Raw genomic sequence first — 139,866 nt, forward strand, 5'->3', positions numbered from 1 at the left:
CCAACGATGGATGGAGCCCACCCCCAAATCTGGGCATCAATTACGGAAGGAGATTCAGGCTCCTAGGAGATGGGACGAAAACCGGCAGCCTGTATATGAGGAGTCCAATGACTCTGCTGGAAACAAAGTATGGAGCTTTTTGAAACGGAATGTAGAGACAGATCCCCCTTAAGAAGTCGAAGGTGGTCATCTCCTTTTCATGTAGAAGACTGTGAAGACCAAACGGATGCTAGACCCTCTGTGGAGGAGAAAATCATTGTTTTCTCTTGCTGTGAGACAGTTAAATTTTCCTTGTAAAGTGTGCTGTCAAGTCGATTTCGACTCCTGGCACTCACAGAGCCCTGTTGTTTTCTTTGGTAGAATACAGGAGAGTTGACCATTGCCTCCTCCCGCCCAGTATGAGATGATACCTTTCAGCATCTTCCTATATCGCTGCTGCCTGATATAGTACCAGCGGGAACCGGGAACCTTCTGCTTGTTAGTCAAGCATTTCCCGCTACACCACTTAAGGCGGTCTTCAGGAAATTTAGGGCCAACTAAAGGAAGTACTTCTAGGGATGTGCACAGAACCGGTTCGGAGGCCCTTTAGGGAGTGCCCACGCTCCGTTTTTAGAAAGTCCATTTAGAAAGCCCCACCCAAGATCAGCTAGCTGGCTAGATAGATTCGGGGGGGCCCTCCCCCAGCTTTTGATATCTACAGATGCAAACTACTACTTATATTATTATTATTATTATTTTACATTTTATATCCCACTCTTCCTCCAAGGAGCCCAGAGAGCACTCTGGGCTCCTTGGAGGAAGAGTGGGATATAAAATGTAAAATAATTACATTTTGTATTAATTACATTTTGTAGTAAAATGTAAAATAATTACTACATACTTGAATTTCTCCTCACAAAAACCCTGTGAAGTAGGTTAGGCTGACAGAGAAGTGACTGGCTCAGAGTCAGCCAGCAAGTCTCATAGCTGAATGGGGATTTGAACTCAGGTCTCCCGTCTAGTCCAGCACTCTAACCACTACACAACCCTGGCTCTCTCACTTACCCCATGGCCATTGCAATCTGTCTGAGATAATCGCAAGTGGTAAACCCTTGGGGTGATTATACCCTAAGGCCCAAAGTGACAAGCCCCTTAAAAATGCTGTACTGTCAGAACTGAAACGACAGATCCCTAAACCATCAGATGCAGAGGAAGATCTGTTAGGGGCCTGGGAGGCACTTAAAAAGAGGGTAGGCCACTGGGTCAAGGCAGTTGCCAGTCAGACAAATAAGAAAGGGGTCCAAAACTATCAGAAAGCAACCATCCACCTCCTGAGGGTTGTTGATAAGATGAACAGAGGAAAACCCTTCAATACGGAGGCTGTTTAACAAAACAATCTGGCTGAATGTTTTTGATAGGATAAGGAGGGCAGGATCCAGCAAGGCAGATTGAATTCCAAGTGCCCATCGGCCCATGCTTTTTAACAGCCCCCAACTCCTAGGAGCAGCTTTTCTACAGGCCCACGAGTCAGCAGAAGAAAGTGGCAAGTTTCAGTCCAACCTAGAATTGTGGATTTTGGATCCCACTCGTTTTTCTCAGCTAGCTTCTGGTCCTTGTTTGTGAAAGCTTGTTTTGTAGATGCTTACTACAGGTGGTTCAGCATGTCCTCCCTCTCCAGCACAAGTAGGGCAAGCTTGCCTCCCTCTCATTGCTCATGCTCAACGAGGGAGGATTCTTGACCACTACTATTACCCTCCTTCCCAAGAACTGGGAAAAGAAAGAGGACAACAGGTGTCAGTGATTTTCATCTGTATTTGTCAGACAGTTATCTGGAAACAAAGGCTGTTACAATGAGCAAGCAAAAGTAGAAACAGCTCCACTCTGGAAGGGGTTTTCCTTTTCCCCTTCCCACTTTAAACTACACACAGTGGTTAATCTATAGGAGGACATATAGCTTCTAACAGAAAAATTCTCTACACATTTACTGCAGGTGCATCATCTGCAGTGCCTTGCTAAAGAGTTGTGATCTGGGAGCCTGTACCTGCATCGAGAAAGACTGCTGTTGCTGCTGCACAGGGGTCCCTCTCCTTGGGATAAGGCTTCTTATTCAGTCTAGCCAATGTCAAGCCATGGCCAACACAAAGACAACAGGCATTGCACAGCTCAAAGCATGCCTCAGGGTCTCATACTCAACTGGTGAGGGGTTTGTTATAGCAGCCACATGTAGGAAACTTGGTTCTCCAATAATTATCTACTGAATATCCTGGTGTGGCACAACCAACCATAATGACACTTTGCTTGGTTTGAAACCTGCAGGCATAAAGGCAGGTAGAGATTGGAAAATAAATCCTCCCTGATTAGTCAAGAGGTAACTCACCCACAAACCGTCACTTCCTCTCACCAATCACTGTATGGCTATAAGCTGGAACCAAGGGAGAGCCTTAAAGAAAAACTATTTCTGAGTTCTGCCAGGATTCACATGGCCCTTCAGAACAAAACAAAAAGAAGTGCCAAACTGGAAGCAGATGCTGAAAAGGAAATCCATACTTACCTGGAATTGCATTTCTGCTGAAGTGAACAGAAGAGCTGCATTTTTAAAAGAAAGCCTAGAAAGGCAGCCCAGCATTCAACTGTTTTGACAAAGAGGGACGGTGAAACACGTGTCCAATCGGCCAACCTGGACAAATCAAAGCTTTATTTTTTAAGAAGTCTTTGCTACAGTGGCTAGGCCTGCACCTCTGTACATCATTAACACCATTCCTGAAGGATATGCATTTGGCACCAGGCTGCGTCTTCTCCATGTTCTTTGAGAAGGGGTGGGGACACTAAATTTCAAGCTGAATTTATTTTTTTCGGCAGAGAAGAGATGCCATCTTGAATTTATAGATGAAGCTTTAAAAATCCTCATCTAAGCCAATACCGCACAGAAAGGCGCCCCCCACAACAGAAGTCAAGTGGTAGCGAGGCTGGTGTAGGCTTAAAGTGGTTTATAAAACCTATAAAAACAGCTTCACCAGCAGCAGAGATGAGCTTGCATTCTGCAGAGCTCAGAATAAACAACTCAGGGTATAGCAACACACAGTAGCTGAAAATCTTGTCAGAAGAGACCCACATATGTACCAACAGGAATACCTGAAACCAAATATTAAAAAAGCTCCAATTCAAAATCCATGTAGGAAGAGAAAAGAATCTAATTCACAGGAAAACAATCAATCCATGAAATCACAATTGCCTGGGTATTTCACACCTTCCCCCTCTAAAGCAGGTCCTGCAGACACACAGCAGGGTCACACAGCTCAACTGCAAATTCTTCCTGGGATACAGAGTTCCTCATCTCCCCCGCCTATCATGCAGGAGACGAGTCCAGCTGTGCTCTTCAATTACTATCAGAGATTAGATCTGCTATAGAGTACCAGGCCGATGAAGCAGAGATGGAGTCCTTGGCTCTGCTCAAGGCCATCTCATTGCCTCTGCTTAGGAATCGGAGGCCTTTCCTGTAGGATTCTTTCATGGTTTCAGTTCTTTAAGCAGATTCACCACTTTCTATGGCTTTAATGATGTGGTCTGGTTTGTTGCCGGCTGCACAGTGATCCCACATCTGAAGATAAAGCCGCTCCAATTCCATCGTGTACTGCTTCGTGTTGAACAGGGGACTGGATATTCTCTGCTTCCACACCTTGCCACGTATTTTCTTCAAGCTACAGGGAAATAAGAGTTGAACCATCCCTGAATTCACCAACCCATCTCCTGCTGCGGTACATCTAATACTTTCCTCCTCCACTTAGATCAGTTTAAACCACCCGAAACATCACAGAGGTGAAGACCTCTGGACCACATTGTCTGGCAGGTGATATGCACACTGTTCTTCCCTGATGTTTTCTGTGCTTGTGAACACCCGTTTACATTTCAGAGTGCCCGTCAACCCTCCAAGAGGGCTTGTGGTGCTCTGAGGTAAGGTTACTTACTATTCTAGATCAGTTCCCAGTTTCACAGCAACGTCTTCGTATTCTTGTCTACTCTTTGCAATGAGCTCAGGACAGCCAAGGCAAGTAAGCTGGGAGGCAGCCACACGTGAAGCAAGAGTTTCTCCTAGAAGCAGAGGAAGTCAGTGTACACAAAGCTCAACTCTCTCAAGTATATGAAGAAAGTTTGATATTAAGATCATCGGAGCAGGTCTGATTATGGTTGCCACCAGCTCACTTGGTGGCGACCCAAAACCAGGCCTTCTCTAGGGTTGCCCTGAAGCTCTGGAACACACTCCCACCAAATGAAGTCAGAATCTCCCCATCTCTGGCTGTTTTTAAATGATTTTTGAAATCACACTTTTATCAGGCTTTTTAATTTTATGATATAAATTTTTATTTGTGGTAATCTTAATGTTTATATGATCTTTAGGTTTTGTTTGATTGGATTGTAAACCACTCTGGTATTTTATATAAGGCAGTATATACATGCAACCAACCAACCAACCAATCAATCTCCTTTGCTCATTTCTCTAAGAGGGGGCCACTGGATGGAAAAGTCCAGAATAGCCAGGTCCACCACGCACCAAACTTTGAAGCAATGAATGTTTCCTTCCCCAGGATATATTACCAAATTCACAGCTCATCCCTTCAGAAATGTAGCTCAGTAGCAGCAGCAGCAGCTTAGTCTCACACAGTGCCCCTACTTGGGAATTACTGCCCAGACCAGCCCATGTAGCAGCACCATGGCTACGTAGTGTAGCAGAATCCTATAAAGCCACCCCTTACCTGGCATAGTAACCATGGGAGTCCCAGCCCAGAGGACATCCATTCCTGTGGTGTGGCCATTACAAAGGGGGGTGTCTAGACAGACATCAGCCAGCTGGCCCCTCCTCACATGTTCTTCTTTGGGAGCAACTGGAGAGAAGATGATGCGGTTCTGGGGGAGGCCCATGTTCTGTGCATACTGTTGAATATTTGGTTCTCCCACAGCTGGGAAACGCAGCAGCCACAAGACACTGTTTGGGACACGTTTCAAGATCTACAAGCCAGAAGGACAAAGCCAGATTCCTATCAAAACTGGGACACCACTGCATCTTCAGAGCCACACTTTACAAAGCAGATTAGTTAAAAATAAAAATAAAAATCAGCATTTTACCATATAGAGAAATAGCTACTCACATTGGCCCACATCTGTAAAGTGGCAGGGTCAATCTTATAAAGCTGATTGAAGTTACAGTACACCACAGAATCTTCTGGCAATCCATACTGAGAGCGGGTGGTGACAATGATGGTGCGCGGAACCTCCTCCCCAGTTGCTGCTTTGTTGTTGATCTGAAGAAAACGGAGCTCAAGATGTAAGCCTCATCAAAACCAACACAGAAAGTGTGGCATCATATCACCAAGTCTGCTTAAATTACTTCCAGGTTTCAGAGCCTTTCTGATCACACTGCAACTTTTACACTCTATCCATAAGCACTTTAACACAGAGACACACAAGTGAAGCTCCAAACCCCCAGAACTGGCTGGGAGAAACTGCTTCCTCCCAGAGCCCAACTCCCTTTCATGCACTGACCCTCAAAGACACAGGCTCATGGCTAGATGAGCTCCAGCCAAGGCACTGGCTTTTGGACAAGTTTCAGTTGATTGGGATGCCTCAGCAGATGTGCTTCTTCCTCTCACCTGGGTAGTTGCGAGCCCATTGCTGATATTGAATCCATTGATTGTTATCTGAATTTGTCCACGATTTATCATGTCAATCACAGCCTCTGCGATTGTATTCATAGGAATGACAGGCATGCTGAGGCCGGCACTGATGTCGGCATTGTCCCCATCAGGACATTTCATCTGAAAACCATACAAGATGTATTAATGGCAGTCTTCCCAACAGCATGGAGGCGCTTACAAGTAAGAAAGCACAAAAGGTCTCACTACCACTCAAGCATGAGGGGCACAAGGGAAACTTGGGAGATCTTGGCTGCAAGGCTCACACTCTTCATTCAGCCACCCAGGATTCCCAGGCTTTCCACTGACCCACCCCAGCAGCTTCTGCAGGGGCTATTCCTCCTCTGCCTGCAAGCCTCCTAGAGCAAAAAGACAACTGCATGTTTCAGTACTTGTACTACACTCTACCTGCTCTGCACCTTCCTCCTGAAATGTTCTCACCTTAACTATTTTCACATCAGGCAGGCTGTCAAGAAATGCCTTCAAATCAATGCCGTTTAACACAATTCTGTTGTCATAAATATGCCCATTGGATTTGAAATCAATGACTGCTTTTTTCTGAAAGAGGGAGGAGGAAAATAAGTTTGAGAATACTAGAACTTTCCTCTAAAGTACAAAATGCAATGACAGAAAGCAGGTGACAGTTGCCTGCTGTCTTATCTCAGTCCACCAAGTACCTTCAGGTGTGGGAACATGTTGGCATGATCTCCAATGAAAAATGTATTTGGCATATAAGCCAGTTTTTCTGAATACTGTTCAGCCACTTCAACAGGGGACGTTTCTTTGTCTGTGATTATATAATCCATGAATAAAGCCCCACTGGTGCCAGGGTAGCCCAGCCACATAGCCTGGAAGTCAAACAAAGAAACAAGCAAGAATGCTTTTGAATAGCAACACACTCTTACAGCCACAATAAATCAATAAAAATGGCTAAATAGAAGACCTATGGGCTTTTCTCATGATTCTAATTAGGGTAGGAGATGTGTCCTACCCAAGTTTGGGAGCTGTGCACACTCCTGTTTTCCAATCACCTGTGAGTAAAAAGCAAGGTAGGAAATGATATGTCTGCTAAGCAGCAGTGGAGTCGAAGGGCTTTTCCTCCTACCTTGTTAAAGAGCTGGATACAGTTGCTGAGTAGAGTAGGACAGAGCCCTCCAACCCCGCTGCTGATCAGCAGACAGTCACTTCCTACCTCGCTTTTTACTCACAGACTATCAGAAAACGGGAGCATGCACAATCCTGGAATTAAAATCATGTGAACTAGCCTCTTATATTCATGCATGCACACTCACAATGGTGACACCCTGCAGAATGCCTTCATAGTCAGCCAAAAACCTAACAAGTACTCCAGAGATGTAAGAGAAGAAGCACACTATTCTCCCCCCCCCCCCGCCCCACCAATATTTGGCTAGGTACCTATGAGGACTGTTCTTTAATTCTCCGAGGAGCTGGTATTAATATTAATATTCAATATGCATCACACTGGTAATTCTTACAATATTCCTCTAAAGTAGGTCAGCCTTATCTCCATGCTACAGGGATGAGTATTAGTCAATTCATAACAAAGACAAGATTTTTTGGCTCTGATAGGCGAGCTAGTCTCAAAGTGGCACAGATAACAACACACCAGAAGCTTCTTATTCTTCAGTTAACGCCATGGGCAAAGCATTCCCATACATTAGCTTTCCACATGTAGAGGGATGTTGATATGGGAAGTGCTTTCAAAGAAGCAATCCCCTCTATCTAGCATCCTAAGGTGTACATCCTTTCAGGGCTTCTTCCTCACCTGTATTGGGGCTGGTCTGAGGGCAAACAGCTCATTGCGGGCTCCTTTGGTGTAGCCGTTCATGTTGATGAGGATGTGTATGCCATCCTGGTGGATGCGGTCAGCTGCTTTTCCATTGCATGGGACCTGTGGCAGAAGAATTGGAAGCACCACATAGCAGATTCAGGTTACAACAATGCTCTTCCTGTGAGATGCATCATGCACCTAGTTTGGATTGAGGAATATTTTTCCAAGACACTGCCCGATTCAAGGAACTCCCTAAGCCCCTCTCAATAAAGCATGTTTTGAGAACACAAGCTTCCTTACCTGAGATAAATCAATGAAGTGATTTGCTTCAGCCATCACTTTTACCCGGAAGTTTGTACCATCATCGGGGCTGAGAGCGTAACAAAACACCTAGGGAAGGAAAAGCAGGACACAAGGGCTTGAGAGCAGGCTGAGCACAGTCATTTGGGGGCGGGGGTTAGCTAGGCACTACAGATACCTTAATGGGGGAGCAGGGGACCTGAAACAGAATTGGTCTTTCACTGTGCATATGGGAAAGGGCCAGTATTCATGATGCACCTGGACTACTATAGCGTTTTGTAAACCACACCCTTCTGGCTAGATTAAGCAGTATCATGTTCAACATTCTGCTGTCTCTCACCTCAAATTTGTCAGAGTTGTGCATGCCTGGAATAGACTGCATGAGATGGGAGGTGGGATGGTTCCCGAAATCAGAGCTCACATAGCCCACACGAAGCCGACCTTCACTGGCCTTCAAGTCCTTGGGATGCTCGTATGGCGGCTTATGAAGAACATTGATCTGGCGACACAGTTCAATAAGCAGTCACAAATCAAGATCAGGCTCTCCCCCAGAACACCACAAACCAGCGTGTAAGATTTTTTTAGACAACCTCTCACTGCATTTTAATGGTGTGAAATTTCTTTGCAGAGGACCTACCTTGTCCAAGCACAGGTTTCCATGTCTCTCTGCAATAGCTTTCCGGAAACCATGAGACAGTGGATACAGCATGCTGTGGTGAGGGTGGACAGAAGGAAGCCTGTTCTTCTCCAACTGGTCGGCAACTATGCTGACCAGCTTCTTCATTCTTTCATCATAATCAGTCCAGTCACAGACAATCTGAAACAGAGGGGAATATTGAATAAGCACTGACATAGGAGACAGACTTAAAGAATTTTAACGTGCAACTTCTCCCAGAAGTGCTGTCTTTTCCTTGCTCAGATGCCAATGGTCAAAATTTGGAAGGTTTTGATTTTTTATAAAGCATGTTTAAATAATGTTTGCCCCTAGGGCATGGCAACAGCTCCTCTTCTCACCTGCAAGCAGTGTGCCAAGTTGCAATAGGCATCAGGAAAGTCAGGTTTCAGTTTCAGGGCAGTGCGATATGAAGCAATTGCCTCTGGTATATTTCCTGAATCCTAGAAAAGGAGGAATAATTAGCCTACTTGCTCTTTGAACTGCAACACCAAATTTGAACCACAGACACAAACATACTTTATGGATGGAAGCCAGATTACTGTGGGCATCAGCAAAGGCAGGATTTATTTGGATAGCCCGGGTGTAACACTGTAAAGCTCCCTGAACATCCTGCATCTCCTTTAATGTGTTCCCCATGTTGGAATAGGCATCTGCAAATGTAGGACTGATTCTGAAACAAGAATGGGGGGGAGGAGGAGATGATGATGATGATAAGGTCGGTCTCTCTCACTCACTCACATTATCCACCACAGAAGAATCTTCCCAGTCTTTAACAGACTAGGACACCCAAGCAGCACATGAATCATGACAACACATACGTACACACGTACACTCTCTCTCTCTCTCTCTCTCTCTCTCTCTCTCTCTCTCTCACTTTCTGTCCATTTTCCTAATTCACTCAACAGCATATTATGGAATAAGCCATTTTAAATATTTACCTAAATTTTACCTATTTCAAATATTTACCTATTAATCTATTTCAAATGCTTACCTAATAGCCTCCTTGTAATGCATGAGTGCCTCCTGCAGCTTCCCTTGCTGTTGCAGAACACTTGCTAAATTAGAATGGGCAGCTGCAAACTCAGGGAAAACCTGCAAGAAACAAGTTGGTCTTAGCACTCTCAGGCACCAACAATGTCCTCTGAAATATAACAGTAGGTAAATTGCCACTTGCTATGCACAGAACCACCCACCATTCCCACCGACAAGAATTCACAAGCATACCTCAAGAGCTTTACGGTACAGGCGAACAGCTTCTTCAATGTTTCCTTGCTCCCGCTTAATGTTTGCCAGATTATTGAGAGAATCCGCGTGAGTGGGACACAGACGAAGAGCCGTGTTGTAACATTCCTCTGCTTCAGCAACCTTTTAAACCCACAAAGCACAGTTTTAAGCCAATATTACTAAGAACAGCCCCCCCCCCATATGCTATATTGTGACAGCACCCATTAGAGTAGCAGCCTTTGCCAGAGGATTTATTTATTTAGGGAAACTATGCCCAACTTTCCCCTTAAAATAGCACCAAAGGCAGCTTACAAAAATTGAAGTCAGCAAATTAAAAAAAATAAAATCCATCAGCACACATTAAATAGACTTGCTGCTGGCAAATTCTTTCCAAGAAACAAGAAAATGAAGCCATTTTCTACTGAGTTGGTCCCTTCCCTTGACTCCCCTCCAAAGCCTCTCCCCAACAACCCACACATTGAAGGCACACAGAAAGTAGGAAGTTCCTTACACTGCCTTTCTCTTTCAGCGCATTGGCCAGGTTGCAATAAGCATCAGGGAAGTGTGGCTGCAGTTCAATGGCACGCTTGTAGGTATCGATTGCCAAGTCAATCAGCCCCTGTTCGTAGTACACACAGGCCAGGTTGCCATGAACAACCGCGTGGTTTGGACTCAAACTCAGGGCCCGGAGATAGGCTGCTACAGCTCTGAAACAAGATGGGTTACCAGTCAGGATCACCTACACTTGGGCCAATGCAACACAGAACTGTACTGAATTGTTGGAAAGAAAAGTCGAATGCCTTAATGATAAAAAGCAATGATTGAGGGCTTTGTTCTTTTTCAAAGGTTTCCAAATAAATACAACTGGCACACAAAGATATACAGGACATATACATTATACACAGACTGGTGAGGAAGTGGCACACTGTCAGTGGAAAGGCTCCTTTGTCAAGAGTCTGAATGTCTTCCATTACATCCATGCCTAACAAGAAAGCCAGGGGAAAGTAACTAGGCTCCTCACATTTCAGAAAGCTTTCTGTGCAGTCCAAAATTTCTTCTAAAAACTCAAAGTCATTTAAAAAGAAACAAGTTACCCTAAAAACATTTTCCCATCAGCAAACCTGTGCGTAAAAATAAGGAGCAGAGTACTGGACTGAGAGAAGAAGCCATTTTATTTGCTTACCTGTCAAATATACGTGCTTCCTTCAAGACATTTCCCAGGTTGATATAAGCATCCAGGAAATTTGGGTCAAGAGTCACTGCCTTAGAAACATTGAAGACACCACTTTCATTATTTTGAATACACTGCACACAAGCGTACCTTAGATTTAACAAAGGTCTAGTATACAAATGCAGTGAATTGAAGTAGTAGAATGGATTGTTTGGTGGATACAAATTCTGAATATTTGACAAAATAAATTATTCAAGAAACTACCACAATAGGGAAAAAAGGTTTAGCACAAACCTCCCTCCTGTTTTTTAATTTTCTACATGGAAAAAGCAGAAGTGCTTCGGGAGCAGAGATAGGGTCTTCTCTGTGGTGGCACCCAACAGAGGGTAGGAGGAGCAATAGTTAAATTCTTTGGAATCCTCCAAGTCCGTTTGCCTGCCACTGTGTTGGGTTATCTTTTTGGCATCAGGCAGCCAACGTTTTATTCTTCAAAGCTATTTAGAGTGATCTTCATTGGTTTTATCATATTATTCATTCATGTATTACTCATTCGTATTATTCATTCATTCATATCATAATATTCATTCTGTTGCAGGAAAGTAACAGCAGGAGAGAGGGCATGCCCTCAATTCCTGCTGTAGGCTTCCAGTGGCATCTGGTGGGCCACTGTGTAAAACAGGATGCTGGACTAGATGGGCCTTGGGCCCGATCCAGCAGGGCTGTTCTTATGTTCTTATGGGTTGCTGCTGGTGTGTTTTAGTAATTTTGTTGTTTAGTTTATCAGTTTTATTGTGCAATTTTAAATTATGTTGCAAGCTACTCTGGGAATCCTAAAACTAAAGAGCAGGGTATCAAAGGTTTAACCCAAACCTAGGGTATGCCACAGCACGCTTCCATTGTTGCTATGACCTGACAAGTGCAACTTAAGTCACAGTTTCAGACTTGGGAGCATTTTTAGTAGAGATGTGCAAATTGATTCGGGTACAAATCGATTTGTACCTGAATCTAGCTGATTCAGAGACAAAACAGATCACCCCTGTGGTCCATTGGCTAGATTCGGGTACAAATCGAATTGATTCAAGTTTTGCATACCTCCTGTTAATTCCCCCAGATTCCCAGCTTTCATTAAACAACAACAACAACAAAAAAGCTAAGCTCTAGCCCTTATAGAAGTGGAGTTATGGAGCAAAATGTGTGGTCACTATTTTTCAAGTGTTTGGATTCTTTGGTGTATAATAACTTTCACTCAATGAATCCTTATGAGGATTCATTACACACCATCATTTCTTCTATTCATTTTGACTGTCTTTTCGACAGCGCCAGCTGTCAACTGCCATGTGCCAACTACACCCCACTCCCACCCGCAAGGCTGTGGGGTACTACTCAGTTTAAGTTAGGTGCCTAATGGGTAGAGGCTACTACCCAAATTGCAGCTTCCTTGCCCCACTTGGGCACTACCACCAACCCTACACCGCTCTAGGCCACCCCTTCCCCCTCGACATGAAGCGATACACCTCCATTATACCTTATGGGGGAAAACCTTAAAGACGCGTAAACTTCAACAATTCACCAAAATCAGCCCTTTGCCCAATTCCTCTGCAATTTAGGTGGTAGCCTCCACTCATCAGGCACTACCACCCCACTCTTTTGGCCCTGGGACCCCTTTTTTTGATCCAAGTCAATTCGGATTAATTCGGATCCAAATAGAATCTGGGGTGATTCGAATGGGTCAGATTCGGACCCAAAAACAAATCAGGGGTGTTTTGATTCGGATCCAAATCAGAACACCCAAAATGCGAATTGCACACCCCTAAATTTTAGCACATAACACCATAGATAAACCCCCATTAATGGTTACCTTTTCAAAGTGATGAATGGCAAGCCATATTTCCCCTTGAGCATTGAACACGCAGCCCAGATTACTCCATGCTACTGCAAAATTTGGTTGAGTCTCAATTGCCTTCAAATAACAGGCCTTGGAAGGGTTAAAGATAGGTAGATACAAGGGAAGGGAATATTTGCACAAAAGAAAAGCAAGAAAAAAACAAGAGTTAGTATTCCTCCTCAAACCAGCCAAAAGTGATCCTGCAGTATAGGCTAGCGTGCGCCAAAACTAAAGTGCTGTAAACAGCTGGCTGATCCTGCGCCAGCGCAAACCAAAACCCCAGTGCAAATCCACCACTGTCAGTTCTGCTGGTCTATGCATAACACGCACTTCCATCCTTCCCAAGCTATTTATTCCACTTGCATCAGAAAGGAGTCCAGGGCAACTGCTGTTCTGTTGAATTTACATACTATCTGAGAGACATAAAGGGCTACGATCCAAGGCTTTTAAGCAGTAGTTTAGACAGCAAGCTGGTAAGCACCGAGTAAGATGGCCTTGGGCTCATATTGTACAGGAAATTGAAATTATGCACAAACTGCACATTTAAGAAGACTACCTAACATAATGCTAATCCTACTGTGAATTCCCTTCCCAGAGCCCTACCTCACATCTTAACATCCTCCAAAACCTCAAATGACAGATTTGCACAAAGGTTCAGGTCCCTGTAATGCAAGCGCAAGAAGTCGCTAGCGCACCCTAACAGCACGCCGCCACGCTCTCGCTGCAAACTGCTGCGCTTTGTTGTATGCCCCTGGAGACCGTGAACGGCCAACCAGATGGATTAATCTACCAGACAAGCCCACGTGGAAACTTGAGTGTTTTAATTTTTTTTGTCCAAAATGTAGATGCATTGCAGCCCAATTATGTCCAAAAGCCTACAGCGTGGAGCTCAGGGAGCCACCCAGTTAGAGATGAATCATCTAGTCAACCATTCACAAGGGCTCAATCGCACGCAATGCGCATTTCCGCTGCGCAGCCTTTGCGCTACTGCAGGATCACAGCGCATCATCAGAAGAGCAGAACGCTGCAATCCAAACAAAGAAGAAAAAGGAAAAAAATGAACAACCAGGAAGAGTTAGAAGCTTTAACTATAAAGTATCTCCAATTATGTCTTTTACATCTTAATTTACTTTTACTTTATTTTCTTTGAAAGAATTGTGGCTAGAACTATAAAATATTCTCTAACATTACTTGCTTGTACATAAAATACTTAAGCTGTTTCTGTAGCCACAAGACAGAAGATTCAGGCATGGAGGCAAATGGTTTTGCTGTGGCAGTTACAAACCCGTTACCATATTTCTCATGTGACTTTTCGGTGCGTTCCTTGCTGGAAGAGGAGGAGGAGGAGTGTGTCTGCCCTAGATCCAGGCCTCGAGCTCCCTTCAGCGAGGCACCTTACGCATGGAATAGGAGGTTTCACCCACCTGAAACCTTCTAAATACAATATCAATGGTGAAAAACCAAAAACAAGAGAGAAAATAAAACAAGATCATTAGTAAAAAGTTCAACAAAGCAATTGAAAATCTTTGGATATGTCTAACACATTGGGTTGAGGGCAGTTTTGTCTGTAACATGGGAGACATGCAGAAGGGAAAGGGTTAATCAGGGCAACTGCAAACAGCAGGACGTTGGAAGAAAGGCTCTGAAACTTGCACAAACACTAAATTTCACTTCAAGCTGCAAATATGTTGCTGGTTTGGTCTTGCAAATGCACTGATAGTCAAAGAAATACATTGCAACTGACTCAAGGTATATTTTTCCTCTTTGTTTAGTGGAGTTCTCACAAAAACGGAATAACACTTTCAAACTAGGTGTCTCCAGAGCTCTGAAATAAAGAAGTCAGCAACCTAAGGCAGGCGCAGTGTCTTGGCCTATACCAGTCACACTAAAGCTGCAGTGAAGTGCAATTCATGTTAGCTGTCCACCTGGTAGGCTGGGGATTGAGCGTCTTTTGAAAAAGACAATTTCTATGCCAACCAACTTGGATTAAAGCATTTAGGATCTTGCCAATCAATAATATGGCTGCCCAGGGCAGTTTCCTAAAAGATTTGTGCCTTTCATGTCCATTCCCAGTACCCTGCAACAGATTCGCCTGATACACAGACTCCCTCCCCCCCACCACTGGAACAGCAACCAGCCAGACAGCTACCCTGTTCATACACTCCACTTGGTAGCATGCGCGTGGGGTTTGAAGTGAAGGACTCGGAGGTCCTTCTAGTTCCTCCACACTCCTCGCCCCTGCTGCGCGGATGCGTAAGGTGGCTTGTAACAAGACAATTCCAGGGGTTTTTTTGCAATCCAAGTTTTCAGTATGCCAAGTTTTAAAACCCATCCTGGTGCTCAAATCCTTGGTTGGAAACCAGACTGCTAGAAGCCACCTTTCCACTTACTGAAGCAAGTTTTTCTTTGATCAGTTCATTTTCCAAACAAACCAGCCATCTCATGTGAACATTTGGAAAAAAACACAGGAGCAAATCGTTTAAGGAACGCTGCAGTCAACTATGACCATTTACTAGCCTTTCTTCCACTGTAAAGGTATGGGGGGAAAGGTTAAAGAATAAATAAGCGCTTTTTAAATGCCATAATTCACAAGGTAACATTCGATAAGGTTCTTCTCCACTTACAAGCCACAAAGGACTTTAGAAGAGCACCTGCTTCTCACAGGAATCGCCAACTAAGTCACAGGCTTGGCATCAGCCGGCAAGCCTCAGTTTGGAAGGAATCTGATTTCCAGATCAGAGAATGGTGCAGCCCCTGCCAGTCACTTCACAATATTGGGCAGTCTAGTTCTGCAGCAAGACTCAGTGTTCAATTTCGTGTTTTACACCAAGGGTTAATATGGGCATGCCACATCTTGCCCTGCAACTACTCTGGGGCAATTCGGGGCCTTCAGCTTTCAGACGTTTCTTGGGGCTCTTGCAGGTCAACGGAGAATTGAAGCCTTGGTGCAAGCGTTCACAGTTTCAACAGACTGATGTTTATAATTCATTCTACAGAACACCTACCTTGGCTTCTTCCAAGCGACCCAGGGCTTTGAGCAGGTTCCCCAGGTCACTACGAACACAGTACAAGTCCTGAAAATCAAATGCATGGTGTCATTCTCAAGATAGCCCAGGGAGCCTTCAAAGACACAAAAGCCACTGATCTAAAGTTCTATCTGCTTTTCTCTACTTTTAAGTAACAGAACTTTCTATAAAATGACAATACTTGAGAAACCACTGAGAATGAGCAATCATGCTTGACATAGTATCTACACAAACAGTGGAAGCAAAGGGAAGAAATTACATGGACAGACAAAACCAGAGTGGGTAACCATCCCCTGTGCACTTATTTAAAATGCCCTTTTAATGGTCAGTACAATAGTGATCCAATACATGTATGCATAATCAAACCCAGCTCCATGAATACTAGCATGCATGCAGGAATATAGCCCAAGCCTTTAGATGTGTGTTTTGCAAACACAAAAAGCTACTTATAAGTGCAGTACAGCTGGCAACCTGCAGAGCAATAAATACATTTTTACAAGTAATTTTAGAATGGCCAGTTACAAAGTCATTGAATCTTAATGTGGTTTCTAAAACAATCCACAAGTTCAAATATACTATTTACATTGCCAAAAAAACTGTATTTCAAGGCGAAGTTCAACTTACAGGATTGTACTGCAGGGCAGATACATATGCCTGCACTGCCCCTTCCATGTCACCTGCAGCTACTAAAGCAGCTGCCAGATTAATATATCCATCAATAAAGTCTGGCTTGAGGCGCAGGGCATGCCGGTAGTGCTCAATTGCCTCCTGCAGTTGCCCGCGTTCCTTGTACACATTCCCCAGATTAGAGTAGGCTTCTGCCAGCAGTGGATTCTGCTTGATTGCCAAAGTGCTGAAGTGAGCAGACCTAAAGAAGAGTAAGATCATTGGAAGTTTAATCTGCTAGAGTGTTCTCACACAGCACTTTATGAGAATTTTAGCAAGCCTATAAACAAGCAAAGCGTATGGAAATACAGAGTTCAAAGTACACTCCTAGCAGAAGATAACCAGTTCAAATGTGCTATCTGCAAGTAGACAATGCACCTGCAAATCATTAAGAACATTTTGCTTGTAGCAAGACTGTGATAGAACAAGGTATGAGGAAAACTGGAGCTCTTCCAAGGCCCTGTGCACAGGAGCAAGATAGGACCAGAACTAAGAGGTACTTGCCCCCGGGGCACCATGAGACTGCTCTTAATTTGTATCTGGTTCTGTCTGTTGGGAGCAAGTGGGTGGCACAACTCATCTCAAAGGATACCCTCCTACACTGGGGGAGAAATATACAGCTTCTACAACACAACCTATTATTCGTAGCTTGATACAAGCTGATTCCATTTAGGCAGAGAAGCACAGGCTTAATTTTTCTGCAACCTAAACCAGACTTAAGATGCCTTCAATTTTCACTGGGGAATTTAAAAAACAACAACACACACACACCCCCATAAACACTTACATTTCCAGTTTAGAAAGATTATCCATTAAGCTTAAAATTAACATTTCTCTGACCTCCCATCTAAAAACTTCAAAAGCCAATTGCATTTTGCAATGTTACTGTACAAACCCTGCAATCCCCAAATACTGGAAATATTAAACACAAGCCAAACTCACAACTACTTCTATGCCTAAAGGCAGAAACTAGGGAGCAAAAATAAGTGTTAAGATTGCTTGCTGCACAAACCATTTAAAATAAGCTGTGTCACAGGGTAACTATTAATATGATAACATTGTAACAAATGACTTTCCAGCTATTTCCATGTATCCGTTTTGATGTTAAAAAACATTAACTCATATTGTAAAGTTTAAAAGGTTTGATCCAACTGTACTTAAAAAGACAGACCCTTTCTGAAAGCACAGAGTTGTTAAAAGCATTTCATGATATCTGCACATTTTACCTATACAGCCAAGTTCCTTAGCCTGCAAACAATATGCTAGAACTGTGCACCAAGGGAAAAGAAAGCTGACATTAGATTTTATTCCACTGTAACATTCAACCAAATTCTAAAGAGTAAAAAACCTCCACTATGTATGACCGGATGTGTGTCAGTCAAGAATCAGCCTCAGTCAAACTGCAATGCTGCTCACATCCAAAACATTTCCCCATCATTTTTCCTAGACCCCTCTGCAAAGAGCAAGACGACCCTAGCTCCCTACCTGTCCAGCCTGCGACACTGGAAGTGAATGGATGAGAGCAACAACAGAACACCAGTGTTGTCAGGCTCTTGTCGCCAAAGCTGCATGCAGTGTCTCTCAGCTGCTTCGAAGTCTCCTGCTTGATACTCCCGGTGAGCCAACTCCGCTAGCCCTTGGAAGGAAAGCATACGTTTCGTTGGTTCTGAAGAATCACCAAAACATTTAGGGGGAAAAACAAAAAGTTAGAAAATGCGGGGGGAAACTGACAAACTTATGGTGTACAAATTAAAAGATGAAATGCATGACGCAATGAAAAACCTTAGGAAGTGTGGGGTGATTAAACAATGAATACTATTTTTAAAAATCAACTATCTAGCAGATCCATGCTAGCTTACTGATAAACTATAATAACCTTTTGTCAGGCTTCAGAACATTACTAACATACTCCCTCAGAGAAACACTGCTCCCTGTTCCCTCTTCTAAGTATACACTACACTCAAATTCAGCAGTTCAATCTCTACATCTGAAAAACATTCTGGTGAATTTCCACAACCACCACCACGTTAACTATGCCTGCTATTTACCAAAGGCCTTGACACAATATAAGGCTTGGTCTATTGTAACATCTACAAATAAACACTGCAAAGTGTTCAATGTTCCAGAAACTTGGTGAAGTAGTGCAAAGAAACTAAAAATAGGTTTCCATGAAATGAAATGTAGGGAAAAATTACCAGCTATATAAGCTGAACTTCTCCTACAAAACCTTCTGCAAACTTTTCAGAGAAAGTGCTAAGTCATGCTCCTGCATATTCACCACAGGCTTCTCAACTATGCAGCAATATTAATCAAAACTCTCCATAGAAAAGCTGATTTTGATAAGCTCCTGAAAAAAGGCTATTCCTAGCAACATAAAGCCTATTATGACTACAAATATTTATATACCACTTTTCAAAAGTTGATTGATTGATTGATTGAACAAAAGTTCTCAAAGTTTATATTAGAGAAACAGAAACAAGCAAGATGTCTTCTGGTCCCCAAAGGGCACACAGTCTAAAAGAAATATAAGATAAACACAGCACCACTGATGCTGTGCTGAGATTGAATGGGGTCAGTAGCTCTCTCCCTGCTCAACAGAAGAGAATAACTACTTTGAAAAGTGTCTCTACTCAGTTAGCAGGGGTTCCCAGCTTACTGAGCTAAGAACCAGGACTTTATAAAGTATATAAAAGCAATTATTAAATTAATCTTCACACATTCACTGGCTTAGATGCACTGGTAGAGTGATTAGGAGCAACAATAAAAACAGCTCTCTATTTGGGCCCAATAAGTACATTGATCCAGTTCTATAATGTCCTTTTTGAGATACAGTGGCCAGAACTGTACACAGTACTCCAAATGTGGCCACACCATAGATTTGTAGAAGGGCATTATGATATTAGCAGTTTTATTTTCAATCCCTTTCCTAATGATTCTAAGCATCAGCAAATATGTGAAGCTAGGTTTTATTTTAAGCTACTTCAAACAAAATGGAGGCAGTTCCCTCCCTCCTGCATTATCAGCTAGTCATTGAATTCAAGGGATAGGTGTTTGCCATTAATGAAGAAATGTGTGGAGTCCTGACCCTAAAAATCCAATCTAAGTCAGCCTTTAAATGGTAATACATTTAAAAAATGTAAACTTCATAAGTTTTTACAAAGGAACCAGGTTGGTAATTGGCAGGAGCTAGAGTTCCATGGGAAATTGCAAACCACAGTTTCCTAAGAGGGAGGAGGAAAAGGTTTGTCTTGACTAGGGCCTCTCTTTGTCTGGGTATGATGCAAAAGCTTGCACAACAGTTACTTCTCTGGAATTTTCCTTTCAAACCTGACAATATAGAATAATGTTAGCTACAATGAATTAGGTTGATGCCTTAAGCTTTTGAACAAGATTTTTAAGTAACTTGATTTCAATTACATAGTACCTTTTCAAAAAATACGAATACTTGTGACCAGTGTTCCCTCTAAGGCATGCTCACTCACACTCGCAAGTTTTTTTAATATCCGCTCAGTTAATTTTAGATCCCACTCAGGTTGAATCAGCAAGGCCCTCCTCTGAATGCATGTGTGCACACACTGCCTTGATACTGCCAGCCAGAACAAAACTCATTCCACACAGAGTTAGAAAAAAATTTAGAGGGCTCACAGCTTGTGACCAATTATAGCAACAAGGGGCTTAAGGCTGCTTCCCACCTCCACTCTTAGGAACTGCATGACTGAACATTTAGCAGCAGCATCCCGTTCACTGACTACCTACTTTGACTATTTCAGTTTAACATTTTATTGCCTCCTCGGGGCCTTTAGGGAAAGTCATTACTACTAGTACTGTAGTACTAAATTGCTCCAATTTTACAAATGAGGAAATGGGATTGAGAGTCACATGCCCAAGACAACACAGTAAATCCACAACAACAGTGTGGATTTTCCAGCAAAATTTGAGTTGGAAAGTTTTCCAACTTCCCAAATCAACCAGGGCTCCAATTTAGCATATTTGGACTATGTATACTTTTGGTTTTTGTTTACCCCTTGCTTACAAACAGAGAGAGAAAGTGTACACACACAAGATACACTTACTACCGCATTACTTTGAAATGGCCCAGTTTGACTAGAAGTCTACTCATTCATTACTGATTAGTTTTTGGAACCATTTTAGAAAGGAGAAAATTCCATGAAAAATACAGCAGTGGAAAATTTCACTCACGTTTGCATAACTAGGATCTGAACCCCAAAGTGTTCCAGTTCTAAGTTCAAAGGCAGACAAGCAAGGCAGCCGCCTAGGGCACAGCTTGCATAGGAGTGCAACAAGTGGTTTTTTTTAAAAAAAATCTTAAAACATACCTTTTTAAGGAAGCTTTTTAATGCTCCACATTTATTATTAGAAATTGTTTTTGTTGCGCAAGACTGATATTAAAGCAGCGGATCTATGATATGGAAATACAGACTGATCAATCATTAATCTCTAAAGAAGTTTTCCTAGGTCTACAAATGTATAACACTAAACCTGTGAATTACCTGGGTAAGATTACCATTACTAAGTATCGCAGGATGTTTACACTGGCCAGATTTAATGTGCTACCTTCAGCTGAACTAGAAGGTAAATTTAGAGGGATCCCAAAAGAACAGAGACTATGCCCTTGTGGCTCTGGAGAACAGGAGTCTATCTTTCACATTTTACTCCGCTGTCTCTTCTATAGGGACTTACGAACTTGTTATATTTCCTCATTACTGACTGATTTCCCAGTTCATACAGATGCATTTTACGTCAACTATCTGCTCTCAGATCAGAAGGAGGAAGTAACATTTAAAGTTGCTAAGTTCTGTAAGGCAGCTAAGAAGGCTAGATAACAGATGGTAAACCAGATTATGCAAACGGGAAACTGCTGATTAGGATGAGTCCATGTCCCTGATTACATTATGTATATATTAATACTATATTATGTGTATTATGTATGTAAATTTTGGTCTATGACCGTAAATAAACATGATTGATTGATATTTATTATTATTATTATTATTATTAACACAGTCAGACAGGTGTTATTGACTGGTTTGTTTTATTCAGATATCGAGTCCTTCACAAGGACCTGGGATGGCTGAATTTTATTATCAATGTTGTTGCTGTTGTTATAGATATCGTCGCAGAATATAGGCTCTTCCCAGTAAAGTTGCTTTTTGTAATTGGCTGATGGTGATTTCTGTGGCCCCTATGGTGTTGAGGTGCTCTTCAAGTTGCTTTGGAATTGCACCTAGGGCGCCAATTACCACTGGGATTATTTTGGTCTTTTTCTGCCACAGCCTTTCCATTTCAATTTGTAGATCTTTGTATTTGGTGATTTTTTTCTATTTCTTTTTCTTCTATTCTGCTATCCCCTGGTACTGCTATGTCGATTATTTTAACTTGTTTTTCTTTCTTCTCGACTACAGTTATATCTGATGTATTGTGTGGCAGATGTATGTCTGTTTGTAGTCGGAAGTCCCATAATATTTTTGCATCTTTGTTTTCTACAACTTTTTCAATGTTATGGTCCCACCAATCTTTGGCTACAGGTAGCTTGTATTTTTTGCAGATGTTCCAGTGTATCATCCCTGCTACCTTGTCATGTTCCAATGCTCCATATTTTTTATTTATCATCATCATCATCGGTTATATCTGGTAGGTTCTTTAGCTTTTTATAGTTTTCAGTTTTAATTTGAACCTAATAATGATTGTGGTTTTTAATCGGACAACTTTTTTGTTTGTTTAATTTAGTTAAATTTTATTACTTTTATTGTATCTTGTGTCTGTCTTATTGTTGTGAGCCGCCCCGAGCAGTAGTGCACTGGACGGGCGGGTATAAATATTTTAAACAAACGACAATTAAATGTTACAAGACAATTAAGTGTTACAAGCCTGGAGCTGCTCCATCCATAAGAGTTCCAAATTTCAGCACTTTCAGAAATAGTATGTCGATAACTTATAAAAGTATTTTTAATATTAGAACATTCCTCCCTGTAAATGTATTTTGTGGTGCACTAAACTTCAGGTATTAAAATGAAGACCCAAAGCCTTTTAGTGGACAGTACTGCAGAGATATTTAGCAATTGGCTGTGTGGGGGAGGAGGGTTACCCCAAACCATTACAAAAGACAAAAGTTACTACTGTGCAAAACAAGAATCCCACCATCCCCTAAACAGTAATTCACCAATTCTGCAGCCTGAAATCTACACACAATCCACTGCCTCCTCTCCCTCCAGTCCCAGTTCATGATAGCTCCCTAACAGTGGGTACAAATCTCACAGATACCCGAGATCCCATCTCACAAGCTCTAGTGAGCCTTCTCTGTCTTCTCCCTCCCAGCTCCACTCCTGGCAAACCTGCAAAGCTGAAGCCCCATGACCGCCCCCACATCGCTTCCTTCAGCTTCACCTCCATCGTTTTCTTCTCTCAGGGTGCGCAGGTGCTACAGGGCACAACAGCCCCTCAGCTGGCACTCCGCAAGCACGCTACAGCTATAAATATGTTTATTGCAGGAAAGGATGGCAGGACTCTGTTGTGTATGCCCTCAAATTTGCCACTTGTTCCAACCCTGGCATGAAACACATTGCTATCTGGCACACAACAAACATTCAGATGATGAAAAAAAAAATCCTATGGCATATTCTTTTCAGTCCACCAGATACAACTGTCAGAGACAAAGCAAATGTTTCTATAATATAGTTGATTGTGATGTACTGTGTGCACATTTTAAGCCAAAAGGGAAAAAATGGTAAAATTGTATACTTAATACTTTCATTGATAAAAAAGGAAATTCTGGTATAATTTTCAGACTTTGCCTAGGGCACACAAATGTCTTGTCCCAGTTCTGCACACACCTATTGTCAGAAAAAGCAGTCAAAGGAAAATCCTTCCAGTATGTTTTTGTGCACTTTACAAGTGCAATTCCTCTCCTTCTCCCAAACACCGTAAACAATCTTACAAAACTGGAATACGAAGGAGCTCTTCATTGGAACTGAACTGAACTGAAACTATTTCCCTACTCAGAGTTAATTTGTTTTATAAGAATAGCTATCTGCAGCAGTTGCTTTTGCAATTTAATATTTATTTTTTAATCATATTTATATACTGCCTAAAAAAATTGCTTCATGTAAATCTTAATTGCTCATAATCTGCTTAACATTTAAGGCTACCCTCAAGTGTGTTTTTACAACATATTTTTGCTCATTTGGTTTCATATAAGAACACCTGCTAAGATTATATGAGGGATATACAGCAGCCCTGGGCACAGCTTTGGACTCAGAAAAGCTAGCCTTAAAAAATGCTATATGAATGCTATACTGTGAAAATACAAAATAACTTCTGTTTCAATAAGCCAATAATCCTCAGCCGAGGGCACACACACCTTTGATTCAGCACACAAGGAAACTCTGAATCTGTTGAACTGATGTTAGTAAAATAGCAAGCAATCAAGAAATACAGGTTTAAAGGGGGGGGGGGGGGACTCCATGCCCAGATATCAGGAGATGCTGGCTGGACTGAGAGCTTTTCTACCAGCTTATCTCTTGGCCACGCATCATCTTGTCAGCAGGCCTGTGCCTCAGCAGTGCCAGACCCCGCCTCTCCTTCTGGGCCTAGAAAACAGCTGCTGTTCTCTGTGGAGGCAGGTGAGAGGCTAATCCTTTGCATTACAAAACCTTACCAAATTTTATGAATCTAGACCAAAAATGTAAGAGCCACACAATGGACACTTGACAAAATTATCAGACTTGGTGATTGACATTGTGTGAGAGAGGTGGGAGAAGCGGAGATAAAGCGGCTTCTCTTTATCCTCTTTACAAACAACATACTTAGAACATGAACAAGGCTGCCTGGGACAAATAAAGCTTTCATTAAATAACACTACCTCTGAATATCCTAGGCGCCATGGTTCCCCAACACCTGAGATGGGATTTGTCAAGCTCTGCCTTAACATGTTCTTACCAATTTTGTGCAAAGAGGGGATGCAAAGTGAAGAGAAAATATGAGTCTTTAAAGAGATGTCCATTTCAAACTACTGAACTGTCCACCTGAAGTGTTACAAGATTAGGTCCCTCTCTACCCCAAAGAAACTACACCCTCTCAAGAAAGTAACACTATGGGAATGCCTTCCATCAGTGACAGCCTGCACTTAGGAAAAACAAGTGTCCAAGGGAATTGTGGTCTATCTCCTCTCTACTTCCCCATGACAACTTCACTGAACTTGCCCCTCTTGAAGGGAACATTAGAAAACTGCCCAAGAAATGAGTTAAACAGCGAAAAAACCCTTGCCTCCAAATGAATGGTCTTTTTGAAATCCAGCCACCCACATTATTAGATCCTGCACATGAACACACCCAGTTAGTATACCCATTAAGCTCTAATGCCACCAGGCCACTTTACCCCCTAGGCTTCCACACAACCCATTTCATCTCCTCTTCCCATTTAATCTGCTCTAGTCTGAGGTAGTCCAACCTCAGAGTAGTCAAGAACTGGCAATCTTATCCTGCCTTTCCAGCAATTAATTTGCTCAGCTCACACTTTGGGAAACTCTAAATCTCGACTCTATAAGCCCATTAATCAAAGCAAAGCAAATCATATTACTCCCCACTTTCAGCCATGATAAAAATTTATGATTTTAAAAAAAATAAAAAATAGGATGTTTTAAATTTAAATAGGATTCTTTTTATTTAAATCCATTTTTAATTTAATTTGATTTTAATTTGATTTATTTATTATTATTTATTATTAAAACTTTTATACCGCCCTTCCAAAAGGCTCAGGGCGGTTTACTGTTTTAAATTCTGTTTTAAAACAGAATTCATTAAAAAATAACTTAGATCAAAGATTTCATGAATATTAATGATAACTTTGAATTATATTCTATGAACATGTTGGGAAGTATATGGAGGAAGAGAGAGAACAAGCTGGATCAATCCTATCCTGTACATGCAGCGTACACACACACACACTCAAGCCTTTGCACCCTTCCCCCCACCCCAAAAGTGCAAAGACAAAGGTGGTAAATAAATGAATAAAGGACTTGGGGGGATGGAGTAGACCTGAGTGAGAAGTCTGGATATAAACGCAAGGGATAGGGGAGGGGAATAGTAAATGAAAACAAACGTGAACAAAACCTATTCATGCAATCCTGATGAAACTTTTTTGGAGTGTATCCTCCCTTGTAGCCACCTAATGGCACAGTGAGGAAGTAACGCCTAGGGAGCAAGAGGTTGCAGGTTTGATTCCCTGCTGGTATGTTTCCCAAATAATGGGAAACACCTATATCGGGCAGCAGCGATATAGGAACATGCTGGAAGGCATCATCTCATAATGCGCAGGAGATGGCAATGTTAAACCCCTCCTGAGGGTTAAACCCCTCCAAAGAAAACCACAGGGCTCTGTGGTCACCAAGAGCCCACACCGACTCAACGGTACAACTTTACCTTTATCCTCCCTTGCAGAAGGGAAACATCTATCATGGCAGCAGGCTGTAAAAAGACCCCATTAGGGAATATTTTAATGAAGTTCCTGTATCTTGGGTAAGACAGGCATGTGTGCAAAATGTAAACAGCACAACAAAGAAATGCAAGGCCTGGTTGCCTGAATGAAGAAGCATTTTGAGACGTGTGCACCTATTACAATGTACAGAGGTAAAGTGTGCCATGGAGTCGCTGTAGACTCCTGGCGACCACAGAACCCTGTGACCTTCTAAAAATGAAACCTATGTATTAGAGAACAAGAATGTACTTTTACTAGAATATGATGATTAAGTAGAATTTTCCTGACTAGTGATTTAAATAATTAATAATATCTAGTCCTCCTATGAAGCAATTTAAATCAATTTGATTTAAACGAAAAAGCCTATGTTTTAAGTCCTCAATGTTGTACCACTGTAAAACATTGTATGATGTATTGTGTACAATGTGAATCACTGATTCAAATAAAGTTTCCCACCAAGACCTCTGCACATATTTCTTAAACAATGGTGCATATGTGAACACTAAAACATGCTCAACTCTAGAGGATTTACAACACAGAGGACAATATTAAGTTTCAGATAACTTGACTTTTACTAATTCAGGATTTACTAATTAACGTAATGCATATCTTTACTCACTACCTCTGCCAAGCTATTCTGCATCACCTTGTTGCACAACTTACATTTGACATGTTCTCCTTTATGATCCAGGGAAGGCATTTCTTCAAAATATTCCCAGATAGGGTATCACTAATGCCCAGAAGCTATGATAGTTTTTCTATGACAAAGTGTGCGGTGATGGAAGAAGCTGTACACTGAATTCCCTTTTTCTTTCCAGTGTTTTTCTATTCCACCTCCTTTCTTGTATTGCGTTTCTGCCTTTGCTCCTCTGCCTTGGCCCAGTATCACCTCAAGCCGATTGCCCTATTTCCCAACCTGTGTCTTTATACATGTGACTAGTCTGCTTACAAACAATCCCCAGAAGTGTCTTAAAAAAAAAAAAAAAATGACAGTTGCTGGCACTGCTGAACAGACTAGAGTCATTTTCATGGGATGAAACAGAGATTTATTTATTTTTCAAACTTGTAGAACACTGCAAACTTCCATCATTCCATCCAAACTTGGATGAAAGTCCATGTTTGTTTGATTGGTAGGTAACTCAATGTGTGTGAGAATCATTGATTCATTTTTAGAGATATGTTTGCAATAAGAGTTAAATTTAACTATATCATTTTTACATGAGAATTTGAAACTTAGTATTTATTTCCATTTTTTTAAAAGCCTGACTTAAAAAAAATCAGACTTTTAAAACATCATTTTTTTCTACCCTGAAACCACTCCGAACCTTTTGGGAAAGCATATAATTATTTTGATAAAGAAAAAGGTCAGACATCTCCACTACCCAAGCCTCCCTTATTAAGGCTGGAGCCTTTAGCATACAAAGCATGTGCTCCACTGAACCATGATCTTTCCTCTGTAGAGTTCAACACATGGATACACAAAACTGCTTTGGCAGTTAGCTCTTGGTCCATCTCAGCTAGCAGTCTCCACTCCACTATTCTTCAAAGTATTTCTCAGAATTTCAAGCAGAGTGGCAGAGTTCCCCCCTCCTCCGCCACAACCCTTTTGTTATCTCTAGTTGCCAAGGATTCAATCTGGGACCTTCCCCCTATAAAGCAGGTATTCTACATTGAGCTATGGTTCTTCCACTGTAATGATGGCTGAAGCCAGCTTCTACTGAGTCAGACCATTGGTGCATCTAACTCCATATTTTCTACTCCAAGGCTTCAGAAAGAGAAGCGTCTTTCCCAACCCTACCTGAAGATCCTGGGGAGTGATTCTTGGTCTTTCTGCATGGAACGGAGATGCTCTACACCAAGATGCAGGTGCTCCTGGTGAAGATGCCTTCTACCGAACCAGAACAATGAGCCCATCTAGGTCAGTCTTAGCAACACTGAGGGGCTGGCAGCAACTCCCCAAACAAAAGGAGGCCGTTGATGAATGCAAGAAGCTGCCTTCTACTGAGCCAGATGCTTGATCCTTCTAACCTAGCAGAAGGCAGCTTCACATGTTAGGAACATAGGGAGCTGCCATATACTAAATCAGATCCTTGGCCACAGAGCTCAGCATTGTCTTCACAGACTGGCAGCGGCTTCTCCAAAGTTGCAGGCAGGAGTCTCTCCCTGCCCTATCTTGGAGATGCTGCCAGGGAGGGAATCTGGGTCCTTCTGCATGCAAGCAGGAAGATGATCTTCCAAGAGCAGGAAGAGGTGATGTAGGAATATTGGCACAGCTTGACTGCCTGAATAAAGCCTCAGTTCTTGCTTAGAAGCTGCTGAACTAACAACTCTGAGAGCCAGCATGGTGTAGTGGTTAGAGTGCTGGACTAGGACTGGCAAGACCCGAGTTCAAATCCCCATTCAGCCATGAGACTAGCTGGGTGACTCTGGGCCAGTCACTTCTCTCTCAGCCTAACTTACTTCACAGGGTTGTTGTGAGAAGAAGCTCATGCATGTAGTACACCGCTCTGGGCTCCTTGGGGGAAGAGTGGGATATAAATGTAATAAATCATAGTTCCTAGCTGCAGTTGCCTCCTGGACTGTAGGAAGTGGCTTTATACGGAGTCAGGCTATTGGTCCCTCTAGCTCAGTATTGTTTACCCTGACTGGCAGGAGCTTCCCCAAGGTTGCAGGCAGGAGTCTCTCCTGGCCCTTTCTTGGAGATGCTACCAGGGAGGGAACTGGGAACCTTCTGCATGCAGATGCTCTTCCCAGAACTCAGTGGTGGAGCACTAGCTGGCAGCAGCTCTGCGGAGTCTCAGGCACGGGGTCTTGCCCAGCCCTACTGGGAGATGCTACCAAGGACTGAACCCGGGGCCCTCAGCATGCAGAGCACCGAGGCTGCGACCGAGCTCCTGCAGCGCGCCAGAAGCCTGGGACGCAGAAGGCTGCCTAAGCCAGACCCGGCTCGGGGAGAAGCTCCACTCCGCGGCCGAGGGGGGGGGGGGGGGGGCTGCACGCCAGGCAGCTGCTCTGCTCCTCCTCCGCACAAAGCCGTGGGGAGCCAGGATGGGCCCCAGGCGGCCGCGACTAATCCGAGCAGACCAGGCCGCAGCTGAGCCCGCGGCTCTCCTGGGCCCAGGCGGAGCTCCTTCCCAGGATCACCTCCTGCCTCCTCTTCGGGCGCGGGCGGCGGAGGCAGGGGGGTCCGGCGCGCGTCCCTGCGTCCTGTTACCTGTGCTGTCGGCTACGTTCCCCACAGAGGCCGCCATGGCTCGGGTGAGACTAACACGGACCGCCCCGCTTCCTCGCTCGCAGGCTCGCGTCAGGCGGCGACTCCCGAAATGGCGGCGGCGGAGGCAGAGCGGAGGTTGGGCGGGGTGCCGCCGGATCTTCTTTTCCTCCCCTTCGCAAAGTAGTCCCTCGCCTCAAATGGGACGACCTCCCCTTTCTTTTCTTTTTTTCCCGAAGGGAGACCTAGTCAGGAGCGGCCCAACCACAGCCTGTTTCGCGTTTTGCTGTTTTTTTCCTCCACACCGCGGGCTCAGAGCCGGCACGGCGGCGGGCGAGGAAGGGAGAGAGGATGGCCGCTCATCAGAGGCCCGCCGTGTTCGTCCGCCAACGTGGCCGGCCGCCACTGCGACATATTAGCGCAGCAGCACGCGTGCGCTCTGGAGCGCTCGGTTCGCGCGCCCCCCTCCCCGCGCTCGCGTCACAGCTATGTCTTGCGCACGAGAGGCGATGGGAAGGGAAAGGGCGGGAAAGGAGTAGCCGGGGGCAGGGCGGAAGGAAGCCTGGCCCCTCCGCAGAGAGCGATGACGACATCTCACGTGCTTCCCCCCTCGAGCCCCCCCGCAGATGGCTAGCTCCAAGATGGCGGATGGAAAAAAACACACACACACACGTGCAGGGTTCGAAACACAGCTCTGCTCTCTTCAGGGGTGTCGGCCTTCAGAAACAAAAAATATTCGGAGATTATAAGAGCCGCCCCTCAAGCCCTAGGGGATGGGACTGCTCTGGGAAGAGAGCCTGCACGTTTGCATGCAGAAGGTTAAGAACATAAGAACAGCCCTGCTGGATCAGGCCCCAAGGGGCTCATCCACTCCAGCATGCTGTTTCACACAGTGGCCCACCAGATGCCTCTGGGAAGCCCACAGGCAAGAGGCGAGGGCATGCCACCTCTCCTGCTGTTGCTCCCCTGCAACTGGTATCAAGAGGCATCATGCCTGTGAGTCAAGAGGTAGCCGACAGCCACCAAATTGGTAGCCATTGATAGACCTATCCTCCATGAAGGTTCCAAGTTCCCTCCTGGCATCTCCAGATAGGGCTGAGAGAGACTCCTGCCTGCATCCTTGGAGAAGCCGCTGCCAATCTGGTTGGACGATACTGAGCTAGATAGACCAAGGAAGGGTCTGACTTGGTAGAAGGTGGCTTCCTAAGTTCCTAAGCTGCTTTGTAAATAAACCCACTAACCAGGCTAGTCCTCAAGAATTAATACCAAGAAATGGGCCTGTACACCCGCACCCCAAACTACCTGTGCTAGTGGGGTATCCCCTTTTAAGGCTGCAGTCCTTTGTGACTTAACTGAATCCCCACTGGACTCTAAATGTTCGCTTCTGAGTAAACTTGCACAGGTTTGTGATACCAGATCTTGACTTCAAGACACAAGACATCAAACCAGCCCATGCATCTGACAAAGCATATCAGGGTGAAAGTTAGAGTTGCCAATGTTTCATTGCCAGAATGAGGGACATAAGTTTGTGGGGAATGGCTGCAGGGGCAGGGAGGTGTATGCAGTGGTAATCAAGAGCCCAAGTATCACTGACGTATATGTAATTGAATTATATGCTATTGAAGAAATGAGCGACATCCTATGTAATGAGGGACATTTGGCAACCCTAAGCCCAGACTACTAGCTCAATTGTTTTTCCTGGAAAGTTGCATGCAGGAAAGAGGTGGGTGGGGTGTAGCTTCACCTGGCCCTCCTAAAACCAACTGCCTAGTCTCCCATCTAGACCAAATTTTCAGGCCATGTTAAGCAATAATCACTTTGGTTGTGGACCCTGCAGTTTCTGACTTAGGAACATAGGAAACTGCCATATACTGAGTCAGACCCTTGGTCTATCTAGCTCAGTATTGTCTTCACAGACTGGCAGTGGCTTCTCCAAGGTTGCAGGCAGGAATCTCTCTCAGCCCTATCTTGGAGATGCTGCCAGGGAGGGAACTTGAAACCTTCTGCTCTTCCCAGAGCGGCTTCATCTCCTGAGTGGAACATCTTGCAGTGCTCACACATCAAGTCTCCCATTCAAATGCAAACCAGGGCAGACCCTGCTTAGCTATGGAGACAAGTCGTGCTTGCTACCACAAGACCAGCTCTCCTCCCTAAGACTTCTGGTCTCTGTTCAAGCAAACACATCACCCTAGGCTCTATTAGAAACAGGTTTATTCAGTGTCTGGTCAAGCATTTCAACATACCAGCTGCAAAGTTGTAAGTCAAACCTATGAGCTGAAGCATGTTCTCCTGGAAACAAAAGATGTTTAAGTTCACTTTGAAATGCAAATCAACTTTTTAAACCCATGAAGTCTGCAATGTTTTCAGCAATACCAGAGACAAATTAACATTCCTTATATAGCAAATATACAGCATTCCCTATATTGCAAATATACAGCAAATATACAATTCACTGGAGAAACTGGGTCTAAAGCAGGTTCTTTGTATGTAAAAAAATCAAATACAGTTAAGAATTACTTTATATATATTTACATACACACACACACACACACAGAGCCACTGAGGTTTTTGTTTTAAAATGAAGCAAGAATACTTCTCTTTTTTAAGATTAGCAGCATACTCTATCCTGTTCCACATGTCAGTGGGTTGGCAAAGGCAAATCTGTACATTAAGTCCAAAGTGCAGATAAGCATTTCCCCAGAAGAGGAGCTTATTAATCTGAATCCAGATCACTGTCTCCTGCAATAGAATGGAAGTCCTCACTGTCTTCCTCGTCCTCAGACAGATGGACTTGACTTAATACACTTGGACCACAGCGTTGTTCTTCCTCCTCCTCCTCCTCCTCCTCTTCTTCCTCCTCCTCTTCAGAGAGCTCATAACCTCCAATGCTGCTGAAACTAGTATCTCGAGTATTGGACTTTGGATCCGGTTCCTCATAGCTGCCATAACTGGAAGAAAGAAAAACTTCATGAAGATGTCATAATTTATAGCTCTGCCTGGCACTTTATAGAAGAGAAACTCAGTGATCAACAAGAAAGGACAAAAAGTGTGACATCACAAATGGTTTCACCAAGTTAAGGCCTACGTAATTTAGGGCTTTTCTGCACAGTTTTCAGCAGAAAAGAAGCATCTGTTGCCAAGTTGTGCATACTCCACTCACCTCTCCATGGGGTGCACTTCTGTTGCAACAAGGACCCCAGTGCTCAAATCGTGACAATTTGTATTCTTCCCCCAGAGAGCACATCCATTTCTACCTCAATGGCTGCATGGAATGTGGTTAGCCAAGGGTCACAGCCAGTACAGGCTCATTCTTACAAGCCAGGATGGATACCAAAGGAGATGCAGCTGCTTCTGCCTCCCAGCAGCTTGGGTTGCTCCTCTCTCTCCTGTGCTGCCTGCGGGCTGGCCATTTATCAGGTAGAGCTGCATCATTAACAGCTCTACCTGATGAATGCCCAACCTGCAGGCAGCGCGACTCGGGCAGGTGGAAGAGAGAGAGAGGAGCAATCTGTACTGTTGGGATGCAGAGGCAGCTGTGCCTCCTTTGGCACACCCCTGGCTCACCAGGATGAGCCACTACTAGCCACAGCAGAACCAGATATTCTGTGAGCTAAAATAGGACAGGAGAAAGAACACCCCTGCACTGTTTTCTTTTTTCTTATTTTTAAAGTCTTTAAATCCAGAATGCATTTTTCCTCCATGGGCAATGCGCACATGCAGTCTGAATAGCAAAGCACAGGTTTAATCCTTTGTTGCAACACCAATACTCACAACTGACATTGACTGATAGCTAGAGCTATAAATCATCTGTGCAAAGAAACCAGGGCTTGGCTCCTGGGAATTACCTACTAAGGGAATGTTCCCATTTTTAAAGTTTCAGTGTGATGATGCAGGCAACTCATAGCAATTGATCGAAGAGCCACATAAGATTAGGGATGTTGCCCAGAACTGCTCCTCCGCATTTCAGAGGCAGCAGGGGTGCTCCCTTAAGGTCACGGTGGGGGCAGGTGCACATCCCTCCCACTGCATTTCCCCCACCTGTGCTCCATTGTATCAAAGCCCCTCGGGGCGGCAGCGTACCTTCCTGCCGCCCCGTTGCCATCCTCGGCCAGAAGTGGCTGGAAGTACCAGGCGTGCATGCACGCACGCCCCATACTTCTGGCCACTTCCGGCTGAGGACGGCAATGGGGCAGCAGGGAGGTACGCTGCCGCCCTGAGGGGCTTTGATACAATGGAGTGCCAGCAGGGTAAATGAGGCGGGAAGAGTAAGTGCACCCTCCCCTGCCCTTAAGGGAGCATCCCCGCCGCCTCCAAAATCCGAAACAGCCCTGGTGGCCAAAATGTTTCAGAGGCTTCTATAATGGCCTCCAAAACGTTTCTGGCACATCCTTACTTAAGATGCAGGCACCATCAAGCACTTACATGAGTGAGCAAAAGGAGGTGCCGCTTAAAAGCCCATCATCATGTGCCTTTGAATAGGCCACTGCCACTCCAATTTCTTGAGATAACCAAGCTGCGGCTCCAGCAAGACATGACAATGGTTACCTGGCATTGCTGTCCTCCATCGCATGTGATGTCTCCCCTCCAGCGCCCTCGTAGGACATCATGCTCTCTTCGTTTTCCATACCCATCCGTGTATTCTCTTGAAGGACATGAGGCTGCTTGGGTCTCATTGCACTAGACTCCACGTCTGAATCACTTCCACTTTCACTTAGCTGAATAGCTGAGCAATGTGACAGAAGTGGGAGGGTTAGCCATGACACTGTTACTGTCCACCTGGCATCGGCTTCCTCCTGCCTTTCCTCCAAGGAGCTCAGGGCAATGTACAAGATTCTCTCCTCCCCCACCCCATATTTTATTCATTCATTAATTCATTCAATTTCTATACCACCCTTCCAAAAATGGCTTGGGGTGGTTTACACAGAGAAATAATAAATAAGATGGATCCTTGTCCCCAAAGGGCTCACAATCTGAAAAGAAACATATGACAGACACCAGCAACAGTTACTGGAGGTACCATGCTGGGGGTGGAGGGGGCCAGTTACTCTCCCCCTACTAAATAAAGAGAATCACCACGTTAAAAGGTGCCTCTTTGCCAAGTTAGCAGGGGTTACACAACAACCTTGTCAGGTTAGGCTGAGAGATAATGACGGGTCCAATATGACCCGGTGAACTCGGGGGCTAAGTGGGATTTGCACCAGTTCTCTCCAGTCCTGGTCTAACCACCTGGCTCTCAACACGCACAGCTTTTCCTCTTGCTGCAGCTTGGCCTCAATTCTAGCTTCCCCTACTTAGTTCAGGGGCACCCCTGAGTTACCTGCCCATCTTCTGCACCACAACTCTCATAGCACCACTCATCACTAGCTTTACTTGTTTTGCAAGCGAGGGGAAAGGCTGCCTTTATCACCACCAACCTGGTGAAAGAGACTCTCACTCTCTACGCTCCACCACTGGGACACTGGAAAAGCCGGAAGTTTATCTGGACCCATGAGCATTTGTTCCTTGCTCCCTCCCAGAAATCAAAGCGCAACAACGTACACGAGAAAGGGTTGTCGCCTTCCTCATCGCTGCCGTCGTCATCCTCTCCATCCGACATGAGCAGGTCTTCATAAAGCACACTGGCCTGGGGTTGCTGTGCTGACCCTTCTTCCTCATCAGCCAGGTCTCCATCTCCATCCTCCACTTCCTGTCATAGTAAAATGACAGGTGGTGAAAGGACGCAGGAAGCTCTTGGCACATGCAGAACATGATTCTCTGTCACGAACATCATTCACCAGCAGCACCATCTCCGTCTAAAAACTGATGGGTTTTGGTTTGCATTCCATCCCCTGCTGCCAACATCTCTCAGGAGTGCCCTGAACTGACACAGCTTCTACTGTGAGAGCAGAAGTCAACCAATGAACTACAGATGGGATCAAAGATACTCACTGGGGCTGGAGTCTTAGGTTTCCCATCCTCATCCTCATCAAACCCTTCAATATCTACGTCAGAGTCTTCCTCGCCCAGCCTACCTCGGCCCTGCCGCATCTGAGTGAGGAACACAGAGACAACATCATAGAGGAAGGTACAAGCACTTACGAGGCAAAGGCTCTCTAGGCAGGCAGGCCAGCGGGCCAGCCACAATGGAGGAAATGCACAGCGGATCTGTGGCACTTCCTACACATTCCTAGACTGTACCACACATGGTCTTCCTCTGCCACTCAAATGCCTTTCTATGCACCTCCAGGGTTTTATGCCTTCAGGACTAGGCCCAAGAGCAAGTCACAAGGCCCCAAACCCCAAGTCTCCTATGATATTCTAAACAAGGTTCCTTTCCTCCAGCTTCACTGGCATCTCTCTAGGGACACAGTTGGCTCTCTGGAATGGCAGAAAGCAGCCTTTCAGGGCAATGAGGCTTCCGAAACCACCGACAAAAGCCAACAGCCCAGCTAATTCCCCAAAAGAAACACTGGCGGTAACTCAGGGGCTCTCAAATTTGGGTCCCCAGATATTCTTGGACTTCAGCTCCCATCATCCCCAGCCACAGTTACCTTTTGGAGTTGAAGTCCAAATTTGAGAGCCCCTGCAGTAACTAATGAAGGCAGACATTCACAGCCCTGTACTCTTTTCCAGAACGGATGTAGCCTCTTCTTCTCCTGCTCCACATCATGCCGTGTTTAATCCCAACAAGTTTTATATAAAATATAATTCATCCAAACTTATGCAGGGCATGTTTGCATGCTTGTCGCACTTGCTCTCCAAGAAATGTCTCCCCCCATTTGTCTATAGTGCAGGCATCACAAGATGGGTACTGTCATCATACAAATCATCCTCCACATTGGTGGCGTGCAGATTTTCATGCTCCTCAGGAAACCAGAGAGGGACTGAGGATCTGGTATCACTGGGGTTTGCTGACCGCTCAGCAAATTCCCAGGAAGGGCCTTTGGCTCTTCAGTTTCCTTCAAAAGGTCACCCAAATGTGACTGGCTCTGAGCTTGTGGAATCTCCTACACATTCCCCGCCCCCCACCCCAGAAACCCAAAGCCCATTATTGGGAGCCAGGTACAAAATAGTGGCTGCAAGGGGAGGAGGACACTGAACAAAGGAAGAGGGTGCCTCTGCCTTCCTGACTCAGCCTAGGAATTTGCTTTCAGTCCCAGACCCAATCCACAGTCCCTTCACATAAAAATCAACTCCCGTCCCCCACCCCACATTCTTTGTTTCAGCAGCCTAATTTATGCCGGGGGGGGGGGCTTTTTCTTATAGGAACTGGCCAGAACCCTTGCCAATCTGCAAGGAACCCAAAGATCTACCAGAAGAAACTGCCATACTTTTTGCCTACCCCTGAACTCAGGGTCCTCTCACTTAATGGAGGTTTTTACTGGGGTTGGTTTTTTTTAAGGTCATTTTATTTTCATGGCTATTCATAAGAAAAGCACACCCCTTTCCTAAGGCCTCTTATAGCAAAATAATTGCTACTTGGCTTCCACAGACACCATTTTATCCAGCAGTTTTACAAAATGGCCTTTTAACACGAGAGGTATTCTCATACAGAGCTTTCTTTCTTTCACCATCCCCTTGGTGAAAGGGGATACCAAAAAGTCAGTCTTATTGCTGCTTTCCATGTTTTAAAATTTCCATATAAGCTCTACCACTGACGAGGGAGACTAGACCTCATAAGAACAGCCCTGCTGGATCAGGCCAAAGGCCCATCTAGTCCAGTATCCTGGTTCACACAGTGGCCCACCAGATGCCTCTGAGAAGCCCACAGGCAGGGGGTGAGGGCATGCCCTCTCTCCTGCTGTTGCTCCCCTGCAACTGGTACTCCTGCCTACAAACATCCTACCTCCCTACATACATACCCTTACACCTTTTCCAACTGTTTTTGTTTGTTGCCAGATCTCCTTATTTTACCACATTCTGACCTGTGTTCCACGCTTCTCTGGGGTGGTTGTGGGAGTGTCCAGAGCAGACAGATTGCTCTCATCCTGATAGACGGAGGCATCACGGGACATGCTGAGAGAGGTGTTGGTATCATACAGATCTGGTGGCTAAATTACATGTTAAAAAGAGAGAGAGAATATCACCATTTTTTAGGAACATAGGGATCTGTTTTATACAAAAGTCAGACCCTTGGTCCATCTAGCTCAGTATTGTCTACACAGACTGGCAGCAGCTTCTCCAAGGTTGCAGGCAGGAGTCTCTCTCAGCCCTATCTTGGAGATGCTGCCAGGGAGGGAACCTGGAACCTAAATGCTCTTCCCAGAGCGACTCCATTCCCTGAGGGGAATATCTGTAAGTCCTCACACTTCTAGTCTCCCATTCATATGCAACCAGGGTGGACCCTGCTTAGCTAAGGGGACAAGTCATGCTTGCTACCACAAGACCATCTCTCCTAGGAGCTGGTGATGGGATGTAAAGCTGGGACTTAAAAGAGCTGGCCGATAGTTACAGGCATAGTGTTTTCAGAAATAAACCCCTTGCTTGCAGGAGGGAGGCAGAAAGCAGATCATATTCACAGCTTGCACGAGAAAAGTGATCTGTAAAAGGAAGAGATGACCACTCCTATGCAGATGCATGTAGCTGCTTCCAGACACAAAACGCTTATTGGGACTGCAATACAAGGGAATATATAGCAGAAGCTCTTGACAGGAGAAGGAGGACATGGAGAGTAAGAGAAGGAGAGGGCAGTGAGTTGTTCTGCAATGCAGCATCTGCTGGGCAAGCAAACACGAAACTCAACTTCTTGTAAAGATTGCTAGGCAACTGCAAATCAGAGTGTGCCTCTGTTGAGCTTGGCCAAGAAGCAGAAATGATCTAGTAAACAGGTTTGGAAGTCAAAAAACACAAAGATCAGCCAGCTTCAGACACAGGCCTCAATTCAGTAGGAAACAGCAGATTTCAATTCCAGTAGCTTTGGAGGAGTCAGCAAAGTGAACAAGCTGGGCCTGTCCACATGGAAGAAGTCCATACACTTCAGAGAGAAGAAGACACTTCAGAGACACTGCAGAGCTGTCATCCAGGATCAAAATGCCCAGAAAAGACGCCCAAATTTTAATTGTTTATGCATTCATTCAATTTCTATATTGCCCTTCCAAAAATGGCTCAGGGCGGTTTACACAGAGAAATAATAAATAAATAAGATGGAACAAAGAGAAAGCAAGCAAGGTTCTTCCCGTTCTGCATTTGGGACAGACACACTGCAGAATCCTGGGAATGTTCAAAGAAACTAGGAGTGGCAGGGAGGAAGGGATGAGATCTAATTTTACCAAAAACTCAATTTAGGAGAGGGGAGATTATAAAAGGGGCTCAAAAGTTGTTTTCTTTGGGGGGGGGGTGGAATTAATTAACAGAGACCAGATGGGGATGGGTTACTGTGGCTTAGCAAAATAGTTGAGGGAGGGAAACTGTTTACATCAGGTCTGCCATGGGCCTGAGGACTAGCAGCAGTTGCTGGAACATCGGGGCTGGGATGAAAACTGTTGCCATCTAGGCTGTGGAATGCACTCCCAGTGGGAACAAGGTCTATCATCTCTGAAGGCTTTCAAGAGAGCTCAGAAGACCTACTTTTCCAGCTTGGCTTTTAGTAATATTTAAGTGGTGGATAGGCAGTATATAAATGAAATAGAATGAATTTTAAAAATCTTGTCCACTCACTCCTCCTGCTGCTTGAGCTTCTGCAGAGGAAGAGAAGGCAGTCGGAGCCTGCAGTCTGGCACCCCACCCATGACTGACAAATGGTCTTGGCAACTGCTTCCCAGAAGGAGGGGTATTTATACTGAGCCCACCTTGGGCAACAGGTCACTTTCCAAAGGGATAACACCAAATGGTTTTAGATGGCTACATGGGGCAACCTGGCTTCCAGTGAGAAAAGCAAAGGAGACGACGCTCCTAGGAGTCTCTGCAATAGGGAGGACCAGAGAACTGCTTTTAATGGTGGACTGCACCGTGCTCTACAGGAAGGAGATAAAAGACAGAAGAAAGGGATTGTGGTGTTTTTTTAAACAGACTCCCTTGCCACCCTGACTCCTTTCCCACTCAAGGGTGAGAGGGGTGAAAGGGAAACAAAAAGGATAGGACAAGACCGATGTTAAAGGAGTTAGGGATCAGAAATGAGAAAAACCGTATTCTGTGGAACAAGACAGGATTGGAAATGGGAGTGGCCTAACCCCAGGGTTCATGGGAAGACTTCTAATTTACATAGGCCTGTCTGACTGGAGCAAGTGGCAAGCACAGCCTGAATAACGGGTGTCCTCCTACACTGTGGGAGAAATGCTTTGAAGGGCAAGCCTTCACAGGAGTTGAGGGCAATGGGTCAATTCCCTTTGAGCAATAGGTCAACTGCACTGAGTCTCATTTGGAGTGCCTTTGGAAGCCACGCTTGGCCGAAAAGCAGGGCTTAAATACATAAATTAAACAAAACTAGCTGACCGGGCACAGAGCATCTGCACCCCAGTTATCCACCACCTCGTCCTGCCGGCCGCCGCCTCAGGCTGGTGTCGCTTCACCTGCCCACTCACTGCCTCCTCACACCCATGGGACTTCGCCAGCCTGCTGGCCACGTCCTCAGGCCAACTGGGGTTCACCTGGCCACCGGCCACCTCCTCACGCCGGCGGGCTTCGCCTGCCTGCCGGCCGACTCCTCAAACCAGCAGAGCTTCATCCACCGGCTGGTCGCCTCCTCACGCCTCCTCTGCCCACCCAAAGCCTGGAGCTGTCGTGAGTGGTGCCGCCACTCTCGCAATAGTTCCGCGACACATCCCCAGACATCCCCAGCGGCATGTCTTGGAGAATTAATTATATAGATACAATAGAACTAGTTGGGCTGGGCACAGAGCATCTGTGCCTCTAGTCCTCCCTCATTCTTGGCCCCACTCCCTCTTTCTTTCCCACTGGCCTGGCCACCACTTTCTTTCCCGGCTGGCCAACTGGCTTTCTCTCTTTTCTTATCTTCTCCACAGTCGCTCTTCTCTCCCCCTCCCCTCGCTCATGAACTCTCGCGAGAGCTGCCACACATGGGATTAGTGACGGGTAGGTCTAAGAGAATTCTATAGATAGAGAGAGGAGAGACATACACCGCAGCATCTCCAGGGGACTTTTTCCCAACCAAATGTCCCCCAGTGCTACTAGGCCCAATGCAGAGCTGAGGCCAAGTCCCTCTGAAATCTTAGAAACTGGATGTACTAAGACAGGAGAAACCATTTCAGTGAATGAAGAGATTTTTCCACCCTCCAAAAGCACTTGCGCTATTCCTAGGGGCTCCCCACTTCAGGTCACAGCACTGGACAGTTTGGAAGAGGCTCACCTGAGGCGTGTAGGGTCCAGGAGTCATTGGGTCAAGGCTGTCTAGATCTGCTTCCTCCAGGGCTGCTTCCTTGGCAGTTGATATATCTCTCTCTAGCTGGGTCAGGTGCTCGTCATACTAAGGGGCGGGGGGAGAAAAGCATTTGCTTGGGGGTTCTGAAAATTTAAAGGGAGCTCCTGGCAGATTTAGTGTGTGGGCTGCTTACCTCTGCTAACGTCTGGTAACAGATGTTCACTATTTCTTGAGCGGTTTTTGTGTACTGGCTGTCGGGCCCTGGAACGAAAAGCACTCCTCCTCAGCACCTCTTGTTGATGCCTCAACACGCAACAAGGCCCCAGAGACAACCCTCCACCCCCCATTTCAATGCCAGAGATCCAGATATGTATCTGCACATGGGATGCACCACTCTGCCAAGACAGTTCTTTCCAGAACTTTGCCTAGGTGAGCTTATGATGGTGGTATACCTGTGGTGGTATCTCTCCAGCACTCTCTTTCCTGGGAAGCTACTTCAGCCAGACAAAATATGCTAGCAAGATCTCCTCTTTAAACTCTAAGCAACTATGACTCCAAACTGACAATCATGATCGATCCTCTGTTCAAGCCAACCCAGAGAGCATGACTGGGCCCAGCAAGCTAAAAGAGCAAAGTTCCAGAAAGCGACATGGGAATTTCCATCAGAGGAGCTGGCCAAATTTTTGAAGAAGAGGAGATTCCTTTATATTCTGGCCACAGCATGGGATGTGATTAGCCAGCTGAAGCCAGACACAGACCCTGCCCTGATATTTCTATGTTAATGCAAGTCCAAACACCGCATGAAGCTGACAGGATCTTTTACCATTATATTTGATGCTGTTGGCAAGGATCAGATTCACATCATCTAGAAAGACTTCTCGATTCTGATACTTGTGTTTGGAGATATTCTGGAATGAACAAATAGGAGAAAAGGTGAGAGTGTGGAAGCCTGGAAGGGACAATCTGAAGCACCTGAGTTGGCTTACAAAAAGCCTTCCGTACACAAGAACTTGCCATCTAGGATCCACTCTTTTCTTACGCCCCAAAGTAATATTCTAAAGCAGGGGTTCTCAAACTTGAGTCCCCAGATGCTGCTGGACTACAACACCCATCATTCCCAGCTACAATGGCTAAAGTCCATTGTGGCTGGGGATGATGGGAGTTGTAGTATGACATCACCTGGGAACCCAAGATTGGGAACCGCTGTCCAAAAGTGTCCTCATGGCCTCGCCATATATGGCCTCTGCCTCCACCCTGCGGCAAACATCACACCACCACCCTGAATGTTCATACAGGACTGTCAAATACAGGACATGCTTTTGGGTAGCCATGTCTTCATTTTCCTTAGTCTCCCCCCACCCCACCCCCACTGTAACTTTCGGCCCAAAAGGCAGCATTAAGGGGCCGGGATTAGGGAAGGGAAATTATTTCCGCTTACCATACATTTTATACTGCACTTCTACTCTTGGGACCTTATCTGTTTTTGTAAATCACTGCCATCTACCCTGAACCTTTTAATTCAATGCACTCACATGGTTTTGGGTTTTAGCCATCCGGTGCTTTGAGATCCACATAAAGCAAACATCCACACCCTCCAGATTACTCACCTTGCGGATTGACTCCAGGTCCATCGGGCTGACAATGACTTTGTAATAATCTGGCACAAATTTTTTATTGACAGGATGATGAAAGGGCCAAGACTGAAAATAATAAGAGCACAAAAAAGAACTCATATGCTGGATTGTATTAAGCTGCCTTATACCAGATCGAACCATCATTCCAACTGGCACAGTATTGTCTACACCAGGAGTTGCCAACCTTGAAGCCCCAGATGTTGTTGGACTACAACTCCCATCATCTCCAGCCACAATAGCATCTGGTCATTGTGGCTAGGGAAGATGGGAGTTGTAGTCCAACAACAAGTACGAGGACCCAAGCTGGGGAACCCCTGGTGTACACTAATTCTCCAGGGTCTCAGGGATAGGAACATAGGAAGCTGCCATATATTGAGTGAGACCACTGGTCTATCTAGTTCAGTATTGTCTTCACAGACTGACAGCGGCTTCTCCAAGGTTGCAGGCAGGAATCTCACTCAGTCCTATGCTGGAGAAGTCAGGGGAAAGGAACTTGAAACCTTCTGCTCTTCCCAAAGAGGCTCCATCTCCTAAGGGGAATATCTTACAGTGCTCACACTACAAGTCTCCCATTCATATGTAACCAGGGTAGACCCTGCTTAGCTAAGGGGAACAAGTCATGCTTACGACCACAAGACCAGCTCTCCTCTTTCCTATCCCTACCTGGAAATGCTGCTGGGGACTGAACCTGTGATCCTCTGCATGCAAGGTACTACTACTACAAATATTTACATAATGCTTTGAATGCAAAGCAGGTCCTCTGCTACTCAGCTCACATCTCCAAGGGAACCCGGAAAGCTTTGAATAAAATCTAGCTGAAAGAAGAACCCTCATGCCATTTCCCTTGACAAGAAGTCCTGACTGCAGCGATGCCTGCAACCCACTACACTGGCCAGGTTCAACACAGCATGGTTTGAAATGGCCAGTCTTGGGCTCACAGGTCCCCCCTTTAACACGGAAGGTGAGAAGACTGGAAGTTTCCATTTGCAGTTTGTAACCAAGCACAGTTTCGTCGTTGCGTTCAAAGACAGGAAACTGTGGTTTGTACAAACCACCGGTAGTTAATAAACCAAGCTCGGATCCTGGGTAGATATCTTGGGCTTGTTAACCAGCTGCAGTTCACATATTTGGATGCAGCAGAAGAACAAGCCCTCTGGGGAAAGGCTAAAGGAACTAGATTGCATAGCCTGGAGAGGCAAGACTGGGGGGGGGGGGTGACAGGGTTTGAGGGTGGGTGTGCGCATGAGAGCACTCTTCAAACCCCTAAAGGGCTGTCTCGCAGAAGAGGGCAAATAGTTGGTCTCTAGGAGGCATAAGTTACAGCAGGGTGATTTTCAGCTGAGCATTACGGACAAACCTGTTAACAATAAGAGCAACTTGATAAAGGAACCAAGGGGTTGGGGTGGTGGGGGCTCTCCCGCACTGGTGGTCTCCAAGCAGTGGCTGGATTGCAATCTGTCAGAGATGCTCTAGCTCTGGATTTCCTGCAGCAAGCAGGGGGCTGGACTAGATGGCCTCCAAGCCTCCCTCCAACTCTAGGGTTCTATCTCCAAATCAAATCAGTGAAAGGGGAACAGCAAAAGACTTAATGCTAACCTGAACTTAAAGCTTCCTTGCTAAACTGGGCAAAGAGGCACCCTTTTAACATGGTGATTCTCCTTATTTAGCAGGGGGAGAGTAACTGGCCCTATCCACCCCCAGCACAGTACTTCCAGGTAGGGATGTGCAGGAAAATCTTCGGCGCCGGCAGGGGTAGCACTTTAAGGGCAGGGGAGGATGTACTCACCCCTCCCACCACATTTCCCCTGCCGGCGCACTGTTGTTTTTAAGCCCCTTGGGGCGGCAGCGTTCCTCCCTGCCACCCCGTTTCCCCCGTCGGCCAGAAGTGGCCAGAAGTCGCGAGCGCCGGCAGACGGGGGAAACGGGGCAGCAGGGAGGAACGCTGCCGCCCCGAGGGGCTTAAAAACAACAGCGCGCCGGCAGGGGAAATGAGGCGGGAGGGGTGAGTAGTAAGTGCTACCCCCGCTGGCACCGAAACAGCCCCCAGCACCGAAACGTTTCGGAGGCCTCCATAATGGCCTCCGAAACGTTTCGGGCACAAGCCTACTTCCAGGGACTGTTGCTGGTGTCTGTCTTATGCTTCTTTTTAAGATTGTGAGCCCTTTGGGGACAGGGAGCGATCTTATTTATTATTTATCTATGTAAACCGCTTAGGAAACTTTTGTTGAAAAGCAGTATATAAATATTTGTTGTTGTTGTTGTTAATGGGTCCAAAGAGCACGGAGAGAGCCGGACTCTCAGCAAGTAGCTATTCATGTCTTGACCATGTGACTGAGAGCTTCAAAAGTAAGGCTGAAGCATTACCCCCCTTTCCCAGGTCTTCCTGCACCCCAAGTAAAGTCCCATAGGCTACATCTACCATAATGGCATACATACATCAGGAACAGCCATCATCTTCTGGGTGACAATATTGTCCAGAATAAAAGAGAAGGCCACTTGGTCATCATCATCCAAAAGGGGGTTAATGGCTTTCTCCAAACGAGCCAGTTTGTCTTCCTTCTGAAAGGTAACCGGGGGTGGGGGGGAACAACGCCAATTTAGAGTAGCTCTTGAAAGTCTCCTGCCTGGCTGCAAGCTGCAGTCGCACTGTTTTTACTGCTCCACTAAGCAGACTATATTTAACATCTTTGGTTCTCACCCAATTTTTCTGTCTGTGGGTATTCAACACACACCAAATACATGTGGACAAAATTTCCAGCTATTTTGGATGATTTTCTATGAGCCTAGCACAGCTCATAGTAGCAGCTTATTTTTCATGCTCCTTCAGTAACACAAAACACTCTTTCATGTATTAGGTTATTCGTTTTAGAGTGGGTCATATTGCGTTATTGGTATAGAAGTTTGTTTTATTGTGTATCAATTTCACTTTTAAATTGAATGCTGGCCGAAATAAAGAACTACTACTACTACTACTACTACTACTACTAACTACTGCTGCTACTTTCTTAATTTAAAACAGCTGTCATTTCGGGGAGAAACTATATACCAGGGTCTTTTTAAAGACAATTGAATAATCTGTAATTAATCAAGATAACATCTGATAATTTAACTAAATAGACTTTCATCTTTTTTCCTGCAAAAATAGTTAAATATCAAAAATTGGTTCTGTAACTGATGGCCACATTTTGCAGGCAAGTAATATGTAGTCAGTTCTGCTCCTCTTCTCCTCTTCCTCTCATCCTTCAGGAGGCAGGATGCTCCTCATTGCTCCTCAAACAATTAGGTGATGTCTCAGAAGACAATATCCTTTCTACACACAACTGCCAAGGGCCCAAACTAATACAAGATTCATGATCTGGAAATCCATGGAGGAAGATTCCTCTGGCAAACACTCTAATTCAGTGAGCTGAAGTCCAAATCTGCTCACCAGAATCACTATTGGATGGTAACGCTGTCACTAAAATGATCTGTCAAACAGCAGGCATCGTTTGCACATCATCTGTTCAGTTGCTAATCACTTCATGATGACAGCTGTGACACTCTCTCAGGCAGGCACTCAACAGATCACCCTGGTTGACGCCAACAGAGACACCCTCCCACCCCCCAGTCCAGAGGGAGTCAAGAACAATCTAACTGCAAATGCAAACAGAATCGGAGCTCAGCCCTGAAAATAGCCTCAAGCAAACACTTCAGGCCACAAACTCCTCATTTCTCTCTGGCACAAGACTCACCTCTTTTAGCTTCTGGTCACAGAGATCCAGCATCGACTGTGAGATCTGCGTCAGGGAGTGCTTCGGCCCTGAAAACACACAGCATATGGGCATTCATTGTGGAAAGAATACATATTATTTTTAACACAGCAGTTTCAGGAGCACTGCTGATGGATGCAACTGTTTCATTTTGGGCTTCTGCTGCCAAATGCATTTTCATTGCTGGCTTTTATGACAAAAGGAACACCCTTGGTGTCCAGGTACCAGAACGACCATCTGCTCCCACCTGAAGCTGCCCACATCCTAAAGTTGCCTTTGGAAGCCCAGGTCCCTGCAGAAACCAGGCATGTCATGAATGGGGAAAGGGCTTTTCAGTTGTGGTCCTCACTTGTGGAACATGATCTCCCCAGGGAGACTTATCTGGCACCAATTCTCAGGGATGTGAACGAACCTGTTCGGAGGCCCTTTTACGGGCCTCCTGAACAGATTCGAACACTGCGGGGTTTGAAGTCCCAAGGCAATGAGCGGGGGGGGGGTGTCTCACTTTAAGGGCAGAGGAGGGTGTACTTACCCCTCCCTCCACATTTCCCCCGTCAGCGCTCGATATTTTTAACGTCCTACAGGGTGGCAGTGTGCTTCCCTGCCACCCCGTTTGTTCCATGGCCGAAAGTGGCCAGAAGTAGCTGGTGTGAGCCCACCCAACATGAGCGAGTGTGAGCATGATGGGTGCATGTGTGCCAGCTACTTCCGGCCAAGGAACAAACCGGGTGGCAGGGAAGTATGCTGCAGCCCCGTAGGACATTAAAAATACCGAGCGCTGGCAGAGCAAAAGCAGAGGGAGGGATAAGTACACCCTCCCCTGCCCTTAAAGTGAGACCCCACCCCACCCCGCCACCAAGACACCCCCACCTGGTTCCATGCACATGCCTACCAATTCTTACATCCTTTCAGTGCCTAACAAAGGTTGCATTTCCCCAGGTCTTTTTCAATTTCTGGCTGACCATTATTTTATTCGGCTAGTTCTTTTAAATATCGGCTGCACTCCTTTTTATTGCACTGATTAGACATTATAGTTTGGGCTTGCACTGTAGTGAAGGGTAACAACTAAATGAATAAAGGAAAACTCTTAAAAGGCATCAGTTGTCTGCCCCAGGGCTGCACAAATTCAACCCTCCAGCTGTTGTACTACAACTCCCATTGTCCCTGGCCACAATGGCCAATAGTCTGGGGTGACTACAATGGCCATTAACCCCAGCACCAATGGCCCATAGTCAGGAGTGATGGGATTTGTAGTCCAACATCTGCAAGAGGGTGAAGTTGTGCAGCCCTATTCCACCCCATTCTTCTTTCTCAAAGCTCCCAAAAAGAGCCCAGGCTGGTCTCCCACCTGCCACTTCTGGCTCTTAAAGGCTGGGATACCTTCCTGTTGGCAGTATAAGGGACATGGGGGAGATTTTTGTTTTGTTTTGTCTGCCAACTGATGGTTTGACAATCATGGAATTTGTATTTTAAAATGTGCTCAAACATTATTTATTTATTCATTCATTCATTCATTCATTCATTCTCACACACACCCTCCACCCTCCTATGCTCCTAGCAGGAAGTATGGGGGTCTCAGCCTTCCTAGGTCTCCTACCTAAGAGGTCCCCCCAGCCTTCCAAGGCCAGGAATTTACTAAATGTTAAAATCCCAAAACACAGTTTGAAAGTCAAAGCTACTGACTGGCGAACATTCAGAGGGAATATGTCTATGTTTGCATGAAATATGCGTTTAGGATATTGAAGATTTCCAGAATCATAAATAAATAAAACCATAACGCCATAAAGCCTTTTCTTAAGTTCAGATTTCTCTTTTCAACCCACTGCTATTTAAGAGGATTGTTTAGTGGATCTGCATTACAGACTTGGCTGCTGTAAATAACTGTTCTCAAAGGCCCTTTTCGACTTAAGGTATCAAGATCATTTGGTTCAAAATGCTGGAGATGCAGACGTCTGGACAGAAATATGTTCATACGCAATATAAATGCAGAACACACCATTGTACGTGGCGCTGTTCTTCACAATCAGCTCTAAGTGCTCACGGAACTCCTCCCGAGATGGATAAAGGCGCTTCCGGACATTTTCCCGCAAGGTCTGCAAGTCCATTGGTTTTGTGATGATCTTGTAATAATCTCTGACCACCTTCCCATTAACAGGCTGATGGAAGGGATACGTCTGGGGGAAATGGGAAGAAAGGGCGAGGTTCGATTCACCTGGTACTCAAAGAGGACAGCCAACATCTCTGTTCCAGAATCAGCCACCTTCAGTCCAGAGATCAAAGCTACCACATAGAAGCCACGGCAAGCAAGCCATCTCTTTGAAAGCAGCGTGGTGTGTTAGACACCACTCCCACTTTTCATCGTTCATCTTCTTAGGGTTTTAGTTTGCAGAGGTTTGTTAGACAGCAGGCTATTTGAGGACAGCAAGTCCTCTGCCATCTTGCTTCTGACAACAACACATAGTGACCATAAAGAATAGGGTGGGATATACTGGTGTGGTTCTGTAAATATGGAGCACCTAGCCCCTGGGAAAAGTGTTCCCTGTAACAGGGATTCCTGTTGTGTAACGAACAACAGGGACTGATGTTGTTGACTACAACTCCCATAACCCCCAGCCAAAGGACACTGCAGCTGGGGATGCTGGAAGTTGTAGTCAGTGACATCTGGGAATCCTTGTTACAGGGAACACTGCCTGGGTGACTCATATCCCAGGCCAGCCATGGACAACGCAAAGGCTCTTGGTCCCATCCTAAGGAGAACATTGCAGAGCTGTGGCCCTAATGTTGTTAAGTAATGTGAGGAAGAGGCTATGAGGTAAGCCTTTGGCCACAGCATGAGGAAAGAGACCTGTTCCCACTCTGGGCCTTCTCCAGCCAGACTCCGGGCATGTGCTCTCTGACCAGAAAGAACCGCAGAGTTCCTCATCCTTCCCTTTTACATGTGGTTCTCCAACCATGCCCATTTCCTGCTTTCCCCCGCTTACTTATGAATACACCCTCACTCATCAGCAGGCTATTGCTCTTGAGGAGGCCTTGCTCAGGGCAACAGGAGTCAGCTGCCCAGCATTGCCACAGCAGGGCTGATACTTCCCCTGCAGCACCACTCAGCCCTCAGATTCTCTGATCCTCCCTGCATCACCCATGGACCCCTAGCTCCTACATCCCGGGGCTTTTTTGGCCAAGTAAGACTGCCCCATTGATCTAAGTGAATCAATTCATGAAGGGTCAAGCAAGGGGCTGGGAGGCAACAATCTTCTGCTTCTAGGAATTGTGACAGAAAGCTCATCCTCAAACTCCAGCCATCAAGAAGAGTCAAGGATGCCTCAACAACAGGATTCCTCAAACACAGAGGCCTCCAGAAACTAGGTCAGCATACAACCTCCCTGTCCCTACACATAACACAGGACCACAATGCAGCACCAAAATGGGCACAAGCCCTTACATGGGGGAGATCTCGCATTTCATTGATGATGCCTTCCAAGACAGAGGACAGCGTCACCATGGGGTCCGTGCGGCGCCGGTGGATGGATTTGTGAGGCCGCTGAAAGAGACAGCAGGATACTGAGATGCTTCAAAGATCCACACATTACAGACTGGCGGGAGACTCCGGACAGAACAGAGAAGTCCTCCTTCACGCAGGACTTCTGCGTGCACATAACTAAATGCACAACTAACTCATGGACCACATTGCCAGAAGATGTGGTGATAACCACTAGGTCAGATGGCTTTCAAAGGAGACCAGACAAATTCATGGGAGGTCTATGACAAGCTATTAGTCACAACAGCTGGAAGGAACCCCCCACAGTATATCTATGAATTCAAAGGCAGTATATATCTATGAATACTAGCTGCTCAGGAGGATCAGCAGGAGAGGCCTCTTGCCTTCCTACTGGGGCACCTGGCTGGCCACTGTGGGAGGCAGGATCTTGGCTCAGATGGACTCGCTTTGGTCCGACCTAATAGGGCTCTTCTTGCATTTTCGACACTCTCCAGATCTTGCAAAGAAGAACCTCCCGGCTGCCCATCTGCTTTTGCAGCACTTGCTCTTTAGGGGAGGGTCTGCCTTTTGCATGCTGCTTCTGCCAGTGTGCCCACAGTAGGCCCCTGATTCTGCCTAAGGCTTAAAAGGATGCAGTCCCCACAAACAACTGTCTCCAAGGTGGGGAGGACTAGAATGACTCAAGAGCTTACGTTCAAGTAGTCACAATGAACGGTGGTTCCAACTCGCCGTTTCTTCTTGGGTGGGAGCTGCTGTTTGGGGAACTTCAGGACCAAGGACTTCCTGCGCACCTCATCTGCGCTGCAAGGACAGAGAAAGACACCAACACTGCAGTTTCCACTATCTCCCCCCGCCCCTAGCACAAGGTCCACAGTCAGCCAGTTCTTTATTGCAGTCTATGATGACCAGCAACAAAAACAAACAAGTTGTTCTAGTAAGCAGTAATCTGCCTACTGCCTAGAGGAGAGCTGGTCTTGTGGTAGCAAGCATGACTTGTCCCCTTAGCTAAGCAGGGTCTGCCCTGGTTGCATATGAATGGGAGACTAGAAGTGTGAGCACTGCGAGATATTCCCCTCAGGGGATGGAGCTGCTCTGGGAAGAGCATCTAGGTTCCAAGTTCCCTCCCTGGCCTCTCCAAGATAGGGCTGAGAGAGATTCCTGGCTACAACCTTGGAGAAGCCGCTGCCAGTCTGTGAAGATAATACTGAGCTAGATAGACCAATGGTCTGACTCGGTATATGGCAGCTTCCTATGTTCCTACTTTCCTTTCACGATCCCTACAACCGGACTAAATTTGTTTCAAATCGAGGTCCACAAGTTAGACCTCTTGTACCTCAAATCTTCATACGTCCGCCATCTTGAATCAGGGTGGATTACATCATCACAACCACGGAAGGTTGGAGACAGGCCTATAGTTGCTTAACTCTGAGAGATCCAATGCAGGCTTCTTCAGAAGAGATCTAATGATTGCCTCCTTAAGGCAAGGAGTCATCCTGCCCTCCCTCAGAGAAGCATTTATATCATCTACCAAGCCTTCTACAACAACCCCCTGCTAGATAGTATAAGCCATGTTGGACAAGGGTCAAGAAAACAGGTGGTAGGCTGCATGGTTCCAAGCAGCTCGTCCACATCCTCGGGAGTCACAAACTGAAACTGATTCAGCCTAACCACATAAGAGGAGTTGCTGGACACCTCCGCATCAGACTCTGCAATAATTGTGGGGTCTGAATCTAAATTGGCCCAAATACGAGATATTTTATCCACAGAGCATTAGGGGTATGCATGGCACCAGCTGGTCCGGTTCAGTTTGAGTCCGAACCAGACCCAGACTGGGCCAAATTCAGTCCAGCACCCCCTTGAACCACCACCGCCCCCGCCCCAGTTCAGTTCAGTTTGGGGGGGGAGGGTTCGTAAACCTTTTGCGGGGGTGGGTTTCCTTGAGATAACCTCAGAACAGTGGTGCATCTGCTGGTAACCTCCAGACTTGACCACTGCAATGCGCTCTATGTGGGGCTGCCTTTGTACGGAGTCCGGAAACTGCAGTTGGTACAGAACGCGGCAGCCAGGTTGGTCTCTGGGTCATCTTGGAGAGACCATATTACTCTTGTATTGAAAGAGCTACACTGGCTGCCGATAAGTTTCTAGGCAAAATATAAAGGTGCTTGTTATAACCTATAAAACCCTAAAGAGCTTAGGCTGTGGGTATTTACAAGAATGTCTTCTTCGCCATGAGCCCCACTGCCCACTGAGATTATCTGGAGAGGTTCGTCTGCAGTTGCCACTATCTCGTCTGGTGGCTACTCAGAGATGGGTCTTCTCTGTTACCACCCTGAGACACTGCAATGTGCTCCCTGCTGAAATAAGAGCCTCCCCTTCTCTGACAATGTTTCAAAAGTCTCTAAAGCCTTATTTTTTCACCCAAGTTTTTTTAACTGGACTGTGGATTTAAACTAAGTTTTCATTTTTAATCTGATTTATGTTGTTCTAAACCACCCAGAGACAGAAGTGTGGGGGAATCTACAAATTAGATAGGTAGGTAGGTAAATAGGTAGATGGACCGACAGACAGACTCTCCATTTCATAGTCAAGATCCTTTGGCTGCTGAATCCTTACAATTCAACAATGTTGCCAATCTTCCTTACCGCATTAACCACGGCAGCAACTCTGTGAGAGAAGTCACTCCTGTTCCCACTTCATAAGTGGAGCACTGAGGCTGAAAGACTGTGCAGAGGACCCGGCACCTCTAACTTATGAGAAGGCCCCGGCCTGCCACTCCTCACCTCTCAATGAGCTGCTTCCCCAGGACAATCTTGGTCCCCTCCACTTTGATCAGCTCCTCGTTATCATTGGGAATGACCGTCTTCTCCAGCTCCTCCTCCTGCTCCTCCGTCATGGCCACGGGGTTGGACGGGGGAGCATTGGTTTGGTAGTAGAGGGGGCAGAACTTGTTGGTCCTCATGTGCCCGATGGCCCCGCAGGCACCACACTTGAGCTGTCGCAAGAGCCAAAACGGGAAGAGTCACAGACTGCTCCAGAAGTCTGGGCAACACACAACTCCCAAGTGGCCAGGCTTCCAGGAACTGCAGTGCCAGCGCTAGGAGGCAGCAGCTGCAAAACCAGAAGCCAGGGGGATGGGCTCAGGGCAAAGCAAAGCACCAGCCTTAGTCACAAGCCTTCAACTTCCCAGGCTACACTTTAAGCAGACAAGGCAAGGCATATGTTTAGAAAATAAACACACGAGTTGTGTCTATCCTAGCAAAAACTGGCGTGCAAGGGATACTTCTTGGAGGTGTGGATGTGACCGAACAGACAGGGCTGAAGAATATGGCCTGCATATAAACCAGAGATGAGACTTGTGCCTCATGCAAGAACCTTCCGCATGAAATCTGAAGAGCAAGGATTTCATCCAGTGTTCCCTCTAACAGGGTGTAGAGGAACGAGGCCTAGACCTCTTGGGTTTCTGTAAATAAGCCCCTGTATTGTATAGTGTATTAACAGTCCCAAACCTCTTCTTGTAAATAAGCCCTGATAAATGAAATGTGTTATATTATTGTAGTGATCAGCCACACCTCCCCTAAAGAGTTAACCAGAAGTGAACCCCTGTATTGACTGACAGGCTGGTGAACTCGAGAGCTCAGCTAATCAGCACACCAGATGGGTGGGACCTAGAGAGCCTATGGGAGGAAGAGAAGAGTTCTTTGTTAGAAGAAGCAGGCTGAGGGAGAGAGGAGGACATGTGACCATGAGAAATGGCTGCAGGAGAAGGCCCCTTCTGCAGGTTCTGGGAAGCCAGGAGGGCAGGCAGCTTGAATTCTCATCCAGGATTTGGTGAGTTCAAGACAAAGGAAGTCAGGATTTTGGCTTCAGGAAGTTTAGTCTAGGGAAAGTTAGTTTAGTCAGATTTTGCATCAGACTTTGTTTCTTTTGTGTGCGCTTTATATATCCCCAAAACTGGTTTATTATTGTTTACCTGTAACGTAACTAAACTAAGAAACAATAGCCTTCGCCCATCCAGCCAGGGCATTGCAAAAAAACTCTGTAAGCTTTTAAAGGTGCTTTTGTATTTTCCTGCATACCTGTTCCTTGCAACTGGGTAACCACGATTTTTAAAGCATGCCGCCCCAGCATCATTCGGGGTGCTTTTTGAAGTATTCTTGTAACCTACTGAGTATTTTTACCTGTAACTAAAAGGTGAGAGAGCCTCAGATGGAAGCAGTCTGTAGCATTTGAATAAAACTGTTTTTCTTTTTGTTCTTTTCTTTTACAAGCCTCTCTGAGTGGGGTTTTTAACTCGGGAGAAGGAGGGGCTGGAAAGGGATCTTACACTGGTGCAATCACGTCCTCAGACATTCAACAACTACTTCTCATTACGTGTAGGCTTGCACATGGAAGGTTTTTGCACTTTTCCAATAGCAAAATAAAGAGAGTTTCCCCTGGGAATTCCACCCCAAGCCCAGGGAGGTTCAAGCTCTGTAATGGGGGGGAGGGGGTGGCAGCCATTTTTGAACCTACAAGAAATACAGGAAAGTTTTAGGAATAGCCTTTGCCAGAAAGCTCAGCAGGCATGATTCAGCATTTCTTTCCCTCATGTGAGCTTGCTCTGAGACAAAGGCTATAATCCACTACCATTATATTCCTAAAAACCTCTGCATTGTTGTAAACAGGATTTCTGTGCTTGCGAATCCCTATGCATGAAGAAGGTGCAGGGTCAAAAGTTCATTCTTGTTTCACTTTTGGTTTAGTATTCTGACAGTTGATTTTTGGAGGAAAACAGATTTCAAGAAATGGAGGGAATTTTTTTCTAATGGGATGGCTTAAAAAACTGTTAGGTGGGAGAAACTGTATATATTAAGAGAGTTTTAAGAGGGCAGAAAGTCTGTTGGACAGAGTCCTGGAGAGTGAAGTCAAAAGAGTCCTGAGAAAGAGTCTTGGAAGCCAGAGAAGTAAAGTCTGCTGGAGAGAGTCAGAGCTGAAGGTTGAAGAAGACAGAGAGTCCTGGAAGTAAATCTGCTGGAGGGAAAAACCCAACTGAAATCACTAAGAAGAGAAGAGAAGAGCTAGGCTGGATTGAACCCAGACCTGTGTTGTAATCAGAAGCACCCAGCAAGCCAGAAGCTGACAAGAGAGCACAGAGGACTCTGAGTAGGGACCAGTATAGAGTCAGGTAGTAGATGCGTTTTTCCAGTTTTTATTCTCCCTGACTGTTTTGATTTTCAATAACTGTTTTGAATTTGTACTTTTTTTTTTTTTTGGCTGCAAAAGCAATGTTTTAATTGAACCAATTTGTCTAAAAGTAAATGTTGTTTTTTAAAAAATAGAAGCTTGTTAATTGCTTCCATCTCATGCCTATAAGCCTTTACACAATACTGAGCATTTGTTGTTGTTTTGTTCTTGAAGGGTGTTGTGGTGGACCCAGCCACACCAAAAGTCCACTTGGTGGCAGCGATAAAAAGGTTAGGAGGAATAGAGGGCTGTTCCTCCACATGTGGTGGTGGGAGTGGGATAGCTGTTCCTCCACACAGGATCCCCAGACATTGTTCAATACAACTCCCAGCATTCCCAGCTGCAGTGGCCTTTGGCTGGGGATTATGGGAGATGTAGTCAATAACATCTGGGAATCCCTGTTAGAGGGAACACTGATTTCATCTTGGTTCATTACTACCTCCTGTTTTCACTGTGGCTGCTTTTTGCTTTTACCCAGAAGCCCACTATTATGCTACACGTAGCACTATGGAGAAGGGACTTCTGAGTGAAAGAGTGAATGAGTTGCCAGCAGGAGGGCCACAGCCACCGGCTTTAACTTCCCTCCTCCTGAAACTCCCAATGCACCTGCAACTGGGGTGGGGTAAGGGGAAGAGATGCTAATTAAGCAGGACTGCACGTGTGCTGCCTTACGTAATATATATATATTTCTGAGAGCAATGGGAGGTAAGGGAGAGGAATGCTGTAACACACCAATGTTCTGCCTACCAGAAACTCTGCTCAGTCCCCTCTAGTTTCTAAGATCTCACAAGATACAACTGAATACAAATTCATCTCCCCCACAGGAACTAGAAATTTCTATTTTTAAAAAAATGCTGAAGAGGTCAAGATGCTGAGAGCATTCAGAGCTACCTTCAGGTCTGGCCGCTCCTTCATCTTCTTGGGCTTCTTCTCAGGAGGACCTTTCAGTTTCTCCTTCTCTTGGTTTCTCTTGAGCCGTCTCAGCTGCTCCTGGATCCGGCGCCTCTCCTTCCGCATCTCTTCTCGATGCTGCTCATCAAAGAGGGCAAACTTCCGGCTGCAACAGAAGCCCGGACATTCAGCTTGGCCAGACGCCCTGCTCCACGGGGTCTCCCATGCTCAAGCCCAGAACCGAAAGCATACTTCATAGCTAGCTCTGGCTCCCACCCCCAGCTGTTTTTGGACAACTACACCCATACTCCCCAGCCACTGGCCAATAACCAGGGATTATGGGAGTGGCTGGGGAGTATGGGCCAACATCTGCATGAGCCGAAGTTGAAGAGCCCTGCCCGAAGGAGTGAGACCCAGCAGGGATGTGCCACCTCCTCTGGCAATCTCATCCATGTTTGGAGCAGCAAGGGCCCACTGGCCCTGCATGCCTGTGTTGAACATATGAATATAAGGAGGCTGGCTTATCCTGAGTCAGACCCTTGAGTCCGTCTGGCTCAGTACTGCCTACTCTGACCGGCAACAGCTGTCCTGGGATCTTTCCCAGCCCTACCTAGAGATGGAGCCAGGGATTAAACCTGGGACCGTCTGAAAACAAAGCAGGGGCTCTACCACTGAGGTATAGCCCTTTCCCCACAATTCACTAAGGTTAGGCAGCAACCCTGGCAACCAGGGAGAAGCCACAAATCAGAATAAACCCTTAGATCAAGGGTTCTCATTTGCCCATTGTGGCTGGGGATTATGGGAGTTGAAGTCCAACAAATCTGGGGAGGGTGGACCCCAGTCGGAGAACTCCTGCCTTAGATCTAATTCAGACACTACATTACAAACTCCACAGCGAATAGCATGGGGAGGGGGAGCCAAGGCCCCTCACACTTTGGCCATGCATTTGCCCCCAAAGCCCCCCAATATGGCCAGAAACAGGGACACAAGCCTAAGTATGCCGGTGCATTATCTTTGTGCAGTTTCCCGCCCTTCAACACGTCACTCCCAGCGGTCAAAGGAAGCCAGAGAACAGCCCTTACATGTACTCTTCATCCTTGGTGGTCCGTATCCTGCTGTAGGCGTCTATGACTGAGGGCTTGCGGACTGTCTCACACCTCACATACTCCTTCCCGTCCTCGTCACAGAAGGTGCGGTAGATTTTTAGGCGGCGGCCGGTGGCAGAGGAATTGAGGCTGGTCACTGAGGCGGTGTCGTCATCTTTGTGGGAGCCTCCCAGGTTGCCAGGGGTGGAGGCTGAAAGAAAAGCCATGGCGGTGTTGCTGACAAAACAGGCCCAGTGCTCTGGACTAGGGAGAGTGAGCTCTGGGCAGCAAACTGGAGGTGCCAGGTTTCCCCAGTCCTATGCAAGAACACTACTACAACGAATATTTATACACCACTTTTCCAAAAAGTCCCCAAAGCAGTTTACACAGAGAAATAAGAATAAATAAATGGCTCCCTGTCCCCAAAGGGCTGAAATCTAAAAAGAAACGAAAGATGGACACCAGCAACAGCCACTGGAGGGATGCTGTGCTGGGGCTGGATAGGGCCAGTTGCTCTCCCCCCGAACACACACACACAATAAAGAGAATCACCACTTTGAAAAGGTGCCTCTTTGCTCAGTTAGCAGGGGACCCAGTTAGCGCCAATTTCAGAAGACTCCAGCAGGAGAGCAAAGGAACGGCCGCCCCACTCCGTGCAGCCTTGTGGACAACGGCTCCATCCCAGGGCAGCTCCTTGAGCTTCCTCAGCCCTGGGTGGGGATGTGCATGGAACTGTTTGGCACTCCATTCTAGGAACACCAAACCAGTTCCGTGCACAAGCATTTGAGCCAATTCAGAGGGTGGGAGGTGGGTTCTTTAAGAGGCAGGGGAGGCACTGCCTCCCTGCCCCAACACTCCCCCCCCCCCCCGCCAGCGCTTTTGTAAAAAGGTGGCATGTGGGACTGCAGCATCCCTCCCCGCAGGGTGCATGTGCACCGTCCACTTCCGTGGCGATGGTGACTGGAGCACAGGGAGGGACGCCGCAGGCCCACTTTTCACGAAAGTGGCGGGGTGGGAGCTGGCAGGTAGGCAGCACCTCCCCTGCTCCTTAAAGAACCTCCCCCCCACACACACACACAGACACCCCTTCCACACAGAACCGGTTCCGTAGACATCCCTAGACCTGGGCCCTTTCTGCCTCTTATGGCCCACACTCCATGTTCCTTTCCTTGCAACCCCTTTTATGGAAATCCTCCTCCTCTTCCTCAGCTGATCCTCTAAACAGTTTGCTAGTTATGGTGCTTCCATTATTGTTAACCAAATGCCTGTGTTAACCAGAATGGCCATTCTAGAGAAAGGGTGCCACTGGATCCTGGGGGCTAAGAAAGGCTATACGCTTCCTGGGAACATATGGTTAGCCCAGGGTTTCTCAACGTGTGGGTCCCCAGATGTTATTGGACTTCAGCTCCCATAATCCCCAGCCCCAGTGGCCTTTGGTTGGGAATTATGGGAGTTGAAGTTCAATTACATCTGGGGACCCACACGTTGAGAATCCCTGGGTTAGCCTCTATTGGGCAAAAGACACTGGACTAAAAGGACCCACTTTGGCCTGAGCCAGCTGGCTGGACTTCTTATGGTGGTAAGCCGGAAGAACAGGCTGCTGGAGTTGCCCATGCGCTCCCCACCACCAGTTGGAAGCCTCTCCCTCTCCCACCTCGGCTGCCAAATACGACAACGGATATATATATACCACTCAATTGAAGTTCTCAAAGCAGTTTACATAGGGAAATAAATATTACATAGTTAATTAGGATGGTCCCCTTTCCCCAAAGGGCTCACAATCTAAAAAGAAACACAAGGCAAAGACCAGCAACAGCCACTGAAGGGGTGCGGTGCTGGGGTTGGGTAGGGCCAATTGCTCTCCCCCCGCTAAATTTAAGAGAATCGCCCCGTTAAAAGGTGTCTCTTTGCTCAGTGACAGCAATACTCACACAAGCCCTTCTTGTCTCGCCTCTTGCTCCTCTCCTTGTCATTACCACCGTCTTCCCCCAAGAGCATCCTCTGCAGCTCCTTCCGCTCCTGCTCCTCCCTCTCCCGGGACAGCTGGGAGCTGGTCTTCTTGTTCTGCAGCATGTTTTCAATGTTCTTCCCCATCTCCTCAAAGTCGCTGTCCTCGGCAGAGCTGCTGTCTGTGTCTGTCGATAAGATCTCCGTGGATTCCAGAACTCTGGAATGAGAATCGCCGCCAGAGTCAGTTTGACATTCGTGTCACCCAGCGCTCTGGTGACATCTTCCACAGGAAGATGAAAGGACAAAAATCCAGCACCCGACAAGCTGTTAAGACAAGAGCCTGTTGACTCCCCTACATTCAGCTATTACAAACACCTTCATGTCTCTCTTGCTGGCCACACATCCCTCCTGCCTTTGGACTAGGTAGCTTCTGGGAAAGTCCACCCCAATGGCTTTGGTTTTGCAAAATGAAAGGAGGATATAAACTGCAGAGCTTTGCTAACAAGACCCTTCTGAATGGAAACATAGGAAGCTGCCTTACACCAAGTCAGACCACTGGCCCATCTAGCTCGGTATTTGTCTGCACTGACTGGCAGCGGCTTCTCCGAGGCTTCAGGCAGGAGTCTCTCCCAATCCTACCTGGAGATGCTGCCAGGGACTAAACCAAGGATCTTCTGCAGGCAAGGCAAATGCTCCACCACTGGGCTATGGCCCCATCTCCTCAGGGGAATATCTTACAGCAGACAGCACTTGCATAGAGTCGCCCATCCAAATGCAAACCAAGACAAACCCTGCTTAGCAATGGGGTCAATGTATGCTTGCTAATACAAGACCAGCTCCCCTTTCTCTGGAGCTAGATTCTCACCTACTTACACTCCCTTCTCTTTGTCTCTCTTGATAGGCAATTCTTTTAAATCTCATACTAAGGACAGACGCCATACACACAACAGACAAAGACAGATGGCTGGGCAGTTGCAGTCCCTCCCACCCAGGAAGTAGTTTATGGCAAGGGTAAGCTCAGCCTGGCTCCAGCCGGCATCCAGAGGAGAGCAGTCCAAGATGATCTAAAAGAGCAAAAGGGGGCACCAAAGAGGATGTCAGCATTCAGAGCTGTTCACAGGTCAAAAGCCAGAATGCCCCAAGGGGTACCCAGAAGGATCCTGGGGCATAAGGGGCCAGCAGAAGGTCCCAGGAGCCAGGTAACAGGGGAGAACTCACTTGTTCTGCAAGTCAAAGATGCGCTGGCACTCCTCCTTGTATCTCTCCTGGTGCTCGGCCACAGAGAAGCGAGAGCCGCGGGCAAACTTGCTCATCGGCCCCTCCCCTGAGCGCGCCTGCTCCGTGGACATGGTCCGCACAACATCAATCACTTCCCAGCGGGAGAGCTTCTTGATCTGGAGGGCGGAGAGATGGGCTCATGGCAACGGCTTGCTGCCGCCGCCACCACCACTGGGGCTCGGGGGCTGAGAGGGGGCACTCACCTCCTCTTCCGGAACTCCAAACTTGCGCAGGAGCTGCTTGGCGTTCTTGAGAGACAGGCGGCGGAGGTCGGCGTCTGTCCCCGTCACCGTCTTCTTCACTGGCTGCGGCTCCTTGTCATCCTGCTTGAAGAAGAACCTCTTTTTCCCCTCAGTGTCCAGCCAAATCCTCCCACTCCCGGGCCCAGGAAAAGGCCCCAAAGAGACACACCAAAAGCCCCTCCAACATGGCCAGTGCCCCACAGAGGCATTCACAGGGTCTAGAGGGGGGCTGCACTTCTTGGACAGGAGCAGCCGCCAGCCCACACACCCACACCCACCCCCGGTGGCTGCCCAGCATGAATTGCTGGCCTGGCTCTCTTCCTCACATTCCTGACCTGGCCCCTTCGCTTACCTTCTGCTGAGTTGGCTTGTTTGGGATCTTGACATAGGAGAATCCTTCTCCACACCCTGTGGGGTCTGCCACGCCAGTCACTTCCAAGAGGCATTTCCCCTTCATGGCCGCAATAAAGGCCCGTGTGGTGTTCCAGGGGGCAGTGCGTACCTGCGAGGAGCGGGAGAGAAAGCCAGCATGCCTTCAGCAGGAGGCCCCCGCCCCCCACCTCAGGTTCAGGCCTCACTCATGCAGTGCCATCTGGCCAACCGCCAACCCCTGCCATGCACTCCCCTCAGTTCTACCTCATCATCTATCTTCATCTGGAAATCCTCCTCATTTTCCTCTTCGGGGGCAAAGAAGGATTTCTCCCCATAGCCTGCATCCTAAGGAGAAAAGAAAGAGGGAAGGAGTCACTTCCTAGGTCGCTTGGGCATGCCCATGCACCAGCTGAGGGAGCACAAGAGGGGCCTATGGCAGTTTTGCACACACAGGGAGGGGCTCCACAATCAGGAAATGCCTCCCCAGCTTGGTTCTCAGGAAGTCCCACCCCTAAGAGACCTCTTCCCATCTCCAACATCATTTGCCCAGCCCCAACCATGCCCTTCTTAAAAACAAAAAACAAAACAAAACCATGCCTCCTAGTGGGTGGAGAGGAGGAGCACCCAGGATCTGGACTACCGGATAGCAACAAGGGGGGAGAAGATCAGGTGATGCAGAATCTCTTTGTGTTCTCCCCAAATTCTCCCTGGTGGGATCTGCAGGACTGGTTGGCCTCTTAGTTCCAAAGCACCATGTGCAGCAACCAGCAGGAATCAGGAGAGATACAGGCTCACCTTCAAGCGCTGCTCAGCAGAGATCATGCTGTAATAGGCACAGCACTGCTCTGGTGACACCATGGCTCGAATCTCCTCTTCAGTCGGCAGCCGGAAGTCGGGCTTCAGGACCCACCAGTTGGAATCCATCCCTGAAACAAGCAGAGGCCCCCAGTGAGCCTCCAATGAAACATTCCCTCCCTCCCTATCCCAGCAGGAACAAGTGATGGCTGAAGTAGACAACTAAACACATGGGGACTCATAACAGATCTCTTAATGCAGATTGGGGGGGCGGGGGCGGTGGCAGGAGGGAATCTTGAGATTTCAGGACAAAGCCGTTTCTTAGAGGCAATAGTAGCGCCAGCCACCTGAGTTTTGCTGGGGCATGCCAGAAAGGCTTACCACACAAAATGTTCACCTACCTGTGCGCTTAAAGTCTGCACAGAGTTTAAGCCGCTTCCGGATGCTGCTCTCTGAGTGAGAGGGAAATGCTTTCTTGATATCCTCCATCCGAATTCTCCGGGGACGGTCTCTGCTCTTCCAGAATAGGCGATATATAAAGACCTGGCAAGAAAATCAAAAGGAACAGCTGACACATTAGCATGTCACAAACATGTGGCTTTGAAGGATCTGTGGAGGACCAAGTCCAGCACTAATGCAGGATTCCATCTACCCTCCATGCATTAATCTACACCCACCCTGCAAGTTAATCCACATTATGAGCTTTGTGCCTACATAAAATAAAGGGATAGTTCAGCACAGATCAATTCTGGAACAGTGTTCCCTCTAAGGCATGCGCATGCTCACACATTTTTTGATGTCCGCTCAATTAATTTTAGATCCTGCTCAGGCTGAATCAGGAAGGCCACACCCTGAATGCATGTGCGCACACACTGCCTTGATACTGCCAGCCAGAACAAATCTAATTCCGCACATACATGAAAAAAATTAAAGAGAACACTGTTCTGGAGTGTCACGGAAGGTGGCCAAACTTGATAGGAGAGGAAAAGTACTTGCCTTTCTGACCTCAAATACAGCACACAAGCTAGCCCTATAAACACGTCATTTCTACCAGCCTTGCACATGAGCCACAGAAAAGCACCACCCGTGAATCTGCAGCAAGCTCTGCCAAAAGGAATGGTACTTCCTTAATCCACACCCCCAGCTTGCTGCAGAGATCACAGCTTGTGAGGTCTCCCCAAAACCAAACCAAACCTGCAGGAAGTCCCGGATGTGAGTGTTGGCCCGTTTGGAGTTGGGACCAGGAACTTCAAAGAGAGGACACTCCTGCCCCACGACAAAGATATCCACCAGCTCCCGGATGTAGTAACCTTGCCGTGTCCGAATAACGAGGAAATCCGTTTCAGGCATTTTGTGAAGGTAGATTGGAGCCCGGAAAAGATTGTTTTCAAATGCCTGACAAAAGAAAAGGGGCCACGTTAGCCAGCTGCAACAGGAAGACAGAGAATCCTACAGGACACAACAGACTATTGTTTCTTTGTGGTGCCTCATGATTCTCTGATTTTAAAAAACAGAATATCAGACCCAAGAGCCTATTAATACAAGGCAGGCTTCAAGAAGAGCAAGCAGGCACCCTCTGAACGTTTATACACCAGAGTCACCTGTTGCACACAGAGAAATTCACCTTCCATCCTCCAAAGATGACAACTAGTAGGCAAGAAGCCAAAGAAAATGGTTTCCAAAACATACAGCAATATCTCGTGTTCTCTTTGCCTGTAGCCATCAATTCCTGTAGCCTGCAGACTTGGTAATGATCAGAGTGCTGATCCAACTTCATCTTCCCGTACTAGAGGTTCTTGCAAGTAGGGAATATCTTCTAGGGGATCTTGGATGTTGACATCTCTGTTGTACAGATTTTTAGTATACTCCTTCCATCTCTGATTTTTTCAGAATCAGTTACTATCTGTCCTTTGGCATCCCTTAACATAACAATTCGAGGTTGGAACCTCCCTCTGAGTTCAAAGATCTTTGGGAAAACTTCCCTTGTTTTTCCATGTCTATTTCCATCCTCAAGGTCTTTACAGATGTCACTGTACTACTGCTCCATGTCTCTTCTAACAGCTTTCTGAAATTCCCTATTAAGTTCCTTCCTGAGGTCCTTATCTTTCTTGACTTTGGCTTCTCTCCTCTTCTTGGCAATTTCCACCATCTGTTCGGACATCCATTTTGCTTTCTTCTGTTTCTTGGTCTTTGGCAGTGTCTTTTCACATTTGTCCTTAACAACTTCTTTGATTTCATTCCACAGTTGCTCTGGTTCCCTATCAATGAGGTTCAGAACTTCAAAGCGGTTCCTGATGTTCTCCTTGAAAATGATGGGTACATTCTCAAGACCATATTGTGGAAACTGGATAGCTTTGTTTTTCCGCTTTAGCTTCACTTGGAACTTGCACATGAGCAGTTCATGATCTGTTCCACAACTGGCCCCCGGCCATGTCTTTGCTGTTATAACTGAGCTCTTCCAATTCCTTGCACCAATAATGTAATCAATTTGGTTCCTATGTACTCCAACTGGTGATGTCCATGTGTATAGGCTTTGGTTGTTTGAAGAATGTGTTAGCAATGAAGAGATCACTGGCTTGGCAGAAACTAGTAAGCCGTTCTCCTGCTTCATTTCTGTTTCCTAGGCCATATAGGCCGACTGTTTTCCTCCTTACCTTCCAACTTTGGCATTCCAGTCTCCAACCAACAATATCATATCTTGCTTGCATGTTCTGTCAATTTCAGATTGAACTTGAGCATAAAACTCATCAACTTCCTCTTCTTCTGTATCAGTCGTTGGGGCATAGACTTGAAGAACTGTCATGTTAAAGGGTTGTCCATGAAATCTAATTGATATTAGTCGGTCACTGACCACATTGTACCCAAGTACTGTCATTGCTATATCCTTCTTGATGATGAAAGCAACACCATTCCTTCTTTGGTTTTCGTGTCCTGAGTAGTAAACAGTATGATTTTCTGACTGAAAGTGTCCCATTCCAGTCCATTTTAATTCAGTGATGCTCAAGATGTCAGTCTGTAGTCGATTTATTTCATCTTTCACTGTGTCGAGCAATCTCTCTACTGAGTGTATATCACAGGAAAGCATAGAATAACCCCCAGTCCACTCACCAACCCATGTACCTGCTCATACATACCATCCCCAGTCTCCTGCTAACACAGTAATCACAGGTCAATCAGAATCTGACACAAGAAAGGTGGCATTCAGAAACCAAAGAGTGAACATTACACTCCCCCAGGACACTCCGCTGTTGACCTGACAGTCACCCTCAAGGTGACTGTCACAAGACTTTTGGTGGTTTTCACACAACAGAATTCCTGTTTGGGAGGAGAGCTGGTCTTGCAAGCATGAATTATTCCCTTTGCAAAGCAGGGTCCATCTCAGTTTGCATTTGGATGGGTGACTCCATGTGAGTGCCGTTTGCTGTAGGATATTCCTTTTAGGGGATGGGGCCATAGCCCAGTGGTAGAACCTCTGATTGCATACAGATGGTCCCAGGTTCAGTCCCTGACAGCATCTGCATCTAGGTCTGGGAGAAATTCCTGCCTGCAACCTCGGAGAGCTGCTGCCAGTCAGTGTAGACAATAGTGAGCTAGATGGACCAAAGGTGTAGACAATAGTGAGCTAGATGGACCAAAGGTCTGACTCAGTAGAAGGCAGCTTCCCAATCAAAAGATGCACCTGCAGTGATACTGCATGAAGTACCCCTGGGGAAGCTAGTAGGAATTAGAAGGTAAATGCAAAAACCTCTTGACCGTTGCTGCCACATGCAACCACAGGCCCCCTCAAACGTCTGACTCTTCCCCCTCAGCCCACTCCTTGCTCTCTGCAAACAGCCAGAGGCTTCTCCTGGCCCCGTTCCAAAAGCAGAACCAATCTCAACCTCAATTCCCAGAAGAGAAAGGCAGGGGTCTCACCTGGAGCAGCTGGCCTGGGTGGAGAGAGCCCAGGAAGGGAGAGGTGTGGCAGTAGACGGTCTCTCCGTATTTGCAGTCAGGGGCACCAGGATCCTTGCCCGGTTTCTGCCAGAAGAAAGAGGACGTCAGCTAGAAGGCAGCCTTGGGCTGCAAGCAACTCAACCCCAGAGGCCAAACAAGAGCACTCACCCGCTTGTAGTAGTTCTTGATCTTGGAAGCCATCCCAACCTGCATCATTAAAGGGGCGTTCTCCTCACTGTACTCTGCCAGGATGAGATCGCCGTCCTTGCCGGTCAGGTCTTGGGAAGTGCGCATGAAGAACATTTCCCCGCCACCGGAGGCCTGCCGCTCCTGCTCTCTCATCTGGGCACAGGGCAGGAAGAAAGGGTCAGAGGACCAAAAAGAGGCAGGCAGAAAGAGAGAAACCACAGCAGCAGCAGCAGGGATCTCTCGCCACCCCCGGAAGCCGGCCGCTTTGGCTTTACCTTGGCTTTCTTCTTGATGTGCTTCAGCAGCGGCTGCACTGAGTGAGGGCCGGGTTGGGACAAGGCCCCAAAGGCATACTTCTTCAAGGAAGGCCGGTGAAACTGGCGCAGCTTCATGAGGCCCATGTGGGTGGGGAAGAAGGGCTGCCGAAGCTCCACTGCAGGGATCGAGTGCTGCACCGGGCAAAATGCACACACGTTCTCACTTAGCATGGGCAAGAGCCCAGCACTAGCCCACCACCACCAGCAGCCACCAGGAGGCCACGCTCTCCCAGAACAGCATTTTCCAGTGTCACTAATGAGCAGCAAAGACAGCCAGAGAAAAGGGGCTGACCCACCCAAAGCACCTGCCGGCTCTGCAGCAGGCAAGGCCACCTCTGAAGTCCTGAGAAAAGAGTCTGCATATGGAAAACTGGTTCACCAGCAATGTTGCCTGAAACAGTGAGTCTTGGATGCTGTTGACTACAACTCCCACAATCCCCAGCTGCAATGGCCAGTGTTCCCTGAAATAGGGAGTCCCCTATGTAGCTGACTACAACTCCCATGATCTCCAGCTTCAATGCCCTTTGGCCATTACAGTTGGGGGTTATGGAAGTTGTGGTCAACAACATAGGAGACTCTCTGTAACAGGGAACACTGTTCACCAGTACTTGCCCACAGAAACTTGGCCCATCCTAGAGACAGAGGACAGGTGCCTCTTCCATCAACACCCTGCTCTCAAGAAGCTGAACTTCGACACCAGAGTGCACGCCCACCAGAAGAGTCCACACTTGTCCCAGCTGGCCCTCACCTGGATAATGTTGCCTCCAAAGGTTCCTCGGAGCCCTTGCTGCTTGGGATAGTAGAACTCATCATTGGAGAGATTCCAGGGGTCCTTCACCTCTGGCTGAGACATATTCTATATTCACAGGACAAAGAAGGGAGGGTGAGAGGCATACTTCCCGCTCACCTGCATCTCTTGCCAGCAGAAAATTGAACCGCCCTGACAGACCTGCTGAGGTTCCTCCTTAATGACACCCGTCTTGCCCAAAAGGATCCGGCTCTTTTTGAGAGAAGATTCTTTCTTGTTCTCCTTGGAAGGAGAGTTTGAGGTCATCTCTTCTTTCTCATCAGGAATTTCTAAGAAGGAGCACATGAGTAGTAAAAGGTACTTTGAAGGCTGCCCCTGGAGAGCCCCACCTCCACAGCAACCACACAGAGGAAGCCTGCACAATGGGCTAGCTCTTTTTTTAAAAAAAAAATCCATCTCAACTGACCAAGGTGAGAGACTGAAGGAACCTTCAAGCCTGCGGCAGCTATGACCCTCTCCCACTCAACAGCCTCATTCACATGACAGGAGCTTCTGCAGTTCTGCTCTTGGGCCACACATTTAAGCAGAATCAAACACCAGCCTAACTGACTTGGCTCCCTCAAAGGAACTCTGGAAATGGTAGGGTGCTGAGAATTCTGTTAGGGATCTTCAGCCTCCTCACACAACTACAACTCCCAGAATTCCTGGGGAGGAACTATGACAGTTAAAGGTCATTTTCCAAGAAGCAAAAAGCAAGCTCTTCAACAGAGTCCTGGACAGGAGGTCACTTAGGAGAACACATGCCATTTCATTGGCTTCATTACTTTTTTTGTTGAACAAACTGTTTAGGAAACGAAAAATGGAAGATGACTGATGGATAGGTCTAGCTGGTTTGTTCCCTGGAGGTCCCTTCCTGCACCACAAGTTTCCCATTTCCCCCCACTCTGAGGAAAACACCTCTCCTGACACTTTAGTAGGCATCCCAACCCATCACACCAGCATGCCAAAGTGAAGCACACCGGTGCTGCAGACATACCCAGGATGATATTTTCATCATTTGGGTCAAGAGTCAGGACAGGTGGTGCCAAGACAGTCTCCATCGCCTCATCATCCCAGATGATGTTGTCCTCCCAGCGGCCGTAGACCAGCTCTTCGTTGTCAATGGGGAAAATGGAGAACCATGGCTTGTCTTCATCCAGAGCTCCTTCAATGACAAAACAGCACCACTTTGACTTTGTCCCGAAATTCAAGCAGCCTTGCCAGAATCCTTGCACCACCACCCCACCTCCCCAGACAGGGCCTCATGCCCTCTCCAACAGACCGACCAACCCAGGAACCCTCTAAAAGCAACAATCTCTAGGCTCAGCACAAGGCTGTTTGTCATCATGAGAAGAATGGATTGGCAAGATCTGGCCTATTCTGTCTACATATTTGAAAATGATAGGAAAAGATGAAGGCACAGGAGGCTCAGATAAATCCCTCTGAGGAAGTTAAAAAAAACTGCTGGTTGGGATCTTGAGAGAAGTTTTGACATTGTATATCCTGGTGCTTATGCCTGTCCAGAGACTCGCTCTATAAGATGATGCCCTGGCTCTCCAGATGATGTTGAACTACAACTCCCATCATCCCCAGCCACAAACTGAGGCTGGGGATGATGCAAGTGGTGGTTCATCATCATCTGGAGAACCAAGGTAGCCTACCCCTGCTCTAAAGCATCTAAATACAAGACATCACAGCAGTTAAGAGAAAAATGGCTATTTAATATGAACAGGGAGAGACAGGACGATGCACTACAGAGAGAGAGAGAGAGAGAAATCCCCTAACTCAGATCCTTGTAGCACACAGGTTCCCTTCCACTGATTCATACAGAACATCCCCCCCACCCCCTTGGTGCAATGTAAGGGGCTTCTCCTCCTCACCTTGCTGTTCGGGAAGCTGCTTCTCTTTGCCCTTGGCAATGCTCAAGACTCCGGCTACACTGGGCTTTTGCACCAGAGGAACGGGCAGATTCAGAAGAGAACCACTGCGGTTCAGCCCTGACAACAGAAGCAAAACCGTTGCTTTATTACTACTACTCACATTCCTCCAAGGAGCTCAGGACAGGCGACATGGTCTCTCACTGTGAGGTAAGCTAAACGGAGAAATGGTGACGGGTCCAAGATCACCAGTGAGCTCCATGACTCAGTGAGGATTCAAACCCAGGTTTCCCCAGTCTGATTCCAAGATGCTAACTGCTCCATCACACATCCTGCTCGGCTCGTCAGGCATAGTAGGGGTTCGCTCTTGGCAAACTGCCGGCAATGCCTGCAGACATTGCAGCCAGGAAAAGGGGCCGGGATACCTTGTTGGGCATTGTAGGCAGTGGCATTCCTGGTCATACTCGAGGGCAGCCACCCGGCCAGACTTGCTCTCTGCGTTTTCGTCCCCTTGTGCTTAATGTCCTCTCCATTCCAGATCACGTCGTCTTCCCACTGCAGCTGGGTCACCATCAGGAAATGCTCATCTGCCAGCAGATCATCCTTCTCAGATTCAGGGGCCTGCAAAGAAGAGACGTCAAGACACCAGCTGAGGCAAATCCTCCTGCCTGAGGGACAGGCAGCTCTCCCTTTGGGTTCCTGCTCCCAGCTTACCAGCTCCTCTTGGGGATCCTTGAGCTTGAAGCCGTAGTCAAAGCCGCTGCCATCCTCAGGGATGCCCAACATGTCGTACCAGAGCTGGGCAGGCCCATAGCGCCATTCAGCCACCCTGGGCTTGGTGTCTGCCACTCTGTCTGCATCTCCAGTGGACTGGGAGAACTTGGACTCCACAGGTGCCATCATGGTGATCTGGAGGACGGGAAGGAGCCAGAGGATCAGGAGGCGGCATCAGGAGGAACCAGGAGCATTCTCAGAGGACACCAGCCACACCCATTTACACACAGCACCTGCTTTGAAGGAGGCTCCTTCACATGATGATAAATAGGGTAGGAGAAGCATCCTACCCAAGTTCAGGTGCACAATCACATTTTCTGCTCATATGCAAGTGAAAAACAAGGCAGGATACACGGGCAGTGAGGGTCTGCTAAGCGGCCGCTGGGTAGAAGGGGTTATTTTCTTACCTCATTCAGCAGCTGGGTACAGCTCCTGGGTAAAACGGAGCCCTCCTACCCAGCTGCCTGCACCATGAGACTCCTACCTCATTTTTCACTTTCACATGAGCAGAAAATGGGAGCACACACAGCTCCTGAACTTGGGTAGGACTTCTCCTACTCTGTTCATCATTGTGTGAAGGAGTCTAGTGTCCGACACTCCACAGTCTGCCCAAAACTGGGAGTTTTTGCTAGGAAAAGACCTCACTAGAACATAAGAACAGCCCTGCTGGATCAAGCCCAAGGCCTATATAGTCCAGCATCCTCTTTCTCACAGTGGCCCACCAGATGCCTCTGGGAAGCCCACAGGCAAGAGATGAGAGGGCACGCCCTCTCTCCTACTGTTGCTCCCCTGCAACTGGTATTTAGAGGCATCTTGCCTCTTAGGCTGGAGGTGGCCTGTAGCCACCAGACTATAGTAGTCATCGACAGACCTGTCCTCCATGAATTTGTCTAAGCCCTTTTTAAAGTCATCCAAGCCAGTGGCCATCACCACATCCCACAGCAGAGAATTCCAAAGATTAATTGAATTTTCTGTGTGGAAAAATTACTTCCTTTTGTTGATCCTACATTTCCCGACCTTCGATTTCATGGAATGACCCCTGGTTCTAGTGTTGTGAGAGAGGGAGAAAAATCTATCTGTGCATTCTCTCTACTCCATGCATAGTTTTATACACCTCTATAATGTATCTCCATAGTCACCTCTTTTCCAGACTAAAAAGCCCTAGATGCTATAGCTTTGCCTCATAAGGAAGGTGCTCCAGGCCCCCAGTCATCTTGGTTGCCTTCTTCTGCATCTTTTCCAGTTCTACCATGTTCTTCTTAAGATACAGTGACCAGAACTGTACTCCAAATGCAGTACTCCAAATGTGGCCGCACCATTGATTTGTATAAAGGCATTATAATATTAGCATTTTTATTTTCAGTCTCCTTCCCAATGATCCCTAGCATGGAATTGGCCTCTTTTTCACAGCAACCACGCACTGAGTCAACACTTTCAATGAGCTGTCCACCATGATCCCAAAACCTCTCTCCTGGTCAGTCATCAACAGCTCAGATCTCATCAGTATATATGAAGGTTGGGGGTTTTTGCCCCAATATGCATCCCTTTACACTTGCTTACACTGAACTGCCTTTGCCATTTTGTTGCCCACTCACCCACAGATGTCTGCAGAGGCGCTTCCACCCTCCTGCAAGGCAGGCAGAATGCCCCGCCCTCCCCACTTCTCTCTTGGGGTGGCAAAAAATCCTACAGCACAAGACCTGCCCCACCCGCCTTGTAGGAAGGACCTTCTCCATTCCCACAGACCCACCTCGTCATCAGACAGGCACTGCTCTGGAGGTGGCGGCGGTGCAAATTCGTACTCCCAGGGAGATTTGCCTTCCACGCCTGCCTCAGTCATGGTTTCGCCCTCCTGGATTTGTACTTCTGGAGTCGATTCCCGGTGCTTTTTCTTGCGTTTCCTGCGGGCACTGCGCCAGACAGAGGGGATGTTCTTCCCGGGACCAAAGAGACGCAGAAAGCGGAGCACCTGAGAGGAGAAGGAAGATTGGATGCCCAAGTGAAAGGCCTGCAGGCACCCAGGTACCTTGGTGAAGAGGGAAGTTTGGCATGGGGCCACAGCTTCCTCCCACCCTGGCTCCCCAGAAGAGATTGGTTGGAGAGGCAGTCCTTTCTTTGTGGGCTCACAAGGCTTAAAAAAGCACCCTGGCGGGGAGTGGAAGACGCAGGAGGAACACATCAGCCACCGCAAGCCCTGACCCACTGTTGCGACAGAGCAGGCTATTTGAAGGGTCATCCCTTTGTTACCCCTGGAACTTAAGGATCTATCCATACCCTAGCAGAGAAGCCCATCAGCATGGAAAGGCCCGTCTCCTTGGCCCAGGGTCCCACAGAGACTAACCTCCTCTGGCTGTGTTCCCCACAGTCATTACAGTGGCTTGGAGGACTCAAACCCATGGCTAGGGGAGCTGTCCTACTCTTTGGGGCCCACAGGGGTACCCACACCTGGGGCAAAGAGGGAAATCCTGCTTTCCACACCACTAGGAGGACTGATTGGGCAGCTAGAGTCTAAGGACAGAATGGCTAGAGCAAATCCCAGGAACAGGCTCAGTTCACAAGGACTGAAAGAGGAGGAGATGCCCCCGACAGAGCTGTCCCCACAAAACAGGCGGAAGCTTTCTCCTTCCAGCACAATCCATTCATTCCATTTCGGCCTCCAGCCCTACCCTGCCAGGCCGGAACTCTGGGAAGAGCGCTGTCACGCTGGGCAGCTGCTTGGTGGCATCGCGCTGCATGATCCCTGCAAGCGGCAGTGTGAGCTTGCCTTCCTTGGACTCTGCCTGCCTCGCTTCCTGGGGCCCCATCTCGGACTCTGAATCAGAAGAGCTGCTGAAATCCATCTTATCTGAGGCAGCAGACGAAGGAGCAATGATGGAGGGAAGGATGATACCATCGCCATCTTCAGATCCTGGAAGAGAGCAAGTCTCTCAGCAAGGAGGAAGTCCCTCCTCTTCAACTTCCCGAGGGCAGATCCCTAAACAAAATCTGATACTTCTTTTTTTCTTTTAAAAGCTCTGTTAGGTTTAAATCACAGAGCCTATCACAGCTACTCAAGAAGCTCCGAAGTGCAGAAAGCTATCTGCTGGCACTCCAATCCTAGCAAGCCCTTCTCAGGGGGACATACACACCAGAGGCAGCGGCATCCTTTTCATCTTCTTTTTTCACAGGCACTGGGGGAGGCGGGGGAGGCGGCATCAGCTTGGAATCGATATCCTCAGAGTCAGCATCATAATCATCATCGTCATCTGAAGGGGAAGAAAGAGGAATTCACTGGGCAGCCTTTCCCACAACTTCAGCCAACTAGCCTTGTCAGAAGCCACCAGCATGAACACTTCAGGAAGACCGGAGTACCCTCCGTCATCCACAGCAGCACGCCGTACTTCTAGGTCCCCTTATGCTCAACTATTTGAAAAAGCAAGGATTGAAATAAGATGACACAGAAGAAATAGGCATTTGCTGTTTTTGAAACCTTTCCCCCACCCCCATCTTCCAGGGCCGCATCAAAATTGTTGAGACATCGGCCATAAGAACGGGAAGATTTCAGGCTAGAATCCCAAATTAATTAACACAATCTCCCATGCCATCAGCACCTGAATGGGGGGTGGGGGAATGTGCAGCCACAGCAGCAACGATGTTGATAGACTGTGCAAGCCTGACTCCTGATGTTTCTCAGAGGTGAAATATACAAAGATGAATACAGAAAAAGAATCGGTCACCATTACCTGCCCTTTGGACTGGCTGGAGGCTGCCCATTGCCTGCCTAAATCGGCGGCTCTCATCTTCAGCCACCTCGTTAATATCAGAATAATCAACAGCATCCTCGGTACTCTTAACCCAGCCTGAAGGAAAAGAGGAGAAAAAACAGTCACACAAATGGTTGCAGACCCAAGAGGTAGCTCCACCTTTCTGCTCCCTTCCCGGTGCACATGTTTGTTCTGCCCCAAAGAGCACTTGACTTTATCCACTGCAGCAACTGGAGGTGCGTGCGGGAGAGAGCAAGGCCAGAAACTGGAAAAAGGAAAGAAGAATGAAATGAGCTGTTTTTTGCTAAGACACCCAAACCAGGCTTTTGCACATTGAAGTCTCAGCTAAAAGTTTCTCTTTTTAATAAACAATCTGACTGAAAATGAAATCTGAACTTAATGCAAACGTTCCATCTCTTAACACTGAACTAATGAGCATTAAATTTATGAAAGGCTGCTTTTTTTCATGTAGAACAGGGCTGCTCAACTTCGGCCCTCCCGCAGATGTTGGCCTATAACTCCCATAATCCCTGGCTATTGGCCACTGCGGCTAGGGATTATGGGAGCTGGAGTCCAAAGAGAGCTGGGGGGCCAAAGTTGAGCAGGCCTGATCTAGAAAAAACTATAGGGAAAACAGCAATGCATTTTTCAGTCATCCTTCTGCACAGCAGTTCATGTAGTTTCATTATGATTTGACACTGGGGCAAAGCAACAACTGGCAACCCATCACAAATGTCATCCACCAATCCATCTACATGACCTTTTACTCCTAAGGCAGGCCTAGCAACTATAAGATCTCTGCATTTGGCTCAAGTCAGTATTTCAGTTATAAACACATAGGACCCTATCTACCAATCAACCGATTAGTTCACTTTTATTTAGAAAGTGTCTAAATTCTATCAGCAAGTTAAATTGGCCTTCTATTCTTGGCGATTTCAATCAATCCACTCTGCTGGTCCATTCTGTTTCTCAGTAGCAACCAAATACTACTTGGGAAATTAGTAGGTAGAGTTCTGATACTCAATGAGAAGCCAATGTTGAAATCCCCCATATAGAGTGCAGATTTTGGAGAGTGAGAGAGCAGGCATCACCAGGGCACCACTCCAAGCAGCTAGACAGAGCAAACTAGCTCAGCATTTGACATGCAAGCAAGAGGCATGAAAGTACTTCTTCTACCTAGCCATCACCATCTGTGGGACCAGAGAGTCTCTCACCTTCCTCATCCAGCTGGGCCCCATCTGCTTCAGAGGTGTCATCTTCACTGGCTGCAATTTCAGTGATGAAGCTTCCCAAACCGAGAGCCCCAAGTCCAGCCAAATGGTTTTTTGATTCCTGGTAGGCAGGGCAGGAAAGGGAGACAAGATTTAGCCAGGAAATGTGGGGCAAGAACCAGCCTTAGCTTTCATCTTCATATTTTGATAAGTGGTTTGGATGGCACACTCTAATGCTATTACGAAGAGGATGCAGTGGGATGCTAATGTTTGCCAGTAACATTCTAATCAGGAGGTATGATAAATGTAGAGAGACACTGGGAATCTGGGCAAGATGAGACCATAGCTAGGCAACAGAGCACACATTTAGCTTGCAGGCTAGAGGAAATCATCTGCCTGAGACCCTGGAGATCTGCTCCAATCAGAGCTGACAGTACTTGGCTAAACGGTCCAATGATCTGAATCACTTTAAGGCAGCATATGTTCACAAACGCTTGGGAAAGGCCCATAGCTCAGAGGCAGGACACCCACTTTACATGCAGAAGGTTCCAGTTTCAATACACGGCATCTCAGAGCTGGGAAAGTCTCTTGCTGGAGGCCTTGGAGAGCTATATCATTCATTAGAGCTGACAGGACTGCAACAAAGGACAAATCCTTTGTGGTCAAAACACACTGCAAGGAAGTGTCATACATCCTTGGCATGCAGAAAGTTTTGGGTTCATTCCCCTGGTGTCTCCAGAGGAAAGAATCTTAGGTTGATGGGAAACATTCTCTCTACCCGAGATCTCAGAGAGCCACTTGCTAAAGACGTTTACAGGCTAGAACCAAAGCTTTGACTCAGTACAAGTTAATACCATGCATCCTTGAATATCTGAGGAGGGTCTATATCTAAACAGTGGAACACATATTTGGGGTACCAAAGGCTGTTGAGAAGGGGATGCTTTGCATACAGGAAGTGCCAGGTTCAAATTCCAACAATTAGATCAGGTAGCAAGTGATAGAAAATATCTTTCTCTGCCTGAGACCTTGGAGAGCTGTTGCCAGTCAGAGTAGACCAAGGAATATAGGAAGCTGCCATATACCAAGTCAGACCATCTAGCTCAGTATTGTCTATACAGACTGGCAGCGGCTTCTCCAAGGTTACAGGCAGGAGTCTCTCTCAGCCCTATCTTGGAGATGCCAGGAAGGGAACTTAGAACTTTTTGCATGCAAGTGCTCTTCCCAGAGCGGCCCCATCCCCTAAGGGAAATGTCTTACAGTGTTCACATGTAGTATCCCATTCAAATGCACACCAGGATAGACCCTGCTTAGCAGAAGGGGCAATTCATGCTTGCTACCACAAGACCAGTTCATCCTCCCATCCTAAGCTGGATGGATTGTCTAACTCAATACAAGGTAGCTTTAGATCTCCACAAATATTTGGAGTGGGCCTAATTCAGTGCAAATATTTTTGGCTCTCACAAGCCAAAGGAACAAGTTCCAAACGTTTTCAAGCGCCTCAGAGCTGGAAAAGAGCCTCTCTCCTTACAACCCTGGAAAATCACTGCCTGTCAAAGTAGGCAATCCTAGGCTAGAAGGGCAGGGATAAGGTAGCTTCCTATGACTATAAACATTTAGGGGAAAAGAAGAAAGAAAGCCCTGAACTTAGTCTCTACAGGCTGGGGGAATGCCCTCTCCCTGAGAGCCTGTAGGGGCATAGGAAACTGTCATACACCAAGTAAGACCATTGGTCCATCTATCTCAGTATTATCTACACAGAGTGGCAGCAGTTTCTCCAAGGTAGCAGGCACGAATCTCTCTCAACCCTATCCTGGAGATGCCAGGAAGGGAATTTGGAGCCTTCTGCATGCAAACAGGCAGGTGTTCTGCCCAGAGTGCCTCCATCCCCTAAAGAGAATATCTTCCAGTGCTCACACTTCTAGTCTCCCATTCATATGCAACCAGGGTGGACCCTGCTTAGCAAAGGGGACAAGTCATGCTTGCTCCCACAAGACCAGCTCTCCTCCCTGTAGAGCCACTGCCTGTCAGAGTAGTCAATCTTGGGCCAGTGGTCAGACTCGGCTGACACCGAGCGGCTATTGCTCAGTATGATGTCAATTTCTTTGGGTGCCAGAAAAGGTTCCAGCTTCCAGTTCCCACTGAAAGACCTTCTCGGTCCGAGACCCTAGAGAGCCACCCCCTGTCAGAGCAGACAACCCTGGGCTAGGTGGGTTGGGCAGATAAGGCAGCTCCCCACGATCATAAACATCGAGGGTGAGAAGGGTCCACGGCATTCAGCAAGCCCTAAGCTCAGCCACTGCGGGCTGGGAAGAACCTTCTCCCTGCCTGAGCCGCTGCCAGTCAGAGCAGGCCGCCTCGTGCTCGCCGGGCCAAGGGCCGGGCTCAGCGGGAGGCAGCTTCCTCCTAGAGCACTTGGTGAAGGCGGCCGAAACCCAGCGGCGCTTCCCGCCCACCTGGTCGAGCAGCCCCTCGCCCTCGAGCTGGCCCTGCTCGTTGATGTTGCCGAAGAGGAAGCCAGCCAGGGAGAAGGGCGCCGACGAGCCTCCGCCCTCCTCCTCGCTCTCCGAGTCCGACATCTCTAGTCCAGGCCTCCAGCTGCGGCTGCCACCCCTGTTTACACCGGAAGCGGAAGCCGCGGGGCACACCATAGAGAGCGGCTCGGAGGAGAGAGCGGCGGCAGCTCAGCCCAGCCACGCCCCGCCAGTCGGCTTTGCCGCAGCGGAGCCTTCCTTCCGGTTTCCTCCATGCCCGGAAAATCCAAGCTGGCAAAAAAGAGTCCGGAGCAAGGGCAAGGCGGCGGGAGGCACAACCTAGATTTATGCAAGGCTGCGTGGGGAGAAGAAGGCGGGCAGAGAGGAGATTTTCTCTCACCCTCGCCTGAGAACACAGGGGCTCGCCAAAGTTCCATTAACTTATGGGACTCACTGCCACCAGAGGCGGAGACGGCTGCGCCTGCTGCTTTGCATTTATTTTAGTGGGGATGTGTGCCGAAATAGTCCCATTCGTGGAGACATCTACCAGTGGCTACTAACCAGAACAGCTTTATGGAAAATTTGTCTTCAGGCCCTGCTGCAGCAGGCCAAAGAAATTTCCCATGGGTGTCAAAACAAGACTTAGGAGCAATAATTTTCCGCTGATGTTGTATTTCCCCACCCACCATAGCGCCCCCTCCGGCTGATGGTGGGGATACAATAGCCAGCCCTGGTTGGCCTTCATGGGAAACAGCATGATGGATTTCTTTGGACTGATGGAGCAGGGCCTGTTTTATGTTCTGAAGGGACCAGAGACAGGTCTGCAACTACCCACTTCTTCTCAGAGGGGTGGGGGGGGGGGCTTCTGTTGGCTTCCCCCACTCCACACAGAATGCCAGGAGGCAAACGGAGAGGGCCCCAGTGCAAGCAAGCCAAGAGCAGCAGAGGTGGAGGCAGTACCTTCAACACGAGTTGTTGGACATAATTTTGACTTAGCCAGTTTTGTAAAGGTTCGATAGGGCAGCGGGTAGCGGGGTCCTTAGGAGATGGAACAGATATTCCATCTGTTCCAACCTGTCAACATGGTAAGAGGATGGCTGCAGCTATGAAATCTCCAGCCTTTTACGAAAGCAACACAACCTCTACAACTCACAATCCAGACAGAGAATAGACATACCTTCTGCAGATTTATTTTAATTTTTAAGTGTGGGAGAGGAGAGCTTGTGTGTGCTTTGTAAAGAACTAAAGTTGCTCAAATGAGGTTTTTCCTCCAAGGAGTATTAGAAGGCCAAGACAAATTCAGAGTAAAAAACAGATCACGCTTTTTGAAAACACCTCTACAATCAATGAGACGACAACATTAAAATGAACTGGACCAGGGGGAAACAAGAAAATGCTTTATTACAATTTAGTTCTGCATAATTTAAAAATAACTTTGTTAGTTGCCATACAAAATTTGTCTTTAACTATAAAATCAGTTGCCAGTGTATGTTTCAGTACCATGCAGTCTCAGGTTTCTCTCACACATTAAGGCACAGGTGGCCCACCCATCCACTTCAGCTCAGCCCAGCCCAGCCCAGAGAAATCCCTTTCATTAGGGAGGTTGAAAGCCCTTCCCGCTGGCCCCTGCAGCACCAAAATTTCTACAAAGCAGACACTGAAGGCTTTGCAGTTTTAAAAGCCGCACATTCTGTGCTAAGCAGAATACTGGTGTACAAAACTACTGGTTCGCCAAGTCCGGTCCACAGCATTACTGAGTTTGAGGGCACCAGAACTGAACAAGACACAAGCATGATTTGTCTGGTATCCAGAATGCATTTAGGCACACTGTAGAGACCAAACTGTTATCAGCTGTATTTCCTAGACATCAAGAAAGTGTTCTACTCCACCATATCCTGAGAATGGACAATCAAGGGCAAAGAACTCAGGCAGGAGCTTGGTGGGGGCAAAGAGATGACACATCTGAGTTATAGCAAACTAGACAGTTTCACTCTGCTCCCAGAACTCCTAGGTGCTGGTTTTGCTCACCCACGATGAGGACAATGCTGGATTTGCACCTGGTCTATGTCATCAGTCCAGGTCCATTACTCATCCACCTAGCTGGCACCAACAGGAGCAAGAGACAGCTCACTGGTATCAAGATTCTGGATTGAGGCAAAGATTGTTCTCCCTTGGCACACAGCCAAGGGGTGCTACCAGAACTACCATTGGACAAAACACAACTAATTCACCGCTATCACACAAGAGAGCAAGAGAATTCTACTTGTCAACAGTTTTTTTCCTTTCCTACTTATGGAAATAAGCAGGTAACAAGTCCTCAAGAACTATCATTCACAAGCTTGCTGACCAGTTAAGTAAGTTACCCTTGGCCAAAAGGCATGAGTCTGAAGCGTCAGGTATCCACACCAGCTTAACCCAGCTGCAGATCTTCAACTTGGCCGTGTTCAGGTCAAAAGTTCCTTAAAGCTACTAGATGAAATCCAAATCATTCATTTGTAGAGATGCAATTTTTTAAAAAGTTGGGTGATTCTTTTTCAAGAGGAGAAAGTTAATCATTCAGTGGAAGTTAAACCCTGCTTATAGGCACCTATATGGGGTACCAATGCCCAAGGGAGATTTAAACAATAGGAACAAAACAGTGCAGCATTTTAATACCATTTACACCTCAGTGTTTAGAAGGCAAAAAGTTACTGAGCATTTCCTGCAGGGAAAACACAGAGTTATAAAAGAGAAGGCACAGGGGCATTTCAGGTTAAAAGGGGTGGGAGCATTCACAAGATCTAAGGCTGACCATGTATGTACGGAGGAGTGTGTCGAAGGGCCAATGCAGACCAGCGCCCAAAAGGCCTGGAGGACATCACAGCCAGCCAATCCAGAGTTCCTTTAAGAGTACCCATGCTGTAGCTGGGTACAAGAAGTCCCCAACAGTATCAAGAACTATCCATCATACATCTAAGGCCTTATTGTGGTAGCGGGTGGGTGGGTTATCAGTGATCAGGTATGGATGCAACATGGTCCCTTCTCAGAGCAGGCATAGCAAGAGGATCATCTCAGAATGAGGGGCATATTTGCCAAGCTAAGGAAGGAAGCCTCGCTGTGCACAACGCACACCCAGTCTAAAAGGCTTCATGGAAAAGCTAACCTGCAAAAGCATGCCTTGGCTTACTGACATGGCTTAGGTGAGGGTGCCTCTGAAGCCAGATGGCTGAATATGAATTGCATGACAAAACCCAGTATACTAACCGTGAAAGCCAAGAGGGGCTACCTCCTGGTCCTAGAACTAGTCCATGGGGCTGAAGCAATTTCACCAAAGAGAGGCAAGGCCTAAAACCCTCTTGGGAGTCACTTATCCCCATTGGTTTCAGATGTCAGTATCACATGATAAACAGTGGCTATTGCATGCTACACGGTGGAAATGTTATAAATTCAGAAGTTGGTTTTGAACATGGTATGACAAAATTGACTTGGTTATTGGAAAGGCATGGCCCCAACTACACCAGAGTGACTAACGGCCAGGAAAGCAGCAGCGACGCATAAAGTAGGAGTGACCAGCGTCTCTTTTGGGAAGCACCGTATCTTGGTTTTGTATCATAGAGAAAGGACTCTGTTTTGAAGGCGGCCCCCAAACATAGTCCTCATCCAGTGAAGGAGTTAGTGGAGAACTATGGAAGCAGAGACTCTGAGCATTTGGCAGATGGGCTTGTCCTTCACTCTGGAATCAAGCTGGGCATTTGAGTCCGCCGGAACCAGTACTTGAACTGCAGGAGTACTTGCTGCAAGACACTTCTCTTTCGAGCCATTAGTGCAAGATGCAATTAGATTAAGGAGACAACCTGCAAACCCCCCAAGCTCTCAGTCTTTGGCCTGCTTTCCTCGGCGACTACAATAGAAGGCACTTCTTGGAGTTCTTCTTGGTCACGGGATACAGAACGGCACGCACGGCTTCAGCAAACACTTCTCTCACCCCCTCCTGGTTCAGCGCCGAACACTCCAGGTATTTGACTGCTCCGATCTGTTTGGCCAGCGAGGTGCCCTGCTGTGGGGTGGTGGGGCTCAAGCTCTGCTCCTTCAGCTTTTTCACCGTCTCCGTGTTATTTCTCAAGTCCCGCTTGGTGCCCACGAGAAGGATCGGCACGTTTGGGCAGTGGTGAGAGACTTCAGGGTGCCACTTGTGCCGCACATTTGCATACGAGGAGGGGCTCCCAATGGAAAAACAGATGACAAACACGTTGGTCTGAGGGTAGGAGAGGGTGCGCAGGCGGTCATACTCCTCCTGCCCGGCTGTGTCCCAGAGATTCAGGCTGACCATCCTGCCATCTACAGTCATCTGAGCGCTGTAGTTATCAAACACGGTGGGGATATATTCCTCGGGGAAGGCATTGGTGGTATAGCTGATGAGCAGGCAGGTCTTTCCCACGGCACCATCTCCAACCACCACACACTTTATCGTCTGCATTCTTTTGCCCTGAAAAGAAGAGTCCTGCACAAAGTAAGAAAGAGAAGTCAGACAAAGCTCAGCGCATAAAAACAAACACCCAGCAACATTACCAAGCCTCTGAGTGTGGACAGAAGAGTCACCAGGATCTCCTGGAATACAGTGAGGGACACACAGTAATATGTTTATGAAGGAACCACAGTCACAGTAAACAGCTCATATTTCAAAAAGGTACACAAGGAAAACTGGAAGGGGAGCCAGGAATGAGCCAGAAGCAACTGCTAGAGAGCCATCTAAAACCCAGAATCTTGTCCCTTACAGCAAAACAGCCTTTTCTGGACCATGTTAACAGATAAACATGCTTAAAATGGGAACAAGCAGGGCCAGAATCGTCTCCTAAATGAATATGATAAGTATTTATATACCGCTTTTCAACCAAAGTTCCCAAAGTGGTTTACATAAATATCAATCAATCAATCAATTAAATAAGGCTCCCTGTCCCCAAAGGGCCCACAACAGAAAAAAAGAAACATAAGATAGATACCAGCAGCAGCCACTGGAGGGATGCTGTGCAGAGGATGGATAAGGCCAGTTGCTCTCCCCCTGCTCAATAAAGCGAATCACCGCTTTAAAATTCTGCCTCTGAACAAGTCCAAAATACCATGGAGATAGGTTTGCCTAATGCAGGGGTAGGCAACCTTGGCTGTCCAGCTGTTATTATTACAATTTCTATACCACCCTTCCAAAAATGGCTCAGGGCGGTTTACACAGAGAAATAAATAAATAGATAAGATGGCTCCCTGGCCCCAAAGGGCTCACATTCTAAAATGAAACACAAGATAGACACCAGCAACAGTCACTGGAAGTACTGTGCTGGGGGTGGATAGGGCCAGTTGCTCTCCCCCTGCTAAATGAAGAGAATCACCACGGTAAAAGGTGCCTCTTTGCCCAGTTAGCAGCTGTTGCCAAACTAATACTCCCATCATCCCCAGCTGCAATTTATTGTGGCTGGGGTTGATGGGAGTTCTAGTTCAGCAGCAACTGGAGAGCCATGGTTGCCTTTCTCTGGCCTAATGAATTTTGAATGCCTGCAGTGACAGGACCTTCTAACCTACCCCACCACAGCTAGGTTTTGCCAGTATCTGACATGTCTATTAGGAAAGTATTTCTGAAAGCCAAGATAAAGCCTCTGAATAATGAGCAAAGGAACAGACCAGACACACCACAGTAAGACGTTTCAGTCCTTAGCAGTATTTGTGTGCAGTCTTAACTTTGTTCCCCCACCAATAAAGCTAGAGTAACACAGAAGAGATTCAAGGAGTTCAACAGCATTGCAAGAGGAAAGGCACTGCAGGAGGAAGTCCTGTGTGCTGTGTCAATGCTGCCTATCATCTGTTTCACCACACCTAGTCAATTCTCATCCCTCTCTAAGGTCCTTTCCAGCACTCCAACCCCAACAAGAGCCCAGAATGGAGCACCTGCAACCAAGACGCAAAATGTTTCCTCTGAGCTACCAAAGATATGGTGGCCTCCTGTGAATACACAAAGGACTGAAAAGGAAGCCAAGAACGGATTATTCTCGATGAGGACAGGACAAGCAGGAATTAATGGGTTTGAGCTGCAACAGAAAGAGCTCGTGTTAATACTAAGGACACGTGGAAAGCTCAGCATGAAAGCAAAGAAAAGCTTAGACAGTCCATTCTCCTGAAATACAACTCCCAGCCCTTCAAAACGAACTTGATGGAGCTAAATTTCACCTCCAGATACCAACCCAAATGTTACACATTTTCAAACTGGAACTGCCAAATTCCAACCCAAGCAAGAAGCAACTTGTCAGCTGCTTTCTCCAGAAGGTGCTACTTAGCTTCCAAGATGAAGTTTCTTGCTCAGCAAGAAGCCCGCCGAGAAAATTACATTGCCCATTCCAGCAAACTAACAGCTGCAGCAACTAGAACGTGTATTAGCAGGAGAACTCTTTGGGACAAAACCCGAGTCAAGCACCCTCCACAACCTTCATCCTGAGTTCCTTGCTTTGTAGTCCCTCAACTGTGCACTCTTTCCAGTCACTCACAAAATTTCCGAACGCTTTGCTGGACAAAAGATGCTGTTGCCACCACACTCTTGAGCTTCCAGTTCACACAGCAGCAGTTGTCCCCACCAAAGCCTTATCACCCCTGAACTCCACAGTGACACCCTCTTCTAATTCTTGAAAAGAATTAAACTGGAAAGGAGAGGCCTCCCATTTACTCCTATGTAGTTCTGTTTCAGTAAAAAATAATATACTTATTAACTCTTCTGAAATAGAAGGGATGCCTAGCAAGATGAATGCTTCTCACTGAAGAGATGCAGGGAAGCACCTAGCAAATCAAGGAGATCAGCAGTGTGATTCAGCAGGCAGCAAGAGGAATCTGGGAGGTGGCTTCACTGCCCAGCTATGGAGGGTGCTGGGTTCCATCCCTGACACCTCCAGGTCGCAAATGATCTCGGAGAGCAGAGCTCTGCTTAGAGAGAAGCCTTAAAAGCTACTGCCAGACCCTGGGCAGCATCTGACTAAGTTCCATTTAAATGATTTTGATGGTGCTTAGTCATGATGAATTCGTCTGGATGCTGCCCAATGATCAACCACATATATAAATATATCTCCATTTATAATGGGCTTGGCAGCACTGGCTGCCTACCTCCAAGAGGCTACTGGAAATCCAAATCTGAGAAGGGAACTGGGGTGGGGACTAACCTAGCTAAACAAGCAGGGGCAGCCAGAAAAGGTTTTAAACTGGAATCACAACCCCACTCCTTAGCTATCATCCCACCATTACTGGCTAAAGGCATTTAGCCCACAGAGCTGTAAGGTAGACAGATTTCACACAAAAAAAACCCTATGCAGTCTTTGAAGCAAGCCTCCCCAAGTATGGGGCTGCACTGCAAAGCAAAACAGCAGTGGCAGCTTTGACAAACATGAAAGCATCAAGGCACCATCCTCTGCTTCCTGCTGGAGGGAGTGCGCCCTAGGCCGGGGCCAGAAGGGGAGCAAAACCATGCAAAATCCCTCCTCAAGACACCCCCCGCCCCAAGGTTTTCTGGTGATTTGATGCCCTCTCACATCAGTAGCTGAAGCTCCAACCATGGGTGGGAACTCACATGCTGGCATCCCAAAGAGACTGCCTCAAGGCAAGTATCCGATGCTGCCACACCTCCAAAGAGATAAGGCCACAAACTGTAAACAGTGCAGTACCTGCCTTGACGCTAAACCACTTCCTTGCTGACAAGGCTTCAAGCTTCACCAGCAGCCACAACTACTGCAGGCACAGCTCTGCAAGGGCAGGCCCCAAGGCAGGCTCCCTGGTGCCCCACTGCCAAACACTCCCTCCTAAGAGCATGTCGCCATCACTTCTAGTTCTGCATGCAGTTAACACGTCCCTCTGAAGCCACCTGTGGAGCTTGTCCGAGCCTCCAAGTCACCTTGGAAGGGACATTAACACAGCAATGTTGGAACCAGCAGGGCCTAGAAGTCTCAGGATTGTGCCCCAGGGCAGATTCCCTGGGGGCTCCAACTCCTAAGTCAATCCCAAAATCATTCGGAAGCCCATTGGAGACTAGCTGGGTCTGCAGAAGTTGCTACGGGAAGATAGTGCTGACTCCTGCGCTTATCTATCAGAAAGCCAAGAATACACCAGACTTCTGCTGGGGGCTGCAGAAGGAGACTCACGTGGTCACATATTTAGTGAGACACCAGCATGACTTAAGAGCACAAGGATCATCGTCCCAGATCAGAGCAAAGGTCATCAAGCACAGCCTTCTGTCTGTAACAGCAACCAGGCTGATGACCCCAGGAAGTGAACATGCAGGGCAGGATGGAGGGGGCCCTCCCTTTTCCTTGCGGATCCCTCCAGGGTTCTCTGTAACAGGAACTCCCAGCTGTTGTTGACTACAACTCCCAGCATCTCCAGCTGCAGTGGCGTTTGGCTGGGGGTTATGGGAGTTGTAGTCAACAGCTGGGAATCCCTGTTACAGGGAATCCCTGTTACAGGGAACCCTGGCCCCCTCCTCTAAGCCAGAAGGGGGAACTGCCTCAGGATAAGAAAGTTGTGAAACCAGAAACGAGAGCACTGACAAATAGCTGGTGAAGGCTGACCCCACCCTGGGAAAAGAGGGGTGAAGAGATGTGTCCATACCCAACGGGCACCCACGGGCCCTGCTAAGGAATCTGCACCCCCCAGACAAATTTCAGGTAGCCTTTGTTGTTAAACTGGCCTGCTCTTGTGCCTCCTTTCACCACCACTTGGCATGCAAGCATCACACTCACTACTGTTAAGGGCACAGGAACAACAGGCCAGGCTGATCCATTGGCAAACTTGCTAGCTGCATTAGGTCCTTTCCCGGGGATTCAGTTAGGCTCCTCCCAACACACAGTACTGTGTTTCCCCTGGGGGATTTTCTTTGCTGCTCAGACCTTCAGAATTTCCCTGCTAAGTCACACCAAGGTTGGTTCGCCCAGCCCAGCATCCTGCTTCCCACAGTGGCGATCTGATGCCTTCAGGAACCCCACAAGCTTTCAGGGTTAACAGCCACTGAGAGACCTCTCCTCCTTTGCTCTGAGTAACCCTTTATATGATGAGCCCCCCCACAAGAGTCCTGCAGAATCAGAGCAAAGGTCCCTCCAGGCAGAGGGCCGGCCAGAAGCCCCTGGAAAGCCCACAAGCAGAGCGTGAGGAGCTGAGCCCTTTCCCCACTGTTACTCCCCAGCAACAGTCAGCTCGAAAACGCCTGGGCACACTGAAGTATCATGCTCACAGCAGCCGACATATAGGGCTGCCAACCTCCAAGACTGGCGCCTCAAAGTCTCCAGGAGTCGGGCACTGTCTCCAGATGGCTTTTGAACGCAACCCCGAAGATCCGAACGGCTTGATCTAGGGGGAAATACTGGGGGAAAGACGGGAGGAGGAGGAAACAGGAATAGCTTCGGTCGGAGCTGGCAGTCTTGGCGATAGATCTCTCTTTCTCCATGAATTCTTCCCCCTTCCAAGCCGTCTAGTGGCAGCCAGTTCCACAGATATATTCAACCCACAAAAAACAGAGAAAACTAAAGCACTCTGTCCTCCACCTCCTGCTCATCCATTGCATGAGACGACCCCGATTCTAGCTTTGCACAGATGACAGAGAGAGTATCCTGTGGCCGCGAGTTCCACAAGCACGTTCTGCGCCGCCTGAAGGTGGAGGTGGCCACTGCCCTCGGAGAGGCGGTGCCCCTCCCCCCCGTAGGGAAGGCCTGAGGGCGACGTCACCCACCCACTTTGGGCAGGGGGAAGGAGGGTCCGCCGGCCTAGAGCTCCAGCCACCCCCGTCACACCCGACGAGCCGCGTCGCCTCCCGGCCCGCCTCACCTCCAGCCTCGCTCGCTCTCCCGGGAACCGCCGCTGCCGCCGGCCCAAAGGAAGCTGTCTCCGGCAGTCAGACCAAACCCTCCCGCAGCCTTCCCACTACGCATGCGCCCTTCCCTCTACTGTTTAAAAAAGCCAATGACACAGCCCTGCCGAAGCCTCCTGGGAAATGCAGTTCCGTGGGCGCTGGAGGCACGAGACTACGGTGGCCGGCAGCGCCCAAGAGAAAGGGGAGTCTCCCGCCCGCTCTTAGTCTAAAGAGGCGTCAGTCTCCCCCGCCCCATTCTGTGATGCAGTGTATTATTTTATTTTATTTTATTACTTTATTTATTATTATCGCTGTTTATGTTAACACCGAAGGATCTTGCTAAATGGCTGCTTTTTAGAAATAACCCATCCATGGAAGGAAAATGCACCTTTCTCATGTTGGAATTTGGCCTTGAAACAATTAACACAGTGATGTCTATGGGGATCAGAAAAGTGCCCTGCCCGGTGGTTCTAGCTGATTTCTATCACACACCCCTCCAGTACTGGACTTCGTATAACTTGTGATGTAGTCGTTGCAAATTCAGAAGTGCAGCGGGCGTTCTCCATGATCACGGCCCCCTTGGCCATGACATGCCCACTGTGACAGCCAGAGAAGCCGAGTACTCAATTCCTGCGTGTTCCCCCTTCAGCCTACATCCCTAAAATAAGTAATTTTGGTTAGGCTTGATTAGTACATAATTTGATTTCCTCACCCTTGACTACTTGTAGATTACTAACATCTTGTACTCTGTACAATGGCTTCTGGTTTTTGTCTGGTTACTCTGTATTCCTTCCAAGTGACATTGGCATGTTTGTTTTGTATTTGATCATTTCGCTTATGTTGTAAGCGGAAAGATTTCCTAATTAAAACATAGTTTAAATAAAGAGAGACCAAAAGGAAGTCCCCAGCTGCAGCCTCCAAGGATCATCTTGGTCCAGCTCTGAGCAAGGAAATGGTTGCTGTTTGGGGGAAAGCAAGGTGGTGCATGCCTACTCAGAAGGAAGTCCCTCTGAGTCCAATGGGGATTACTCTCCAGGAACTGTGCACAGTCTTAAACAGTGGTGGATTAACAGAGAAGCAGAGTTGGCATTTGCCTACGGTGGCAAAATTTGAGGAGCAGCAAATTTTGCCCCTCCTCAAATTTTCCCACCCCTCTCTGTGGCAGCGGCGGCTACAGCAAGGGTGGAGTGGGCGAGTAGAAAGCCCCCCCACCTTATTTTTTTAAAAGGCAAACTTTTTTGTTTAAGGTAAAAGAGCGGCAAAAGCCTTTTTGCCTATGGGTGGCAAAAATCATAATCTGCCCCTGGTCTTAAAACGCTCCTCCAGGATCCATTCAAGAAAGCTGGTTGGTTTGTCTCGTCCCCAAAAATCCAGTGTGGGGGGAAAGAGGAGCACATCTCATTTATCTTCATGGGATCTGAGGCCCGTTCTCAAAACACAGCTAAGGGGAACATTCATGTCTTGCTTCCTGATCTCATTGCTCCTGCTGCGGGCAATTCAGGTGTCAAGGTAGGAGATCCACCTGGCAGAGTAGGGGCAACGGGCACAATTCTTGCAAGGATGCCAGGAACATAAAGCCTCACCTCCTATCAGAGCCTGTGCTGCAACCCAGCAGATGTGGGGCCCAGGGCTCCCCTCGTGCCAAGCCAAAGGAGGAGGATCACAATTATGCACAGATCTTTATATTTGCTACATAGCCATGGAAATCCAGACATGCAGTGAGGAGCACTTCCCTTGCTTCAGGTTGCAAAGGAAACCCTGTTGCTTTTTAGCTTCAAAGCAAAGAAGTTTACTACTAGTCAGGACTTCCCTCATGCAGCCTCTCCCAGCAGCACAGAAGATACAGGGCAGGGAGGTGTAGTGTAGAAAAAATGAGCCAGAAAGAAAATAATCCAACTGTACGGCAGGATCTGCTCTCTGCTCACAGGATTTCAACTTCAGGTTGTGGCTGCAATGTCTCCGGGGAAGGTATGCTGCTGTGGCAAAGTTTCTGCTCCATGCAGCCCCTTGTGGTGATTTGCTGCACTGCAGCACCTGTCCTGTTCCCAGGCCCTAGCCTGGTCCCATGTGCTGTTGCTTTTAGTTACCCTGTCAAGATTTCCCTACCCCATGCAACTGAGCATGCTCAACTGCAGTTGAGCATACTCAGTATGACCCAAGGAAGCTGCTTTAAAAAAAAAAAAAATTCTGCCCACAATTCCATTTATTTTTTATTACTTTTTTCAAATCGGGAAGAAAAGGAAAGCAATCTACATTCTGCAGGAAAGCATCAGATTTTGTTGCTTGTGCTATTTGGCACCCAAATAACTCTGAAATAAAAAGAGGGACTTGAGTGGTACTTATTAACATTGAGGCAAATTTGCTGGGAAATACTCAGAGAGCTGTCAAGAAAAGAGCAGGAGTTGTCTCTTCCTTTTGCCAGTCCTAAATTTTGTGGCCATCAGCTTCATGGGATGACCCCTGGTTCTAGCGCTGCGAGAGAGGGAGAAGAACCTCTCTCTCTCCGCCCTCTCCACACCATGCATATGTAGACCATGTCTCCCCTTAGTCTTTTTTCAAAACTAAAAAGCCTCAGATGTTATAGCCTTGCCTCATAAGGAAGGTACCTCTTCTTCATAGAAGAGGGGACCTGCATTCCTGCAACCGGCTTCCAGGAACTCCCAGGAGTACAGAGCCTTGCACAATTGACAGTGCACTGCCAAGGCTGCCAGGAGAAGAGTATCCATCACACCTCTCTCTGCTCTTTCTTCACTCTCATCCTTAAATGATGCTGTGCCATTTGGCCTTCCAGCATTTTGCTTCTGTCCATTATTGGCAGCATTATCCAGTTTGTTCTAGTGGTGGTTAGAGTGTTGGACTAGGACCGGGAAGCCCCAAGTTCAAATCCCCATTCAACCATGAAACTCACTGGGCGACTCTGCCAGTCATGTATCTCTCAGCCTAATCTACCTCACAGGGTTGTTGTGAGGATAAACATAACCATGCACTGAGCTCCTTGGAGGAAGATTGGGATATAAATGTTAAAACACAAAAATTCTCCTGGGCAGTTAAACAAACATCAGGGCAGTTCGCACAGTCGACATTAGGGCAAGCCTCTTACCCTAATTTGGGTGTTGGGTGTGCTCCCATTTGCCAGTTGTCAGTTAAAAACAAGTTCGGAGACAGGAACTTGGTTGTGAGCGAAGCCCCCAGCTGTGTAGGATGAGCATGCCCTACCCAGATTTTGTCCCCAGCTTCAGAATGAGGTAGGCTGGGGGAAACATCCCATCCAGCTGAGGCTTCGCTCACAATCAAGCTCCCAGCCCCGTTTTTGACTGACACACAATCAGCAAACTACTCCCAAATTAGGGTAGGTGGCTTCTCCATTTTTGATTGTGTGAACTGCCCTATTGAGTACAGTCATACCCAGAGTGGCAGCAAGAAGAAAGCCTGATTCAGACATTATGCTGTACAAGTGTACAGATGTCGGTAGTACACTCATACATGTGTTTGTGTGAATGACTGTACCTGTGTTCATCTTAAAAGTGAACCTGGATACAGGCCCTTCAAATCCATAGTTCAGACAGGAAGTGTACTTCTGAACCTGCATTCAGCACAACATGTGAATGACTGTACCTGTGTACAGATCTGTACTTGTGTACATTGTTATACACTTGTTATACGAGTGTTGAACATAATGTGTTAATGGGCCTGAGGTCTGCCCTGATTCAGAAATGGGAACCACAAAGCTGTGCGGAACTGACTTGTCCACCTGCCCAAACTGGGCTATAGAGCCCAGCATAAACAAACATACTCTGTACCTTTCTTCATGCTGGATGGAGTTGCTTTTATTTCACTGATGAGAACCAGCAAGAGCTGGACATTGAGAGGAGGCGTTCCAGGTGTCCGCTCCACCACCTCTGGCCCTCACCCACCCTCTTTGCTAGCATCCCAGGCCAGATGGCCTCAAAACTCCAGGCAGACTAAAAGCAGCAGCCAAGTCTGTTTCTGACAAAGGTTCTTGTTGCACCACCTGGCCAAGTGCCCCTCTGTTCTGCAGCCAGAAGAGGAACACGAAGCAGTCAGGCTGTCTCTCTTGCTCCCAAGCCTCGGGTCCCAGGACTCCAGGGTGGCTCAGTTTCCACCGGAAGCGGGGCTGAAGAAGGCTTGGCTCTCGCTCCCTACCCCCCACTCTTCATCTTCCTCCTCAGACCAGCTCAGGCTGTCGTCCGACTCTTCCTGGGACGCGTCTTTGGCTTCCAAGGCATCTGCTTCCAGCTGCTGCTGCTGCTGATTCTTGGCCTGTGCTCGGCTCTGCGGGTGCTCCAGCCTGGCCCAAGGGACGGGGCTGTCCTTCTGCAGGGTGATCTCCACCTTGGAGGGCACCATGTTCACAAAGCTCCTCTCCACGTTGACGACCTGGGGAAGAGGAGGAGGGGGACACACACAGGAATGGATCAGGGCCCTGGGCAGCCAAGAGAAGGAAACTCCCCTACCAGGACAAGACAGGCAGCTCACCCCATCCAGAAGGCAAGAGGGAAGGGTTCCTACCACCAGACAGGCTGGTCAGAGCCAATATGGAGGAGAAGGAGGGTCCACTTTGGTTTGCATTTGGATGAGAGACTACATGCGAGCGCTGTAAGATATTCCCCTTAGGTAGGCCTGCTCTACTTCGGCCCTCCTGCAGCTGCTGACCTACAACTCCCATCATCCCTGGCTATTGGCTATTGTGGCTGAGGATTATGGGAGTTGTAGCCAAAAACAGCTGGGAGGGGCTAAATTGAGCAGGCCTACCCTTAGAGGATGGGGCCGTAGCTCAGTGGCAGAGCATCTGCTTTGCATGCAGAAGGTCCCAGGTTCCATCCCTGGCAGCATCTCCAGGTAGGGCTTGGAGAAGCTGCTGCTGGTCAGTGCAGACAATACTGGGCTAGATGGACCCATGGTCTGACTAAGGCAGCTCTCTATGTACCTTTGTTTCTATGTGTCCACAATGCCAGCAAGGCATGTGCCCCACACAGGCCTTGGCACTAGCCTTTTGTGGGTGGAGCTGTTCTCAGGAGAATAGCACCCGCTTTGCATGCAGAAGGCGCCACGATCAGGCCCAAGCAGCACCTCTGCTTAAAGGGACCTCCAAAGCAGGTAGTGGTGGGGAGACCCCTCTCTGCCTGTGACCTGAGAGAGCAACAGTCTGTCAGAACTGATCCATACCGTAACTCAGTAGGAGGCAGTCTCATTTGTCCATTCATCCACTTATTTGCAACACCCTTAGCTCAGTTGGTATCCATTCATTCATGCATTCATTCATGCATTCAACATATTTGTATACCACCCAAAACTTACATCTCTGGGCGGTTTACAACAAAATAAAAACAGAAAAAGTAAACCATTAGTTAAAACAAAACCAAATTTAAAACATTACAGCAATTTAAAATTATTAAAATAGTATTTTAAAACAGCATCAAAACCATGAAAACAGTATTAATTAAAAGCCTGGGTGAACAGATGTGAACAGGACTTAGTCCATACAGCCTCTCCAAGCAGTGCAGAAGATCAGAAGGCAGGAGTGGCACACAACACACGCTCAGAGGCACTCTTACCCCTGGACTTCGGGGCTGAAGACCAGGGCCTCCACAGCCCCTGGGCCCCCACAAAGCAGCCAGGCACATGGTCCACCACCTTTTCGTTCTTCCTCAGTGCAGCCTAGTTAGAAGCACAGTCTCCCCCCCACCCCAGACATATGTCCTGACACCTGCATGATGGACAGATATTCTATAGAGGAAGCTTTGCCCCATCTTTGCATAGATATGCACCTCAAGTACAGGCTCTTGCCCAGACACTTTCTTAGCGAGAAACTGAGGTGAGGAAGCCAAGACTTACCCCCCAGAGATCTAGCTCCACCTGGAAGACCTTGTTTCCCTCAAAGATGACGTGGATGTCCAGCTAAGAGGAGGAGAGAGCAGGAAGAGGAGATCCCCTTAGCGCAGCTCAGAGCTGCCGTGGGAGCACCATCTCATTTGGGCTAAGGGGGACCACAACAGCCTAAGAATCCAGCAGTCCCCTGCAGGCCAAGGGTGTCCCAGCAACCCCGAGTTGCCCCATAGGCAAGCTGGCGCAAGGGCACCGTCACTTACCACGGTGCGGTTGGCCTTCACCGAGCTGAAATCCGGCAGAGGCGTCTTGGCATAGATGGTCACCACCACCTGGCTGCTGGTTTGGTGCCAGTCCTGCCGGCAGGAGACCAGCTGCTTGTCCTGTGGCCAAGAGGAGCTGGTGAACCTTCCAGTCCTTCCGGCTCAGAGGGCTGGAGCTGGGGCTGACATCTCTTCCACAAACAGTCAGAACTCGCCCTGGGCCAGTCCTTCCGACTGGTGCTTTATGCAACTGACCATCAGGATGGCATCTCCGCCACCAGGCAAGCACTGCAGTTTTCCAGCCCGCCCACCCACCCACCCCCATGCTGCAAAGTGAGGCAGGCACAGAACAGAAGCCAAGTTCCTGCTCCCAGTCACAAGGGCGGAGGGCCTGCTTGGCTACTAGCTACCAATATACCAGATTTACCTGAACCCAAGACTAGGTCCCCGCCGCCAGCCCAGTTATTTTTTGTTCAATCTTTATTTATAAAGATCCATCTTTATTTATTTTTATTTCTCTTTTAAAACCACTTTGGGAACTTTTGTTGAAAAGCGGTATATATAATATCCTTTGTTGTTAGAAATTGGGGGTCATTTAATTCAAAGTCCTCTTCCCAGGGGCATAACTATAATAGGGCAAGGGGAGACAGTTGTCTGGGGGCCCACTGCCTTGGGGGCCCCCCTGAGTCAAGTCACATGACTGACTCCCCCAGCCTCACACCCGCCTGGGCTTCCTGCAGTTGTATTCATCCTCCCAAATTGATGTGAGTGAGTGAGTACTCTATGGACTCTTGCCTCAGAACTGTTACTCACCCGCCTTCAAAACAAGACTGGCTGTTAAAAATTATGGAATATGCGGAGATGGCAAAACTAACAGCATTACTAAGAGACAAAAACTTGGAATGTTTTAAAGAAGATTGGAAACCATTCTTGTTGTACTTAAAGGATTATTTTCCTACTTTGAACTTGACCGTAGGGTTTGAAATTTAGTAAAACTGCAGGTTGGTTAGATTAACGATATATATAAGGGTTTGAATTTATGCTTTGAGGTATTATAAGAGCAAAGGTAAATGTTATAGTTGATGACTCACGAAGAAATCTGAGCGGGAAGTCCACCTTTTTATTTTTCTGTGTGTACTTGTAATGAATGTTAATATTATTGATGTTAAAAATAATAAAAATTGAATTTGGAGAAAGAACTGTTGCTCACCCCACAGCAGTTCTGGCTAATGGGAATGCTTCCCCACCCACCCCCATCATCCTCTTGCTAGGTTAGTACCTGCAAAGACTGAGCCACACCATTCTAGTATGCAGTGGAAGTCAGGGGCAGTAGTGATGATGATGGGGTAGATCCACAAAAGAGGGGGGCAGCACAACAACAGCAAGGCTGAAGATGCAAAAACAAGTGATACACAACTGTTTATTGGTGAAAAACAAGTAGGAAGGTGCTGAAAGGCATCATCTCATACTGCGCGGGAGGAGGCTATGGTCAACCCCTCCTGTATTCTACCAAAGACAACCACGGGGCTCTGTGGTTGCCAGCAGTCGACACTGACTCCTGGCAAACTTTACCTTTACGTAGGACCCCGAAGATGGTCCCTACAGGTAAGCTCCTGATAAAGTAGCTACTGGTAAGAGATAGATGTTGTGCTCTGCAGGATGAAGAGAAGACTATCCCCGGAAGAAGAGGATTTTCCTCAAAATGCATAGGAGCTTGTTTTACACCACTTGTTTTTGCATCTTCATGACGGGCTCGGAATAGTTCTGGTTCTGATAAAGTCATTTATCTAGTTCCCTGGGAAGCTTGAAAAGGAGAGGCAAAGCCAGAACTGACTCTTTGCAGGACTGATTCGGAGATGAACTTTCTTTGACTAGGAAGAAAAGGACTGGTCTCCTCCTCTGCTGAGGCCAGCCACAGGGAGGAGGTTGAGCCCTGCCTGCCCCTTTCCTCTCTCTTCTAGAGAAGGAACCCTAAAAGCACAGGACACACTAGGGAGCAGGGAGGGGTTCCCAGGGGGTTCCCCCACACCTCACCTGCTTCTTCACCCAGGTGTGCTTCCCTCTGCTGCAGCCCTTCTGCTCCAGGAATGCAGTGAAGTCTGTGGTTTTAATTCCACAGCAGCTCCAGTATTTCATGCTGGGGGGGTGGGAGAATAAATGACAATAACCCATCATTTATTCTTGATTGTTCACATTCACCCCACCTTTCCTCCAAGGAACTGAGACTGGCATGGCTCTCCCCACCCCGCACCCCCTTTCATTCCTCACGGTGCAGCTGGCCAGCAGAGGTGCTCTTACCCCTGGACTTCGGGGCCAGAGTCCAGGGCCTGCACAGCTCCTGGGGGCTCTCAAATCCTCTTTAGTCTGTCCCAGGTGGTGTGGTTGCCCCGGCTGAGCATGATGATGTTCAGTGTGGTGTAGTGGTTAGCGTGCTGGACGAGGACCAGGGAGATCCGAGTTCAAATCCCCATTCAGCCATGAGACTTGCTGGGTGACTCTGGGCCAGTCACTTCTCTCTCAGCCTAGCCTACTTCACAGGGCTGTTGTGAAAGAGAAAATCAAGTATGTAGTGCACCGCTCTGGGCTCATTGAAGGAAGAGCAGGATATAAAATGTAAACAACAACAATAATAGTAATGCTTAATTTTCAGGGGATGGGGGCCTCCAAAGGCCTATAGGTCCAGGCTCCCACATTACCTAGGTACACCTCTGACTAGATGAGACAGAGAGAGCAGCTCAGCAGGTTTTATGGCTGATTAGGGATTTGAACGCAGGCCTCCCCTTATCGCAGTCCAGCACTCTAGCCTGTGTGTGTGTGTGTGTGTGTGTGTACACACCACATTCCTATACTGAAGCACAGTCACAAGACACACGGACTGTGATTGAGAAGGAAGCTGGCGCCTTTGCCACAATCCCACATTGGCTGAAAGAGGAGGAATGAGTGTAGCAAATAATTCTAACAAAGACAGCAGTCCTTGGATTCTCTCTCCGGCTCTGCAGAAGGCTGGTCGTTGAAAGAGGCTGATGTACGTGAACAGGCAATTGGGCTGCTCTTTTCCAGAAGTCACCTTGGAACATTCCTCAAGGCACAACCAGATGTAGGAGGATGGGAGACTTGAGGAATGTTCCTTCTGGAAATGGCTTCAGTTACAGGGGAGGATGGCTCATCTTCTGGTTCTAAAAAGCATGCCTTGTCCCCTGTGCTAAGCAGGATGTGCCCTGGTTTGCATTTGGATGGGTGACTACAAGTGAGCACTGTCTGCTGTAAGACGTTCCACTTAGGGGATGGAGCAGTGGCTCAGTGGCAGAGCTTTTGCTTGCATGCAGAAGACCCCAGGTGAACTCCCTGGCATCTCCAGGGAGGGCTGGGAAGAAGAAACTTCTGCCTGGAACCTTGGAGAGCCGCTGCTAATCGATGTAGACAGTACTGAGCAATGGACCAATAGCGGGACTCGGTATAAGGCAGCAGCTTCCTAGATTTCATGGGGAGGACAGCTGATCTTGTGATAGGAACATAGGAAGCTGCCATATACTGAGTCAGACCATTGATCTATCTAGCTCAGTATTGTCTATGCAGACTGGCAGCGGCTTCTCCAAGGTTGCAGGCAGGAACCTCTCTCAGCCCTATCTTGGAGGTGCCACCAGGGAGGAGGGAACTTGGGGAATATCTTCCAGTGCTCACACAAGTAGTCTCCCATTCAAATGCAAACCAGGATGGTCCCTGCTTAGCTTAAGGCGACAAGTCATGCTTGCTGCCACCAGACCAGCTCTGGTCTTGTGGCATGAATTGTTCCCTTTGCTCAGCAAGATCGTCCTTGGTTTGCATTTGGATGGTCACGACATGTCGGGGCAGTAAGTGGATGGGGCCAAGGCTCAGGGACTGGGCATCTGCTTGCAGGCAGAAGGCCCCAGATTCAATCTCTGGCATCTCTAGATAGAGCTGGGAAAGACTCCTGCTTGAAATCTTGGAAAGGTACTGCCAGTGAGTGTAGTCAATACTGAGCTAGATGGACCAGTGGTCCAACTCAGTATAAAGCAGCTCCCTATGTACAGTCCTAAGTCCTGGACATCTGCAGATCACCTGATTTCTGCAAAGTCCTCCAGAGGCAACTGGCCCTGTTGGGATCAAGGGGAGTGGGAAGCATTGGGCAGCATGGTGGGAAGCGTAGGGCCCTGCAGGGACAACAATCCTGCCCCCTCGGAGAGGAGAGCTGGCCTTGGGGTAGCAAGCATGACTTGTCCCCTTAGCTAAGCGGGGTCCGCCCTGGTTGCATATAAATGGGAGACTAGAAGAGATTCCCCTCAGGGGATGGCGCCGGTCTGGGAAGAGCATCTAGGTTCCAAGTCCCCTCCCTGGCAGCATCTCCAAAGATAGGGCTGAGAGAGACTCCTGCCTGCAACCTTGGAGAAGCCGCTGCCAGTCTGTGAAGACAATCCTGAGCTAGAGGCACCAAGGGTCTGACTCAGTATATGGCAGCTTCCTTTGTTCCTAGATGGGGGCCTGCTGAGGCTTCGCACCTGCCCAGGGAAAGCAGGGCACTTGGGAAGAGGCCCTGAGCATCCCCAGCTCCCAGGGCTGCATCTTACCCCTCGTGGAAGACGGGCACCCCAGGGTGGAATGTGCAAGTCTCCAGGTTGCTCTCTTCCCCCTGGTAGACCTGAAAGACAAGCAGGGCCAGGAAGGTCAGCAACAGCAGCTTGGAGCGAGGGAACAGGCCCAACCAGCTGGACGGAGGAGCCCACCTTTCTGCCTGCCAGACTGCCCCAGCCAGTGACCCCGACCCCGACCCCCCCCCGGCAATTCATTAATTCCTTCAAGCAGCAGCTCCATTTGCCCGCAGGGCCTGCCACAGTTCTCTCCCGCCCTTGCTTGGGGTTCCGGACTACCCCTTCCCTTCAGCCTGTAGTTTGGCCCTCTAGGCTTGGATTTAGACTCAGCAAAGGGGCACTTTTTCCAGTGGGGGCTCTATTGTATTTAGCGGGGATGGGGATGGGGACCATCCCCATTCAGCCCAACACAGTCCCCAACACAGTGGTTGTTGCTGAGGTCTGCCTTGTGTCTCATTTTGGACTGTGAGCCCCTCTGGGATGGCGGGGAGCCATTTTCTCATTCCTCTGGCTAGGTAAAACGCTTTGAGAACCTTTTCGTGGGAAAGCAGAATATAAGAAAAACCACTCACCGCCTTGCAGCCGGAGTTCTTGCAGGTGGTGCCGACGCTCACCTCCAGGACAGCCCCTGCAGTGGCCAGAAATGCAGAATGTAGGTTCAGACACAAACCTCCCTGTTCAGAAGCAGTCTACCTCCGAAGACCAGTGGGAGAGGAGCACCAGCAGGGAAGGAGTACAACCCCCATGCCCAGCTTTGGGGCTTCCGGAAGGCACCCAACTGGCCCCTGTGTGGAGGAGGCTGGCAAGAGGTTGTGAGTGGCACTCTACACATGCTCAGGACATGTACGCGCATTACATCTAGAAACTACCAGATGTCCACTTGGCAGGGCTCTGTGATGTCACATACTTAACACCTTTGTTAATCCAGCCTGGATTAATCCTCTTGAAACGTGGTTAATTGAAATTAATTAACTGAATTAATTTAATTAAATTAAAATTAATTGAAACGTGGTTAATCCTCTTGAAACGTGGTTAAAGAGTTAATCCTCTTGAAACGTGGGGGCTCCAGCAAGAGTTGCACCTAGGTAATTCTGGAGCCTGGATCTAAAGGCCTTTGGAGGCCACCCTGATGATGGACCCCCCCCCCCGCCCCCCACCACTGCAAATTAAGCATCATCCCCCTATGCACACACACACACCATGATACACACAGTATTTCTAACACAAGGGTTCTTGAGGGCACAAGCAGCAACTGGACTCACAAGAATGTAAGACTATCAAACAGGTATATTTATGCAAAAGTCACCTAGTGGCACAGAGGGGAAGTAACTTGCCTAGGGAGCAAGAGGTTGTCGGTTCGAATCCCCACTGGTATGTTTCCCAGACGATGGGAAACCCCTATATCGGGCAGCAGCAATATAGGGAGATGCTGAAAGGCATCATCTCATACTGTGCAGGAGGAGGCAATGGTCAACCCCCTCCTGTATTCTACCAAAGACAATCTCGGGGCTCTGTGGGTGCCAGGAGTCGAAATTGACTTGATGGCACAAGTTTACCTTTATATTGATGTAAATATGCATTAGCAGAAACATTTCTTTCTTTAAAAAAAAATATTAATAAGACAATACACAAACATGAATTAGCTTGACCCGCTCGAAGACGAATAATATGGGTCGATTTTTCAGATATGTCAATATGCCACATCGACTGATACCAAGATGGCAAAGACATGGTTTTATGCTTCCAGTATTGTGCAATGGACAATCTAGCCGCAGTGAACATGAAAACTATAAGATCCTGAGACAATAATGCCAAATTAGCTCCCGAAAATACATTTAATAGAGCCAACTCTGGTCTCATATCTAACCTCTGTGGTGTAATTTTACCCATCTCTAAAAATACCTCTACCAAAAGCAGAAAATACTGGGACAAGACCACCATAAATGGAAGTATGATCCCCTATTTCCAGATTAGCAGAAACATTTCAGCACACATCTTAACATATTCCCATCCCACATATTTCTTTCCACACTCCTTCTCTGTCTCTAAAGCACCTGGCACAGGTCATAATCCCACTTGACTGCCCGGCGCACAGGGTGCGCCAGCGGTGACCACACCACCCAGGACAGATTTGGAAGTCCCCGGGGGGTGTGGAGGCCCTGGACTTGGGCCCTGAAGTCCAGGAGTAAGAGCACCACTGGCTCCAGCCCACCCTCTCTTCTCCGAAACGCAGGAAGCCACCAACTGAGCAGAGAGGCTCAGCCCCTTCCGAATTTCACCCTGCAGCCCTTCAACCCACATTCCTCACCCCAGAGGGACCCATTCTCCTAACATAACGTGAGTCAGCTGTGGGAGGTCAGTGCCAACTGTGGGGAGGAAGGCTCCGTTGATTGTTGCCAAGGCCCTATTGTAAACCACTTTGGGAACGCTTGTTGACAAGCGGTATATAAATATCCGTCATATTCATTCACGGAAAAGGAGTGATCGCCTTGAAAGACGTCCAGCTGTCAGTGTGTTATGATGTGTTTATTGTCCTGACCATTGAGCCTGCAACAGCCCCATTTGCAGTGGTGTTTTGAAAGCTGTTCGAAGTCTTCCGAACACAAAAACGACCGTAGGATTCTATCAGAGGAATGGAAATGAACATTGGCAGGAGCGTCCTCCAAAGATTACTCCATGGAGAGAGGGCAACCATTAGTACATTGTTACCCGGACCCTTTCCTCTGTGCAAAAATGACGGCAGTCTTACCCTAACCGTTTGAGGGCAGGGATAAAGAGGAAGTGATCGCACGGAGAATCACCGTGTGATTCTCCGTGCGGAGAATGCTGTAAGTGCAACAAAGCGATCATCCAATTTCCACCTCTGGCGGGGAAGGCGAAGACATTGCCCAAAATCACTATGAGCATTCACCCCTCGAGATGGTACCAAAGGCCCACATCTGTGGGTCTGGCACGTGGACTAGCCACCCCTCAACTCACATTCCTGACTTCAGCGGGACCCAACCTCCTCTTTCTCTAGACGAGATGCCTGTAGCAGATTCCTGCACTGAGCAGGGGTCTCTAAGGACCCTTTCCATCCTAGAATTCTGTGAGTCTCCTTGACACCCTAGCAGAATATCTTCCCAGCCCAGCTTCTCCCCGCACCCCTCCCCTCTCCCGCCCCATCAAGTGCTTACTGGTGTCTGCAGAGCCAGGCACAGGATTCTGCTCCTCGGGGGACAGGTTCAGCTTCTCCAGGGCCTGTGCCAAGGACCCAGACACCTTTACCGGCAGCAGCTGCTTTGCCTCATCAGGACTGGAGGAGATTGATAAAAAGACGTCCGGGTGCTGGTTAAGAGTCAGAGCTGCTACAAAGTCACAGCCACAAGGGGGCACCCCTCGGGGTGGGAGCCCTGCTACCGCCCCCCCCCCCATATACCGGCTCCTTCAGAACACAATGCACAGATGACATATGGAACTCACTGCCACAAGATTATGACGGCCACTCACTTACATGGCTTTCAAAAGGTATTCGATTTGTCCTCCACAGATGTATCTACCAGTGGCTATTATCCATAACTAAATGGAAGCGGAATACCTCTGAAATCCAGAAGCTGCTAATGAACAGGGAAGGACTATCCCTTTTGTGCTCTGCTTGTGGTTTCACAGAAGCATCTGACTGGCCAATGTTGGAAACAGGATGCTGGCTGGACTGGATGAGTCCACCTTGGTCTGATCTAGCATGTCAATTTCCACCTTGAGGAAATTGACTCGATTCTCTCTTAGGCACTGTCTCACCTGGGCCTCTCCCGCTCCATCTTCTCCGCTGATTTCGGCCCCTGGATGATGATCTCAGTGCTCGGTTTGACCTTCGACTCAGGCAAGGCTTCCTCGGGCTCCGGGGGCTTCTCACTGCTGTGATACCCTCTTGTGCAGCCCTTTGAGGATGAAACACCAAGCATCTGGCCCCGGTTCTAACCTCAGGCCTCCAGCATGACAGTCATGCAATCAGGAATTTCACTGCCGGCAACGAGGAATGCCCTGCCAGAGACTTTGCAGAACCTCTGACTCCGGTCATGCACCTCCACACCCCCATCAGACAACTCCCTTTCCTATCTGGATCTCAAAAGGGCCTGCATTTGGGCTGCTTCACAAAACAGCGTCTCATTCCCAAATCCAGACATGTTCAGAACATCAAAGTTCACGACGGACTCGCACAGGGGTGGCCAACCTGAGGCTCCAGCTGCAATTGGACTACAACTCCCATCATCCCCAGCTGTAGGGTTGTGCATTTTGTTTTTTTTTCTGTTTTGTTTTTGGCCCGAATCCGAAACAACCCCATTTTGTTCTTTGTTTGAAATCAGCCAATCCGAAACACCCCAATTTTGTTCTTTGTTCGAAATTGCAAAATCCGAATCTAAAACGTTTTGGATTTTTAAAAATGGCCCCAGGGAAAAACTAGTGGGTGGTGGTAGTGCCTGATGGGTGGAAACTACCACCCAAGTTTCAGAGGAATTGGGCAAAGGGCTGGTTTTTGGTGAATTTTTGAAGTATAGGATTCTTCCCATAGGGAAGAATGGAGGTTTCAGCACAAGTATAGCTTCATGTTGGGGGGAAAGGTGTGGCCCAGAGCAGAGTAGGGTGGGTGGTAGTGCCCAGTGGTGGCAAGGAAGCTGCCAGAATGATTTCAAAGGAATTGGGCAGAAGGCTGATTTTTAAAGATGTAATGGAGTTTGTGCGTCTGTAAAGTTCTTCCCCATAGAGAATGATGGACCTCCATAATTCCTGCCCCATAACTGCACTTGGGGGGCACCAGGGTGTCCCAGAGTGAGTGGTGGTGTAGAGCACATAGGGTGCCAACCCATGGGGTACTGGGTTCTGTTGTTTCTGAGATGTTTTGAGTGTAGATTCAGATTGTCTGGTAGCATATGAGAGTGGATTCATGGTTTGTCGTTGAAAATCTCATAAGCTACCAGAGAATCTACACTCAGAACACCTCAGAAAAAAAAACAGAACCCAGCAACCCATGGGGGTGGTTGGCACCCTATGTGCACTACACCACCACTCGCTCCCGGTCACCCCAGTGCCCTCCAGGTGGAGTTATGGGTCTGCTGAAACCTCCATTATTCCCGGGGGGGGGCACCTTAAAGAAGCATAAATTTCAACAATTCCTAAGAAATCAGCCCTTTGCCCTATTCCTTTGGAATCTGGGTTGTGGCAGGCACCCCTTGGGGCACTGCCACCCAACTCACTGTTTTGCCCCTCAGGCCCCCTTTCTGCCCCTTTTTCAAAAATTCTTTAAAAATAAGCCCTTTCCCCCAATTCGTCTGGAATCTGGGTGGCAGCAGGCACCCATTGGGGCACTACCACCTGAACCACTCTTCTGCCCCCAAAGCCCCCTTTCTGCCCCCAATCCACCCCAAATAACATCAACATCACACATCAACAACAGCAGAGCTTTGGAAGAAAATCAGGCAGATATCCAAAGGTCATGCACATCCACATCCCCTCCGCCTGAAATGCAATTGATCTACACACAACAGTGTGAAACAACAACAATGAAATGCACACTGCCCCACTAGCCAATGAGGGTAAAATTTACCCTTAAATTTGCTTAAAGGGAATAAGGAGGCAATTGCAAGCAGATCAGCGCATGCTTTTGCTGGCCAATCTGCAGGCTGGAAATTCAAACAGATGTCAAAACTCAAAATTGAGACCGAAGGAGAAAGGCTTTTCACGATTGCAAAATGTAGTCCCAAAACAGCCGAAACAACAGAACGTTTTGTATCCAAAACAGGGACATTTTGTTTTGGATACAAAATTTTCTGTTTTGAGCATTGGGTGTTTTGTTTTGGCTACAAAACAGCCGAAATGGCCTGTTTTGTACACAAAATGTTTTGTATCTGAAACGAAATGCACATCCCTACCCAGCTGCAGCCGTTTACTGCCGCCACAAAGACTTTGCTGGTGCCCGACAATTAATGCTGTCCATCATGAGCTGGGCCACGAAGTTTGAATTGGTGTCATTGCACAGCACTGCAACTGAACACGCGTGGGCACGTCTGTTAAGGCATCAGCCTTCGGTGCCCATTTCCCAGCGGTGTGGAGCTTGAGCCAAAATGAGATTGCCTTCACTCTGGCCTTAAACTGGCAGGGGTTTTTTAAACCATCCAGTACAAATTCATACAGATCAACATTGTAATCAGCAGCATGACTGCGATCAGAGTTGAAATGGATACAGGCCGGCTTCCAGGAGCCAAGCAAGGCCGTGGAAAGCAGCCAAGTGGCCTCTGAGAGCACCACCACCACCACCACCACCACCACGTGACTGAGAGACGTCCGCAGACATACCTTGATGGAGAGGAATTCTGAGAAGTCCGTGGTTCGCTTCTTGCAGCAAGACCAGCCCTGGGTGGAACAAAGGAGGAAAGCTGGTCTTGAGAGCAAGCATGAATTGCCCCCGTTGCTAAGCAGGATTGACCCTGGTTGCATTTGAATGGGAGACTACATGTGTGGAATTTAAGACAGAAGTGGGCTGCTCTGGGAAGAGCATCTAGGTTCCAAGTTCCCTCCCTGGCAGCATCTCCAAGATAGGGCTGAGAGAGACTCCTGCCTGCAACCTTGGAGAAGCCGCTGCCAGTCTGTGAAGACGATACTGAGCTAGATGGACCAGTGGTCTGACTCAGTATATGGCAGCTCCCTATGTTCCTAAGTAAGAGAGCACCATCAGTCTTTCTTTCCATAGACAAGTGAGTCCTCAAACACAGTCACCAGAAATACAGCCACCACTTGTGGGCGGAGGAGGATGTGCCCCCGTTCAAAGCACTGAGGTGGCAGCAGTACACCCACCCCCTGCCAGGCCGGGCCCAACTCACCTTCAAGGCATCGTGGAAGATGGGGAGGCCTGGATGATGAAGGCAAGAGTCTGCGGGCAGGAAACAAAAGGGCAGCCATTTCAGCACACACCGTGCTTCTCGTCGTCTGCCATCCTGACCAACCCTCCCTGCTAGCCTGTTCTGCCTGGTAAAGTCTAGATCAGGAAGCATGAAAAGCCCCGTCCTCCCACCTGCCCGGCACAGCACACCTGTGGGGAACAGTTCGGCCTACCCTGCAGGAGCAAGCAGCAGCATCTTTCCCTGCTGCAAACAACAGTTTTCCTTTCCATGTTCACACTGCACTTCTAAGCCTGCTTCAAACGTGCTTTAGCTCTCACAGCTTCCAGCCAAGGAATCCTGGAAACCCCAGTTCTACAAAGACCTGTGACAGAGAAATCCCAGCAGGCTCCTCTTGCAGGGGGGAGGTCAGCCAGGATAGCTGAACTGGTTTCAAACTGGTTTACATTTGAAACGTGCATGTACTGGCTCTCAATCTCCCATTATAACAGGGGTTCCCAGGGGCGTAGCAAGGTTGGAGTGGGCCCAGAGACAAGATTTTTAAATGCCCGCCCCCCGCCTTACTGAAGCTCAGCTCATGAAGTAAAGAAATCTTAAAGAAATATGGTAGCTCCTGGTCTTAACACTCACATCAATTTCAGAAGATGAATATAACTGAAGGAAGCATGGGCGGGTGCGTAGCTGGGGGAGTCAGTCATGTGACTTGCCTCTGGGGGGCCCCCCAAGGCAGTGGGCCCCCAGACAACTGTCTCCCCTTGCCCTATTATAGTTACGCCCCTGGGGGTTCCCAATCTTGGGTCCCTAGATGTTGTTGGACTACAACTCCCACAGGGACAGGGAGCTGGTCTTGTGGTAGCAAGCATGGCTTGTCCTCGTAGCTAAGCAGGGTCCGCCCTGGTTGCATATGAATGGGAGACTACATGTGTGAGCACATCCCTCGGGGATGCAGCCGCTTTTGGAAGAGCATCTAGGTCCCAGATTCCCTCCCTGGCATCTCCAAGATAGGACTGAGAAAGACTCCTGGCTGCCACCTTGGAGAAGCCGCTGCCCGTCTATGTAGACAGTACTGAGCTAGATGGACCTATGGTCTGACTCAGTATATGGCAGCTTGCTATGTTGTAGCCCAGCAACATCTGGGGGATCCAAGGTTGGGAACATCTGCATTTCAGCACCCTTTTCCTATCTCAGGGGTAGGCCACCTTGGTTCTACAGTTGTTGACGAACTACAACTCCCATCATTGCCAGCTGCAATTGCAGCTGAGGATGATGGGAGTTGTAGATCAGCAACAGCTGGAGAGCCAAGGTGGCCTACCCCCGATATAGGAAAAAGGGAGAGCTCTGCAGGCTTGAAATGTCAAGCCTCAGCCCTGCAACAATAAATTAGATGGTGACTGAGCGTGTGCAGAGTGCTTTCCCTTCACCACTGAGCTGATGCCTGCAGGACTTGTTCCATGCATTCTGTCCCTTGTAGTGGCTAACACAGTTCTTTTTTAAAACCTGAATTGTGTCCCCTCTCCAAATAGGTACCAGGCAGTGTTCCCTCTAACCAGGATTCCCAGATGTTGTTGACTGCAACTCCCAGAATCAAAAAGCAAAAAGCCATTGCAGCTGGGAATTGTATTATAACAATATTTTGGAAGGGCAGTATATAAATCAATCAAACAAACAAACAAACAAACATCTGGGAACCCAAGGTTGAGAGCCAATGATTTCAGGGGCTGACCTTGGGCAGCCCCTCCTCTGAGCTGGCCACACTGCAATCCCATGACTGGCAAGCACCCCTGAGAATCAAGCTCTTCTCCACCCACCCCTTTCCAGAAGGCCGGCTGCAATGCTGGCGTTCAGGGAGCCAGAGGGGTGTTGTGAGTGTTGGACTAGAACTGGGGAGACCTGAGTTCAAGTCCCCATTCAGCCAGCCTAACATGCCTCACAGGGTTCTTGTGAGGATAAACATAACCACGGACACCGCTCTGGGCTCCTTGGATGAAGAGCAGGATATACAGGCAATAAATAAATCCATGAATTCCTCCGGGGCCTCAAAGCTCCTGTGTGCAGCCCAGCCGATCAGAGACCTGACACTCACCTCAAATCACCATATCTTGACTCTCAGCCACATCCATCACCTTCCAGAAGCCCCAGACAGCTACGCTGGGAAGGGGCTCTAGAAGCCAGCCCCCTCTGAGAACAAGAAAATACGCCCCAAGATAGCAGCAGCATGCAAACTCCGAGCACTGCAGGCCATGATTGCAGCGGCTTCTCTTTCCCTCGGCACCCAGTTGAGCTTCCCACGAGACCACATCCCTGATGCTTTGTTTCTGAACGGTGAGCTGCAGGCCCTCTGCCTGAGAGACTCCCTCCTTTCCCCCCTGATGTGCGCTTGTGGTTATTCAGTGTCATTAAGCGTTCTGCACATGCTCAGAGACCCTTCCTACTACTTTCATCTTGTTGCACGTGCGAGGCTGCCGGCCCAGACGGTGCTTCAAGGCATTTGCCGGCACTGCAGTGTACAACTGGGTGCACAGGAAACGCCTCTCCACACCAGGGCCATCCCTCCCCCCCCCCTTTTTTTTTAATATCTAGAAGAGACTCCTGTTCCTTGCACAGAGGAATGACAGGCAGAAATTCAGCAGAAGAAGACAGGTATCACTGCATCTCTGTGCTAAGAGAAGCATAACCTGTTGAAGCTGCCAGGGGGTCAGTGCTTAAAGGCAGAGGAGGCTTTATATGCAGCGGCAGGGAGGGTCACAATAGTCTCCACCCTGTCCTAAATTCTGGCAACTGCTCTCTTCACCCAGGAATGCACCCCGGATTTAAAGCAGGGGCTTGTGGGAGTTCACCCAGCAGAGGTCAGTGAACAGCAGCCGCCCAGGACCAGCCCTCCCGCCCCCTGCGACTTCCTTACCTGGGCTGTTCTTCTCCGGGTCAAACCGCTGCCCGCAGCCTTTGTTGTAGCACAGCAAGGCCATCTCCGGGGTCTGGCACTCAGCGAGGCCAGCTCCTGCTCCAAGCCGGCAGGCCCCCGAGCTCAGGTTCAGGCAGGCACTGCTGTCAGTCAGCGGCTCTCTCCCCCTCGCAGCCCAGGCTGGGTGAGAACAGAGGCACGGCTATCTTTAGCTGCAGCCAAGGGGCGGGCTGCAACTGGATCCGGCCCAAAGATGGGCATGCAGCCGCTTGGCCTGCTGCCAGAGTCCGCTGGAGCTGGCAAGTGTGGCTTCTTGCCCCGGAGAAGGGGAGTCACGTGAGCCAGAAGCAGCCAGAAACACCCAGAATCGGGTTGGGGTTCCCCACACATGAGTCCTCCTGGGCCACTCTGTGCTTCTCCTACATCTGTACCTTGACTATGTGAGCCAGCGTTGCCATGTCTCCGGGAATTTAAGGTAGCCCCCCAGATTTTGGTTCTTCCCTGCCGGCTGCTAAATTCCACCTGGATTTACACAGATTTCAAATGCACTGCCTGGATTGCCCGGATTTTACTCTGGATCCAATCACATATGAGGGCAGAGGAGGAGGGGAAAGTCTAGGAACATAGGAAGCTGCCATATACGGAGTCAGACCCTTGGTCTATCTAGCTCAGTATCATCTTCACAGACTGGCAGTGGCTTCTCCGAGGTTGCAGGCAGGAATCTCTCTCAGCCCTATTTTGTTGGTTCAATTAAAAAATCTTGTCCTATTTAAAAAACATCTTGTCCTATCTTGGCGATGCTGCGAGGGAGGGAACTTGGAACCTTCTGCTCTTCTCAGAGCAGCTCCATCCGGGGATATCTCACAGTGCTCACACTTCTAGTCTCTCTTTCATATGCAACCAGGGCAGACCCTGCTTAACTAAGGGGACAAGTCATGCTTGCCACCACAAGACCAGCTCTCCAAATATACAAATCTGTCAAATAAATAAACAAAATGCAAAATCAGTTGCCACATAATGTGTATAATTTGCAAAATTAGGCCACCCGGATTTGGGAAGTGTGAATATGGCAACCTAATGTGAGCTCCCTTGGCTGGAATAACTTCCAGAGGGATAGTAGCTGCAGGCGTCCGTCTGATGCATGGGGTGTCCAGCCCTCTGGGACCGCCCCGGAGGCTCCGGGAATGGGCTCTGATATCTAGGAGACTCTTGAAAGCAAACATGACAGAGTCTTGATTGAGGTATCTCTCAAGGTCTTTTTTGTATGTTTGTTTAAAACACTGATATCTTGCCTTTCTTGCCACAGGCTACTCAGGGTAGCTGTGACAGGAATGAAACAGCCAGTCTCCTCCTCACTGGCCAGAGCTTTCGGAGACTCCAGATCTGACGAAGGCCATGAAAGCTTCTGCTATTATAAATGGATTAACTGGCCTTGAAGTCAGCCCAGGATTCCCGACTCTCTTGGCTAGCACGTTACCGCTCCTGCTTCCTGGCCTCCATTCACATGAGCACACCTGAAGGCCCAAAGGTGCTTTTAGGATCCTGTGAGAAAACATTCAAAGGCTATTTGGGGAGGAGAGCTGGTCTTGTGGTAAGGTAAAGTGTGCCGTCAAGTCAGTGTCGACTCCTGGCGCCCACAGAGCCCTGTGGCTGTCTTTGGTAGAATACAGGAGGGGTTTCCCATTGCCTCCTCCCACGCAGGATGACATGATGCCTTTCAGCATCTTCCTCTATCGCTGCTGCAGCGAACATGAATTGTCCCCTTTGCTAAGCAGAGTCTGCCCTGGTTTGCATTTGGATGGGAAACTACACGTGGGCACGGTAAGATATTCCCCTCAGGGGATGGAGCCGCTCTGGGAAGAGCACCTAGGTTCCAAGTTCCCTCCCTGGCAGCATCTCCAAGATAGGGCCGAGAGATATTCCTGCCTGCTAACTTGGAGAGGGGGCCCTTGTTCATCCCTCTCTCTGGCGGCTCCCCAGAGTGAGGGAGATAATGAAGAAGATAGGGAGGGGTGGAGCTGGAGGGCCGTGTTCTTTGAACCCTTTTGGACAAAAGGTATTGTAGGGACAGTACATGTAGTCAGTTCGCATTCGCTTGTTCTTTTCTTTCTCTGTGTTGCCTGGGTGGGTGTTTTAATAAAGCTGAGGCCTACTTTTCTCTTCCCCCCACCCCCCCGCATTTGCACCAATTCATATCCCATTGCAACAATAAAGCTTTTCAATTTGTTAATCCCGCTTCCCAAGAGCTCAGTGGGGAAAGGAGCCCCCAGCCTCTCACATGGCTCCCAAGCCCAGGCCGAAGGAGCCAGAATTTTCTAATACTCCCCCCCCCCCAGTGATCACTTTACAGTTTCAGGTCTTTGGAGAAACTGTGAATGAGACAGTATCCTGTGCGACCCAGTCTGGTATACCCTCGGGGGGAGAAGGAGTCAGGATAAACCTTCCCATGTGGTGAAGAAGTGATGGCAGCAGTATATCAGTCAGGGCCCACCCAGAAGGTTCTGGGGGGTCTGAACAACTCCCCCCCCACACACAGACTACAGCTCCCATCATCCCCAGAGACAAAGGGGATGATGAGAATTATAGCTCAACCCTATCTGAGGATCCAAGTTTGAGAAGCCTGCGGACAGAGATCAGGGCGTACCTCCGGATTGCGTTTGGTCTTTAAACTGGCTTCATTCAGTGAGAAGCTGCTCCTCAAGCTTTCTTTCTGTCTGCCCACTCCAACATTAATAATGTCCTCAAATCTGGAGATTTTATCATTAAATTGTATTTATCATTAAATTCTTATGCCACCTTTTATTCAAATAATCTCAAAGCAATTCCAACAATTCCCCCAAAATGTCCAGTTTCAGGGAAGCACCAGTCTGCACTGCAGGTCTTTGGAGCATCTGCCCCCCCATGCCTGCCCCACTGACAGACACCCTGAAATCCAGCAAGACCTGCTGCTCTCTTGGGCCAGGGTGCCCTCTGAGATCCCTTGGCGTAGGATAGAGCGGATAGACCATAGCAGCCCAGTTCAAGGGAGAAGCCCAGACTTTTCCATCCTGCATGAAAGTCCTTTTTCTCCACTGGGATCTCAGGTCTCCCTCGTGACCAGACTGGCCAGCCTTTTCTGGGTCAATTCATAGGCAAGGAAGAGGGCACCGTTGGAGGGCAGTGCACGGAGGACGGTGGGCATCAGTCCACAATAGAGGGTCATAAACCCTGCAACATAAAAATAAATCAGGTGAGGGGTCGACCCAGGAGAACCCACAAGTGTGCTGCTCCCACCAGAGAAACACAAGCCTAAAGGAAGGATCCTCACCTTCTGTCCGCAGGATGTGCAGGAAGGAAAGCAGGAAGCCATCTTGCCGCCCAGCCATGGAAAGCACCTGAATCCGGGACTTGACCGAGTCAATGGGGTAGACGGCCAGCCAGAAAGCAGCACCACCAATGCCGCCACTGACAGTCACTGGGAGAGCACCTGCAAAGGTAGGGCTGTGCTTAACTGTTCCAGCGTTTCCAGCTTTGGAATGCGCTCCCGAGTGAAAGAAGAGCCTCCCCATCTCTGACAACTTTCTAAAAGTCTTGAAAGACGCTTCTGTTCACCCAGGCTTTTAACTGAGATTGTTTCGATTGTTTTCATGTTTCTAGAATATTGTTTTTAACATTTCAAATTGTTGCGTTTTACATTTCTTGTTTTTAAATTTCTTGTTTTTGTTTTTAGTTAATGTTTTACTTTTGTTTTTATCTTGTTGTAAACTGCCCAGAGACATAAGTTTTGGGCGGTATAAAAACATGTCAAATAAATAAATAATAGAATAATTAAATAAATTTCCTTCAGCAGAGTTGTGCAAGCACATATAGGGAAAGGTGCTGTCCAGACTGTCCGGGAAGCTCCTGCTCTCCCAGAAAGCTCTGGCTTTCTGAAGAGACAAGAAGCTGGGCAGGAGCTTGGTCCTTCCCTCTGCGCATGCCCCAAGGCACAAGACGCCTGGCATGGAGTGCTCCAAGGAAGCTGCCTTATGCCAAGTCAGGCCATTGGTCCATTCGTTCAGTATTATTGACACCAGTGGTTCCCATCCCGGGCTCCTCCAGATGTTGCTGAACTATAACTCCCATCATTCCCAGCTACAATTTATTGTGGCTGGGGGTGATGGGAGTTGTAGTTCAGCAACATCTGGAGCAGAGATTCTCAACGTTGGGTCTCCAGATGTTATTGGACTTCAACTCCCATCATCCCCAGTCAAAGGCCACTGGGGCCTGGGATTATGGGAGTTGAAGTCCAATAACATGTGGGGACCCAACGTTGAGAATCCCTGATGTGAAGAACCCTGGATGGGAACCACTGATCTACCCTGACTGACCTATGGCCCCATCGCCCTTCCAGGGACCAGCCAGGCACACGTGTCATCCCACAGTGGCTGAGGGATGCTTGGAGCAGCAACAGAGCCCTTCGACCCAAAGACACAGGGCTCAGGACCCTTCTCTAGTGCCCTTGGCAGGGAAAGACCAGCAAGGGCCATGCCAAGCGAGGAGATGTGGCAGCAGCAAGCAGCTGGCTTCCTGTCTGGATCAGAGTTTGCCATTGCACAGGTCAGGTGCACAACCTCAGCTCTGGCGGTCCCAAAGGAAGAGCCCTGACATTCTCCAGGGCTGAGTGCATAGCACACATTCTAGCCACCCAGGCTTCTGCTTGGGCCAGGCACCTGCTGGCAGAGTCTGTCCTCTTCCAGAAACTCCGTGGCATCCCAGGCAGCTGGCACGAGCACATGAGCAAGAAAGGCACGTTGGAATGGCACTCAGGGCCTCTGGAAGAGCTGGGGCACAGAGAGAGAGTGCAGCATATTCTGCATAGAAGCTGGGGAATGCCCAAACATATGCCTCCCTGCTGTTGGCCATTGAGTAGAGTGGGGGAGATTCTCAAGGGATTGAACTCGGTGCCCAGTTCAGTTTCTTGCTGGTGTGATGCAAGAGAAGAGAAGATTCTGGAAGAGACAGGCACAGCCCTGTCTGATGCTGTTCTCTGTGCTAACTGCACTGCCCAAACAAAAGCCAGCTGTCTCAGGAGCCATTTCATTCATTCATTCATTCATTCATTCTCTCTGAAGGCACCTCAGGACAGCCCTCCACCAATAGAGAGCCAGCATGGTGTAGTGGTTAGAGAGCTAGACTAGGACCGGGGAGAACCGAGTTCAAATCCCCATTCAGCCATAAAACTAGCTGAGTGACTCTGGGCCAGTCACTTCTCTCTCCGCCTAACCTACTTCACAGGGTTGTTGTGAAAGAGAAACGCAAGTATGTAGTACACCGCTCTGGGCTCTTTGGAGGAAGAGCGGGATATAAATGTAATAATAATAATAATAATAATAATAATGGGCCACAGAAATCACCATCAGCCAATTACAAAAAGCAGCTTTACTGGGAACAGCCTATATCCTGCGACGATATCTATAACAATTGACAATAAAATTCTGGCATCCCAGGTCCTTGGGAAGGACTCGATGTCTGGATAAAACAAACCAGTCAATAACACCTGTCTGACTGTGTAAACAAGAAGAAATAATAATAAATTAATAATAATAATGATGATGATGATGATGATGATGATGTTAGGAACAGCCTATATTTTGCGACGATATCTATAATAACCAACAGTATTGATGATAAAATTCAGCCATCCCAGGTACTTGGGAAGGACTCGATGTCTGGATAAAACAAACCAGTCAATAACACCTGTCTTACTGTGTAAACAAGAAATAATAATAACAATAATGTTCCCTTGAACAAGGATTCCCAGATGCTGTTGACTACAACTCCCATAACCCCCAATCAAAAGCCATTGCAGCTGGAGATTCTGGGGGTTGTAGTCAACAACATCTCAGAATCCCTGTTAGAGGGAACACTGCCCTCCACCCATTTCGTTTCCAGCTCCTCCACAAAGCAAAAGTACAGGTGGCCACCGGGTGTAACCATCATCCGGCTCGCTTACCCAGCTCCTCCTTTGACTGTCCGGCCTGGAGAAAGAAGCTTCGGCTGATCTCGTAGCCCCCGAAGAAGAAGAAATAGCCAGGGACCTCCCTCAGCCACGTACTGGTCAGACCCTGGAAGAAACCCAGGGGGCCCTCAGACTGGAAGATGGCTTTCACCACGGCCCAGGTGGAGCTGCAAGAAGGCACAGATCCTGTCACCCCTGAATGGTATGGAGTGGAAAGCTATATCCTCCACTCCCTCTCTCTGGCTACCATTCACTCTGAAACTGAAAAGGCAGTAAGCTCCGTACATACAAAAGGAAGAATCGGTGCAACGCGGAATTAACGTGGAGACTTAACTGATGCGAAATGTGGTGACTGTCACAAGCTTAGATGGTTCTTTTAAAGGACTGGGCAGGGTTGCACAGGAGGAGTCCATCAAAAGCTACTAGCCAGGACCCCTAAACAGAGTCTCAGTGCATCTCCGATTACCTGCGTCTTGACAGAGCCGTCTGCCCCGTGACCTTCATCTCATGAAGAGCCTGCATCCGGCACTTCACCAGCTCCGTGGGGCACAGAACCATGGAGGAGAAGACAGAAGAGAATGAGCCAGCAATGGCACTGTGCAAGTCGCTGTAACCAAGGAGAGAGAGAGAGACCTTAAACAGAGAACATTTGCACACGACGTTGCCTTACAGAGACAGACTCCTGGACCACCTAACCCAGGATTATCCATTCTGACCGGCAGCAGTTCTCCAAGATCTCGGACAAGAGGGAGATCTTTCCTAGCCCTGCTCCTTGAATACTGCAGCATTCGGTGGTTCCTGAACGCGTGATGGGGACAGGGGGTAGGGAGAAAAAAAGGGCATACCTGAGCTCTAGAACATTTCCCAGTCCAAAGAGATGCCTCACTAGCTGCTGGCAGAACCCGTAACAGGCAAAGAGCACAGCGTTCTCAGCGACGTTGGCCAGCAAGGCTGGGGTGGTGCCCTGGTAGAGCCCATACATCCCCTCCTGATGGTAGGTCTTGACCGAACAGTCAAAGAAGCCGCGGTACATGCTTGGGAAGGTTTGCATCTTCACCTTGATGGTGTCAAAGGGCTGCCCACTGACCACACACGCCACACCCCCTGCAAGGAGTCCCAGCAGAGTAATTATTAACAGCCTGCATGATTGTGTTCACCCATCACTATTTAACTACAGTGATTTTAATTTGTTCTTGCAATATATTCGTGGTTGTTGGTTTTTTTTACTTTATAAGCTGCTTTGCTGCTGTTACTAAAAGTGGGGTACAAATATTTAAATAAACAATGTTTGAAGGAGGGGCAATTGTCTTGGCTCTGTGCTCAGCCAAAAGAAGTTCTTGTCAGTCTCTCTTCCCCCCCTCACCCCCCCAACCATCCATCTTTGGTCTCCAGTGAGCTCCATCAAGGGGGCAGGGTCTCCCTCCCCACCGTGCCCCATCCCTTAAGCGCACCTGCTGCTCCAGCAGTGAGATCAATAAACATTTGCACCAGCGGGTGGATCGTGGCCTGTTCAGTAGGCATCTTGGTGAAGGCAACCGGAGAGTTGGGGGATTCAGAAAGAGGTTGCCTGGTGGGAGAGAAGAGCACAGTCCAAACTCGAGTGTGGGAGGGAAACAGCAGCTTCAGCAAGTTTCCCCTACACCTTTTTTGTCATTATGGGGAGAAATATCTGGGGAAGATGGGGTAGGAGGTAATGCGAGACAATGTTGAATAGTCTCTTTGTCTACAGCCTTCTGTTCAATGGTAGTGAAGCATGTTATTTTATGTTCTAAGACAGGGGTTTCCAACCTTGGGTCTCCAGATGTTATTGGGACTACAACCAGCATCCTTACCCATAAAAGCCTTGGGCATGCGTCCGTGCCACCCGTGTCTTTTTCGCCCGTTCTGGGCATGCGCGGAGATGGGCGGCCATGTTGGACCCAGCCGCCGGTGGGCGACTGGCCCCGATGTCGGCGGCCGCCGCCACGGGAGACCAGAAGGAGCAGAAGCGGCGGGCGGAGAGTGCGGCCGAGGCAGCGGCGGAGCCGCGGCCTCGGCCAAAGGAGTGCGGGCCAAGGAGGCGGTGGCTGTGGCGGGGCGACTGGCTCCGATGGCGGCGGCCGCCGCCACAAGAAACGGCGGGCGGAGAGAGCGCCCGAGGCGGCGGCGGAGGTGTCGGCCCAAGGAGTGCGCCCGAGGCGGGTGAGGCGGCAGCGGGAACCGCCCCCCCACTAGAGCCCGTTATTACAACGGGCTTACACATACTAGTTCTCTATAACAGAGAACCCCAGATGCTGCTGTCTACAACTCCCAGCAGCCCTAGGTGAAATGGCCATTGGCTGGGAATGCTAGGAGTTGCGGTCTACAACATCTGGAATTCCCTGTTACAGGGGACACAGACTAGAACCCCAAACAGCCTTCAGCCACTGCAGCTGCAGCTGATGGGAGTTATAGTCAACATGTGGACCCAAGGTTAACCCCTGTCCAAAGATTTCATCTGTGTTCTGGACTAAGTTGTGAAACTAGAACAGGGATTCTCAACCTTGGGTCCCCAGATGTTGTTGGACTTCAGCTCCCATAATCCCCAGCCACAGTAGCCTTTGGTTGGGGATTATGGGAGTTGAAGTCCAATAACATCTGGGGACCCAACATTGAGAATCCCTGGACTAGAATCACGCTAGACACATCAATCCAAAAGCCACAGGGAAGGGTTAATTTCAAATGCAGTCCTTTTGGAGTGGAAGCATTTGCATTAAAAAGATAAAGGATCCACAACTCAGCTCAAAATTCCTGGCAGAACTGGCTGTCAAGTAGCAGCAACATGAAGGGATACAGCAGTTTTGATCTTTAGCCAAAGAGCGTCAGAATGTGGCAATTTTACTATAGGGAAGAGTGGCAGGATATCCGAGCTGGGAGAGATGATGGAGAGCTGGCTGTTGGGCAAAGGTGAGAATGGATAACCTAATAGGGAGAAATAGACCTTGGCTTAATTTGCTGTTCAAAGAACTCAGTCAGCCAATGATAGCAACATGGGACGTTACCTTAGGTGACTTTACAGAAGGCTGATGAAGAGGCCAATCAGACAAGACTCAAGGGAGAAGAATCAAGCAGTGACTGGAAAAAAACGGGTCAGATCAGAAAACTGGTGAAGTTGGGGGGAAGCAGTTAGAGCAGCACGTCTATTTTGAAATAGCTCTGAGAAGCCACAGACCCCAGCTGCTCTAGGGCAGCCAACTGACCTCTGTGACAAGTCTGGACATTCTTAGAGCAGGGATTCTCAACATGTGGGTCCCCAGATGTAATTGGACTTCAACTCCCATAATTCCCAACCAAAGGCCACTGGGGCTGGGGATTATGGGAGTTGAAGTCCAATAACATCTGGGGACCCACACGTTGAGAAACCCTGTTCTTAGAGGAAAGCAGAGGTTGGGGCCAGGGAGGTGACCACAGAACTATTCACCCTGCAAAGGGACTTCAAAAAACCCTTTCAAGAGGTGCCCAGGATTTAAAACAAGTCAGTGGGTTCACAGCAGAGATCTTGGCGCTTTAGAAGCCTGTGTTTCTATGGTGTGGCCATTTGGTTCCTCTTTCCAGTCTTAAATAATCCATCCTGGATGACCTCCTGCACCAACCGAGAAAGAGAGGTCATGGTGGGCAGATAAGTTATCACCAGAGCATCTTGAAACCCTGATGTCGTCTTTGCAGAAGTGAAATGGACTCTAATTCTGCGTGCCTGCATGCAGGAGTTAAAAGGATGGCCTTTAAGGAAGCCCTAAAAATTTACTTGTTTGGCCTGGCCTTCCAAGGGTTGGTTTGTTTTTAATTGTAATTGGTTTTAAGTGGTTTAAAAATGGTTTCAAGCAGTATGTTTTAAATGGTGTTTGTTTTTATTCTTTTTAAACTTGTGCACCGCCCAGAGCCTTTGGATGGGGCCGTCCAGAAATGTAATCAATAAAAGGATACCATGGAGCAGGGCTGGGAAGGACCTTTCTCTCTCCGAGACCTGGGCCACAGCAAGGCAGAGTCTCCCGTTCCAGAGGAGACAGAGCAGTGGCCCAGCTGGGTACAGGGCAGCGGTCTATGTTCACATGGTTCCGAAATGGAAGGATGTGGTTTGTCTGGCTGGTAGACAGGCTCAGTGAGCACCTTGCCCGGCCACCCACTCGCAGAAGGCACAGGCGGAGGCTGTGGGCAAGGCCAACTCAGGACACCGCTCAGGAGGGTGAGGAGGCACCTGCTCTCTGCATGGAGCTGAACCCGGCTGCCTTCAAGTCCAGGTGCTGATTACAACGCCCGAAGGGCTGGGTGCCAAGTCACCTGAGCTGCCCTTCTGCTCCACTTATGCCAGCACCAATCGGATGGGGGCAGCAGCTGAAACCAGTCCGTCTCAATACGCCAGACCTTCCTAGGGAGACAGGTCGGGTTTACTGCTTCAGGATCCAGAGCCCGTGAAAGGATGCAGGCAAAGCACAGAGATTGAAGCAAGAGGCCCTCGGAGTGGCTGCTCCCGTTGCAAAGGAAAGTGCCACCAGAGGAAGAGGCCCCTGTTGTGGGCTGCACTATGCCCCAGATGAGGGTGTGTGGCTGTGCACAGACAGAAGTGTGGAATGGCGCAATGCATGAGCCCCCATGGCTGTTCATGCGCTTGCCTTGCCAAAGAGCAGCTGGGAAGGCAGGGCCACCTTAGTCTCTTTTGCCAGAGAACCTCAAGCAGAAGCACAAGGAGGAAAGCTGAGGCCCCAGGGGAAACGGGCTCCCATTTTCTGTAATCCCTGTTGCAGTCATGCTGTGGGTAATGCAGAAATGGGGTCTGGGCGAGGAGAAACACCAGCCATTAGGATGCGAACCCAGGAAGCTGCCTTACACCGGACCAGACCACTGATGCGCCGAGCCCAGTCTGGCTGGTCTTGGAGAGCTGCCTCCAGCCAGAACTCTCCCCACCCCATTATTTTAACCAGATACGCCTGGGAGCAAACCTGGGACTTTCTGAGACTGAGCTACAAGGCGCACCCCCACCCCCTTAGACAGAGCCAAATTCGTGTTCCACCCAGCCCCGTGTTGTCTTCTCTGACTGGCAGGGGCTCTTCAAGACCTCCAGGCAAAGGATCAGTCCAGCCACCGGGGACCCTTTGGGTCAGCCGTGCTGAGGACTGGAGCCCGCACCCTTCTGCAAGACCCAATTCTGTGGCCACCTCAACCCCAACTGCATTGCCCTGCACACAACTCCCCTCCCCACCACATCCTCTGCAGCTCACACATGCACACAGGAAAACTTTTGTTGACACTTCCCTCCCCTGAAACCAAGGCCGAGTTCCCCCCCCCGCCCCCCATGTTCTCAGGAGCCTACGTACCTCGAGTGGTGCTTCCCACAGCACCGCTGTACAAGAATCTGGCTTACACCTCGCCGCTGACCAGGCGCACCTATAACTTCGTGAACTTTGAGCAGGATGAGTGCCCCTTCCCCTCCTGCACACTCTCTGTTTATATAGGGCCCAGGCCCTTGCAGTGTTATCCAGGCTGCCTCTTATCTTGACTCATTAGGCTGGTTCAGGCAACAGTCCCGGCACAGACGATTGTGTGTTCCCAGCACACCGGCAGGCAGAAAGGAAGCAGGCAGGCACCCACCCATGAAGGCACTTAGCCAGGTAGCCAAAGGTTTTGGCTTCTCTTTCTGACACCCAACAGCTGTTTGGTACTCAAAAGTGGGACCACCCTACTGCAGTGATCCTGGGACAGTAGAAAGCAAGCTACCATCACCACCACCTAACAGGGCAGGCAATGCCATAGGGACATAGGAAGCTGCTTTCTACCAAGTCAGACCATTGGTTCATCTAGCTCAGTACTGTCTATTGACTGGCAGCGACTTCTCCAAGGCAGTGGTTTCAGGCAGGAGTCTCTCCTAGCCCTACGGGGAGATACCAGAACCTGGGACCTTCTGCATGCAAAGCAGATGCTCTACCACTGAGCTACAGCCTCATTCTGAACAGCACAATGCAGACGTGAGGGAGTGGGGGCAGGGGAGGTGTTTTGGGGGGGTTGTGTGTGTGTTAAAGTAAATTACTGAATGAGATGCCCAGTGATAGCCCCATGATGGTCAAAAGCAGAACCGTGCAGAATCAACAGATGTCTTAATATGCTCAGCATATTCAACTCACAAAATCTGGCATAGCACAGCCCTCCCCCAGCAGAAAACGACACTGGACAAAGCCCCCTTGCCTCTGCCTCTAATCCAATGCACCTGCTTGTTTTCCACCTTCCAAATCGCTTCAAGCAGAGGAGCCAGCTTCCACACTCATCTTTCCTCCAGAGAGATTTATCAATCCTTGGAAACAGCTGCATAGGCAATCAGTTCAGGGAGAGACAGTGGCCAATTTGCAAAGGAAAGCACGCCCCCTTTTCCCCATCGCCTTTAGGAGAGGGATATGTGGTCTCCCTTCTCCCATTTTTGTCCTAAAGGGGTCACATACAGTTCCTTGTTACCAGTTTGTCCAGATATGTTCTTAACTTGCAGAATGTTATGATATCCTTTATCTATAAAGGAGAGTCTTATTGGCTTTGTAGCGCAGAAGGGGGAGTGAGAACATCTCAGAGAACAGCGCCAGAGGTCTTTTCGGCAAAGATCTGGCCGCCATTTCCAAGCAATGCAGCAAAGAAGCAGCAGGTGCTCCCTCTAGTGGCTGAAAGCCAGAAGTGAACTTGCCCGGGAAACAGAAAAGAGGCAGCACACCCGATGAAAAAGGCTTAAAATCCCTTTTAATAATGCATTCCTGTAACCATCTTCAGACAAACTCAACCTGTTAGTGGACAATTACAGTTCAGATTCACACAGAAAGAAAGTCTCATACTTCTACACAAGACAGGCAAAGTTAGGGTTATACAAACAATTGCTTCAATTGAGTTTTCAACAGGAAACTGTTCAATAGATTGTACTTTTCTACCGGTAAAAAATAATGGTACAACACATTGAATAATTCACCCCCAAACCACCATCACCACCTCCTGGCTGCACCAGAGAGCTATAGTAAAGGGGGAAAAGTGGTCCAGAGAAAAAGAGGAAAAAGCTACGAGTTTTTTTTAAAAAACTACCCCTCCCCTCCCCCTACATGATAAGCTGTTTGAAGCTACAGACATGTGCAGATCCCAGGCTTTGCCCCAGCTCTCTGGAGACATGCCTTTGGAGGGCTGGGCAAAGACGACATGGCCCTCCAAGAGCAGGTGAGTGAGCTGGGAGATGAGCCTGGGCGGAGGTGCTTGGGAATGAGAAAGACATCAGGGACCTAGCCTGGCCTCACACACTATGCAGCTACCGAAGCCTCCCGGGATCCACTTTCACATTGCGTTTTGCAGGAATGCACCTTGTGGTGTTGACTAAACCCTTTGCAAGTCTGCCCGTGTGCCCCTTTTGCCAAGGCCAGCCCTTGGGGTCCAAGGAAAGCCCCCAAGGGCCTCTCGAGGGAATGGCTGGGGCACAGCAACCCCACCCCCTTAGTATCGGCGACGCTTGTTAGGGCCAAAATCCCCCCCAGGAGCTCCTCTGTTGAATCCTGCTGTGCTTCCTCCCATCGTTCCAAGTCCTTCCATCGCATTGCCCTGGCCAAAGCGATCGGTGGGTGGAGGAGGAGTCTTGAGCAAAGCAAGAGAGAGAAAAGGGCAGGGGGGTCAGAAACATCCTCCAAGACATGCAGCCAGCCTGCAGGTGCCAAGCTCTATAAAACGATCATCATGGAGTCCCAAGATTTATTTTAAAAAATATTATTTAAAATACTTCTATACCACCCAAAACTTGTGTCTCTGGGCGGTTTACAATTAAATTAAGATGGAGATGTGCGTTAAGAAACAGAGCCCCACAGAAACAAGGCCTGTGCTTCCTATGCATACCAGAGTCCTCACTGGCAGGGTTTCCATCCAGTCTCTTATTTGGAGGCAGGAGGCAAACATGAAACCTTCACTTAGGACCCAAAGAGACAGGGCATTTTATCGCTTACATTTTAAAACTGCCCTTTAAGTCTCCCAGGCTGGTAGACAACACGTCAAACTGCAATATGGTCTCATAAAACCTCATTTGGGAATAAGTCAAGGTAGCAGGGAATGAGCATTCTCACAGTAGGATCCCACTCATTATATGTGCCTTTGGGTTTTGTGGGGCTGGAGGCAGCCCCACTATGCCTGTACTGTGGCTAGTGAGAATTGATTGTAACAAACATGCAAGATTTGCCAACGTACTGACAAACAGTTACCAAGTGAGAGTGGGAAGCAAGAGCAGGCCACTACCTGCTGTAGCATGTAACTTGACTTGCTGGAGCCACTTACAGTAGTTTCACAGAACCATTCGTTAACACATTGCAGCTGCCTCTGTCTGCAATATGCAAAACCCCTCTGCTAAGAAGAAAGCAAGTGCACACAAGCAGATCCCTCTTGGAACAGAACCTTGCCAAAATACACGAGCCAATAGCTCCCAGCTCCAAGATACATTCATTTATTTATCACATTTAATTTACTTAAAACAGCTTGTGACTTGTGGACATTACCATTCCCATGGCTCCATCAGGAATCATTGGACCAGGACCAGTGGCAGGAGGTGGTCCCGCTGGAACGCTGGTGCCCCCCATTGTCCCTCTGTTGTTCATGCCGATAGCACCTGTGAGGAAAGCAAGGCACATTCCTGGGATGCAACCACCTGAGTGCAAGGGGGCCACGGAACACTCAGCAAGCCAAGAGGACAAGTCCATCCCTGGGCAGCCAGACATGGAGGAGGAGCTACAGCTCAGAAGCAGCTGCTTTGCAAGCAGAGACCCTGGAAGCATCTCCAGCTGGAACGAAGATCTCAGACTGGAAGGCACTACTACTGAGCTGCTGCCAGTCGGAGCAGACAGGACTGGACTCGATGGACCAGTGGTCTGACTCAGGAGAGCTTGCAATTTGGCGAGAAGCTCCCCACCAAAGAGGGATTTGCTCTTTCCTCCGGCTCCAGGCAGCACCTTTCATTTCGAAGCACATGTGCCCTGGAGCCTCAACTCCCTCATCATCCAGTTGCAGCTCTCGCCTTGCAGATATTTTTGCCAGTCAGGGACACTTGAGTTCCTGGCTCACCCAGAGCTCAGCTACAAGCCCGACCAGTAACTTGCTGCCATCACACTGGGAAGCGGAGAAGGAAAGGAAAGCCCAGCCACTCAGATCAGAGGCTGCCAGTCCAAGTACTTATCAAACAAAGTTGGCACTTACCTCCCATTCCCATCTGTCCCATCCGCATATCTGGAGGCTCTCTCTGAAAACAGACAGACTTCCCTCTAACTCCATTGTCATTCACACCCTCTTTGCTCTAAGAAGGTATAGGACACCCCACCCCACCCCAGGCAAGAGCCCATCCCCTACCGCATCAGGGTAGGCCCCCTTAAATCCTTCTTGCTGCCGCCTCATCATCTCCTCCTGCTGCCTCCTCATCTCTTCCTCGCGGCGCCTGCGTTCCTCTTCTTGCCTGCAAGGGAAGCTCTCACATAGTCTCACGGAATGGAGAGCCAGCTTTGCATATACCAAACACACGAGACCTTTGGGCGTCTGCTTCTTTGGGAAGACAACTCACCCATATGCAAAAGCCCACCCCACTGCAATGCCCAAGGTGTTTCTGATGCAGAGCTTCAAAAGAGCAGTGGGGGACACTTCCTGCTTCAGAGCTAAGCTACACAGAACCAGAAACCAAGGGCCGCAGGAGGGCGCCCAGGGCTATCTGTCCAGCCACCTACATCCTCAAAAAGGGACGTCACAGCAGGTGCTGGCCAGGCTGCTATCTGGAAGGCTGACACACACTCAGGAGCTTTCGTGTAAATCTGCTGCAGGGCATTCAGCTCTGCAACTAGTTCGCTGTATTCCCAACAGTCACAGCACATTCCCTGCTCACCTGAGTTCCAGCTGCTTGCGCTTCTGCACCTCCTGGTTGTGCAGCTCCTCCATTCTCCTCAGTTCTTCCTGGCGCCTCATTAAGTCTAGAAGGAGCAACAGTAAGGTCAGCACCCCTGCACTACCTGCTCCAGGAAGCTTGCCGCCAACAGCAACCTCTCCCCCCCACCCCGCCCCGTGGCCTGCTGGCACCACTGTGGCCCTCACCTTGCCTCATGAGCATGACCTGATGCTCGTGACGAGCTGCCTCCATCTCCAGCTCCAGCTTCTCACGTGCCTCTTTGATGTTGCGGTCCACTTGCTCTTGCTGCTGCTTTTCCATCTCAATCAAGGCCTTCCAACGCATCGCATATTCGTATTCAAAGGAGCCGGGCTGTGCAAAACGGGGAGGCTGCTCACGCTCCCTGAGGGAACAGGTGGGAGAAATCTGGTCACTCACTGAGGGACAGCAACCAAATTATCAAACGTCACAGGATGGGGAGAAAAGCAGCAAGCGCCGAGTTTTGAAGGAAGCAGCTTGCAGTGTATACATCTCTAAGAAGGGAGGGCAAAAGAGAATGGCACAATGGCTTCTCCGTTCTGCACATTACTTTATTTGCCATCTATCTGCTATGTTGCGAGCCAGCAGAGTTTAGAGGAGAGGCTCCAGGAAGACCTGGGCTCAAATATGTGCTCAGCCATACACTTTCCTGGGTAACCCTGTGCCAGTCACTATATTCCAACCTGACCAAACTCACAGGATAGTGAGGAGGAAGAGAAAGAACACAACCACGACAACTAGCAATTTCCACAAACAGAAGCAAGAGAGATTTGTTCAAGCCAGCAGCTTTTTCAAGAGCCTCTCCCCCTCCTGTTCAGCTCTTACTTGTGGTACTGCTGGTTCTTGATGACCAGTTTCTCCGGCAGCCCTTCCTCATCGTCGTACTGATCCATGGGCTCCACAGTAACAGGCCGAGGGAACCTGGCAGTGAAACAGACCACAAGCTTCCAAAGGCGCCCAAGCAAAAGACAACCTCCTGGCATTAGCTGAAGCCTTTGCTCAGAGTTCCTCACCAAAGGCTCTTGAGTAAACTTAGCAGCCATGGGATAAGGGGACAGTTCATGTGTGGATTGGTAACTGGTTGAAGGACAGGAAACCGAGGGTAGGAACAAATCGACAGTTCTCTAAATGGAGGGAAGTCAAAAGTGGGGTCCCCATGGAATCTGTATTGGGACCAGTGCTCTTTAAATTGTTCATTAATGATCTAGAAGTTGGGGTAACCAGCGAAGTGGCCAGATTTGCAGATTATACAAAATTATTTAGGGTAGTAAAATCCAAGAGATTGTAAGGAGCTCCAAAAGGATCTCTCAGACTTGGTGAGTGGGTGACAAAATGGCAAATGCGGTTCATTGTAAGCAAGTGTAAAGTGATGCATATTGGGACAAAAAAGCCCAACTTCACATATACACTGATGGAGACTGAGCTGTCGGTGACTGACCAGGAGAGAGATCTTGGGGTCGTGGTGGACAGCTTGTTGAAAGTGTCGACTCAGCGCACAGCAGCTGTGAAAAAGGCAAATTCCATGCTAGGGATCATTAGGAAGGGGACTGAAAATAAAAATATTAATATTATAATACCCTTATACAAATCTATGGTGCGGCCACATTTGGAGTACAGCGTACAATTGTGTTCACTATATCATTGTAGAACTGGAAAAGGTGCAGAAGAGGGCAACCAAGATGATCAGGGTCATGGAGCACCTTCCTTATGAGGCAAGGCTACAGCATCTGGGACTTTTTATTTTAGAAGAGAGGCGGCTACGGGGAGACATGGTAGAGGTGTATAGAAGTATGCATGAAGTAGAGAAAGTGGACAGAGAAATTTTTCTCCTTCTCTCAAAACACTAGAAGGAGGGGTCATCCCATGAAACTGAAGGCTAGGAAGTTTCATGGAGGACAGGTCTATCAATGGCTACTAATCTGGTGGCTAAGATCTGGTACCTCCAGCCTAAGAGGCAGGGTGCCTCTAAATACCGGTTGCAGGGAAGCAACAGCAAGAGAGAGGACACGCCCTCATCTCTTGCCTGTGGGCTTCTTAGAGGCATCTGGCATCACAGAGGCCAATGTGTGAAACAGGATGCTGGACTAGATAGGCCTTGGGCCTGATCCAGCATGGCTGCTCTTATATTCTTATGACTAATTTGGACCCAGACACCTAGGCATGACCAGGGCTTTCCTTAACAGGGTTTCCAAAGCTCTTCCCTTTAAGGTGAAGAGCTTTCCAGGAGTGGAATAATGAATACAGAAGATCCGAACACCAGGCAATGTTAGGCAGCTCCCAAGATCCAGCTGTGGATGCCAGTCTGAGCAATGAAACCATGCAAATGCAACCTAAGGGGGTGGTCGTCCTTTTGTCTGCCCTCCCACAACTGCCTTAGACCTCAGAGCTAACAGGTTAAGGCAAATGGCGGCAGTGATTGGCCCCCATGCAGCTGATGCAGAAATACAGCCAAGCACCATGTGGGTCATGGTGGCCTTAGAGAGTCAGTAGCCAAGCATACAGCCCTCATGGTGCTGAGGGTATGTCTTGGTCTGCCAGCTGGCTCACAAGAGGCAGCTACTACTCACTATTGGTGACAAGCAAAATTGCCATGCTCCTTTATTCAGTTCTGTGGACGCAGGCAGAGAACACTGAAGAGAGTCACTGCCACAAAATCAAAGCCCGCTTGACTCCCCTCTCTCAACAAGGCCCTGCCCAAGCCAGAATACTCCTCCCCAGCCCCACACCCAACTTACATAGTTAGCAAGAAGGATCCCTCACTACATCTGTCCAGGGCTTTCCTAGCAGCTGGCTTTCCCGAGAACTCCACAATGCCTTTCCCAGAAGGTCTGCCTCTGTCGTCCACAATCACCACAGCCCTCTCCACCTGGCCAAACATGGAGAAGGCCTCCTCTAGCAGCTCATTGGAAATAAACTGGGGGAGGTTCTTGACAGTCAGTGAGGCGCTGTGGCATGCAAAGCGCACTCGCAGCTGCTTCCCACGCAGTGGCATGTTGTCCAGTTCCACCTTTGCGATCTCTGCCAGTGTCCGCGTTTCCTAAAGACAAAAAATGAGCCACATATTAAAGCCCATCACATCAGCATTTCTCCCCCCATCAGATCAGTGATCCACTAGCTCACCAGACCAAATGTCTTCCTGAAGAGAGAAATGGCCATTCATTCTGCTTTCGGGAGCTTTCCCCACCTTTCTATTCATTATAAGCAGCTGGAAATCTCACATGTGACACAGACCCGCTAGAGTTGGTAGGCAGGGATTTCTGGGACTCGTGGCCACCAAGGTACTAGCCAACATAAATTTCCTGAACATGTGCAGTCCACAAGGGTCACATTTTCCTGGGAAAGATCCTTTGTCTTCTGCTAGTAACTCATAAGCCCACCACAATGAGAAGCTCAGTTTTCCTCCTGACATGCAGCCAACACAGGCAATCCCAGCAAGCACATTCCACAGAGCCTCTATTATAGAAACAGAATTCTGCTCTCACAGGAGTGTGGCACATGCAGCATTCACCCTTTTCAGAAAGACATCATGCCTGCAAAGTTTCTCTGGCAGCTCAAGTGCCCATGGCTACTATCCCAAGCAGCACAACTTCGCCAAGAGGGCAGGCTATCCTAAAGGTACCAATGGTCACTCACCAGCCTGATGAAACCAAAGCCTTTGTCCTTATGAATGAAGACTTCACCCGCCTTCCCATATTTTTCAAAGAGCTTCCTCATTTCCTCCTCTGTAATATCGGGAGGCAAATTCCCCACAAAGAGGCGACTCCTCTGGGTGAAGGTCTTCTCTCCGGGTTTCCGGAAATTCTTCAGGTCAATCGTCAGGCCTTCATCTGAGGGGAATAAGGTACAGAATCGCTCTACAAAATTGGGGGAACAAATGCCAAGTGTTAACGGAGTCAAGAGCACAACGGTCAGAACATTAACCACGTCTCCCAAAACATTCAGCCTGCACATGTTTTAACAGCAGCTGGTCAGCACAAGTCAGCAGTCCTGAGCGGAGAAATGCCAAGAAACAGAGCCAAGCAGCAATGCAAGGAGCCACCCTAGGGCAGCCTTCCCCCCACGTTGAGCAAGGGATGGTCACCACAGACGTGAAGCCACCTCCAAGACAGCTAGAGCATTGCAACAGTTGAAAGGATAGATCCAAGGCAACTGGTGTTCAGTGGCAACTGGTGTTCAGTGGCATCTCATTGGAGCATGCCAGTGGGAAAGCATTTCAGCACAAAGCAGCAGGCAGAGTCTGTAGCTCCCAGATTGTCAACCTGCAAGTTTATAATTATGAAGAGCAAATACCCTTTAGAGGACACACCATTCAGTGTCTTAAACAGACCAATCAAAAGCAAAGCCAACCCTCAAGGCCAATTTCAGTCTTACTGGATGCCTGCAGGAATCTAGACATTGCTGCAACTGAGAAAAAGATGTAAGCATCTAAAAGCAATCAAGAGAAGTACAGCAGAGGAAGGAATATTCCAAGCCCAGAGAGAAAGAAAACCACTGTGGGTCCATTAAACACAGAGAGAAACAAACAAGACCTTCAAAAGCAACCCCACTAGCTTGCAACAGCCACCACAGAATCATCAGTAAGCTAAGCTGCACACTCCTATACTCATCCCACCACCTTTGTGCTTATAATAGAGACAATGGAGAATTCTTTGTAATTCTCTCTCTCTCTCTCTCTCTCTCTCTCTCGCACACTCACACACATATACACCATTAGTCACCAAACCAATAAATTATGCCACCTTTGCTATTTTGGATCACATTAATAGACATGAAGTGTTAATCCTCATACTTTGTAGTGGATTTCTGCTAAATGGACATTTCTGGTTTTGACAGGAGTGGGAGATAACCACATGTCATGTGTAAAAGCCAGAGAAGGAAACAGGAATCTCTGGTGGCCAGCCATGTCAACTGCCCACTTGGTGCCCCAGAAAGTCACAGCAGAAATGACATGTAACACAGCTGATCAAAAGATTCCTATCAAACACAGAGCAAAAAAGAAATTCCAGCTTGAGTTTTTCTGGCACAGTTTGAAAAAGATTTCTTGTATTAATTCTCACCAACCCCAGACCTTCAGCCTAAAGTCTGGTTCAAGCACACAACTGATCTACAGCAACTCCAAAAATCTTGTCTGAGGTTGGTACTGTGGCAAAGATTCTGAGATTGGGGGCTAGAGCAGAGAAAAGCTGCAATACCTTGGGCTGACTATGAAGAATCTAGCCCCTCTATGCGTTGTACGGACCTTGTATGGGTTTTGCTCACTGGGCACTGAAAATAAATTTACAAAGGTTGCAGAAATAGAAATCCCCCCCCCCCCCGCCACACACACACAAAATTACAGGTTGACAGACTGTAACTGAGAATCTCAACCAAAGAACACTGCAGCTGGGGATGCTGGGAGCTGTAGTCAATAACATCTGGGGTTCTCTGTTACAGGGAACACTGGTTGACATACAAGGGATGTGTGTGCGCACGTGCACATGCATGTGAGAGAGAACACACTGCACACGTGTTTTCTGCTGTGTGTCCACAGTGTATACATGTGCAAGGAAGGCCAGAATTACAACTTTACAATGTACACAATATCTAACTAAGAGTAGAGAAACCAGAGTCCAAATTCTACTCAGCCATGAAGTTCACAGGATGACTCTGGGCTAATCACACACATACGCTCTCTCCCTCAGCCTAAACTACTCCTCACAGGATTGCTGTGAGGACACAAATGGGTGTCTCATGTATACTACCCTGAGCTGCTTGAAGAAAGGATGAGATATACAATGTGAGAAATAAATAAGGCACAGTAAAGAAAAATGTTGATTTAAAAAGCGAAAGCCACACTGAGACTACCCACCACCTGGCTGAGCCCAGGGAAGCAAGCACTCACTTTGGTTATTGGCCTGCTGTCCATTAGCTGGGGCAGACTGCTGCTGTTGCGGTGGTTGCTGGTGCTGCTGTTGATGATGCTGGTGCTGCTGCTTCCTCGGAGTGTGATTTTGCTTCTCCATCGCAAAGCCCTTGTTACCCTGCATTTTTCACCCTGATGGGAAAAACAGGCATGATGGCACATTCACACGGAGTAAAGATGAATGGAGAGTACCCAAATCCCAGTAGCAAAGCACCTACTTAGCATACCAAAGATCCCAGATCAATTCCAGCACCTCTAGGTAAGGTTGAGAAAAACATTTCTCTGCCTGAAGTCCTAGAGAGCTGCTGCTGGACAGTCTAGACAATATGAAACTAAATAGACCTATGGTCTGACTCAACAGAAAGTGGTTTAATAAGTTTATATACAGAAGTTCCCAGGTTTCCTTGATGTCACCAGTTCAAGGATTAAATAGCAGGCAAGGAGTCCCCATTTCTGCCAGAAACCCTGGAAAGCTGATGCCAATCAGAGTAGATGATTCTGGATTAGATAGACCAATAGTCCAACTCAGTACTGTAAACAGGAGTTGTATAACCATTCTGAAAAGGTCCATAGCTCAGTGGAGTATCTGCTTTGCATGAACAGTTCAGTTCCCTGCACCTCAAGTTAAGAAGATGTTGAGAACTTGGAAAGGACTCGGAAAGAGAAGCCTCCTTGCCTAAGACCCTGGAAAGCTGCCGCCAGTCAGGCTAGAGAGCGCAGGGATGGATCCATGGTTTCACTTAGTGCCAAGCAGCTCCACATTGCTTCTGGTAGGGCCCATAGCTCAGTGGCAAAGAACATACTTTGCATGCCGAAGCTCTCAGATTCAATCCCTAATAGCATTTCTATTCAGAGCTTGAGAAGATGCTTCTCTGTCTGAAACTCTGGAGATCTGCTGCCAGAGTACATAATACTGAGCCAGATGGACCAATGGGTCTGACTTGATAGAATGCAGTTCCATATCCATTCTGAGAGGTTCTTAGCTCAATGGTGTAGCACTGTCCTTGCATGCAGTTGTTCAGTTAAAGAGATCTCAAGCAGCAGGACTTAGAAATGGAAAGACCCTCTCTGCTTGTAATTCCAGAGAGCTGCTGCAGCCAATATAAGAATTACTAGATGAACCAAGAGTCTAATATTCTAATCCTTATAAGCTACATAGACTAATGAACCATGGATTCACAGGAGGCCATTGTCCAGCTGGGGAAGGCACATTGTTCCAGGGATTGAGAGATGCACACGTAAGTTACCCAAAGAGGTAACTTTTAAAGGCAAGCAAAGAGGCACCTTTTAAAGTGGTGATTCACTTACATTTAGCAGGGGGAGAGCAAGTGGTTCTATCCAACCCCAGCACAGCATCCCTCCAGTGGCTGTTGCTGCTGTCTACCTTATGTTTCTTTTTAGACTGTGAGCGGGAAAGATGCAGCAAACAAATCCCACCCAGGCATACCTACAGACCAGAGATGGCCCACTTGAGGCACTTTCACTGTTGGGACACCCAGCATGCCCAGCTGCAATAAACTGGGGGGGGGGGGAACAGGATAATGGGAGTTGTAGCCCTCCTGAGGTTGGAGAGTCTCAGATTGGCCACCCCAGTACAGACTATCCATATACTTCATCAAAGCATGGTCCAAAAAAATTAGAATCAGCACCTTGGGCATAACCCCTGCTAACTTGGGAAAGAGGCACCTTTTAATGTGGTGATTCTCTTTATTTAGCAGGGGGAGAGTAAATAGCCCTATCCACCCTCAGCACAGTACCTCCAGGACTGTGCTTATGTTTCTTATCTTATGTTTCTTTTAGATTGTGAGCCCTTTGAGGACAGGGATCCATCTTATTTATTTATTATTTCTCTGTGTAAACCACCCTGAGCCATTTTTGGAAGGGCGGTATAGAAAACGAATTCTTCATCATCATCATCATCATCATCATCCTCATCAACCCCACACACCTTGTTAGACTGAGGCTGACAACGTCCAAGTTTCCAATCCTGTTTTTCATACCTCGTGGCTTCCATCATGTTACACCAGGGTAAATGGATTGCCCATAAGAAAAGCAACATAGGAACACAGAGAGCTGCCTTATACTGAGTCAGACCCTTGGTCCCTCTAGCTCAGTACTGTCTACACCCGGCCTGCTTATCTTAGACACCACAGCTGTTTTTGAACAACTCCTCCCATAATTCTCAGCCACAGTGGCCAATATCCAGGGATTATGGGAATTTTAGGCCATCATCTGTTGGTGGGCCAAGCTGAGCAGCCCTGGTCTACACCGACGGACAGCGGCTTCTCCAAAGTTTCAGGCAGGATGTTCCCAGTCCTATCGGGACATGCTGCCAAGGATTGAACCCATGACCTTTGGCATGCAAAGCAGATGCTCCACCACTGAGCTCAGAGCTACAGCCGCATCTCCTCAGCAGGTAGCACTCACGTGTAGTCACCCATCCAAAAGCAACCCAGAGCAGACCCTACTTAGCAAGGCGGACAAGTCACGCTCCCCAATCATAGATCAGCTCTAGAGAGCCTCTCCTGTTTACGGGCCTGTCATTTTGAGGGAGACTGAAGAGGAAAAACCCTTTTGTGCCGGGAAGCCGCTGCCAGGACGAGCAAGCACTGCTGGGTTCGAGGGAGCCGGGGCCCGATGCAGCAGGAAGCCACTTCCCCGGGGCGTAAGGGCCCAGCGCCATGCTTTGCAGGCCGTGGCCTCCTTCAGAAGAGAGCCGAAGAGAGAAAGGCGGCCCCCTCACCCCCCACTCTATCAATGGGGGGGAGACGGAGAAGCGCGCCATTCAGGGCCTACGGCGGCTTCTTTTTCTTCCTCTTGCCGGTCCCCGGCGGGCGGGGGCGGGCAGCGGCAGCGAGGTGGGCCCAACAGGCTGATCAGGCTCCACCCCGGCCTCGAGGGCGACGCAGCGCCCACCGACCCCTCACACCGCCGGCGGCGGCGGCCTCCTTACCTCAGGCGAACCGTCAAGGGGGCAACCAAGAGGCGGGGGAGGGGGCAGGAGAGAAGGGGGGAAAAAGGGCGCGCGCGGCCGGAAACCGTTCCCTCGCGCTGGCTGCGCGTGGCCCCACCCCCCGCGCGGCTCTCATTGGCCGGGAGGCCTCCCCCGCTCTCACGTTCACTGGCCTCCAGGACCGCCTGTCCAGCGTCGTCGCCGCGGATTGGTCGCGCTTTCTACCCCAGTCCCGCGCAAACCACTGCTAATCCTCAGGCGGCTGCTGGGCTCAGTCAGGTTTGGGTGAGAGGCGAGGAAGGGACAAAGGGGCAGGAAAGAGGAGGGGAGGGGGAAAGGAGCGCGGCCGGGTCTGCGCCTGCGCGCGAGGACGGCGCCGCTTCTTAGAGAGACGGTGCCGCGCCTCAGCTGCGCCTGCAGGGGGCGTCAGGGTTGGTCTGTCTTCCTGGGGAAGAGTAGGGGCTGCTGTAGGAAGCCCCCCCGCAGGTATGCCATATACAATTACACGCGCGCGCACACACACACACGCATACATATGCATGTATTCAAATAAATATATGCATAGGCACATTTGCATTTGGAAGACTTATAACCCGCTTTATATTCTGCTTATGTAAATATATGCAAATCAAGGGTGAGCCTCCGGTCCAGTTTATGCAAATCAGCTGTGAAACACAGATTCTGTTTATTATGACCAGTTGGGCTGCAGAAAAAGTGCTGGGATTGGCGATGGGAGAAAGGGCTCAGATCCGGCAGCCTCCCTTAATGATTGACTCATATTGTGTATGATATTCCAAACAGTATTAATTTTTACGTTTTGTTGACATGTATGTCTGTTGTGGTTACAAATGAAAATAAGTCTAATTCAAAAACTTCTGCAGCCTCATACTCTATGCACGTTTCCTCAGAAGAAAGTTCCATCTATTGAATTCAATGGGATTTGCTTAGTAAATGCACCTAGGATTCCAGACTTAAGGTATGGATCATGATGCACCAGTGATGAAGTGGAATAAAGGGGGTGGAAATGGGAGGAGACAGTCCAAATTAACATAGGAAATTCATTGTCACTAGATGTGGTGGTGGCCACTAACATGGTTGACTTTAAAACGATAAATTCACAGAAGATAACTGATTTCTATCATAGGAACATAGGGAGCTGCCATATACTGAGTCAGACCCTAGGTCCATCTAGCTCAGTATTGCCTACACAGACTGGCAGCGACTTCTCCAAGGTTGCAGGCAGGAATCTCTCTCAGCCCTATCTTGGAGATGCTGCCAGGGAGGGAACTTGAAGGCTTCTGCTCTTCCCCAGAGTGGCTCCATCCTAAGGGGAATATCTTCCAGTGTTCACACATCAAGTCTCTCATTTATATGCAACCAGGGAGGACCCTGCTTAGCTAAGGGGACAAGTCATGCTTGCTACCGCAAGACCAGCTCTCCTCTCCTCTTTCTACACTGCAGAATTTTAACTAAACCCAGACCTGTAGCCAGACATTCTGTAGAGAGGGGATGACTAATTTATTATTTTGTTTGTTTGTTTATTTGCTTTATATACCGCCCTTCCAAAATAGCTCAGGGCGGTTTACAATTAAAACAAACCACTAAAACAATAAAAAGCTAAAACAAAAACAATATAACAATTAACAATTTAAGAACATTTTAAAACAACAATTAAACAATTACAGTGATTAAAAGCCCCAAAATCGGGTTAGAATATTAAAACAGATTTTAAAACCCTGGAAAGCCAGGCCAAACAAATACGTTTTAAGGGCTCTCCTGAAGGCTAATAGAGAATTCAAATTGCGGATTTCCGGAGGGAGCACATTCCACAGCCCCGGAGCAGCTATAGAGAAGGCCCGCCTCCGAGTCTCCACCAGATGAGCTGGTGGTAACTGGAGACGAACCTCCTCAGATGACCTTAATGTGCGGTGGGGATCATGCAGAAGAAGGCGCTCTCTAAGGTAACTTGGGCCTAAGCCGTTCAGGGCTTTAAAGGTAATAACCAGCACTTTGTATTTTGCCCGGAAACATATCGGCAGCCAGTGCAATTGTTTCAGAATAGGCGTAATGTGCTCTCTCCGGGTTGCCCCAGAGACCAATCTGGCTGCCACATTCTGCACTAACTGCAGTTTCCAAACTACATACAAAGGCAGCCCCACATAGAGCGCGTTGCAATAGTCAAGCCGGGAGGTTACCAGCTGGTGCACCACTGTTTTGAGGTCATCCCCTTCGAGGAATGGGCGCAGCTGTCGAATCAGCCGAAGCTGATAGAAAGCACTCCTGGCCATGGCCTCCACCTGAGAAACCAGGGTGAGGCCTGGGTCCAGGAGTACTTCCAAGCTGCGCACCTGCTCCTTCTGGGGGAGTGCAACCCCATCCAGCACAGGAACATCTAACTCACTCCTCAGATTCTGAGCCCCCACAATGAGAACCTCCGTTTTGCTTGGATTCAGCTTCAATTTGTTATCCCTCATCCAGCCCATTACTGCCTGTAGGCAGGCATTTAGAGAATGGGTGCCATTTCCTGAAGATGAAAGGGAGAAGTAGATTTGGGTGTCATCAGCATACTGATAAAACCCAGCACCAAACCTCCTGATGACCTCACCCAGTGGTTTCATGTAGATATTGAAAAGCTTTGGTGACAGAATGGAGCCCTGAGGGACTCTATATAACAGCTCCTGCTTTGAGGAGCGACTGTCACCAAGCTCCAACATCTGGGATCTACCCGAGAGATAGGAACGGAACCACTGCAGAGCAGTGCCCCCTATTCCCAATTCCCCCAGGTGACCCAGAAGGATACCATGGTCGATGGTATCGAACGCCGCCAAGAGATCCAAGAGGACCAACAGAGTCACACTCCCTCTGTCGATTCCCTGGTAAAGGTCATCCATCAGGCCGACCAAGGCTGTCTCAACCCCATAGCCCGTTCTAAAGCCAGTTTGAAATGGGTCTAGATAATCAGTTTCCTCCAAAACCAACTGGAGCTGGTTAGCCACCACCCTCTTGATTACCTTGCCCAGCCAGGGGAGATTGGAGATTGGCCTATAACTATCCATCGCTGAGGGATCCAGGGAAGGCTTCTTAAGAAGCGGTGTAACTATTGCCTCCTTCAAACAGGGAGGCACCCTACCCTCCCTCAGCGATGCATTTATGATATTAACTAGGCCATCTCCCACAATCTCTCCACTAGATCGAAGCAGCCAGGTTGGGCAAAGATCCAGAGAACAAGTGGTAGGCCTTACCGCTCCAAGCAGCTTGTCCATGTCATCAGGAGTCACAGATTGAAACTGATCCGACTTAACACTGCAAGAGGGATCGCGGGATACCTCCCTCACAGACCCTGCAGAAATAGTGGGGTCCAAGTCGGCCTAAATACAGGAGATTTTATCCGCAAATAACCCACTAAAGGCATCACAGCAGAGTATCTCCGGGAGCTGATTTGAGGCAGAAGGAGCAGAAATTATACTCCTCACCACCCGGGATAACTCTGCCGTACGTGAACCCGCAGACGCAATGCGCACCGACCAAAAACGCTTTTTTGCTGCGCGCACTGCCATTGTGTAGGTCTTCAAATGGGTTCTAATAATTGCAAAGCAGCCAGAACATAAGTATGGGTAGCCTCTCCTAGCTTTTGCTGTGTAAACCATTTTGATAACTTTTTATTCAAAATCAGTATATAAATATATTTTTTAATAATAACCCCTGCTGATTTGGCAAAGAGGCACCTTTTAATGTGGTGTTTCTCTTTTATTTAGCAGGGGGAGAGTAACTGGCCCTATCAACCCTCAGCACAGTACTTCCAGTGACTGTTGCTGGTGTCTATCTTATGTTTCTTTTAGATTGTGAGCCCTTTGGGGACAGGGATCCATCTTATACTATTTATTTATTTCTCTGTGTAAACCGGCCTGAGCCATTTTTGGACGGGCGGTATAGAAATCGCATGAATAATAAAAATAATAATAAATAAATAATTTTAAAGTCATTTAACTGCATTGCTTCCAAAGTGAGCCTTTGGGTAGAATCCTGCCTGTATTAGTTTCCTTTTATCTCCACCACCAAAAGTCACTAGAAGCTTACTGTATATGAATTGATCTGAAAATTCAGGGCGGGGTCTGGAATATTCATGAACTGACAGCTCTTCCACACTTCTCCCGCCACTCCACAGGATGGCTACAGCTCTGCATACCCATGGAGTAAGGCACAAGCATCAAATGTGAGAAGGCAGCCTGACGACATGGCCTTGGAGGACGAGAGAAAGGCCAAAGCAGCCTTTTCTCCTACCATCCATGGCCACCTGCTTCCTTTCCCTCTTGATGCAAGAAAGCACTGAAGTCTCATGGGACCACCTAGGAAAGAGAACCTTGGGATAGTAACGTTTTATCATCGGAAGAGCAGTTTTGCCGCTCTGAACAGATCTAACTCTAGATGTCTTGGCTATCTCCTGTTTGCAAGCTGCTAAGCACTGCAAACATTCCCAAAATCAGGTCTGGCCTTATCAGTTGCTTAGTGCAGCATATGTTGGAGAGGATATCCTTTCTTTAGTATATTTGTGTACCACCCCAAACTTACATCTCTGAGCAGTTTGCAACAAATGTAAAATAACATTAAAACAAATCCACAGTTCCACAAATCTAGTTAAAAGCTTGGATGAATACTTCAGTCCAGGGAATGTGTTCTTTCAATTGGACCGGTGTTTTTCTTTCCATTGCAAAACTGTCTTAAGGCAAGCACCATTCATTGTGTCTTTGATCTGGGTGGCATTTGCATTTTGAATCATGGTGATTCTCTTTATTTAGCAGGGGGAGAGTAACTGGCCCTCTCCACCCCAGTACAGTACCTCCAGTGACTGTTGCTGGTGTCTATCTTGTGGTTTTTTTTAGAATGTGAGCTCTTTGAGGACAGGGAGCCATCTTATTAATTATTATTTCTCTGTGTAAACCACCCTGAGCCATTTTTGGAAGGGCGGTATAGAAATTGAATTAATAATAATAATTAATATGTGCCATGCTTAAAAATAAATATATTCAGTATAAGGAAAGTTAAAATGCTGCTTTAGCATTGCCAGGCATATTAAAGAGGCAGACATGGTCAGATTTAAAACAAGCCATAACTTTATGTGTCAAGCACAAAATAAAGTTTTAATAAATAAATATTTTAAATAATAGACTTTTAACGTATTTACTTAATTTGGTTAATTTTCTTACTTTTATTATATATTGTATCTATTTTATTGTTATGAGCTGCCCCGAGCAGCAGTGTACTGGAGGGGCAGGGTATAAACATTTTAAATAAATAAATAAGTTGTGACTTGTTTTAAATGTGATGCAAGAATACATTTACTATTGTTCTGTGCTTCATTACATAACAAGAGTGACGTCTGCTTATACTTTTCTTATTGTATGGAGAATGTCAATGTACTGCATTGTATCCTGGCTATGTTCTGGTTGTGTTCTTTTTAAAGAAGATTTTAATAAATACATATTACTGTGATAACACTATAAGGACCTGACCTAGGCAAATATTGGGGTTCATATCCCACCCCCAATAACAGGGTGCACCCTACTTGTGTGAACTTGGGTTATCAAAAAAACACACCCGAACACTATGACTTACACTCAGCAACAACCCTGTGAGGTAGCATAGCCTGAGCAAGAAAATGCACTGCTTATGAGATTCCCTTCCATTCCTTGCTTATCCCCAAGAACAACCCTGTGAAATAGCTTAGGTAGCTCTTTACGCTTCTATTTGTTGACCATTCCCCACCAGCTGGGTATAATTGTCTCTGTCTCCCCCCAGACTGCAGTTCTGCCATTAGCTCTAGTGATCATTTCTCCCCACACTCTTACTGCTTCTCTTCATGTATCCAAAGGTCAGAAACATATATTTCAGTGTGGAGAGAGAGAGGAATTAAAATATGTGCCTCCACATCCCTTTTGCTTTCTCTGTCCTCACAAATATTCTATAGACTACTCTTGGCTGACTGTAACTGAGCACGTGCAAATTTGATGTTACCATAGAACCGAATGAGAGCTCTTTTCTTAATTTGTAGAAAACATGTTTATTTCGACAAACCCACGAAAGGCCCTCGTATTTTTGATAGACTGTCAAAAGAGACCTTTCCCAAAGATGCAGCCGGTGTGGGCTTCACTATTACTTGGCAAATCTCCCATTTCCAAGAGAGAGAAATAAAGTCTTGCCTATGGTGTTGCAGTTTCATGCATGTTTTGACTGCTCCTCATAACATTTCCCATGGATTCATTTTTAAAAAACTGACTCACTTGTTCAGCAGGCGATTATGAGCTTAAGAATGTCTGTTCTAGCACAAATAGTGCAAAAGGAAAGCTTTTAGAAACGATGGAAGTTTGGGGAGTGGAGTGATGGGGTGAAATAAGTTGATTGAATGCTGTTTAATCTGCTAACTGAGCAAAGAGACACCTTTTAAAGTGGGGATTCTCTTATATTTAGCAGGGGGAGAGCAACTGGCCCTATCCAGCCCCAGCACAGCATCCCTCCAGTGGCTGTTGGGGTATCTGCCTTCTGTTTCTTTTTAAATTATGAGCGCTTTGGGGACAGGGGGCCATCTTATTTATTTTTCTATGTAAACCACTTTGAGAATGTTGAAGAGCAGTATATAAATATTTGTGGTGGTGGGAGTAGTAGTAGTTGTAGTAGTAGTAGTACTTCTCCTCCACCCTTAATACACAGGCACTCCTGTGCCTGTGTAAGTTAGAGATTCCCAACTTTGGGTCCCCAGACCCTGTTAAGAACATAACAACAGCCCTGCTGGATAAAACCCAAGGCTCATATAGTCCAGCATCCTGTTTCACACAGTGGCCCACCAGATGCCTCTGAGAAGCCCCCAGGCAAGAGGGGAGGGCATATCCTCTCTCCTACTACTACTCCCCTGCAATGGAGTAAAATCCATTGCACCCTAAAAAAGTAAACCTAGCATCTTGCCTCTGAGGCTGGAGCTGGCCTATAGCCCTCAGGATATAGTAGCCATTGACTAGTAGCCATTGATAGACCTGTCCTCCCTGAATTTATCTAAACCCCTCTTAAAGCCATCCAGGCTGTTGGCTGTCACCACATCTTGTGGCAGAGAATTCCATAGGGTGATTATACACTGTGTGGAAACGTACTTCCTTTTGTCGGTCCTAAATTTCTTGGCAATCAGTTTCATGGGATGAGCCCTGGTTCTAGTGTCTCCCCTCATCCCCACCATAATATCCTCTGGCTAACTGGTCCCAGACAAGTTGCAGCGCTGCGGTCCCACCACCACCACCCACATCCCCAAGCCTGCTGTGAAGGGCCAGGTGTCTCATTTGGGAACCCATGTTCAGGGAGATATTGCTGTTTGCAGGCACACCTGCCAGGGAAGGACACCCACTGCTTATTGTATGGAATTCTGCAGGTCTCCCATCCCTAGATCTAGGATGATGTCACGGTTAGAATGTTGGATTTGGACTGCTGAGACACGGGTTCAAATCCTCCTCAGCCAGGGGCACATCTACAATTGAATGGGAGTGGGGAGACAAATGTCCCTGGGCTCCTGAGGGGGGATTGGCTGGGTGACGGCTTATGGCTTATTCTTTGCTCTCTGCCTCCTGCCTCTTTGAAGGAGGTCTATGCCCCTGCCCTGCCCTCAGCAATGAAGGTCACTTATTTAGGGTTGCCAACTGTCCCTCATTATGCAGGATGTCCCTCCTTTCAGGGATGAAATGTCGGTCCCTATAGGATTTGTCCCTCATTTATTCAATAGCATACAAATCAATTATATATACGTCAGTGATATTCAGGCTCTTGATTACCACTGCATACACGCCCCCAGCCAGCCCCCTAAAAACTTGTCTCCCTCCTTCTGGCCATGACATGTTGGCCACCCTAATCACTTGGCCAATCCCTTGCTCGCTCGCTCTCTGCCTAAGCTACCTCACAAGGTTGTTGTGAGGATAAAGGCAGGCAGGCAGAAGAATTGTGCCCCGCACTTGTCGGAGCCATCCATCAATAAAGCTCCTCCACTGAGCTCCGTTGTGTTCTGCGTGTGGGGGCCCGCCGGACTCCCCACCTCCGGCTTCTCTGACGCAGCCTTCTTCCTCCAGCTCTGCAGGCAGCAGCGGCTGCGTGCCGTCCCAGCATGGCCAGCCATTCTCGGGGCCGTTTGCCGCGCCCGCCCGGTGGCCAGCAGGGGCGAGTGCGGCGGCGTTCGCTCCATCTGCGCATGCAGCAGCAGCAGCAGCGACGTGAGGCTGGCTGGCGCTTGAAAACAAGCCTCTCTGGAGAAAGCAGCAGGAAATGCACGCCTGGAGGCCATCGCAACAGGAGGCAGCAGGAGAGGCCCCGGCAAGGAGAAAACCTGGAGGC

General features: G+C 48.2%; 6 protein-coding genes and 1 long non-coding RNA gene across 17 annotated transcripts; 1 reads left to right on the top strand and 6 right to left on the bottom strand.

The window, feature by feature from the left end:
- Positions 1 to 2,642: 2,642 nt before the first annotated feature.
- OGT (O-linked N-acetylglucosamine (GlcNAc) transferase) lies at positions 2,643 to 29,566 on the bottom strand. Of its 2 annotated transcripts, none has more exons than XM_053273575.1 (22): positions 29,113 to 29,566; positions 17,892 to 18,072; positions 16,365 to 16,608; positions 15,720 to 15,788; positions 12,688 to 12,804; positions 10,842 to 10,921; positions 10,170 to 10,365; positions 9,659 to 9,799; positions 9,426 to 9,526; positions 8,951 to 9,104; positions 8,773 to 8,874; positions 8,396 to 8,575; positions 8,099 to 8,257; positions 7,759 to 7,848; positions 7,453 to 7,578; positions 6,344 to 6,514; positions 6,108 to 6,224; positions 5,625 to 5,789; positions 5,124 to 5,276; positions 4,731 to 4,983; positions 3,945 to 4,068; positions 2,643 to 3,677 (listed from the first exon to the last, which is right to left on the bottom strand). In XM_053273575.1, the coding sequence occupies exons 1-22, from the start codon at positions 29,147 to 29,149 to the stop codon at positions 3,503 to 3,505; spliced, it is 3,135 nt and encodes a 1,044-aa protein (XP_053129550.1). In that variant the 5' UTR covers positions 29,150 to 29,566; the 3' UTR covers positions 2,643 to 3,502. The 2 variants fall into 2 exon arrangements, with proteins under 2 accessions (XP_053129550.1, XP_053129552.1); XM_053273577.1 differs by having other exon boundaries at positions 17,892 to 18,042; positions 29,113 to 29,565.
- A 1,737-nt stretch (positions 29,567 to 31,303) lies between these two features.
- On the bottom strand, positions 31,304 to 76,564 carry TAF1 (TATA-box binding protein associated factor 1). 7 transcript variants are annotated; one of them, XM_053274055.1, is made up of 40 exons: positions 76,408 to 76,564; positions 73,958 to 74,075; positions 72,723 to 72,839; positions 72,129 to 72,245; positions 71,667 to 71,908; positions 70,751 to 70,969; positions 68,941 to 69,135; positions 68,652 to 68,847; positions 68,230 to 68,346; positions 67,347 to 67,514; positions 66,512 to 66,639; positions 66,311 to 66,418; positions 65,521 to 65,694; positions 65,225 to 65,398; positions 65,036 to 65,140; positions 62,315 to 62,515; positions 61,522 to 61,663; positions 61,121 to 61,251; positions 60,590 to 60,670; positions 60,306 to 60,455; positions 59,915 to 60,034; positions 59,652 to 59,827; positions 58,415 to 58,650; positions 56,481 to 56,694; positions 55,399 to 55,564; positions 52,065 to 52,276; positions 49,977 to 50,085; positions 49,228 to 49,326; positions 47,785 to 47,962; positions 45,771 to 45,838; positions 44,476 to 44,598; positions 42,013 to 42,105; positions 41,229 to 41,313; positions 40,599 to 40,666; positions 40,394 to 40,510; positions 37,014 to 37,139; positions 35,038 to 35,136; positions 34,648 to 34,795; positions 33,655 to 33,832; positions 31,304 to 32,057 (listed from the first exon to the last, which is right to left on the bottom strand). In XM_053274055.1, the coding sequence occupies exons 1-40, from the start codon at positions 76,528 to 76,530 to the stop codon at positions 31,823 to 31,825; spliced, it is 5,856 nt and encodes a 1,951-aa protein (XP_053130030.1). In that variant the 5' UTR covers positions 76,531 to 76,564; the 3' UTR covers positions 31,304 to 31,822. The 7 variants fall into 7 exon arrangements, with proteins under 7 accessions (XP_053130030.1, XP_053130028.1, XP_053130029.1 ...); XM_053274053.1 differs by having other exon boundaries at positions 52,065 to 52,278; positions 55,395 to 55,564; XM_053274054.1 differs by having other exon boundaries at positions 59,915 to 60,037.
- A 1,244-nt stretch (positions 76,565 to 77,808) lies between these two features.
- LOC128335638 (rho-related GTP-binding protein RhoG-like) lies at positions 77,809 to 86,358 on the bottom strand. Its single transcript, XM_053274240.1, has 2 exons — positions 86,242 to 86,358; positions 77,809 to 80,905 (listed from the first exon to the last, which is right to left on the bottom strand). The coding sequence occupies exon 2, from the start codon at positions 80,879 to 80,881 to the stop codon at positions 80,306 to 80,308; it is 576 nt and encodes a 191-aa protein (XP_053130215.1). The 5' UTR covers positions 80,882 to 80,905; positions 86,242 to 86,358; the 3' UTR covers positions 77,809 to 80,305.
- A 2,100-nt stretch (positions 86,359 to 88,458) lies between these two features.
- ITGB1BP2 (integrin subunit beta 1 binding protein 2) lies at positions 88,459 to 106,937 on the bottom strand. 3 transcript variants are annotated; one of them, XM_053274236.1, is made up of 11 exons: positions 106,758 to 106,937; positions 103,838 to 103,887; positions 103,314 to 103,370; positions 100,761 to 100,900; positions 100,160 to 100,278; positions 97,556 to 97,611; positions 96,963 to 97,033; positions 94,411 to 94,513; positions 92,377 to 92,496; positions 92,123 to 92,185; positions 88,459 to 90,664 (listed from the first exon to the last, which is right to left on the bottom strand). In XM_053274236.1, the coding sequence occupies exons 1-11, from the start codon at positions 106,819 to 106,821 to the stop codon at positions 90,380 to 90,382; spliced, it is 1,128 nt and encodes a 375-aa protein (XP_053130211.1). In that variant the 5' UTR covers positions 106,822 to 106,937; the 3' UTR covers positions 88,459 to 90,379. The 3 variants fall into 3 exon arrangements, with proteins under 3 accessions (XP_053130211.1, XP_053130213.1, XP_053130214.1); XM_053274238.1 differs by lacking the exon at positions 92,123 to 92,185; XM_053274239.1 differs by lacking the exons at positions 92,123 to 92,185; positions 92,377 to 92,496.
- Positions 106,938 to 109,559: 2,622 nt separating this feature from the next.
- Positions 109,560 to 118,173, bottom strand: LOC128335639 (mitochondrial ornithine transporter 1-like). Its single transcript, XM_053274241.1, has 7 exons — positions 118,068 to 118,173; positions 114,189 to 114,304; positions 113,583 to 113,841; positions 113,204 to 113,344; positions 112,732 to 112,904; positions 110,065 to 110,223; positions 109,560 to 109,964 (listed from the first exon to the last, which is right to left on the bottom strand). Exons 2-7 carry the CDS (start codon positions 114,256 to 114,258, stop codon positions 109,837 to 109,839), a joined length of 930 nt encoding a protein of 309 aa, XP_053130216.1. The 5' UTR covers positions 114,259 to 114,304; positions 118,068 to 118,173; the 3' UTR covers positions 109,560 to 109,836.
- Positions 118,174 to 119,452: 1,279 nt separating this feature from the next.
- On the bottom strand, positions 119,453 to 131,645 carry NONO (non-POU domain containing octamer binding). Of its 2 annotated transcripts, none has more exons than XM_053273468.1 (11): positions 131,506 to 131,645; positions 128,532 to 128,684; positions 126,284 to 126,477; positions 125,386 to 125,687; positions 123,476 to 123,571; positions 122,818 to 123,014; positions 122,612 to 122,696; positions 122,089 to 122,191; positions 121,939 to 121,981; positions 121,245 to 121,354; positions 119,453 to 120,339 (listed from the first exon to the last, which is right to left on the bottom strand). In XM_053273468.1, the coding sequence occupies exons 2-11, from the start codon at positions 128,674 to 128,676 to the stop codon at positions 120,202 to 120,204; spliced, it is 1,413 nt and encodes a 470-aa protein (XP_053129443.1). In that variant the 5' UTR covers positions 128,677 to 128,684; positions 131,506 to 131,645; the 3' UTR covers positions 119,453 to 120,201. The 2 variants fall into 2 exon arrangements, with proteins under 2 accessions (XP_053129443.1, XP_053129442.1); XM_053273467.1 differs by having other exon boundaries at positions 126,284 to 126,504.
- Positions 131,646 to 131,809: 164 nt separating this feature from the next.
- On the top strand, positions 131,810 to 137,000 carry LOC128335371 (uncharacterized). The gene is made up of 2 exons (XR_008311581.1): positions 131,810 to 131,991; positions 135,671 to 137,000. It is a non-coding gene; the product is annotated as an uncharacterized LOC128335371 (long non-coding RNA).
- Positions 137,001 to 139,866: the final 2,866 nt, after the last annotated feature.

The sequence above is a fragment of the Hemicordylus capensis genome, chromosome 11, assembly GCF_027244095.1.
Source record: "Hemicordylus capensis ecotype Gifberg chromosome 11, rHemCap1.1.pri, whole genome shotgun sequence".
Taxonomy (NCBI): Eukaryota; Metazoa; Chordata; class Lepidosauria; order Squamata; family Cordylidae; genus Hemicordylus; species Hemicordylus capensis.

Excerpts from the sequence above, each read along its gene's own strand:
- OGT (XM_053273575.1), bottom strand. The coding sequence starts at position 29,149 with ATGGCGGCCTCTGTGGGGAACGTAGCCGACAGCACAG. Across the intron at positions 7,849-8,098 it reads ACAACTCTGACAAATTTGAG|GTGTTTTGTTACGCTCTCAG; the intron begins GTGAGAGACAGC and ends TTCCTTCCCTAG. Across the intron at positions 3,678-3,944 it reads CTGGGAACTGATCTAGAATA|CTTGAAGAAAATACGTGGCA; the intron begins GTAAGTAACCTT and ends ATTTCCCTGTAG.
- TAF1 (XM_053274052.1), bottom strand. The coding sequence starts at position 76,530 with ATGTCGGACTCGGAGAGCGAGGAGGAGGGCGGAGGCTCGTCGGCGCCC. Across the intron at positions 68,848-68,940 it reads AGGATCCCCAAGAGGAGCTG|GCCCCTGAATCTGAGAAGGA; the intron begins GTAAGCTGGGAG and ends TCTTCTTTGCAG. Across the intron at positions 66,640-67,346 it reads TGATGAAAATATCATCCTGG|AAATTCCTGATGAGAAAGAA; the intron begins GTATGTCTGCAG and ends GCTCCTTCTTAG.
- LOC128335638 (XM_053274240.1), bottom strand. The coding sequence starts at position 80,881 with ATGCAGACGATAAAGTGTGTGGTGGTTGGAGATGGTGCCGTGGGAAAG.
- ITGB1BP2 (XM_053274236.1), bottom strand. The coding sequence starts at position 106,821 with ATGGCCTTGCTGTGCTACAACAAAGGCTGCGGGCAGCGGTTTGACCCG. Across the intron at positions 97,612-100,159 it reads GCCTGGCTCTGCAGACACCA|GGGCTGTCCTGGAGGTGAGC; the intron begins GTAAGCACTTGA and ends TGGCCACTGCAG. Across the intron at positions 92,497-94,410 it reads ACACCTGGGTGAAGAAGCAG|GACAAGCAGCTGGTCTCCTG; the intron begins GTGAGGTGTGGG and ends TCTTGGCCACAG.
- LOC128335639 (XM_053274241.1), bottom strand. The coding sequence starts at position 114,258 with ATGCCTACTGAACAGGCCACGATCCACCCGCTGGTGCAAATGTTTATT. Across the intron at positions 113,345-113,582 it reads GGAAATGTTCTAGAGCTCAG|CGACTTGCACAGTGCCATTG; the intron begins GTATGCCCTTTT and ends CCTTGGTTACAG. Across the intron at positions 112,905-113,203 it reads ACGGCTCTGTCAAGACGCAG|CTCCACCTGGGCCGTGGTGA; the intron begins GTAATCGGAGAT and ends GCCTTCTTGCAG.
- NONO (XM_053273467.1), bottom strand. The coding sequence starts at position 128,676 with ATGCAGGGTAACAAGGGCTTTGCGATGGAGAAGCAAAATCACACTCCG. Across the intron at positions 123,572-125,385 it reads GGATCCTTCTTGCTAACTAT|GTTCCCTCGGCCTGTTACTG; the intron begins GTAAGTTGGGTG and ends TTTCACTGCCAG. Across the intron at positions 121,982-122,088 it reads AGGGGGCCTACCCTGATGCG|AGAGAGCCTCCAGATATGCG; the intron begins GTAGGGGATGGG and ends GTCTGTTTTCAG.